The following is a 144179-nucleotide window of genomic DNA, read 5'->3' as shown; positions in this document are numbered from 1 at the left end:
TTCCGCAGAGGCCAGTGGCATCCAGAGTTTGTGCACAGGCAGCACTGCCTCCTGGGAGCACCAATTTACTGAGAATGAATATGGACTGCTGAATGGCTGTCAGGAGGGAACAATTTTCCGTCAGTTCAAATCTAGAACAGATGCCCTGGAATTAAAAAGTCATCCTGTCTCTGGTTGAATAGAGAATGAAGTTTGCAAATGCGGTTTTAAGCATGTTGCTTGGATGGGCTTTATGTTGCAGTATACCCTTCTCTAGAGTGTTAAACACTTTATGAATATCTGTTGGCTCTTTGGGTACAGTATGGTTTTGATTAAATTAGATTCACATTTCTGGAGAAATGTCCCTGACATATCCATGTAGTGTAGGTTTTCGGTACTTAAAAAGAAATGCTTTTTTAGAGGGTCCACTCCATCGATTCAGGACCTTGAGACTTGCAAGTTAATTTCTTGTAATTAAATCATTTATAATGTGCTTAAAGGGGAGAGGCAGCATGGTATAACGGTAAGAGTATGGGCATCAAAGTCAGGAGGACAAATCCCAGCTCTCTGCCTTCTTTCTAGGTGTCTGACTTCATCAAGTCACTTACATCTCTCTGAACCTCTCTTTCTTCATCCCTTAAATGGGCATAATAACATCTCCTACTCAGGACAGGGCTGTTAGGAGATTCAAACTGCATAATGTTGAGTACTCAGCTCAGTGTCTGGGAATTAGTGGGTGCTTCTGAACACCAGATCAACACCCTCTACTATCTTAACAGCCTTGATGAGCAAAAATAATGAATCACATCTGTACAGTCTGAATTAGCACATCATGCATTTAGGTGTCTTTAGTTCAGGGGGAGCAATCTTCAGTAGTTTTCTTATCATACGGCAAGTTCTGGGAGGCAAGTCGAGCAGAGAACTGAGGATGACATCTTTTTCCCTTTCCTGGGCTTTCCAATGATCACTGATGTTCTGCATTGGAAAAGTGTAAAATAAAAAAACAACCGCAAAGGAAAGCAATAACTGATGATGCCAAACAAATCAGGCTTGATTCACAGTTCTAGTAGATAGATCGTGAGATGGGAGGCAACTACAGTGTGGGCTTAAGTCTCCTGAGAAAATTTGAGAGTTAAGAAAGGAAAGTTTGAGAGCCCCAGAGAGATAGGTAGAAAGGCCAAAGGACCAGGCATAGTGGCTTCCTCAGGGTTCCCGGAACCCAGACTGCCCTGGAGAAGCACCATCCCCGGGCTCTACCGAGAGGCGTGAGCATGGGTGTTCTGTGTTCATCCATTCTGCTTGACGGAGCTGCACCTGCAGTGATTTCTGAGCGGTACCTCCGTAACTCCTGAGCTCAGCCCCCAATTTTATCCCTCCCTCACCTGCTGAAATGCTCATAATTGCCTTTCACGTGAAGGTGTTTTTCTAAACCAACCACCCTTTTTTCTCTCATTAAAATAAAAAAGAAAAATCTTTTCAGGAGAGTTTTCCAGTTATTACCTACTTTGCTGTGTGTCAGATGGGTGTTTTCCAGTGAGACAGCTTGCCGAGGGTGGGGCTGAGAACACAGGGCTTGTGATTTTGAAAGAGGAGGATGTGGTGCCTGACGCACTATTCTGGGAAGTCTTTTAATAAGTGTGGTCTGAGCACCTATATCACAAATCCTACCTAGACTGCTTATTAAAAATTCAGATTTCTGTGCCCTACCAAATCAATCTTTCAGGGGCAAGACCTGGGAATCTGCGTATTTAATGAACGCTTGAGTGATTTGATCACAGCTTCGAGAGTCCCTGCCCTGGTGGAGAATCCCCAGGGGTGAACTACATTAAGGTTCAATCAGTCAAATGTATGACAGATTTGCTTACATAATTGCCCCTAAGACAAATTCCATCTACTGTACCTCAGCATCTTTGTAGAGCGCATCCTGGTACTATTTCTCTTCCATGCAAGGAATGCCTGTACCAACGGGCTTGAGACGGAGAGGCAGGACCAGGGGGGCGAATAATCTTCCTTATCCCCTCTACACTCACTCCTTATTCTGCACTAACAAAATCATCATTCCCAGGTAGAAATACACAGGTCCTTTGATCCCAGTTGTGTTCAGTAGAGTACCACTGTGAGCATATCTGAATTGTTTTGTTTGGAGCTTCAAGGAGGAGAGAAAAAGTGTTTAGCAGCTCCCTACAAGATCATCAGTCCATGACAAAAAATCTCCAGGGAGCAAGTGTTGCCACAATCTGTTGTACAGAAACACACTAAACCCCGTTCCAATTTTGTAAGACTGGTTTGCATGTTCCGTAAGTTCTGTGGTGATCTTTTGCTTTTTGTTTTGTTTTGGCAGAGCTGGAGGAAAACTATCATGGGGGTTATTTCCCATACTTTTACCATAAATTTTTATTTATCCAGCAGGAAAGACAAGAAGCAGTAGATTGAATATTCTGCTCTTAAGAAAGACACAAGCAGGAGGAAGGAAACTCACAAGGCTTTTAATGATATCATTTACAAAGGAAAGTCCTTAGAACCCTTCAGTGCTCCAGTAGGACTTGACTGGTTGGTGTCTGAAGGAAATGAATTGATTCCTGTTTTTGTACGCAGGTGGAAAGAGCATTAGAAGTTATGAATAGTGCTTTTACCTTGATGCCTGTCCTCCAAACTTGCAAACAGAAATAAATGCCCTCTCTCAGAAGTATTTTCTGAGAGAACCAGTTTAACCGAGTGAAGGGGCATCTCTGGTGGTCTTCATTTCTGGTTGGAAAGGAAGGATTTTTGTATCTTAAAACTTTTTTTATAGAAGAGTATGCAAGGAACGATTTTTGTGTCTTAAATGTTTTTTAAAGAAAAGTAGTAATAAAGGAATGCTGAGGTTTGAATTGTGTAACTGCTTACAAATAGTTTACATGACTCTATACATCATAAATTTTCTTACAGTTTTTACCTCTACTTTTTTTTTTTTTTTTTTCGGTATGCGGGCCTCTCACTGTTGTGGCCTCTCCCATTGAGGAGCACAGGCTCCGGACGCGCAGGCTCAGCGGCCATGGCTCACGAGCCCAGCTGCTCCGCGGCATGTGGGATCTTCCTGGACTGGGGCACGAACCCGTGTCCCCTGCATTGGCAGGCGGATTCTCAACCACTGCGCCACCAGGGAAGCTCTACCTCTCCTTTTCATATTAGTCAGACCAAGGTCATAGCAGAGGCTGTGCCACTTAATTTCATAATAGTTGTAAATGTATTGAGCATTTACTTTATGCCAAGCATTATAATATTGCTTTAGAAGTCTGATATTGTAAGAAATCAAAAGAGTTAAGTATTCTAATTTTTATGTTTCAGATAAGCAAACTGAGACTTGGAGATGACCAAAGTTAATCCCTTCCCAGCAAAAAGTAGTGGAAGATCTGTAACTTGAAACTAGACCATCTGGTTCCAAAGTGTGTGGAGTAAGTACAACCATAAGCTTGTAGTTTTCTATAGTACTTTGCTATGGGCATGCACACTCGTGCACACACACACACACACACACACACACACACACAGATGGATGATTATTCCTTAGGGACAAGTTATTCCTTTACTTCATTTTTTATACTGGCATTGGTGGTATAGTGGTGAGCATAACTGCCTTCCATTTTAAAGGGACCAGGTTCAAGAGAGAGAGGAGGGACTTCCTTGGTGGTGCAGTGGTTAAGAATCTGCCTGCCATTGCAGGGGACATGGGTTTGATCCCTGGTCCAGGAAGATCCCACATGCCACAGGGCAACTAAGCCCATGAACCACAATTCCTGAGCCTGTGCTCTAGAGCCCACGAGCCACAACTACTGAGCCCATGAGTCACAACTACTGAAGCCCGTGTGCCTAGAGCCTGTGCTCCGCAACAAGAGAAACCACCACAATGAGAAGCCCGTGCACTGCAAGGAAGAGTAGCCCCCAGTCTCTGCAACTAGAGAAAGCCCGCCTGCAACAATGAAGACCCAAGATAACCAAAAATAAAATAAAATAAAGAGAGAGAGGATATTAGAAGCTGAAACAAAGAACCCAGACACTTGGGAAAATAGGTCAGGGCTGTCAGCCTTCTGATACTCTTTCAAATCATTTTGGTATTTTAGTTTTATTCTTTCACTAACTCTTTATGTTCTTATTAGCAAGTGCTAATGTCCTTGACTCTGGGTTTTCTCATCTGTAAAAGATGGAGCTGGAGCAAATAACCATTAAATTCCTTCAGTTTCTAACATTCTGTATGTATGGTTCCTGCCTTGAAGAAGCTTGCAGCCTCTAAGGCAGGTGTAAAAATACAAGCAATGCATGATGTAAACAGAAGTTCAAGTGAGTGATTGAGGTCTCTCTTCAGGTGGTCTTGAAGTCGTTGCTAAATGAGTGGTGAAGATTGTAAGGAAGGTGTAGAGATGACTCAACCCTGGTGCCATCTGAAAAGATTTACCCAAGAGGATAAAGTGTAAGCTGGGTTTATAAAAAGTTCAGACAATCACACTTGCAAAAATTGACAAATTGAATATATGCTCTTTGTAATGAGTCAAATGCTACAGGAGTACAGAAGTTGAAAGGTAGCCAGGATGGGTAGGGAAAAAGATGGGAGTCCTTGCTCTAGTATAGTTTGGTTTTTCATTGTGCTGTGTTCCCCTTAACACTTCAAACACATTGTGACTGACTTCACATCACATCGTTGTTGTTCACTCTTGGCACTTTGAGTTGATCTGGAATTCCTAGATGACACTTCTAGATCATCATATCTGGTACAGTGCGTGCAGCAACGATGCACTTAGCAAATAATCGGTTGAATGAATGTTGTTATATTTTGGAGATGTTTGTTCACCCATTTAAACAACAACAGTACCTCAGTTGAACACGTTGTGGGCCTGGCACCACGTGCAAAGATTAAAGTGAGATTGATCTTGCTCTCACATATCTCCATAGTCCCATGGGGACGTGTTCATAAATGCAAAGTAGGAAGGGAAGAATTCCTCAAGAGAAATTTTGTAATTGAGACTCTTCCAATTTGGATGGACTAGAAGGAAGGGTGCAAGTAAATTTTCAACTCAATAAGGCCTAAAGAGAAGACATAGAATGGGAAAATATAGCCCCAAATAACTAGGTGATTTTCTTTGTCATATCAGTTCCCCAACTCTCAAATGGATTAGTACCCTTAGACCTTGGATATTGACTCAAGTTTTCTCCACTATTCCAGCATCTTGTAAGGCTGTATCCAAGAGACTCAGATCACTTCCTGACTTGTGGGCAGAAGTGTATCTAATTCTAGAAGAATCCAGAACATGTATGAAAACAATATAACAAAAGTGTTGGTTCTTATCACAGACTGAAAAAGAACTCAGATGGAAATGCTGGCCTGAGACTGAGGGGGAAAGGCGAGGAGAATAAAAAGAATAGGCTAGTCTTTTAATTTCCATATATCACCTCACAGAGAATTAAGCATGGCAAGTCTAGGTGAGTGGTGGTTCCGTTTTTAAATTAATTCATTCGTTTGACAACCACAAATGGAGTGTTGATAATGTCCAAGGCAATGTGCTAAGCTCTGAGAGACCCCAGAAACTCACCATTTCTGTAAATCTGTGACAGAATATTCAAAGTGTATTAGTTTACTAGCGCTGCCATAACAAAGCACCACAGACAGGGGTGGCTTAAACAAGAGACTTTTATTTTTTCACCATTCTAGAGGTTAGAAGTTCAAGATCAAGGGGTCAGCAGGGTCGTTTCATAGACCTTTCTCCTTGGCTTGCAGATGGCCATCTTCTCTTTCTATCTTCTCACAGTCTTTCCTCTGTGTGTTGCCTGCATCCTAACCTCCAGTTCTTATAATGACACCAATCATATTGGATTAGGGCTCAACCAGATGTCCTCATTTGACCTTCGTTACTTCTTTAAAGTCCCCGTATCTCCAAATATAGTCACATTCCAAGGTACTAGGGGTTAAGACTTCAACATATGAATTTTGAGGGGACAAAATGTAGCCCATAACATGAAGCTTCAAACACTCAGCCTCAATTCGGGAAGGGGAAAAGCTTGGGGGTGTTTATTTTATTAAAATTTACCTTTAATAGGTAAATAAATATAGGTTCTTTTAACAAAATGAAAACCAGCTTGAAGAATCCAAAGCATTAAAATTTTCCATTCACTCAGGGTTTGATTGTTTGATAAAGATAGTGATTTAAAAAAATTTTTTTGGCACTAAACTCCATTAACCAGCCCTGACTGTTTTGTTTACTAAGTCCTTAGTTACAGCCTAGAGTTGATGTAGAATATCTTACTCTGGAAATGTGTACACATTGTACAAGCTCTAAAAGAAGAAAAAACATGATACTTTGCTGGCTTTAGGGTATTTGCTATAAAAAGGATTTCAAGGGTGTTAAAACATGGGATGGATGGTGCTAAATAATTTTCTTCCAATGGACATAGGCAAATTGTTTGGACTTGGATAAAAGGAAACATTTTGACTTGGGATCAAGGGGAACAACGCGACATTAAGATTGTTGGTTAGGCTTATCAACAGGAAACGCTATGCTTATTAAAGGCACTTCTATTCCCATAGAGGTCATTTTCATTTATGACCTTAGTCATGACATATAAGAGCCTGTGCAAAAAGATGAAAGATAATGCAAAATTCTATCTCTGAGTCGATTTTGTTATTATCACAGGGTGGTAACTTAAAAAAAAATCCTAATTTTGTGCATGGAATATTAGATTGAGGTTATTTAGATAGTACAATTTATATGGATTTTAAATCTAGTAATGTTATTAACTTGATTTTTTCCATTGAGAAAGAATAATTTCCATAATGCATTTATAGAATAGTTGAACTCTATGACGTATTGTAAGGCATTTTGTTCAGCTCCCTTATCTTACAGGTGAAGAACCTGAGGTTAGCAGATGTGGCATATTTCTCTTAAGATTATCCTGTGAATTAGTGAAAGAATCAGGACTTAACCCAACTGAATTCAAGGTTCCTCAACTTCCTATTTAGGGCTTGTTCCAACTAGAGAGTCACAGAGCATTTGTGCTAAATGACCTCGGAGGCCGTTGAGTCAAATCCTCTTGTTATAATTGATTACTTCATTGTTGTTAATTAAGGGACTTGCAGCCCACAAAGGTGAGACAGTCTGCTGAGGGCACAGGGAATTGATGGCAGAGCCAGGATCTAGAACCTACATCTTTATTCTCCAAGTCCCTGAGAGCCTTCCTCCAGGATTTCTCTCGGGATGTTCTGAGTGTATGCTGTGCACAGAGCTAGTTAACGGGGCCCTGGCCCTTTATCTCCCAGGGGAAGGAAGCATGGGGTTTGGGGCTACTCTTCTTGGAATCTTTATCTTCCTTTTGTACAGAAGGATGATGAGACAGGGCTCAGAGATTCCAACAAGAAACTAGCCAAAGTTCCAGTTTTACTTACGTGCAATGGATCAACTGAAGAATATTTTTATCAATCAGTCAAACTACTGAGTACCTGCTGGTATGCAAAGATAAAAAACAAAAGAGCCCCAGAAAAATGCACTCTTTCTATGCTTTCTCCATCATCCATGTAGGGAAACTAGATATAAACACTCCAGTATATACCTAAAAATACACTAAGCATAAAACTTTTCTACTCGCATACCAGGTATTCCCTTTCTTTTAGTCTCAGGGGCACGTCTCCTCTCCCCTTCTAAATGGAAAGTTCCTTGAAGTAAAACTGTATCTTAGTCATTTCTATCTACAATATTTGTCATGTCCAATACCAGTTTAACTCAATGAACTTGCATTTAACAACAATACAAGAAAGATTTCATAATACACAAGATGTCATAAGGCATCTAGACCCAACTGTGGGAAAAAGGAAAGAAAAGCAGTAGCTTAAACAAGAAGAGACATGTTTCCACCCCACATTCAAGAGGTCTGTAGGCAGTAGCCAGCGCTTCACAGTGCAACTGGTCTAGACATCTTCTTTCTTATTGCACTGCTGGGTATGACTTCCATTCCAAAATGGCTGCTAGAACTATAGCGATGACATGTAAATCCTATCCAGCAGAAGGGAGGGAAGTGAGGAAGAATGATATGCCCCCTTTTTTAAAGAATACTTCCAAGAAGTTGCATACCCCACTTCTGCTTATGTCACATTAACCAAAATTTAGTCATGGACATAGCTAGCTGCAAAGGAAGCTGGGAAATGTAGTCTCCCCACCCCCCCGCCAGGACCATAAGAATTCAATTAAATATTAGGGATTTGGGCTTCTCTGGTGGTGCAGTGGTTGAGAGTCCGTCTGCCGATGCAGGGCACACGGGTTCGTTCCCTGGTCCGGGAAGATCCCACATGCCGCGGAGCGGCTAGACCCGTGGGCCATGGCCGCTGAGCCTGCGCGTCTGGAGCCTGTGCTGCGCAACAGGAGAGACCACAACAGTGAGAGGCCCGCGTACTGCAAAAAAAAAAAAAAAAAAAAAAAAATCAGGGATTCAATTACTGGAGGAGAAGGAAGATCAGGGAGAAAACTGGCAGGATCTGACACAACTTCAAGCTCCTGAAAAAAGTATTTCACTGCAGTATTTCAGTATTTTTTTCTTTTTTAATCAGGGGAAGGTCAGCCATCTCTAGTCTTATGACTAAGATTGTAGATTTAATAATAAACATCTGATTGTACTCTGGCTCTGCTGATTACTGCATGTGTGTGACTTTGGTTAAGGAACTTAACGCATAAGATTGTTGGAAGAACTAAGCCACAGTCTTGGCACAGATGCAATGTGCAATAAATGCTGGTGTTTATTGTCATTTTTTTCTTACTAATTTCCCTGTTGAGAAAATATATACCTCAAAACATGTCTAGTAAAAGATATACCATCCATCAGCTGGAGGATGCATACCTTATAAGCTGCAGTCACCAGCGTGCCAAAACAAGGAGTTGTATTTTTCCTTCTAATTGAGTTGGTCTGGGGAATCATTGCTGTGAATATTCTGTATATATGGGTCTTGGTCGTGTAGCCCCATGGGAAATGCCATTACTTGTAGGATCCTCTGTGTTTGCAGGGCAGGTGTCCTGGATGGAAATGGCATACAGGAATTCCAGAATCTTCATTGGTTGGTTGGTTTTGAATTAATTGAGCGATGAGGTTGAGCACTAGTTATTTACCCCAACCTTGGTGTTTTCAGGCTCTTTTTAACAGAGGCAAATAGGTTATAGAACCACCTGCAGTGACCTCGGCCTAGAAAAAACAACTCAGTAGAACAAATATCCATTGAATATGTGGCAGGCACCGTATTGAGCAATGAACAGCATTGATATCTTGTGGCAGAGACAGAATCCAAGGGAAGAGATGATACCCAGATAAAGCATAATGATAACAGAAGCTCTCAGGTCAAGAAAGTTTGCATATTCATCTCTGTACAACGTAGCTGGAAATGAATATGTGTACAGAACTCAGGTTGGACAAATTTCTATTAAAGAATGAGCAGGAAAAATATAAAGCTATTTGCACTGTGGCCTTTCTTTTGTCACTATTTTGTGACCTCTGTTGGTTTAGTTACCATTTCCTGGGCACTTAACTATTGACAGGGATGAAGCCAATGCAGTCTGGCTGGTTTACAGGAGGGAGGCTAATAGGCTAACATTGTACCAACACAGCCCTGGGTACAGTGATTATGTTTTGCATGACAATCACTAGGAAACTATGATCTGAAGTATATTACATTTTTTAGTTTACAGGTATTTGTTAAGTTATTGTAATCTGACTTGGAAATTAGCATAGTGGAAACAGGATGGTGCTTTGAATGCAGGACAAGCTTGCGTGTAAATCTAGCTGCCTCCTTAGCTTCTGTGTGATGGCACAAGGGTTACTTAATGTCTGTTAGCCTCTGTTTCCTCTTCTGGGGGATTTTTGTGAAGATTAACTGTAATGATCTATGCAAAACACTAGTGTATTGCCTGGTATGTATTAGATACTTATTATTAGTTTCTCATTTTCCCCTCCACTCTCCTTCCTTCCTGCCCAAATTGCTCTCACCAATTGCCAAATTCTGTGGACAATTTCAGGGCTTGCTTTATAACCCTTGTCAGCACTGGACACTGCTGACTGTACGCCCTTTCTTGCTTCTCTCTCCTGTTGTTTTTCATAATGCCGCTGTTTCTTGTTTTCTTCCGGCCTTTACAATTCTACCCTTCATGGGCTCAGCTCTCCCCACCAGCCCCTTAAATACTGGTGTTCTCCTGCTTCCATCTTCATCCTCCTCTTACTCTATACTCTCTTTCTCGGCAAATTAATCTATTTCATGGCTCCAGCCACTACAGCTTTCAATGTGCTGGAGACTTCTAAATCCACACCTTCTGCCCTGACTCCTTCCTGAATCTCAGTTCTGTGTTTCCAACTGCTTGCTTTCTATCTTCCTCTGAATGTCCCAGGAACTTCAACAGATTAAAAAATAAACTTTTCCCTCTGCTATATTTCCTCTCTCAGCTAATACATGGCCATCCACCAAGTTATGTTTTTCTTTTCCACTTGGCCTAATCTTCCCTTTTAATCGGTTACAAAGTCCTGTCAGTTTGGCCTGCAGAATTTCTCACAGACTTTTTCTCTTCCCCATCACTGCCACCACCACCCTAGTTCGGGTTTGCTTCACCTCTCTTCTATTTTGAATGAGCACGATAGCCTCCTAATTGGTTTCCCAGCCTCCATTATCTTTCCCCTCCAGTCCATCTGTCAAAATCATAATTAGTTTTATATCAACATATTCTCTTCTACTTAACTATTTTCAATGGAGAAATTTTGGCTAAGACAGGGGTGGATAGCTGTTTCTACTCCAATTCTATTGACATCTTCTAAAACCAACTGAAAAAAAAAGAAAAGAGAATTTTTATTTTCAAAGAACTTAGGAAATACCTATAACCTCAAATTCTGAAGAATAATTGCTAAGCATAGTAAAATTTGGATCTAATTGAGGAAAGACAGTAATAGTAAATCTGTATTTCCACAGTCGTCTTTAAAAAGAGGCAGCACATCATTAATGAGCCAACTGTGCCTGAAACAGCAATGTGTGGGGTTGTGGATGGACTAAGAAAGTATCTAAGTTCCAGTTCCCCACTGTGGAGTGTCATGGGAAGTGGAATCAAAAGAGAATCCTGCAGACATGCCATCTCTACAAGAGTTCTCAGAGTGAGAGTGTACACTAGAGAGGTGAAAATCGTATCAGGGTCAACTGACATATACAGGTAGACACGTACACACCAAACACTGCTGACATAAGAGCCTTCACTGTATGCCAGGCAGACTCCTTGTTCTTCCAGCAGGTAGTTCTCTCTAAAGAAATAAAAGGAAATTCCCTGGCAGTCCAGTGGTTAGGGATCCAGGCTTCCATTGCAGGGGGCCTGGGTTCAATCCCTGGTCAGGGAACTAAGATCCCACAGGCTGTGCAGTGCAGCCAAAAAAAAAAAAAAAAAAAGTGAAAAAAAGAAAAGCTGACATATTGAAGAAGATAAAAACAGACCACGGACCAAAAGTTAGAAAACAGAGGAAGCATTAAGAATAGAAAACATAACAAAGAGAATGTAACTAAGGACAAACACCTCTATCCTGTCAATAAATTGAAATGAGGGTAACATCATCTTTTAAAAGAAAGACACAAAGAATGAAAAACTAAAATCAAATGTATATATGACACCTTATAGCAAAACAAACTCTTGATTGATTAAAACTGTAAACATAAAATAGGAAGTCATAAAAGTATGAAAGAAAAAATGGGTGGATTTTAAAATAATATTGGAAAGGAAGAGACATTTCTAAGAACTGGACAGAGCCCAGACTGAGAAGCAGGAATAAGCCCCGTACTCTGGGATGAAGACAGGGACTCATTGTTTATGGCCTCCATTTGTACTGCTTGAATAATGTTTCAAATATGTGTATGGTTTTCATAATGAGAATAAAAAGGCTAAATACAAAATACAATCAAATTCAAAAGAGAACATTTCAAATCTCTTTAATGATCCTGCATTACTTGTAGGATAAATCCAGAAGCTCTGCCTCTCATGGTTAGCTAACCCAGCTGACCTTGCAAACACCAGCTCCCAGCATTTCTCTCTCTCTCTCTCTCTCTCTTTTTTTCGGCTATTATGCATAAAGTTACTCAATGTTCTTGTACTAGTATTTTTGTGGCTCTATGTATTAATTCCTGTAGACATATTCCTAGGAGTGGGGTTTCTGGGCCATAGGATGGGTATATGTTTAACTTTATAAAAAACTATCAAATAGTTTCCCAAAGTGTTTGGACCACTGATGCCACACCAGCAACATATGAGAGGGTCAGTTGCTTCATTGCCTTGCCAGCGCTTGAGATGGTCGGTCATTCTTTTTAATTAATTAATTATTGATTGAAAGATCTTTATCAGAGTATAATTGCTTTACAATGTTGTATTAGTTTCTGCTGTACAAAAAAGGGAATCAGCTATATGTATACATATATCCCCATACCCCCTCCCTCCTGCATCTCTGTCCCACCCTCCCTATCCCACCCCTCTAGGTGGTCACAAAGCACCAAGTACTATGCGGCTGCTTCCCACTAGTTATCTATTTTACATTTGGTAGTGTATATATGTCCATGCCACTCTCTCACTTCGTCCCAGCTTCCCTTTCCCCCTGCTCGTGTCCTCAAGTCCATTCTCTACATCTGCGTCTTTATTCCTGCCCTGCCACTAGGTTCATCCATAGTGTTTTTTTAGATTCCATATATATGTGTTAGCACATGGTATTTGTTTTTCTCTTTCTGACTTACTTCACTCTGTATGACAGACTCTAGGTCCATCCACCTCACTACAAATGGCTCAATTTTGTTCCTTTTTATGGCTGAGTAATATTCCATTGTATATATGTACCACATCTTCTTTATCCATTCATCTGTTGATGGACACTTAGGTTACTTCCATGTCCTGGCTATTGTAAATAGAGCTGCAAAGAACATCGTGGTACATGACTCTTTTTGAATTATGGTTTTCTCAGGGTATATGCCCAGTAGTGGGATTGCTGGGTCATATGGTGGTTCTATTTTTAGTTTTTTAAGGAACCTCCATACTGTTCTTCCCCAGCATTTCTTTTGATCAAAGAAATGAATGAATAAATGGATGGATGCATAAACATTTTTTTAAAAAAAATCTTGCACTCATGTTTCCAATGAACATCACATTTTGACTAAAAGAGCTCTGAAATCTTACTGTGTACTGTCCTGTATTTGTCTTAAGTATTTTTTTTTCTGCCTTCACAGAATGCATTTGAAAGTGTGAAGCTCTAGGAGCTGGGAACTCAGCTCATCCACAACCACGTCTTTCCCATTTTACAGACTAAAAGTGTCAGATTTCTTTCCTTGTAGTATTGATGGATGTTTCCAAATGCAAAGATGCTGGGTTTTCTAAGATGTCTTCACTCATGGGTCTGCCCACCCACCCCTGACATTGCCTCTCCTCTAGCCATACCTATCTTGTTATAGTTTCTTGAGCACGTCATGACTTCATTGTCTTTATTTATTTCCCCCTTTTGCATGAATGTCTCTGATTCCTTCCCAGAAAATTGTTAGTCATCCATTAAGGCCCAGTTCAAATGATGCCTCATTTATGAGCTCTGACCCTACTGTTCCAGGCAAAACTAGCTTTTTCATCATCCTTGCTCTGGTAGCACTTTAATCTGAGAGAGGCTAGATTTGTTGTCTTCTCAGCTGCTCTGTGAGTCCCAGGAAGAGCAGGTGAATCTGAGCCCCCTTCAGAGCACCTGATCAGGGCTCCAGTTGCTGGGAGAATTGACTCATTCCCGTGGGACTTCCGCGATTAGGGATTGTGTTGAATGCCAGTTTGGGCTCCATGCTTGCTTGGGCAGGTCACCATACAGGAGGAAGGGGACAGGAAGGGTCTGGACACGTTTGCTAATATCACACACGTATGTGTTTTACATAAATTACCTCATTCATTCTTCACCTTTCAAAGTAGGTCTTATTATCGTCGTTTTGGAAATGAAGAAATCTGAGGCTCAAAGAGGTTAAATAAATTACCCAGAGTAGATGGTGGAGTTTGGCTTCAAATTTGGGACTTTCTGGCTCCAAAGCCTGTCCCTGTTCAATTCTGGAATCTGTGTTCTGGGGAGGGAGACGTTCGGCTGAAGCAACAGTATTCTCACTTGAGAGGCTACATCTCCAAACTCTCTTTTCTCTTCTGCTGTGGAGGTGACCAAGGGCGGGGCTGAGGGCAGGGATATGGAGGGCCATGTTGGGGAAGCGGGGTCTGGGAAGATGGGGAAAGTCATGTGTGGCAGCTTTCCCTCTGCGTGGCGTTTACTCTCTAATCCTCTGTGGAAGTTCTGGATTTGTGGATGCTCTCCTGACCCCAGTCCTGTCCTTCCAAAAGACCAGCTGGAGTGATTATGTTTTCTGGAATAACACAGAGAAGATGATGATTAATACTTGGCAAACTTCGGAGGAGGAAATGTGAAACACGTGCCTGTTTGGGGTTCCTTCGCATGTTTCTAATCAACCAACCAGATTTCACTAGAATCTTTTATGGCTTCTCTGAAATTTGTAGTGAAATTGAAAGCCAAGTGTAGCCCTTGGACCAATTTGTGGTTGCTATAATAACTATCCCTTTCCCTGACTCCTTCCACCACTTAGTGAAAATTATTATTGCAGTAAAGTTTCTTAGTCATACTTTCCAGGGGGTTGAAATTTCTTAGCTTGTCATATGGATAAATCTTACATTTATGTTAATACGAGAGCAGCATGGTTGGATGAGTCTTTGCATGGAATTTGACAAAAGACACAGTTGAAATTAGTTATTGAAAATTCTATATGTAGGATGTTCTCCACCTTCAATTCAGTTTAAGAAGCATTTTGAACACCTATTATGTGTGAGGTATGTCTGAAACTGTGTGTGCAGAGATAATTCCTACCTTTACTTCTTAGGAAAGTCCATAACTTAAACTGAATACATCTTAGTGAACTCTCTATCCTTATAGTCCTGAGGCCAGATGATGATACCACCAGTGACCCAGTTGCTGAAGCTAGAAATCCTAGGATCTTTTCTGATTCTTCTCCCTCTCTTATTACCATATTTAACCAAGTCCAAGTGATTTTTTCCTCCTCAATTTCTAAAAAAAATTTGCATCCTTATCTCCATTGCCATGATCAAGGTCTAGGCTTTCATCATCTCTTGCCAGAATATTCCAGTGGCTTTCATTCTCACTTCCCTGCCCACAGGCTCTCATCTTCCTTACCCCTTCTAGAGCAATTGCTCAAGACACAAAAATGAATATGACACTCCCTTGTTTAAAACTCTTCATGAACTCCCTCTTACCCGCAGGATGAATGCAAAACTCCTCATGAAAATATTCAAGGCCTTCCCTGTGTTGCCCTGGGTGCCATGTTGGGGGAAGGTGGACAGGCCCATGAGTTGAAGACACCTTGGAAAGACCATCATCTTTTCATTTGGAAACATCCATCAAGGCTACAAAGAAAGAAGTCTGGCATTTTTAGTCTGTAAAATGGGAAAGCTGTGATTTTGGATGAGCTAAGATGAGTTCCCAATACCTAGAGTTCCACCCTTTGAAATGCATTCTGTGAAGGCAGAAAAAAATACATTTAAGCCCATTATAGGACAGTAGGTAATAAGATTTTGGAGCATTTTTAGTCAAAATGTGATGTTGATTGGAAACATGAGTTCAAGGTTCTTTAAAAATATGTTTATGCATCCATCCATTTATTCATTCATTAATCAACAGATATCCATTGAATACCTAGACAAGAAAGTTACAAAGAACCATGGTACAGTCCCCGCTCTCAAGTAAAGAGATAAATAGGCAATTATAAAACCATAGAATGAGCACACTGTTATGAAAAACACATGGTGCTTTGAGAACACATATTGGGGGCTCCTAATCTAATCCAAGAGGGTCAGGGAAGGCGATATTTAAGTGGAGAGAAGAAAGAAGAATGTGACTTACCCACGTGAAGAGAAGAATGAAGAAAAGTTCAAGTGGAGGAGAACATGGGCAAAGAGTCAGAAGCAAGACAGAGGGGAATTTTGAGATGCTAATATGGCGGGATTATAATGCTGAGGTTAGGATGGAAGCACGTATAGGGGCTATTAGATATGCACCTACAGCAGGAAGTAATAGGTCATCCAGGGGGGATCTCCAGCCCTTCCTGTGTCTTAGGCAGAATGGGCCAGTGCTAGGGCTCATGGCTTGGCATGTGGAACACGGACCAGGTTCTAGCTCACTTGACTCCTTAGCTAGAAACTTTTGTCTATAGGCAGCAACCTTGACCAGATTATCGCTAAACTAGATTATGGAATTAACACTTTATCTTTGGGACAATGGGAAACCCTGCAGTGTATTAAGCAGAGGAATTAGGTCAGGTTGGAATTTTAGGACGATCTGTCCGGCTGCAGCATGGAGGGTAGGTTAAAAGACTTCAAATTGGAGTCAAGGAGAATGGTTAGGTGACTTTCTCAGCGGTCCCTATGAGAGGTTATGGTGGCCTGGCCTTAAGGAGTGGCATTCACTGGAGTTAGTGCCAACACATGAGGAGTTAAGAGAAACTCAGCAGGAGCCTTCGAGGAGCCAGGCAGGAATTCTAGTCTTGCTCTTTCTTACAAAAAGCCCACCTTGGTGAGAGACACAGAATAGTGGATTTGCTCCACCATGATTTTGACTCAGTGAGGAAATAGTTTCTTTTTCTTTCTTTTTAAACACATTTACTGAGGTGTAATTGATATAAAAAACCTGCACATATCTAACGGATATAATTTGATGAGTTTGGCCATATGCATACACCAAATCAAAGTTAACAAACATAACCATAACCTCCAAAAGGACTCTTAACAATAGACATTCAACAAAGGAGCAGGTAGAGAAACAGCACGAGATTCTGTTTGTCCTCCAAGCTGGCCCAAATGAGTATCGCCTATGACCTTTTGTTGTATAATCACCTCACCTGAGCCTGAGGGGCACATTGATGTTTGTGATAACTTGTTCTGTTTTTCCTCCCATCGGAAACATTTTCACGAGGCAATTGAAGAATCTCATTCATTACCCCGAAAAGCAATTTGAGCTTTCGTGGTTGTGCAATCGCACCAAGTTAAATTTTTACAGGCCCTTGGTTGGCCTGGGGTGGGTGAGATGTGAGCCAGCAGGGGTGGGTGGGAGAAGGACAGGGAGTCAGACGGTAAGGGAATTAGCCACACTGCAGATCTGCACTGGTCTGTGTTAATATCCTCCCTCACCAACTCAGGGGTGCTTTGAGCGCTAGTGTTTGATCTGGAAAAACCATTAATGAACAAAAGAATCATTCATATTTTGTCCAGTTTTCTAACCATGTTCAAAAGTCTGTTATTTTTATTTTATTTATTTAGTTTTTGGCCTCACCACGCGGCGTGTGGGATCTTAGTTCCCTGACCAGGAATCGACCTGTGACCCCTGCAGTGGAAACATGGAGTTGTAACCACTGGGTCACCAGGGAAGTCCCCAAAAATCTGTTATTTTAACCAAAGGAAAAAAAAAATCCCTGCCTTAAAAGAACAATGTGTCAGGAGAGTTGAATTCTATCCCCAATATTTTCCTTTCTCAGGCATTGTAGAAACTTGATAAGACACAACCTTTTCTGGGCTTCATTTGCTTGTCTCAAAACTCCTTTCAAAGTGAAACTCCCGTGCTTCTCTGAAATATTTGCATTTTGAAGTGTCAGCCCATAGTAGGCTCTCAATATATATCTGTAAAATTGGAGGAGCGAGCCTCGTGTGCTAGGCCCAGGGCTATTAATAGGAGACACAGAAATAAATGAAAAAGGTCCTTGTGTTTTAGTTGTTCACAGTCATACGCACAGGTGATGACTGGACACTGTCTAGGCTCTGCCCCACAGGCATGTACAGGGGCTGTGAGATCACAGAGGGGAGGAAGTCAAGAAAGAGAGACAGTTGAGCTGAATCTGTACAGAGGTTTGCCAGATGTGCAGGAAAGGCCATTCAAAGCAGCAGAAGTCAGATGAAGGTCCACGAATTACCCTCTGTAACTCGAAATAGACACTGGATGCTTATAGGCAAGAACAGCACCCCTGGAGCTGGCAGGATAATTGACCACTTGATAGCAAAATGGGTAGATCCTGTGCCCACTTGCTACAGATGGATGTGTCTGACCATTGGATTGCCTACCAAGGGTCAGCCACTTACGTGGTTTTTTTTAAATTTATTTTTTATACAGCAGGTTCTGATTAGTTATCTATTTTATACATATTAGTGTATATATGTCAATCCCAATCTCCCAGTTCATCCCACCATCACCACCCCCCCACCCAGCTTCCTGCCTTGGTGTCCATACATTTGTTCTCTACATCTGTGTCTCTATTTCTGCCTTGCAAACCAGTTCATCTGTACCATTTTTCTAGATTCCACATATACGCGTTAATATACAATATTTGTTTTTCTCTTTCTGACTTACTTCACTCTGTATGACAGACTCTAGGTCCATCCACCTCACTACAAATGACCCAATTTCATTCCATTTTATGGCTGAGAAATATTCCACTGTATATATGTGCGACATCTTCTTTATCCATTCGTCTGTCAATGGGCATTTAGGTTGCTTCCATGACCTGGCTATTGTAAATAGAGCTGCAAGGAACATTGGGGTGCATGTGTCTTTTTGAATTACGGTTTTCTCAGGGTATATGCCCAGTAGTGGGATTGCTGGGTCTTATGGTAGTTCTATTTTTAGTTTTTTAAGGAACCTCCATACTGTTCTCCATAGTGGCTGTATCAATTTACATTCCCACCAACAGTGCAAGAGGGTTCCCTTTTCTCCACACCCTCTCCAGCATTTGTTGTTTGTAGCTACCTACATGTTGAATTCAGATGTACCTAAGAGACACCGTAGGAGGGCTTAGCAGAGGATGCCAGAGGCAGGGCTGACACATAACAGTACAAGGAAAGTAAAGAAATTGCTGGAGAGGAGTGCAGATAAACAAGACAAGACACAGGGTCCATTTAGCCTACATCCTCTGCCTGCTAATGGCACTGATGAGCATTTGGTGGGAAGAAGTATGTTCTCTCCATCAGCTTTTTATGCCAGGAATGGACCTAATCCGTCTCCTCCCTCCAACTTTCCATTGACAAGTACTCTTTGGCTTCAGCTACATCTTGCCACTGTCCCTACTGTCATCAAGCAAAACACAGACGACCATCTGGCAGTGGGTATCTGCATGGTGTGTGAAATTTTCCCAGAATAACGGTTTGAATTATTTTGTAAAGCAGCAGAACTTTCTTCGCATATTAAATTTTACTTAGAAGAACAATATGAAAACAGCTGTAGTCAAACATCGACAAGTACCACACCATAAATATTTATCAGGCACTTGTAATGGCCCAAGTGCTGTGCCGTGCACTTGCTATGCATCCCCTCATTTCATCTTTATCACGATCCTATGATGTGGTGCTTATAAGGTAGGGTTGTTTTTATCCTCTTTTTAGAAATGAGGTAGCTGGGAATGAAGAGTAACAGCTAACATGTGGCAAAGCTAGAGTCTGATCCAGGCAGTTTGTCCTCGATGTGGCGTCCTTCTGGTGCAGGAAGTCCTGTCCCAGTGGCCTGGCTGTGACGGGACTGGTGTGGCAGAGCTGAGCCATCCGGGAATCCAACCGCTGTCCCTTTCTTCTGCGGTAGCAGGTGTAGCTAATCCCTGTATCCTCCTTCCCCCAGCTCAGGAATTTGGTAATTTACCAGGTTGCTGTGTAATGTGGTCTAAGAAATACTGCTTTGGTTTGTCCTCCAAGATTTCTCTACAGAGTCCATAATCTGCCACATCGACTCAATATGAGAGGGATCCTGCGGCCAAATAAGTCTTCAAATGTGGAAGTAAATGCCTATCACACACACACACAAAAGTAGTGTATGACTCCATTTATATGAAATGTCCGGAAGAGGCAAATCTATAGAGACAGAAAGTAGATTAGTGGTTATCTAGGGCTGGGGGGCTGAGCAGTCATGGGGAGTGATAATTAAGGGGTACAATGTTTCTTCCTGGAGTGATGAAAACGTTCTAGAATTGATTGTGGTGATAGTTAACCCTGTGAATATCCTAAAAACCATGACTTGTACCATTTAAATTGAGGAATTTTATGTTACATGATTTACAGCTCAATTAGGCTGTTAAAAATCCCCAAACAAACAAAAAAAAACATAGAGCATCTCTTTAAAAACTTGTTTAATGTGGTAATCCATTAATTTATCTCTGGTTGGGCGGTCTGCAAGACATGGGGGTACAAGGAGGAAGGATCACCGGGTCAAAACCAATCATGACACAGCTGCTGGCGGCAGCACAACGGCTCTAACGGGGACACGTGCAAAGAGAAAGGTGAGCCCTTTGGGGACACTGGGAAAGATCTGGCAGAGGAGTTGGTATGGAGCCCCAATCCAGATTTTACCGGGAAGTCCAGAGGCAAGGAAACTCCTTAGACAGCTGAGATGCTCTATGGGTGCTCTTGGTAGAGCTGATATCACGTGAAAGCTTGGAGCAAGGACAGTGCAGGACTTGTTTTGCGGTTTGCATGCCTGGATAACATGATGAATGGGAGGACTCAGGGGAAGAGGATTGAAGGATAAGCTGGAGCGAAGTGACCCCATCCCTTGAATCATTCATTCATCCCTTCATTTCCTTCTCAAGCATCACCCACGTGTCAGGCAGAGGTTAGGTCAGTGGTCTCAAGCTTGGCTTTACGATTGCCTGGAAAGCTTACCAAAACTGGTACCAAGGTCTCATCCCAGAGGGTGCTCTGGGCATCAGGATTTTTCAAAACTCCTCAGGGAATTCTAATTGTAGTCAATGTTGAAAACCAGTAGGATGTCTGATGGAGATAAAAAATTAAAAAAAGATTAAGGCGAAGATGGTGTGGCACCTGGGGGTTTAATCAACAAATGTTTTCTGAGAGCCTATTAAGTACACCCCGGGCACTGGGGATACAGCAGTGACTAAAAGATGGGTCCAAGCCCTCATGAAGGTTCAGACTAGTGGAAGCAGCAGGAAATAGGCAAGTAAGGGAACAAGGGAATCTCTCATTACAACATGGGATAAATGATGTGATGGACATAAAGAAGGCTAACAGGTAGCTGATGATGAGGGAGAGGATGGTTCCCTATATTGGCTGTCAGGGAAGGTCTCTTTGAGGAGGTGACTTTAAGCCTGGTTCTAAAGGAAGGAACTGACCTTGGAAGATCCACAGGAAGTATGTTCTAGACAGTGGATACATGTGGTGTGTGTGTGTGTTGTTATTGTTGTTAAAACGAACAGGCATGTATTCAGACCGTATTAGGAAAAACGGAGTACATTGTATGAGAGACAGTTGAATATGTTTAGCGACTGTGATTTTTTTTTTTTTGCGGTACGCGGGCCTCTCACTGCCGCAGCCTCTCCCGTTGCGGAGCACAGGCTCTGGACGCACAGGCTCAGCAGTCATGGCTCATGGGCCCAGCCGCTCTGTGGCATGTGGGACCCTCCCGGACCGAGACACGAACCCGTGTCCCCTGCATTGGCAGGCGGACTCTCAACCACTGCGCCACCAGGGAAGCCCCTGTGATATTTTATTTATTCTTGTATTCCTAGAATCAAAGATGCTGACTGTCATGTGATTTATACATGCAATGTATAAATGTCTGATGAATAAATGAACTAGTGAAATCAGTAAAGAAGAAACTGAAGGATAGAGGGATGGCTGATGAAAGAATGTTCCAGAAGACATGGGAAGAGAGGGATTCCATAGCATACAGAAGGAGGGCCACTTCGAAAGTGGGAGGCAAGGTGTGGAGACTGGAAATAAGTTTTCTGGTGCAAGGACAGGAAGCAGAGTTCCCTCCTGATAGTGCTTGTGCCCTTTGCTGGGGGAGAGGAGGTCGTTTGCTGAAAGTCAGCTGGGAGTGGGGTCCGGGTTCTCCAGGGGTGGGAAGAGTGACTTTGTGGAAGTGAAGTGGTGGGCTGACCAGGGACACTCATAAGGAATACAGTGGTGCTGGACCCGGCACCTAGGCTGCAGAGCACACACAGGTGGTGGTGCCAGTGGACACCGTATGTGATGCTGTGTAGCTCTAGCAGACCGTTACATCGTGGCTGAGGGTTTGCAGATGGTATATGGCAGTGGTTGGACCAGGAAATGAACAAACTGAGGTGGAAGGAGAGTAAGATCGAAACCGACATTAAAGTCTAGGCTGGGACATAAAGGAAGGAAGTAGTGTCGAGAAGGAGGAACAAAGTGGAAAGAATAAAGGACAAACTCTAATGAGTCAAAAGCCAAAAACGTATAATGGGGAGAAGGGAGTGAGCTGGAAGGAAGGGAGTTCCTATTCCATGGTAGCTGCTGTACACATTAAAGCATCAATACTTTAAAAGACAACAGTAGCTACCTGTTGCTGAGCACGACTGTATGTCAGAAGAAAGGCAAGGGGTTTTACCTACATAATTTCATTTAATTCTCATAGCATGTACCATAATCCCCATTTCACTGCTGAGAAAACTGAGGCTTACTGAGGTTAAATATATTGCTCGCATTTTTTTTTTTTTCGGCCATGGCTCACGGGCTCAGCCACTCCCGCGGCATGTGGGATCTTCCCGGATCAGGGCACGAACCCGTGTCCCCTACATCGGCAGGCGGACTCTCAACCACTGCGCCACCAGGGAAGCCCGCTCGCATTTTTGTAGCTAGGAAGAAGAAGAAACTGCATCTGTCTGATGAAGCCAATGCCCATAACCACCAAGCCAGGTTGATATATATATTCTTCTTGTTGTAGAACAGCATAGGACTCCTGCATCCTTTTCTTATGAGCTGGTAACCCGGAGCCAGTTATATTAACCCATTGGGCTCCGCAGGATGAAGTCCAAATTCCCTCAGGTGACACAGGAGGCTGGTCAGAGTCCAAACCCACACCCTCCTCTCTAGACACAGCCTCCCACACCCTCCGCTCTTGTCTGCAGGAACTATTTTCAGTTTGCCAAAGGCATCAGGACAGCTTTTGGACATGATGTTGTATGAGTCAGTGATGTGCTTCTTCCTCTTCTCCTCCTGGCTGACTCCTTCCAGTCCTGCCAGGCTGAGTGTGAGTATCACGAAAAAATGAGGGTGATGCCATTGGCCAGACCAGACATCTCTGGAGCATCTCCGCAGACCCCCATCACAGCTCTCCTCTTCACACTAAAATCAGGGAGGCTGCCTCCTTGTTCACGGGGGCTTTCTTTACAATCCCACAGCCTCTTCCCCTTCTATTTAGCATTGTGCCATCTGGAAGGACCCAGAAAAAGGAGGGAAAAAGGCTCTGGTCATGACTAGTGACAGACTCTCGTAGCAGCCTCAGGAACCCCTAGTCTTGTACCAGCACCTCAGAGTTGCCAGTCTGGTTCCTATAGCATTCTTTTAGCAGCTGGTAAAGAGAAAAAATTAGACCATAAAGAAACGTGGTCCATGAACTCAAGATATCTGTGGATATCCTTAACCAAAACAGCTATTATTTTAAAACACTTTCTAACGCTTTTATAATCCAAACATTAAAATGTTCTATAGTTACTCTTGCTGTGTATTATGCATTATGACATGTGCTTACGTGTTATAATTAAGTTACTGGGGTGGGTCACCCAGCAGGGAGGTGGTTGGTTTGTGGATGCGGACAGGATGTGATTGAGAAGACTCAGATTTCACTTTCTGGTTGGGTGATTGGGCAAATGTCTTATTTTTCTGGAGCTTCTTTTTCTTTATGTGTAAAATGGTAGTAATAGGAGAGCCTTCCTGGCATTGTTTGGGAGGCCAAGTGACAGCATGATTGTCACAAGCCCTTTGTCAATTGTAGCATGCTTTAGGGGAAAAAATGGGGGTATTATTTTCCAGAGTGTTAGAGGAATTTATACAATATACTGCTCGCGTTTAACCTGGGAATGCTAATTCAGGGAACTCATCAACAACACGGCAGGAAACTTCGGCAGCAAAATCCTTTCGGAAACCCCGGATAAAGAATCCGGCAGAATGAGGGAGAAATGGCAAATCAAACCTCGCAGAGAGTCTCCTTGAAAGATTACGGGATGAAAAATTAACTTGGCACTGTTGGGGGTGGGAATGCGGACGGCTGCCCTGGATGCCCGGTCTTCAGCCTCCGGTCACTTTCCTTCCCCAAAGCCATTTTAGTCAAAGGTCATGTGTGAGTCTTGTCAAAGGCCAGCTTCCAATGGAATCATTGTGCCCCGGGACAGCGGCCCCCTGACTACATCTGCATTGGAGAAATCCCAAAAGCAAACGGCCCAGTGCAAACAAGAGCAGCCCGAGGCAGCCGTCCCGGGGCAGAGCTCACAGCAGAGGCCGCGTCCGCAGCGCCCGGGTCGGAGCAGGCGCCCAGACGCCCGCAGCAATGAGCCGCCGCGCCGAGCGGGTACGGTAGGCGCCTCCCTCTCCCCGTCCTCCATTGCTTGGGCTCCCGGGTCCCAGCTGCTGTTCTGTCAGCCGAGAAACCTTGCAAAGGGCCTCCGGATGTGCCGGAAAGCGGTCCCCGTTGGGCTGCGTTCCCGTGCACTCAGCTGCAGCGATTTCCAGGCGCACGAGATGCAGAGCGGAACTCATTTCGAGCTTTGGTTGCCAGGGAATGTTTGGGTTTGTAAATATGTATCTCGTTTCTGGAAACCCAGCCGGTAGTCCCTGCAGAGAGGGGCCGTGGACGAGTCTCCGGTCACCGCGGCTGGAACCTGTGCCAAGTGGGAGCTCCCCTGGGCGCAGCGGGTCTCGGGGTTCGGGGAGCTCGGTCCTTCGGGGCCGCGAGAGGGCTCGGCGTTTGGTGGATTACCTGTTGCACCAGGGCTTTGCGGAGAGGATAGGGATTTTTAAAGTCATCTGCTTCTGTAATGTGCTGTGGGATCCCACACTTGACTCCAAAGGCAACAGACATCTCGCAGATGGAGGGAGCCCGTTCCACATGGCCGGGTCCCCTCGGGGGCTCCACAAAGGGAAGGTGTTGCCCGGCGTGCACACAGCCGGCGGCGGCACAGCCAGCCCCTCGGCCCTTTGTACTTCACTATTTGAACAAGCTGACTTTCAAATGAATCTGGCTCGGTTTTGGAGAAGAGTTGAGGGAGCCCGGAGTCTCAGCTGAGCAGGGGTGCTTCTGATCCGGACTTGGAAATCTCGCAGGGCAAATACGGCAGGTGGGGAGGGTCGGAAGGGGCAGCCGGCGTTCAGGTGCGAGCGGTGGGTCCAAGGCTTTCGATGGCTGTCCTGCTACACACTCTGGTTTCATTTTAACAGGTTCAGCCCCGAACCGAGCCGCTTCTCACTGATAAAGGCAATGAAAACAAAAGCCTTTCTAGCGCTCAGCAGGACGCAGAGAGGGAAGCCGGTTCTGGCATTTGTTTATGAATTTTTCACCCAGCCAGGTCTGCCGGGAATAGGACGTCTTCCTCACTTCAGTCAATCGATGTTTGTTGAGTTTCTGCACTTCCTCTCTAGCTGAAAATTTTTTTCTCCTTTACCTTCCCACCAAACGTTTTTTATTTAAATAAACAAATTTATTTAATTTTTGGCTGTGTTGGGTCTTGGTTGCTGCACTCAGGATTTCTCTAGTTGCAGCGAGCCGGGGCTACTCTTCGTCGTGGTGCCCGCGATGCGGGCTTCAGTAGTTGTGGTTCGCAGGCTCTAGACCACAGGCTCAATAGTTGCTCTGCGGCATGTGGGATCTTCCCGGACCAGGGCTTGAACCGGTGTCCCCTGCTTTGGCAGGCGGATTCTTAACCACTGAGCCACCAGGGAAGTCTGCCCCACCAAACTTCTTGAACGAGTGGGTGACATTCACCATCTCAATGCCCCCACTACCCAGTAACTTGCTCATCCATAGTCAATGGCTTCTGCCCTCCCTTCTGAAGACAAACCTTGGCCAGGGCCACCAGAGAACTCTTGGGAGCTAAGCCAGAGAGTGTGTTGTGTTCAACCTCCCCCAAGTCTTCTCTGTGTCATTTTGAACTGTTGGCCATCCCCCACACCATCCCTCTCTTTCTTTCTTTCTTTTTTTTTTATTAAACTCTGTCCTGGATTCTTTGATACCACACTTCCCTGGTTTTCCTCTGACCTTCTGAGTTTCACTTAACGCCTCTAAAGTTCTTCCCTTCATCAGCATTGGTGTGCCCCTGTGTTCCTTGACTCTCTTCCCTTTCCATCCAGTAGTCTCCCTAGGAAACCTCTTCTACCCCCATGGGTTCACCCACTACATACAAATCTATAGCCTATCTAGATATTTCTCCTAAATACCAACCTTTTCTATAGAGCATCTCCACTTTAAGGTGCATCTCCATGGAGCACCTTAAAATCAACATGTTCAAATTGAATTTGTCTTCTCTCATTCTCTCCCAGGCCTGCTCCTCCTTTTCTATTCTCCAGTGCTCAAATGGCATCCCTAATTGTCCAAGCCAGACATGACAGAATCATCCTAGACAGAATCTCATTCCTCTCTTTCATTCATGACACCTAGTCCTATCTGCTCTCCCTGCTTAATGCATTTCATACACATACCTGTGTCTCCAGCTCAGCTTCCACTGTTTTAGTGTAAGTCAGTACCACCCCAAATTTGATTCTGGTCAAAACTTTCTGTTAGTCTCATTTGAGGCCACTACTACCCATCCCCATGCCCCCTGTCTTGTCACCATATTGTATCAAATGGTCTTTCTAAAATGCAATATGATCATGCAGATCTTTTTTGAAAAGTCTACCGTGGATTTCTATTTTTTTCCTTTTGAGAATAATGTTGATGTACACAGGTTCTCTGGGACTTGCCTTTCTCTTCCCTTTTATCTCTCATCAGTCACTCCCTCTACACATGTTATGCACATTTTAATACACACTTTATGCATGTTGTATGCAAATTTATGCATATCAAACTATTTACTAAACAAGACTTTCCTCTTTGTCCTTCTCTTAGGTCTAACTTCTATTTTTCCCTAAGGACTCAGCTGAGAGCCACTTTCTCTTGGAGACCGCCCCTCATCCTTCAGAATGGGTGGGTGGCTCTCCCCTTTTTTCCCAGAGCTTCCTCTGTTCCTTCTATCAGAGCATTTACCATTCTTTTTTGCAAGTATCTATTTACTTGTCTGTCCTCCACTGGTCTGTAGACTCCTCGAGGGCTGGCATCAGCTCTGTTTGTCTGAGTATACTTCGAGCCTATAGCCTGGACCCAATGAGGATGCTCAGTAAATTTGTGGGAACTCTTGTACAATTCTTGTCAATGACTATGATCTCCAGGCATTGAATAAGATGAAAGAGATACAATGTATAATACAACATGGTAAAGAATGAAGAATGAAAGTCAACCCTGATTATCAGGAAAAGGTGTAGTCTTCCAATTATTTAACAGAAGAAGGGTGTAGACTTTCTGGGTACTTAAGATAATCCCCCAACTCTCCAGATCTACCAGTTCCCTCTCCCATCCACATCTCAGTGGCTTTCTCCTACTGCTGTCCACATCTATCCCAACCTTGCCCAAGGCTGGGAAAAGCTGCACAAAAAGCTGTTTGCAATTTTGCTTTGGCTTTGTGAAAGCGAGGGAACCGTTTTCAGTATAGTACCTGGCCCAGGAAGAGGTTGAAGACCAAGCTAGGTGGACTTGTAAGAGAGCCTTTTGATAAGCTGATATCAAAGATACAAGCTGGCATCTTTTGATACCAGAAGGAAGGCTTAGAAGGGACCAACAGGTGAGCTCTCTAAGAGCTGCTAGAGAGTGATGGAGGCTACAGATGAAAACATTCAGTTTGATTTTCTAAAGAAATTTGTGCATTTGAAACCCTAGACAGAGGTGAATGATGATGAAGAGAGTTACTTAAACTGCAGATTATTCTTGTTTGGAGCCACAGTCCTCGTGGGACTCAAATGTACATTACTCTCCTCAGAAAAAATGCACAATATACAAACATGGTACTTTCCGTAAACTTTCAGGAGGTTCGTACAAGCCTACTCTTGGAACCCCTTGTGTTGTCATGAACCTCGGGTTAGGAATCTTGAATCAAAGAATTCATTCAGGGCTTCCCTGGTGGCCTAGTGGTTGAGAATCTGCCTGCTAATGCAGGGGACACGGGTTCGAGCCCTGGTCTGGGAAGATCCCACATGCCACGGAGCAACTAAGCCCGTGCGCCACAACTACTGAGCCTGCGCATCTGGAGCCTGTGCTCCGCGACAGGAGAGGCCGCGATAGTGAGAGGCCTCCACACCGCGATGAAGAGTGGCCCCCGCTCGCCACAACTAGAGAAAGCCCTCGTACAGAAACGAAGACCCAACACAGCAAAAATAAATAAATTAATTAATAAACTCCTACCCCCAACATCTTAAAAAAAAAAAAAAGAATTCATTCATTCAACAGATATTTGGGAGAGTAGGTGGTGATTAATAGGAACCCACGTAAGTCCAATAATGCATATTCTCTCTTTTAGAGGATCTCAGTGTAATGTGTGGTATTGAGTTTGGAGTCACAGGACTTGGGCTCATGTCCCTGCTTTGGCACTTGCTCGTTGTGTGACTTTCTCTCTGAATGATAGTTTTAGCGTCTATTAAAAAGGATAGTAGGTGTTGGAAATGGTGACTAAAATAAAGTTTGTGAAAATACCTGGAACATGGTTATACTCACTTAACATTAATCAATTCAAAAACCTTGGTTTTAGGAAGGGCCCAGATCCTGTGATATTCTTCTGGATTAGAAACATGCACGTGGGCCGGATTAATGACTGGATGCGTTTACTAAAGAATAGCTGATTGACAGATGGACGTCTTTAGGATGGTATGCTACTGGGGTCCATCTTCATTCCTGTTTTATTCAATATTCTTAACATCCATGAAGGAATAGCACACTGATCACATTTGCTCAGAGAAAAGGCATAAGGATTAGGAGTCCAGAAGTTATCAATTAGTTGTAGCATACTTTGACTTTTTATTTTTAGAAGCAGTGTGCAAAAATAGATATAAAATATATCATGCATGGCTGCCAAAAATCAATTGCAAATTATTGGGTGTGTGTGACAGAGAGAGAGAGAGAGAGAGAGAGAGAGAGAGAGAAAAGAGGGAAAGTTAAAGACAAGTGGTGGCTTCATGTAGTTAAGGTTTAGGGATTTAAACTGACAATAAATCAACCATGAGATGTTTCTTCTAAAATAATGTTAGGGGGCTTCTCTGGTGGCGCAGTGGTTGAGAATCCGCCTGCTAATGCAGGGGACACGGGTTTGAGCCCTGGTCCGGGAAGATCCCACATGCCGCGGAGCAACTAGGCCCGTGAGCCACAACTACTGAGCCTGCACGTCTGGAGCCTGTGCTCCACAACAAGAGAGGCCGCGATAGTGAGAGGCCCGCACACAGTGATGAAGAGTGGCCCCCGCTTGCCACAACTAGAGAAAGCCCTCGCACAGAAATGAAGACGCAACACAGCAAAAATAAATTAATTCATTAATAAACTCCTACCCACAACATCTTCTTTAAAAAAATAAATAAATAAAATAAAATAATGTTAGGTTTTATTAAAAGAGGTATGGTGTATAGCACATGGAAAACAATAGACCTTCTAATCTGTATTATGCAGACCACATTTAGAACAATTGTACCTGGTTCTGGGTGCTACACATTAACACATTTTTTGAGCACATACATATATATACACACGCACACACACACACGTGCGCATACACACACGCACACACACGTGCATACTATTTGCCAATCACTGTGCTAGACACTTATGACAACAGTGCTGAAAAGAGCAGACCTGCTCTCAGAGTTCACAATATAGCAAAGGTGTTAGATGAATAGGCAGGTGATTTTAATTAAATGTTTTACTTGTATAATAGGGGAAGCTTAGGTCCCTGAGGAACCACTTAAGAAGGGGTTTTTAATCCAGACTTAATGGAATTGGGGTAGACTTTCCGGAGGCAGTGATGTTTAAATTGAAACCCAAAAGCTGAGTAGGGGTTATCAAGGCGCAGGTGGTATAGGGAAGAGGGTTCCAAGTGCAGGTGACAGTAACTTCCATAGGGCAAAAGTCCTGTGCAAGGAACTGAGAGAAGGGATACACACACAGAGGAGAGGGGATGAGGGAGATGAGACTAGAGTGGTGGTCGGGGATAGAACTTCATGCTCTGAAGCCGTAATCGATCCTGAGAAGAACAGGGAGCCATTGAAGGTCGTAAGCACAGCAGGGTCACAATCAGTTTTGTGTTTTGGAAAGGTCAATATGGACAAAGCGTTGGAGGGATGGTCAATGAGAGAGAGAGAAAGAGAGAGAGAGAGAGGGAGAGAAACGACATAGGAGGAGTTATTATAGTATAAGCAGGAAGGGATGGTGGCTCCAACAAAGATGGTAGCAGGGAGATGACAAGAGAGGAACATTTTAAAAGCTAATTAGGAGACACAAAGCAAATAGTGACAGGGCTTCCCTGGTGGCGCAGTGGTTGAGAGTCCGCCTGCCGATGCAGGGGACGCGGGTTCGTGCCCCGGTCCGGGAGGATCCCACATACCGCGGAGCGGCTGGGCCCGTGAGCCATGGCCGCTGGGCCTGCGCGTCAGGAGCCTGTGCTCCGCAACGGGAGAGGCCACGGCAGTCAGAGGCCCGCGTACCGCACACACAAAAAAGAAAAAAAAGCAAATAGTGACAAACTTCAGGGATGCTGTAGGAAGGATGTCTGTAGGACATTTAACCTGCAAAGGAGAAAGTCTAGAGAGCTATAGTATCTGTCTTTACATCTTTTACTCTCCATGGGAAGAGAGATTAGTATTGTGCTTTTCTCTCTGAGATGCCAGTGCTGGGCCAAATGGGTGGGAGATACAGGGAGATAAATTTCAGCTCAATACAATGAAGAATTTTCTAACAGAGCTGTTCCAAGGCAATGCATTCTTTGTCACAGAGATATTTAAACAAAGGCTTAATAAATATGCTTGGAAATTTTGGACAGGCAGGGATGGGGTGGCCAAGCTGGAGGGCATTGACATTTCCTTTCAACCCCAGGATTCCAAGACTGTGTGTATGAAGTTCAAATATCTTACTTAGGCTGGCACTTAAGGCTCACTGTGACCCAGCCCTTTGTAGGGAAGTCTTATGTCCCGGTTTCCCTGTATAATCCTAGTGCATGCCTGGTGTCTCCTAGTAGCTATTATGAGCACTCAATGTTCACTCTCAAAAGGTCCTAGTTTGAACAATAAATTTTATGATCATCCATCCCTTGACTTAATGTTCCTGCCTCCTGCCCTGGCATTCTGTGAGAAACCTTACAAACAACTCATACTGAAGTTTTTGTTACTCCCGGAGGAAACCTGGCATTTTGCTGCCTGTTTGTTTACTTAGGCCGTTTCCTATGTCAGGAATACTCCTCCTCTGTGCATTCTGCATCCTTCATTGAGAATATACTTTTTCATCAAGGCCTTTTTATAACAACATGGGTTGCATTAAAGTGCTAAGTACATAATTATTTTTATAAATATTTGATCTCCCCCTATTATCCCCTAGAAGTCCAGTACTAAGATCTGTGAAAAATAGTCAGCCAGTGGTATGAATGGTACAATGTGTAAGGCAGTAATGTTTCAGAAGGAAATTCCCATTTATTAGAAAAAGTCATATTTTCATTTTTAAAGTGATTCATGCATTTTGTAGAAAAAGTTTAAATTAAGGAAAGTACCAGGAAGAAACAAAGAATTGTCTACAATCGTAGCACCTATAGATAAGCATGTGAACATTTCAGTGAATATCTCTTCTATATTCTTTTATGCACATGTAGTCTTAATATTGGAATCATGCATATCCTTCTGTAACCTGCTTTTCACTAAAACATACCAAGTGTGTTACCCCATGTCATTATATATTTTTCAAAAACGTGGTCTTTGGGGGGTGGTGAATTGTGTTCCATTCTGTAGCTGTCTCATGCTTTGTTTAACTAACTTCTGGTGGACATCAGGTTGTTTCTATCTTTTCATGTTACAAATAATGCTTTGATGACCCTCTGAGACATACATCCATGTACCCATATATCCATCTGTATGGGACATTTACATTTTCTAAAATTGCAAGATAGTTGACCAAAAACTGATATTGAGTTGCTAAGAAAGCATGAGTTTAAAAAAGGTCTAATTTTACTTTAAAAACTTCACTATTATTCTATGTTATATAAATCTATTATATATGAGATATTACGTGCATGTGTGTGTGTGTGTGTCTCCACTTATTAATTCTCTAATTTCATGAAGGTATCTGATTTGAAAATGTATCAACAATCTGTGGGCTTGATGCAGAAGTGAGAGATAACAAGTGAATACATTTCTTGAACAATGAATTGAGCTTGAAATCTAAAAACTTCAGTGACTGTATCAGGGTGACAAATTTTTGTTTCCAAGCTAAATATAAGGAGAAGTGATGACATGTATGTTGCAGGATAAAGAGAATTCTCTGAAAAGAGAGACACTGCCTAATGTTCTGGTGTCTGGAGGAGATATGTGGCCATGGTCTTAGATCTTTATTCTAAAGTAAATAATTCATCTTCTTAGACACTCAAGGAGCAGGTAGGTCTCCACTGTAGAGTGAAATGTTTCATCTGAGAAGCAGGCCTTGGTTGGGAAACACTGTGAATCAGTTTGGTGACTTTTTAACAAAATAAATGAAAGATCTTGTCATGGGTTGATTTGTATCTATCTGCCACTCCTTGAAGTCCTAACCCCCAATACCTTTAAATGCGATCTTATTTGGAGATAAGTTCCATATTAGTCAGGGTTCTCCAGAGAAACAGGATCAATAGGATATACACTTGACCCTTGAACAGCACAGGTTTGAACTGTGTGAGTCCACTTATACATGGATTTTTTTCAATAAATATGTACTACATTTCTACTCAGTCTGAAGCTGGTTGAATCCATAGGTGCGGAACTGTGGGTACAGAAGGCTGACTATAAAGTTATACACGGGTTTTCGACTGCTCTGAGGGTCAGCACCCAACCTTGAGTTGTTCAAGGGTCAACTATATACATATATCTATGTATATATGTATTGGCTCACACGAGTATGGAGGCTGAGAGGACCATTGATGTGTTGTCTTCAAGCTGGAGAACCAGGAAAACTGGTGGTGTAATTCACTTTGAGTTGAAAGAATTGCGGGGTTAGTGGTGTAAGTCCCAGTCTGAGTCCAAAGGTTTGAGAATCAGGAGCACTGATACTGAGGGCAGAAGGAGATGGATGTCCCAACTCAAGCAAAGAGAGAAAATTCACTCTTCCTCTATCTTTTTGTTCGATTCAAGCCCTCAGTGGGATGGATGGTGCTCACCAGCCTCGTTAAGGGTGATTTTTTTAAAAAATTTATTTATTTTATTTACTTTCCTCATTTTTTTGGATGCGTCGGGACTTAGTTGCGGCACATGGGATCTTTGTTGAGGCACATGGGATCTTCTGTTACGGCGCACAGTCTCTTCGTTGTGGTGCACAGGCTTCTCTCTAGTGGCGTGCGGGTTTTCTCTCTCTAGTTGTGGCGGCTTGTAGTTTGCGGCACATGGGCTGTCTCATTGAGGTGTGTGAGCTCAATAGTTGTGGCGGGCAGGCTTAGTTGCCCCGCGGCACGTGGGATCTCAGTTCCCTGACCAGGGATGGAACACGTATCCTCTGCATTGGAAGGTGGATTGTTTACCACTGGACCACCAGGGAAGTCCCGAGGGTGATCTTCTTTACTCAATCAATTCAAATGCTAGTCGCTTCCAGAAACACCCCGCAGACACCCCCAGAAATGTTTTGGCAGCTATAGGGGCATCACTTAGCCCAAACACATCGACACATAACAATTAACCATCATAGGGTCTTTACAGAGGTAATCAAAGTAGAGTGAGGTCATCAGGGTGGGCCCTAATCCAATAGGACTGGTGTCCTTATAAAAAGGGGAAATTCAACACAGAGACATGGAAGAAGATGATGGGAAGAGACACAGAGAGAAGATGGCCATCTACAAAGCCAAAGAAAAGGGGCCTGGAACAGATCCCTCCCTCACAGCCCTCAGAAGGAACCAACCCTTCTGACACCTTGATTTTGGACATCTAAGCCTCCAGCACTGAGAGTCAGTACATTTCTGTTATTTAAGCCATCCAGTTTGAGATACTTTCTTATGGCTTAATACAGATTTGAATTAATATAGATTTCATGAGAGCATAATCCCCTTAGCATGGCTTCAGCTGGTAAAAATACAACATTATTTTGCTCTTTGGTAACCAGAGATTATGGTGTTGTCCCTAGGAATGACAGCTGACGATATATTGCTGTTTCAGTCAGCAAATATTTTCATTACCGTGATCTCCTTTGACCCTGATCAAAGCCTAAGAGATGGGCATTCTTACATCTCTGTAAGAATGCCCATTAGGGATAGGAAACAGAGGCTCAGAGAGACTAAGTGAATTATTCAAAGTTGCAAAGCTTGGAAGAGGTAGACCTGAAACTCAGATATTGGCTTCTGGATACTAAATACCACACTAGTTTAATGAAAACACAATGCTTTTCACCTTCATGGACATGTCAAATGTCATCTTCCTTCTTTAAAATTTGAAAGACACGTTTGTGGCATGCTGAGCCAGATTTTTCGTGGTTTTTTTTTTCCCCCCTAAATCCCCTGAGAATGATTTTATAATCCTACTTGTTGGAAGATCTCTGATTGGCTGAAGGCACCTACTCCATCCACGTCCTCGTTATCAAATATTTATCAGGAATTTAGGCACCGTGTTTATGTGCACAGAATATTTCTTCTCCACATAGAAGCTTTGTTTACTGACAAAATGGGCTTTCTCAGGACACGGTTTGATTACTGACAAATCCAACTGCGAAACTTTGGATGTGTTGGATATAATTGAGTTTTTCCATCATTAATTCTGCTCAGATATTAATTCAACATAGTGACATGAGGGGCGCCAAGCAATTTCCAGGAAGCTGCTTGACTTTAATCAGCAGGAACAAATGCAAGATTATTGCACTTTTTCCTTGGGTGACCTAAGCTTGTTCTTGGCACCCGTGCACACAGAGCGCTGGTTGTCTCATAGTGTTTCAGTGGCTTCTACCCAGGGGACTTATTAGTTTTGAACCTTAGGGATAATTCCATAAGAATGTAATTCTTTCCCTCCCTGAAAGAACAAAATGTTGCTTGTGTTGGGCTATTCTTATTATGTGATAAAACCAGTGGTTCCCAAATTGTGGAATCACAGAGATCTGTAGGTAGGGTCGTCAGATTTAGGAAAAAACGGGCAAGGGAACCAAAATACACAACAACAGTAAAACCTCCAGGATGCCCCAGTTTAACTTCAATGGCAAATAAACAAGAAATACTTTTTTAGTATAATTATGTCCCCGATATTGAAAATACTAAAAAAGTATTGTCTCTGGCAACCCTACCTATAAGGTTATATTGGGGGTAGAGTGTTGATAATTTGTCAATATTTCAAAAGTTATGAAAATTGTACGTTTACACAAGTAAGACTTCAGAGGTTCCTGAAAATGTTAAATTTCCTTGATTTTGGTTGGGATTTTTTGGACCCAACTTGAAAGCACTGTCATCTCACGCTGAAACCATAATTTTATTACCGTTTTTGATGACTTGTGTTCCAGGGATCATGCAAAGCACATGCATTATCTCATGTAATCCTCAAAATCAGAGGTCGGAGGACTATAGCCTGCAGGCCAGATCCGGTCACTGCCTATCTTGTAAATAAAATTTTGTTGAAACGCAGCCACCTCGTTTGTTTCTGTATAGTTTGTGGCTGCTTTCATGCTCCAACAGCAAGTGTGTAGCTGTGATAGGAGATTGTTGTATGGCTCACAAGACCTGAAATACTTATTATTTGGCCCCTTGCAAGCAAAGTTTGCCTACACTTGCTCAAACCCACCCTTTGAAGGAGTTACCTATATTCCCATTTTTAGAATGAAAACGTGAAGGCCCACAGAGTTTAAAAAACTGGGTAAGTTCTCACAGCTCTTAGAGTTCAAACTAAGGTCTGTTGAATTCCAAAACTTCTGACTACAGCTGACCCTAAGGCTGATAGTCAATTACATTTATCCTAAATGGGTTTAATAATGGAGAAACTGATTTCTGATTTCTGATTAAATACTGTCCATCCCGAAGATGAGGCAGAAGGAATGGGGTCGTGGTTAGGCACCCAGGCTCTGGAGCCACAATGCTTAAGCCCCAGCTCTACTGCTTAATTTCTCTGTATCTCAGTTTCCACCCTTGTGAATTGCAGATGATGATAATTCCTATATGTGTGATTGTTACTGGGGTTAAGTGAGACAATGTCTAAAAAAACGGGAAGAGCAAAAAAAAAAAAAACAAAACAAAACGGGAAGAGCATTTGCCTAGTGGTCCACTAGGCATTTATTATTTTTATTTCAAATGACTATTTCAAAGCAAGGGTAAAATAAAGAATTTGGAAAAGTTGGGAACATCTGCCATGGTTGATTGACAGAACAGTTCAGGCAGGAAGCTCAGAGAGCACAGCGGCCCCTACTTGTCAGATCACAGCACGGAAAGATGCTTGTCTGGCTTCTTTATACAGGCATATCTCATTTTATTTGCTTCACTGTGCTTCGCAGATACTGTCTTCCGTTTTTCTTTACAGACTAAATGTTTGTAGCAACCCTGCATGGAACAAGTGAACGGGCACCACTTCTCCAGCAGCAATGGCTCACTTTGTGTCTCTGTCACATTTTGGTGATTCTTGCAATAGTCCAGACTTTTTAATTGTTATTATATTTGTTATGTGATCTGTGATCAGTGATCTTTGATGTGACTATTGCAAAAAGATTGCGACTTGCTGATGGCTCAGACAACAGTTAGCATTTTTTAGCAATAATGTATTTTTAAATTAAGTTATGTGCACTGATTTTTAGACACAATGCTATTGCACACTTAACAGACTACAGGATAGTGTAAACATCATTTTTATATGCACTGGGAAACTAAAACATTTGCGTGACTTGCTTTATTGTGGTATTTGATTTATTGCGGTGGTCTGGGACCAAACCCGTAATATCTCTGAGGTGAGCTTGTAAGAGATGTCTTTGTTCTGAAAGTGTCTTTTAGTCCTTGGTTGGCCGTGTTTGCCTTGGGAAGCCGTGCTGTGAGATGTTACAGGATGTTCATCCAGTGCTCACTGGACCTTAAACCCCTTATTACTATTACCTCTGATATTTATAGCCCTAATATCCACCCCCAGTGGCTCCAAATTGACTAAAAATATAGCCAGGCTGCTGGAGAATAACCTTCTTAAATAGCACAAGACAGGCAATTGTCCTCAGAAACACCTCAATCTATAATTTAATCCTTAGGCAAAAACTAGAAAAAAAAATCAGTTTTTACCAGTATTCCTCACCCTCCAAAGCATATTTTGTGTATGGAGTCACTATGAATAAAATCTGTATGTAGACCCTGTTAAATATATTAGAATAGCCTTGATCTTTTGAGGAGACTAGGAGATAAACGTTGTTCCCTGAGAGTGATGGAATTGGATGACTTGAGAAGACTGGAAAAATCTGCAATATTGTGTATAAACCATTCAAGAGCTAAGTCAATATGTAGTCATTAAAAACATGGCCAAGACTCCTGGAGACTTTGCTTTGCAAAAGTGAAGTGGCATGAGCATGCATGGCCATTATCAGCAGGGTTTTGCAATTTCCTAGCGTGCCTGGGGTGCATGGAAACAGGAGCAAAGCAAGTAGCATTATTTTCCTAGGGTTGGCTTAGCCATCCTCTAGGATCTAGAAAATCCTTGAGAACTCTAGCCTTGGAGGTGGAGGGAGAAGCCTCCAGCAACTCTGCTGCCATTTTACAGAGAATAAAGCTGCAGGACAGTTGCCTCATCCCTTTTCTCCTCTGTCTCAATCCTCCACGCTCTGGTTACATTTCCCTTCCTCTCTCGTCACAATCTTCTTCCTTTGTTAATTCATTGAACCAACATTAATTGAATGTCTCTGTGTGCCAGGCACTGTGCCAGACTCTGGGGATAAATGAGAAGAGGCATAGACTTGGTTTCTAATCTCATGGAGTTTACAGTCTAGTGGGAGAGGCACACAGGCCAGGAGTTGTTACCGAGTCTAAGCTCATACTGCTCGCCACACAACAGGCCGATAATGGAGAGACGAGTTGCTGGGGCAAGGAAGAATGACTTTATTCAGAAAGCCAGCCAACCAGGAAGATGGCGAGCTCGTGCCCCAAAGAACTGACTTGCCTGAATTAGAATCCAGCCTCCTTTTTTACTAAAAGGGGAGGGAGTAAAGTCAAACACTTCCTGGTTCCCATCAGCCTCCGGAGGGGATGTGTTCATTTCTTCCTCCCTGTAGTCATTCACAGGTGGACCTGGTCAGGATGTTTCCTGTGAGCTAAACAAAGGTATTTTAGCTTAATGCTCATTACCTGGGAAGCAGGGTTCCCAGAGATGGGCCATTATCTATAATTTAAGCTTATAGGCAACATCCCTTTAGTGATTAACTTGTGATAGAATACGAAGGTTCTTCTCTATTACAGTTAGAGTAAGTATTGTAAGGCGTAAAGATTGGGGAGAAAGAGAATAATGACGTGTGTGTGTGTGTGTGTGTGTGTGTGTGTGTGTGTGTGTATGTATGTGTGTATGTGTGTGTGTGTGAAGGGTGTGGATGGGGTCAGGAAGGCCTTTCTCTGAGCTGAGAACTGAAGGCTCAGTGAGAGCAGAAAAGTCTGTTGAGTTGTTTCCAGACACAGCCAGCTAGTGAACAGTAGCCCTGAAGTTTGAACCTAGGTTTGCCTGACTTTGAGAATTCTCCACTCTTCACTAAATCTTAACCCAGAAAGAATTATACTAGCTCCCAAAATGTTTACATTTAGCTGTGTTGTCCTCCCATGAAGCAACTTGAACAACAGTAAGGAGAGAAATCATTCATCCTTCACCCCATCTGATCATTCACCATGGGCTAGCCACGATGTGTATGCAAGTGCAGAGCACAGCTGTGACCAACGCCAAGGAATGTTGAGGAAAGCATTGTTAGCCCGGACTTGGGGTGATGCGGCCAGAGTCCGCATGCTCTTCAAATGCATCACAATGCCCTCTTTGCTCCAAAGGATCCTGGCCCTCATTAAAATGCAAGGCATGTGCATCCCACTTGCTTATTCCTTTCATTCCTAGACAAACACAAGTCTAATAAAGAGGCAAACAAGTGTGTCCAGGTCATAAGTCCACTTGGGAAAATGGGTATTTTGGGGAGGTTAGACTAATGCTAGCAGGTTGCCATTGCATTGTGAACTCTGAATGTCATTTGGCACTCTGGGGTTCAAGGGTAATATTGCCTGCAGTACTAATTACACACTGCAACTCACCGCCAAGGGAGGTTGAGGAGGTCTGAATGTTAGAATTGGCAGCCATATTTCTTGGGTATTTAGAGTTCTGTTTGGGGAATGTGGCTGGTCCAGATGGAGGAAGTTCAACACTTTCTATGCCAGATGTTGTGGAACTTTCAGGAGATGATGGAGAGGCAATCCCTGTCCTCAAGGAACTTTCAGTTTAGTAGGAAGAATTTCTGACAAAACAAACTCAACCCAGGAGGCAAGGTGTGAAAAAATCAGGAATTTGAACCATTCAGTTTGGGTTTCCTCCACCATTACCTTGTAGTCTTGAGGAAATTATTTAACCTTTCTGAGTCTTGGTTTCTTCATTCATAAAATGGGGTTTTATAACTACTTCATGCCATTGTATAACTACCTTAATAGATGGTGACTAGTAATCACTGTTGCTGTATTTATTACTGTTAGTATCGGAATATGGCAAATTCTGCTCTAACACTGAGTGACTTTGGGCAAACTATTCAAATCTTCGTCTGTAAAATAGGATAATTCTAATGGCCTTATGTGTGTAGTTCAAGAGCTAACTGCATTCTCTCATCACTCTTACCATCCTTTTTTATTCTTTATTTGTAGCTCTTATCACTCATTGACATATTTGTATATTTTATGTCTTTTTCCATCCAAAACAATGTAAGCTCCGGCAAGAATCTGGCTGCTTCTGTTAATTGCTGGTGTCATTTGTGCCTAAATACAATGCCTGGAACATAATATGCTCTCAATAAAATATTTACTGTGTAAATGGATGAGCAAGTGAATGAATGCTAACTCCTAGGTTAAATATTTAGCCAGTTGTCGGCTCCCAGCACACGGGACCTGTCCTTGTGCTTAGTGTCATTACTAGGGGTGGAATATGGTGCGTGCCAGGCCAGGACCCAATACAGAAAGATTGCTCCCGGCCCTGTCAGGTGGTGATCTTTGTTCTTAGCACTGGCATCTTATCAACTGTGTTGTAGCTGGGAGAAGCAACCGGGTCATTGTCAATAGTAAGGTCACATGAGACTAATTGTAAAAATAAGAGTTTCAGAATTTTTATCAATTCTCAAGAAGAAGGGGAAACAGCTGCAGAAAGGGAGGAAAGTCTGGGAAAAGGAGAAAATAGCATCTTTAGCAAAATGTTTTGTCACATGGGACCATAGGCTATAAGTCTCTGACTGAGACTTACCCAGCTCCAACCCTAGAAGGCATGCAAAGCAGCTGCCTCGGTCAGATGACACGAAGATAGTACACTGGTAAAGGGCCCCAGCCTGGAGTTGGTGCCAAAGTGAGAAACTGTCCTTGACAAATTCTGTTCTGTTTCTGAATTGTTAAAGGCACTAGGAAAAGAAACTCTCAACTGCCCTTCAAGTGTGAGATCAGAGGAATTTCTTTTAAAAATAATAAAACAAAATATAGCATAGTGGACTATAGCAAGAAATACTTAGAAGCTGGACTCTGGTTAGGCAGACCCGAGTTTGGAAGCTGGATTCTGGTTAGGCAGACCCGAGTTTGAATGAACTTGTGTGAACTTGAGCAAATTACTCAAACTTCTGTGAGCCTCTGTCAAAAAGAGAAACCAATATGTACTTTGCAAGATTGAGAGAATCCAGTGAGTTCATTCCTGTACAATGTCCGGCAATTCTAGGGGCTCAATAGATGGTAGCTGTTATTGTTAACAATGAACACTACGTGGATTATTTTGCTTAATTCTGCAATAACCCTATGAGAAGGTAAGGGGATTCTTCCCATTTTACATATGAGGAGATGGAGGTCTAGGGAGGTTTTCTAACTTAGTCAAAGCCACACAGCTAGTGAGCATCTGAGTCAGGACTCTAACCAAGCCTGAGAGCCCAGGATTTTCCTAATTAGCAAGTTGTATAACATCTCTCATAAGAGCAACAGAAGCTTAGCGGGACAACGGAAGGTCCAGGACTTCTGCATTCTCTTGCATAATACTCTAGTGGCAAGCTGGGGTTATCGGATTTCAACTTTTCAGTGGCTCTCTGTTTACAAAGCATTGTAAGAGACCTATAAGGCTGCTAGAGGCGATATAAGGTCAGCTTGTCTTATGCCTGTCTTCTAGATCCATCCAGAAGTAGATTGCTTCATATCTTAAGTCCATCAAATGATTTTGTGAAAGGTGTTCCTCCTTTTCTCAGCCCACTCCTGACAGTGTTTCCTTTAATTAGCATGAATTACATTGTGCATGCCATAGGTATTATATATCTATCTATACCTATCTATATCTATATGTATATTTCCTTCAGGAAATGAAATAGTAAGAACAAGGTGTGTATAGGATCCTTAGCTTTCCTTTGGATTTACTCAGGAAAAATAAAACCAAGTTCTGTTTATTTAATTTAATTGAGTAGCTCTTTGCTGGTCATTATATATAGAGAGAGAACTCAGCTCCCTAAGAGAGTTGTAAGAAGAGAGAAAAATAATAGATGCGTAGAGTTGGAAATGACCATAAATGTTGTATAGCCAATCTTCCTTTGAATTTAGATGCTTTATAAGACCAACCTTTTCTTGAATAGTAACCATGAGTTCATTTTTTATAAGAGAACTCTGGCAGCACGGCTGGCTAGAAAGTTCATTTTATTATGAGACGAAACATGCTTCTCTGTGCCTTCTAGTTTTGCTCAAGGAAGTGCAATGCCCTTCAAATATCTGAGAAAGACAACCACACCCACCTTCTCCCATCATGCATGCAAGGCACCCGGGAGGCATGGTCACAGGTTCCTCAGCCATGGGCCATGAGGGGAGCCCATTAGATATCCATTCTCTAAATATTAGTCAGAGTGAACCTTTTGAAACAGAAATCGGATCATGTCACTGCCTGACTCAGATCTCTCCAGTAGCTTCTCAGCACACCCAAAATGAAACATAGAGGCTCACTGGGTGACCTGGGTGGTCCTACATAAACCAGCACCTGATCCAGTCTTTGATGTCCTCTGAAATTGCTCCCCCATCTTTCACTCCACTCCAGCCACACGGGCCTTCCTGAACACACTGAGCTGTCCCCACCTCAGAGCCTTCCCACCTGCTATTTCTCCCAAGAGACACCTGGTTCTTCCCTCACTCCATCCAGATTTTTGTTCAGAGGTCATCTCTCCAGAGAGACCTTTGTTGCCACCCAATTGAAAATAACTCCTCCCATTACTCTCTGTTCTCTGCTCTGCTCTGTTTTCCTTATCATTTATTAATTACCTGACATTATTATATTTCTCGCCCACTAGAATGTGAGATCCATGAGGCAGAAGTTTCGTTTTGTTCACTTTGCATTTCCAGTGCTAGATACATACAAAGTGCTCAATAAAAGTTTGTTGAATAAATGAACAAATAGATGAATGAATTAATGAATGGATTGGGTAATAGGGACTGTTCATCATCTTGGTCCTGCCTCTCTCAGTGCTGTCTGGTTCTGTAGTGACCTAAAACAAGCGGTCACTTAAATGAGATATCCAGAAGTGAAAACAGTCCAGACGGAGTCCATGCAGTGCCAGGCTCAGCTGAACTTTTCTCTCCTGGATCTGAGCGGTAATTGTCTATTAGAGGAGCCTAAGATAAAATGAGGTCATTTAGAGTTGTGGTCAAGCATAGGCTCCTATAGAACTTGCAGGTACCAAAAATTCCCAGCTTTCTTTTGTAAGGATTGTTTTCAGTTCTGGTCTCTCCTAGTGTGAAGTTTTATAACTGAATTTTGTATTCTAGTTCAAGAATCTTACCCCAGACAGATTGATCTGGCTCTCTCTCTATTTCTTCTAAAATCTTTTGACTTCAACCTGTCAAGATATTTTTGAATTTCGATTCAGTCCATGGTACGTAGTACGTGGCACCTAGCTGTTGCTGGAATACTGTGTTCAAGAACATACCCTGTATCCATGATTCAGGAATCAAGAAGCTACCATCTCTGTCACCCCCGCAGATGTCTCCTAGGGCATAGGAAGCTGGAGAATGGACACTGAAATAATGTTTCAGAAAACCTTCCACTTCCACAATCTTATTTGCACAGAGAAGCAGCTGAAAGGGGCTGGAAGAGAGATCCTGTCTTCATTCTGCTGTCCCAATCTCATGTACATAAAGACAATCTCAGCAGCATAACTGGCAGAGTCTATAAACTGTATCTATAACTCATCCTACAAAAAGCCTGCAAGACAGGAGGGCTCCCTGGAAGTGGGGTGGAGTAGAGATTGAAGGAGCCAGTTCTCAGTCTCTTCCACACATAACCCTTGCATACCTCTACAATGGAACTCACCAGAGTGTGTTTAACAGACAGTTGACTTCCATTTCTTCCGATGAAAACATGCTTTTTACCTCAATATCCCTGATACTACGTGGTACTTGGCACAGAGTAAGCTTTTACTAAGCATTAGCTTCTATTATAGGGAATGCTTACTAAATCTGTGTTGAATCAACACTATATGAATTTGTAAAACTCTCACACTCCAAAATTTAGAGCCATTGTCTGACAATGACCTGCATTCTCTCTGATCCCTTAGGAACTTTGAAATGACATGGTTATGATGCCCATGGCTCTGATCACTTCCTCATTACCAACTGATTCTTTTTTTGGGGTCAGTCTAGAATAGAAGTTAATCTGTGGCTTCTGATATGTTCTGAAATAGGAAACATTATCAAGTATCAAGGCTTATCAGACACTTATCAGATTCTCTGCTTTTAATAGAATCATGTTTCTTCTAGAAAATAGTTGAAATTCCCATTCCTTTTAGATCTTGCTAGTTTTGTAATTTTCATTGGGAAATCATGGAGAAAAGAGGGCTCCCCCACTTAATATGTACTTGAACTTGGGCAAGTTGCCCAAGTTGAGCTTGTTGACAGTGATAATAATCTGAAGGGCTTTATGAGGTTAAATAAGGCAATATATAAAAATATCTCTAGTTATGTTGCTGGGCAAAAGGCAGGCACTTACTAAATACTAGCACTTAGGGGGTGTCTGATCCATGCCAGGTATGGTACCACTCATGCATACTTGCTTTTCCCTTTTCCTTCACCCAGTCCTGAGCTGTCCTGATATCCCAACCAGAGCTACTTTAGCTCTGTGACCTTGCCTACGAGCAGCATTTCAGTTTTATTGATTGCAAAGTGGGAAGACTGAGTAAGCCTTAATTCTTCTAACTCATAGCCCTTTTTTTTTTTTAAAGAAATGTTCTTTAAATGTTAAGACACATTTTTTTAAATGAGGTATAATCAACATATCACATTATAGTCATTTCAGGTGTATAACAATGATTCGATATTTGTATATATTGAGAAATAATCACCATAGTAACTCTAGTTGAGATCCATCACCACACATAGTCACAAAACATTTTTTTCATAATGAAAACTTTTACGATCTACTCTCTTAGCAACTTTCAAATCTGCAATGCGATATTATTAACTACGGTCACCATGCTGTATGTTACACCCCCATGACTTATTTATTTTATAACAGGAAGCTTGTACCTTTTAACCCCCCTTCACCCATTTTGCCCTCCCCAACCCCCTGCCTCTGGAAACCATCAGTCTTTCTCTGTATCTTTGAGCTCTTTTTTTTTTTAGGCTCCTCCTATAAGTGAGAACATACAGTATATGTCTTTCTCTGTCCGACTTTATTTCACTTAGCATAATGCCCTCAAGGACCATCCATGTTGTTCCAAGTCATTGTTCTTAAATCCCCACAACTGTCCCACAGACTCTGGTTACTGTTTGTTGCCATTAAATTCGAGCCCCTTGAGATCTGTAGGTGAAATGACAGGGCTACAATGCCTTAGGTTTTCTTCTTAGGCTACTTTATTTGAAAGTAAAATGAAGCAGGAAACTGATGAAGCAGAATGGCAGAGACCCTGAAGTGCTCTAAAGGAGTCCCAGGAAATTCTCCTATTTTTAGGGAAGTAGAGGGTTTCATCACACATCGGGGCTAGTTAAAATAGGTCCACACCACAACTCAAAATGCTTCAGTTTTCCTGTTAATTATCAGGTTTGGAGGGTAACTGAGGTGACTCTGGAGACAGCTTTGAAGGCACTGACCCAAGCTGCAGATCAGGATTAATATTCCTTTTCTGTGGGTCCAGATGCTTTGGAATTTGCTTCACTGTGAGAATAATCTCACTAGCTCTCTTTTATTTTAGCAGCAATTTTTGAGATATAATTTATAAACCATAAAATCCATCCTTTTAAACTGAACATTTTGGTGGTTTTTAATACACTCACAGAGATGTGCAAACACCACCATAATGTAATTTTAGAACATTTTCAACACTCCAACACAAAACTTCATATCCAAAAGCAGTCACTTCCACATCGCCTGACAACCACTAATCTACTTTCTTTCTCTATGGATTTCCCTATTGTAAGTAGTTCATATAAATGGAATCATACAGTATGTGGCCTCTGTGTCTGGCTTTTTTCACTTAGCATGATGTTTCCAAGGTCCATCCATGTTTTAGCATGTATCAGGACTTCATTCTTTTTCATAGCTGAATAACATTTAATTGTATAGATATACCAAATTTTGTTTCTCCACTCATCAGTTGAGAATTCTGCTCTGGACATTTGTGTACAAGGTTATGTGTGGACTATGTTTTCAATTCTCCTGGGTATATACCTAGGAGTGGAATTACTGGGTCATACGGTAACACTATGTTTAACATAGAGTCTAACACTTTGAGGACCTGCCAAATTGTTTTCCAAAGCTGCTGCACCACTTTGTAATCCTATCGATAATATATGAGGGTTCCAATTTTTCCACATCCTTCCTAATACTTATTCTTTTCTGTCTTTTTAATTTTAGCCATCCTGGTGGGTGTGAAGTAGTATATATTTCATTGTAGTTTTGATTTGCGTTTCCCAAATGACTAATGATATTGAGCATCTTTTCATGTCCTTATTGTCCATTTATATATCTTCTTTCTAGAAATGTCTATTCTAATCCTCTGAACATTTAAAAAATTGGGCTATGTGTCTTTTTATTGCTGAGTTGTAAGAATTTTTTCCATATTCTGGATACTAGACCCCTGTCGGATATATAATTTGCAATTTTTCCCCCATTCTGTGGACCATCTTTTCACTTTCTTGCCATCTTGACAATAATGTTTTTCAATCCATGAACATGATTGTCTTCCCATTTATTTAGGTCTTCTATAATATATTTCAATTATGCTGTCTGGTTTTCAGAATACAAGTCTCACACTTGCTTTGTTAAATTGATTACTAAGTATTTTAGACTTCTTGATACTATTATAAATACAACTACTTTCTCAATTTCATTTTAGATTGCCCATTGCTAGTGTACAAAAATACAATTGATGTTTAACATTTAGCTTGTATCATGCCATCTTCCTGAATTCATTTATTAGTTCTACTTTTTTTTTTTTTTGGTATGCGGGCCTCTCACTACTGCGGCCTCTCCTGTTGTGGAGCACAGGCTCCGGACGCGCAGGCCCAGCGCCATGGCTCACGGGCCCAGCCGCTCCACAGCGTGTGGGAACCTCCTGGACCAGGGCACAAACCTGCGTCCCCTGCATCGGCAGGCAGACTCCCAACCACTGTGCCACCAGGGAAGCCCAGTTCTAATATTTTTTAAACAGATTCATTAGGATTGTCTATGTACAAGTTTATGTCATTTGTGAATAGAGATAGTTTTATTTGTTCCTTTCCAAGTTAAATGCCTTTTGTTTGTTTTTCTTGCCTAATTGCTTTGGCTAGAAGTGCAGTGTTGAATAGAACTAGTGAGAGAAGACATCCTTGTCTTGCTCCTGATCTTAGGGGGAAAGAATTCAGTCTTTCACTGTTAAGTATGATGTTAGCTGTGAGTTTTTCGAAGAAATCTTTTATCAGGCAGAAGAAGTTTGTTTCTATTCCTACTTTGCTGAATGTCACTAATTGTTGTTTGATTTCAAGGGGAATCACAGAAATGGCAGTTTTGCTTCCTCCCTGAGAGGGTACCATTGTACTCTAAGCATGTGATGATGCCATTCCATTAGCAAGTATAAACTTCCTTTTAGGTTTGAGTTCAACAACTTTCTTGAGTTGAAGCTCAAATTCTCGGGACTTTCCAATTCAAATAGAAGGCCTTTATTATTGTAGTTAAAACCTGCACCTTGAAAGCTGTCTCCAGAGTCACTGCACCCTTTTCCAAATAAGTGCTGCCCATTTTCTCTTGAGGTTAGAGAGAATGTGAAAAAAAAGTTGTTTATAACATGTCTAACTTAAACCTACATGTAATCTCTCCATAAGTAAAGGCAATTCTCCTAGAACCTTTGTCACTACTAAGCACCTATTACGTGCCCAGCCTTTTGCTACCTACTGAGAATGAAACGGAGCAGAGCCCTATGGTCTGTTCCCCCCTTGTCCTCAGCCTGCCTTTTGTCTGTGGAAAGATTTTAGCCAAAGAATAAGTTTAATCAGAGAGGTGAGAAATTACAGAAACAAAGGAAAACAGTCAAAGGAGACCAAATAATAATAGTTTAGTCATTAAGCATAGTCAAGGACCTTTAGTTCCTTCTCAAGGGCTATAGATCATATTCGGAGCCATATCCTGTGAGCTGTCTTATAGATACTGAAACCCCCGCTAGGTGGAAGAAGTTACCTCCAGGATGACCATTATGACATGACTATAGCAATGACATGAGCTGCCACCATTCTGAGGACTGGCCTCAAAGAAACGGAAACAAACTGACCCTGGAACTGAAGATTAACTATGCCTAAAACCATCAAGATGAGGCTGGTCAGACCACCAGTGACCAATTTCAAGATGACTGTCAGAGCTGACTGTGCTGTTTCTGCATGTAGCCCCTTCCCTCTGTCTATAAAAGCTCTTGCCCCCTGATTGTCTGGGAGTAGGGGGGAGTCAGCCTTTGGACCGGCATCTGCCCTCCCCCCACCCCCTGGGTGCCGGCATCCAAAAGAAAGCAAACTTTCCTTTCCACCAGCCTTGCCTCTTTATTGGCTTTTGAGCAGAGAGCAGCCAGACCCCACTTTCAGTTACATGAACATGATAGTAGATGATGAAGTCTTTATCCTCCTGGCTTTAATAATGGCTAATATTTGTATGTTTCCTATGTTCAAGTACTGACCTACCTGCTTAACATGCATTATATCATTTGGTCTTCATATCAACCCTGTGTGATGAGAACTATTATTATTTTTATTAAAAGAAATCTGAGTTTTAGAGAAGTTAAGCAAGGTCTCACGCTTAAAAGTGGCAGACCTAGGTTGGATGGACTCCAGAATCCAGACTCTTGTTTCTTTCCCCTGCTCTCTGGGGATTTATATTCTTATTGCTGAGACAGGAAATACTTAAATAAAACAGGCAATACTAAAGAACAAGAGATAAATGTTTTGGGTAGAATCTGTAGGTTCTTGAGGGTAGCACAGTGGGTATTGCAGTTGTGAGGAGGGTTCTTGTTAAGATGCTGAGCCTCGGGGAAAGGAATGGATTGACTAAGATTTGTATGAGCACAAAGGAAAGAGGAGCAGGGCTGAGAAGTAGCATAAGGAGAAGTGTGGAAATTAGCTTAGACCTCTGGGGGGAAGAGTCTGACTAAAGTGAGAGTTTCTGTCATTTATCAATGGAAGATCTGGTTTGGGGGTAATTTGGGTCATATTTTGGTGTGTGTGTAGGTATATGAATACTACAACAAAGGGTAGGGTTTAGAAAAGTATTTAAGTAATGGAATTAACTTACTTATTGATTGTTTTTGTTTGTTTTTACAAACTGTACTCCTTGAATTTCCACATTTCTGAGAAAGTGCCAGAGAGAGAAGGGAGGTGGCTGCTTAGATGGGATCCTGGCTTCCCACTCGCACTAGAGCAGCTCCAAATTTAGATGTTGGTATTCATTTTGAGATTTTATTTGAAAATAAGGTTTTAATGCTTAAAAAAGTGTTTCAAACCACTGAGTTAGCCCAATAATCCTGCTTTACAGATGAATAAATATGGGCTTAAAGGGACACAGCTAGTTAGTAAGAGAGCAAGAATTCAAGTTCAATTCAAGTTCCAATTTAAACTTCTTGATGCCAAGTGCTTCATTAGACAAACATTTATTGTCTGTTTGTTATATCCCAGGAAAGATTCAAAGCTCTGTGGAGTGCAAGGATGACTGGTCCCTGCATTTGAAGGACCACAAGGGATAGAGATGCCTAAAAAGAGATTATAGACAGTATGGGAGGCCCATTGCTCTGCATGGGAAGGGAAAAATCAGGGGGTGCTCCACAGAGGAGTGACACCTGACCTGAATATTCACGAATATGTTGGAGTTTGCCAGGGAGAGTAGGTGGAGAAGAGCATTCTAGGCTAAAACAACAAGGTGTATTAAAGAACGAAGATGTAGGAAAGCACAGCTTAATCAGGGACTAGCAAATAGTTCTCAAATTAAGAAAACTTACCCTTTATTTAGCATTCTCCTGTGTCAGGCATTGTGCTAGGCAATTTACATGGATTATTTCATGTAATGTTCTTAAGAATCCTATGAGCTGGATACAGATGAGAAAACTGAGTCTTAAGGTGGAGAAGTAATTCACCTAAGGGTCATGTAAGGTCTCACAGTTAAACAGTGGTAGAGCTGGGATACGAATCCGGGGAGCTTAATTTTGGATTTAGAGTCCTGTGCACCTTGCTAAGCAGTTTGGATTTGATCCTCTAGGTCAGTTGTCCTCAAATTTGCAGCAGAATCACCAGATGGGCTTGTTAAAACATAGATTCTGGGCTCTACCCCTGAGTTTCTTAGGTAAGACCCAAGGATTTGCATTTCTAACAAGTTTCCAGGTGATTCTGACCCTCCTGGGGATCACACTTTGAGAACTGCTGTGATAGGAAGCTACTGGAAGGTTTTCAGCTTGGGGCGGAAATCATCAGATTTGCCTGTATTTTATGCAGGGCTCTCTGGGTAAGGAATGGAAATGAATTACAAGTTGGATAAGAGAGACCTCAGTGAAATGGTGTTTGGAGGGGGAAGAGAAGGCACACAGGAAGAATAGTTATGAGATGAACTTCTAATGTGTGTCCAGAAGAATGAAGATGAAGAGATAAATCTAAAAGTAATCACACAGAAAGATAATTTAGGTATTAATGGCACTCAGCAGGCTCTGATAAAGGATAGTAATAATTGTAATTAATAATGAGACTCTGCAGATATGGTTTCTGATTAGAAACAAGAGATGAAAGGATTGTAGAACAAAAAGTGGTTTTAAGGTTTCCATGGAAAGACATTGGAGAGCAGAGTGGCTGTTGAGGTAGCTGTGTTTTGAACGTGTTGAGTTGAGGCCCTTGTGTGGCCTCATAGAGAGACATCACACTATAGTGGGAAGAGGACCAAACTGGCTTAGGAGGCGTGGTTTCTAGAAACTCAGTCACTCATTCTACCATTTTGAGATGTCACCTACCTCCATCTCTTTATCTACAAGTGGTGTTGGCCACAGCTTCTCAGCCTGCTTATGTGAGACTGGAGGGTAAAGGCTGAACGTTTTCAACCTTGTGTTGATACTTTTAGCAAAACAATTTTCTCTAGTCACATGCCCACCGATTCGTGCTCAGATGTTACACAATCCACATGGCAAAGTAGACTCAAACGTCTTTCATTCACCTGGACTTTTACATGCACGTTTCAGAGTAGCCCCCCCCCAAAAAAAGACTTAAATTGAGTTTGAGATTTAAAATGTTTTATTATAACCTAGGGTTAGGAACAAAGTTGAGTTATTTCCTGGGGGGTAATTCTTCTTAACCTCAATTATGAATAAATGCATTTTCAAGTTTTCAAGTCTACTATAACTTTACTTTAAATCCACTGCCTTAGAAGATTTTTAAGACTACTGACACGTTTTAAAGCTATTAGCGAGATCCCTTATGTTAACTATTTAATTCTAGAGTGTTAGCAAATGGATACATGTCTCTAAGTCTTCCTTATAATTCCATTAAAATTTAAGAAGTGACTTTGCTGGTCATCACGATCATTGCATATTCATTCACTCAGGAGTCATCACATTTAACACCTGCCTGCCCCTCAACCTCCATACCCAATGCATGAACAAGTCCTTTTCCTATAACTCTCCCAGTTTTCTGCCTCTCCACCAACACCATAACTTTCTTGGTGCAAAATATCACTCAGTGTCTTTTGTCTGGATTACTGCTGTCATTTCCAAACTAATCTACTGTATCCATTTGGCTCCCTCCAATTCATAACCACACTGTACAGAGATTAATGCTTCATATCTAATTAAGCTTCCACCGACTTAATCCCTTTAAAGGCTTTCCAAAGCTTTTAGGATAAAGACTATACCACCCTACAAGACTGATGAGGCCCCACATGGACTGACCTCTACTAACCTCTCCAGTCTTATTTCACTCCAGGCTCCCTTTTATCTCCCTGAACTAGTCAAACGGGCTGTCTTCTCTTCTAGTGGATGCCTGGTGTCTCCAGGCTACAACTTTTGCGGCTCCTGTTCGCTCCACCTAGAATCCTTTTCTCCTCTCTTATCTAGTTACTCCCCTCTATCCCTCAAATCACGGCTCATCTGACACTTTTCAGAGTCTTCCGTGACCATCAAACCTGAATTACACGTTCTCATAGCATCATAGACTTCTTTACGTCTATGCTTGCCCCAGCTGCAATTTTACATTTATTTCTGTGTCTATTTGATTGATATGCAGCCAGGGGACTATGTTTGGTTTGGCTCCTCGTATAGAACTAGTGCCCAGAAGAGTGCTTGGTACACAGTAGGAGCTAATGAACATTTGTGCAATGAATGCATATTCTTAGAGTGTGTTCCAGTTGCAGGGGCTCATGCTTAGATACCATTGGGAGTAAATGTAATGCATAGAAGTGTATGATATAAGTTGATGTCATTGAAAGAGGTGACAGTGTTGATTTCAGCTTTCAATTGTGTAATAAGTAATAACACAAGTACTGTTTTCATTTGAATAGGTGTATGCTATTTCTCCACTGGAGAAACCCCCGGGACCATAGATTACCCATAAAACTTTGCCTCTGTGGTTTAAACTCTTAAGTGGTGTCTACTTTATACATACAGGCAGTCCTGGGTTGTGGGAGCAATTGAGCCTGCTTGTTTTTCTATTAGCTGTCATGAGTTTTTGCTCCATTTAGATTGGCAAATCCCTTTTGCAGAGACTGTTGTCCGGTTTTTACTCTGAATTTTCTAATAGTCCTCAACCACAGCAGAATTGAAAAACAAGACTTAAAGAGTTTTAAAATAGGATAGGAAGAATACACATGGGTGCGGTTTTCTTACTTTCCTGGTGTGTGTGCTGTAGTGACTGCTAAGTGGTACCCCTGAAAATCAGGTGGTCAGTGACTGTCTAACACCATAGTCTTAGAAGTATCCTGGGACTAGAATTAAGTCGTCAAGGCACCATGATTGCAGTTAATTTTGCACCATGAGAAGCTGGACATTGATAAAGTTTGAATCCGTTCATGAATGCTTCATAATTACTGCAGGAGGCAAGAGTGACATCCCTCAATTACAGATCTTTCAAATCTCACTGTTAACCTCAAGCCCTCTTACCGTAATCAGGGCTTGGGAACAAGGATTCACAGAAGCATTTCATGAAAAGATGGACTGTGCATTTGTATAAATGCAACTACTGTATTGCAATTAAGCAATACACACACTGCTGCTTCGTACCACCAGCAAAGTAAATAAAACACTATTCTGCTGCTTACAGTTTGGAGATGATCCCCATGGAGGAATAGCCACGGTTTGTCATTGAGATTGAAACTTTAATGTCCAGTTAGTAGTGAATGCTATTAATGGTATATTAAAATTACATTATGAATTAGATCAAGCAAGTCAACCTTCAGGGCAGATATTAACTGATTCAGAGTAATTTATTCTAATGCTCTGCTGTTCTTACATGATTTGTATCAGAATGTGGTCCTTACATTGCTTGCATCAGAATAGCCTATTGTGTCAGTTCTTGTCTGGCTCCTAAACCCCCTTTCTTCTCCCCACCTCCTGGAGCTAATGAATCAGAATCTTGGGGGTTAGACGATAAGCATCAACATTTTAAACGAGTTCCCAGGGTCATTCTTATGCCCAATAAAACTTGAGACCCACAGAATGATTTTTAGGGCCTGAGACTTGTCAGATTGTTTGGGTTCTCTTCTGCCAGGGGGCAGTGTTCTCTGAAATATGGTTGGATTAATAAGCCAAGCTGAAAGCTAATTTTAGTCTTTCTCATACACTTTCTTGTTTACTGACCCCAACCATGGTTGACCTGATACCAAAAATCTTAAATACCAGAGCAGGTGAACTTTCTTGATTCAGTTTTGTCATAGAAGGCTTTAGACTATATTTCAGTCATTTTAGTTGAGTTTCTGGACGTGCGGTATCAGGCTTTTTGGGTTTCTCAATTTTAGATCATGAGGGGTAATTTTATTTTGTGTTTGATTTGATGCCCAAGATAGGGACTTTGGTCATGCTACTGACGGTTAATTTATAATGATGTCTCTTAGTAAAATCCTGTGTAACTGTGTTAGATGGGGTGTGTGTGTGCGTGTGCGTGTTTGTGTGAATGTGTTCCATGCACACAATGACCTGGTAGAAGATAAAGTTCTTTGGCAGATGGTTAACAGAAATAATGGCTGAGTTCAATCCTCTTAGATAATTGGTAACAAGTGCTGTACAGAAGCCAATTCTGGATCACCCTGGCTATTACACTTCAGACTTTCCCCCCCTGCACAGCTACTCTGCATGTCAGAAAAAATTAATGGATAATGTTCAGCTTCTGAGTCTAATTTTTTTTTCAAGGGGGGCCTTCACTGTCCTCATGCTCGATTTCTACCATCAAATGTCAGACAGATTCTAAATCTGCTGGACTCCGGTGAGGGCTGGGGAAATTGGCGAGGGCAGGGGAGCACCTTTGGAACACTGTGCCATAGAGTGCAGTCACAGGACTGCCTTGCAATTTTCCTTTTAGCTTTCGAGTTGTCCTCTGTACAAGCAAGCCTGCATCTTGAAATTGAACATAAAGAGTAAAAAAAATCTTACGTGGGGTTAACATCTTTCATAAGCCTTGCTAAATGCAGGACCCCAAATCATTTCAGTATGGCACAGACTAAAGCAAGAGACTTCCATAGGAAAATTCATAAGCCTGCCATCTCTGCAAGACTGCGAAATGAAAAGGACGTTAGAAAGGCAGCTAAAAGTTTGGCACTGTGTTTTTTTCTTTTGCTCAATTAGCTGTTACTAAATTATAGAATATCTAATGAAACCCAGGACTAATGTGCAATCCACCATAAACAAGTTCTGGCTTTTGTGCTATCAGGTTTTATTTGAGCTGAGCCACTGCTTCCTCAGTAATTTGTTGCATGGTAAGCGCCGTATTTGTTTACATACACACATATGCTGTGTGTAAGAACCATGGTCACCGGGTCCGGCCAGAGAAAATCCAAAGATAAGCTTTCCTCCCTCATTTGAATCCTAAAAGTGTACAGTATTTAAAGACCTCTCAGCTTTTGAGGCCTTGATTTCTTTTAGGAGTCTCCTGATTGCCAACTAGGTTAGTAAAGAGACTTTAATGCTCACGATAGCATCAAAGGGCACAGTGTTTGGTGGCTAGATGATAATTTATCTGGGAAAAACCTAGGGAAGCAATTCTTTAAAGCTAAATTCTTGCTGCCATTGAGATTTCCTTCCTCAATTCAATCATTAATAAAGCTTTTCCATCCCACCCCTGCTGCTCCCACACCCCTCCAAAACCACAAAAACAAAAGCAAAAAAACCCAAAAAAAAACCCAAACCCAAGCTGACAGTTTTTTCGGGAGGAAGAGGCAGAGAGACGTGAAGTTATATTGTCCCTCCTCACCGGGCAGAAGAACTGTGTTGCTTAGTTTGACATTCCCAGTATTTTGATAAAAGTTACTTCTCTAAACTCTAACAACAACATGGGGAAACATAATGCTATCTCTTGTGTTGAGTTACAATCGTGGGAGATTTCATCGTGAGAAATATTTGAGGAGTCGGGAGTAGCCGAGAATGTGGCAAAAGGGACAGGGTCGTTTAAACTGCCAGAAAAATAAATAAATAGGCAAGACAGAGAAAGTTATTAGGTTTATAAATTATAAAACTTTCCTTTTAAAAAAAATAAAGTCGTGGGGTTGACTACATTGAATAACTACATTGTAAACCTTAAAAGCTTAGAGCGGGTAGAAACCCTTTTATGGCTCTGTTTCATTTTTATCGGATAAAATGCATTTGGTTTCTTTTTTTAAAACCATGTTTTTAGGAGGGAAGAAAAATGAACATGCAGTGTTATTGGCTACAGCGACATAAGAAACCCTTATGTTACCAGAGGAAACCACATGAAAGTATCTGTGTGTCAGGGGAGGGACAGATAGGGGGTGGAGAGAAGGAGAGGGATATTTCAAGCTTCTTATGCTCAGAGCTGCGATTTGTGAACAAACTGTGATGAAATCAAGCTGTGGACAAATCAGAGGAGCCTGTCAACCTCCCAGGTGGGATTACTTGTAGTTAATAGACTGGACTCAGCCCCAAAAAGCAGTGCATTCAGTGTAGGCAAACAGAACACACTGCAAAAGGCTTTCCAAGAACCCTCTGCCATGGCCAGGAGAAACTCCTGTCAGCTGTATCAGGTAGGAGAATGACAGAATGCCACGGGAAAGCCTTGGTTTTCAGAGCTGCTTCCTGATTTTGAATTTTCTTTTTGTTTCTAAAATGAAGACAGCACTGTATGGTGCCTTTGGGAAGTTGTGAGATTGGGTGGTGATGTTGAAGGCATTTGCATTTTGCCTTCCTGGAATTTGATTTAGGCTTCTCTGGCTGCATTGACAATTTGAGCTCTTTATTCCCTTAGGTAATATCCCTGTTCACTTTTGCTGTTGGGGTCAATATCTGCTTAGGATTCACAGCAAATCGAATTAAGAGGGCAGAAGGATGGGATGAAGGCCCTCCTACAGGTAAGTGTAGCAACTATTCCCATTTTCAATCTTTAAAAAATTTTATACATTGGGTCATCAATGTCAGCTCATTAAGAAATTCATCTTTAAACTGATCTTGCAGTGTAACTACTTTAGTCCTAGATGTCTCTGGAATAAAAGCAGCTCTGTGTATAATTCAGATAGGATAATGTGGTTTAATGAGAGAGCATTTGTGATCTCTTCATGCTAGATCACTGGCTATTTAAATCTCTGTCCTCTGAAATTTCTAAATGTTAAGATAATATTAAAGCTCTTGTGAATTGACAAGGCTGAAACAGAAGCGGTGAGAACAGGTGCTGGCGTAATATTAAAGATACATGAATTTGATTGATTGTCATGTGGTATGAGATGTAGTATTTGCTTCCAGAAAGTTCTGACCTAGAGAAAAATAGGAATGGAAGTAAAAAAGGCAGGGAACTCTCTTTGTGAAACTTCAGGGCTATGAGATTAAGATTTACCTAGAACAGGAAAAATATAAAAGAGAGGAGGTGCCTAGAGGAGCTTACAAGATTGAGTTGCACTCATTGATTTTTCTTTTGGGCTGAGGAGGGGTAAGTTTTAATAGTGTACCTTGACTTAACTAATAGAGCTGAAGTGAAAGAGTTTTCGTTTACAATACACTGTGCCATAAGCAGTGTGGGAATTCTTATGAAGGAGCTCCTTGTGCAGATGGCGGGGCTTAACTGACCAGGTCTTAAGTAATGAGTTGGTTAATTTCCTGGAAATTGGAGCTGCCAATGGTTTTATGAATAAAAATTACATATGAAGTAATGGGTACTCTATGGGGCAATCTTTTCTTGACTGTTCCTGACATCTCAGCAGGTTCGTCTGCCTTCCTGTGCATTTTGTGTTTCTCTGCACTGTATTTCTTGACCTGACTCATAAGAGACTCTCACCTGTCTCTGTTTAGCCAGCACGAGCACTTATTAGCCAAGTTATGATCCATACATTGATGGAATACTGAGTCTTCCTTACATCAAGCAACTTTTGAGTAAGGGTGAAAAAATTATATTAGAAGTAGTTTAGTGAGTCCAAGTGGGGTGTGCTTGGGGTGAAAAGTGAGAAAATAGATGATAAAAAATTGCACCCCTGGGCTTCCCTGGTGGCGCAGTGGTTGAGAGTCCGCCTGCTGATGCAGGGGACACGGGTTCGTGCCCCGGTCCGGGAAGATCCCACATGCCGCAGAGCAGCTGGGCCCGTGAGCCATGGCCGCTGAGCCTGCACGTCCAGAGCCTGTGCTCCGCAGCGGGAGAGGCCACAACAATGAGAGGCCCGCGTACTGCAAAAAAAAAAAAAAAAAAATTGCACCCCCAGGGAGCCAAATGGACAGAATGAGTTGTCTTCTGTTGGGGAAGGGGAGGAAAGTAGATCACTAGGCTGGAGAATCCTGTTTTGATTGATAGCAAATGTTCTCTTCAAAGACTTCTTTTTCTTGTTCCAGACAAGCATAACTCCCATTCACACTGACTGTAACTGTTCAGACTGGAAGCGGGGAATTGGATCCTTAGTTTGGTCACGTGGGCAAGCTAACATCTTGAGAGCCCATTGCTGGTTCTTTCCAATGGACCCTAAAGGAACTTTTTTCCTGTATTGTATTAATATATTACTTTGGCTAAAACTGATATTAAAAGTGATTTCCCTGATGAACGTTGTAAAATCAAGTCGCCCATTATTTCCAAAGTTGACTTCTTTGGAAAATGGTCATGAAAGTCCTGGACTGGCACCCCGGATCTGTATCACTTGCTGGGCCGTCTTGGGGAAGTCACTTATGAATTCTGCTTCCTTAGTTGTACGACAAGGCACAGGCCTAGATGATTTTTAATTTTCATTCTGGATTTGAAACAAAAAAGCCCATGATTCTGTCCACTCTGTTTCATTGCCTTTTGAATGTGTGTGCTCTCTTCAGGAGAACTTGAAAAATATAGACCAGATTTACTAATCCTTGAATATATTTTGTGTATAATAAATTATTTCCATATATTATTAAGAATAACTATAAGAACTAACGAATCAATGCTACTTCTGGAAAAATAATATAATCTAAATTAGCATCTATAAATCGAAGTGATCTTAAACATACTACAAAATATTTGCTTCTTGAATTATTTAATTAAATCATTGATTATTTTCAGCCTTTATGGTATCTTCTAAAAAAATTTATTAGTGAAAATTCTACGGCTAAGAAGTATTAGTCTTGGGACACAATGCCATTTAAGTCTGAGTTTTGGGATTTTGGTATACCTGACACTTTTTATTTTAAATTTTCTGTTGATATAGCTTACTGGCTGTCTAGGCACTGTGGATGATTTCTCCTGAATAAAGACCAAGATGTACTTTGGAAACTGAGTGAGAGCATAGTGCAGAGAATTTAAGCATTTTCATCTTTTTAAATGCTATATGTGCCTGAAATGACACATATAGTTGGTTATTCTGTCAGCAAAGCCTACACATCGGAAAACACTGGGTGAACGATTACTTATGTATTAGAACAAGGTACTAGGAGGAAAGGCTGCTACGCTTATTTTCAACAATGCTTTCATGTTCCAGAGAAATCCTGGGAAGCTAGATGCTTCGAGATCTTTCCACCAAATAGAAGGAACATAAAGGGTATTGACATACGGCCAGCTTCAGACTGACCGGAGCAAGACCTCTCATTCACAAGCGTTCAGTTTTTTGTTGAGCAAATGTAGGTGCTCAGAATCCTCAACTGTAGCTGAGAATGTTCTATATTCATGCACACCCTTGCTGCCGTACTACAGACTGAGGTGTTAAGTTTCAAGGCTGTGGCAGTGCAAACTGTTATAATTAATTAACTAGCACACTTGTTAGCTGGATTTTTTGTTAGGATGTTGGGATCTATTGGAAATCATGGTAGAATAGGATTTCCTCTACCAGATCATAGAAGATCTATAGATTTATTAGAAGATATGAAATGAGCAGAGGTAATTATAATTCTGTTGGGTAAATGTAATGGGCCATCCTGTAAATGAGATGGCTGGAATAACTTTTCAAAGAGAATGTAAAGAATATGTGCAATTCAGTTTGACATCCTTGTCGCATACATCTGATGTAGTCAGCTTGATTTACCTTTAAAATTGCAGGCGAATGTATGTGTATACAAGTGTGTCCGCACTCATGTAATGTGCATATATGTGTATGTTTGTGGTGTGGTGGTGGAGTCTATTTCACTGAAGTTGGTGATATGTACTCTTCCAGTCTCCAGGTGGAAATGGGATATCCTCTGAGAGAAGCAAGTTAATACTTGAAAGACAAAGGGAAATTTATAAGCTTGTGAATAACTGGCTAATACGGACTGGAAAGCTCAGTCCTCATTCTACAATGAAAAGTCACTTAAATGATAGGGTGGCAGCATGTAGGAACTGCAAAGCTGACAGATATATCAGTCATTACTCTGCAAGGAAAATTAAGGGGACTATCACGTCATGGGATTTTATGTTAAATCTAGTGTAGAAATCAGAGGGAGTTTAAGTCAATGGAATGAAATAATTTGAATTAGAATTTAAGGAGGGCATGGATTTTTCAGTTCATTTTTAATTGGTGCTTTGGTGTAGTGGTTTTTCATTTATCTTAAAAATGATACGGAATCTTCTATCTTGTTGCATTAACCAGAAATCTCCATCTTCAATAGAGTTCAAATAGAATATATCTTCCAAGATCATGTCTTAAAAAGAATATCTAAAATTCAGAGCTTATGTACATAATTTGAAAAATCCTTTGTTAATGAAAATGGCATTGTAGTTATAGTCAGATGATCTGAAATTGCAGCTAGGCCTTTGCTAACTCAAGTTAGGCCTAGAGCTCTGCTCTTCCAACCAGGAAAATGGGGGTAATGTTGCCTCTTTATCCGAAAAGACTTTTTAAAACAAAATGCCATGCTAAGACTGATGAGAATATAAAGTGTTAAGTATATGATTTACCTCCAATTTTGTTTGAAGGTCAGTGTCTAAATTTTTACCCTATCAAGTTGACGATACCTGCTATATAAAATGATGTTTCATTGTTTGGTAGCAGATTTGTAAATCGTTCAGACTTACACTACTGACTACTCTCATAAATGCTATTTGAGTGGTTTATAAGTGAAATTAAAGTCTTAAATTTCATTCAAGTCATCTAGAAATCTGTTTTCTTGTAGTTTATGAGGTCTTTCTACATGAGGATGTTGTATTTAAAAACACATTGAAAGTACAGGTGTTTGAAAACTTCCCAGGTGGACCTATTTATTAAAAAAATTGTCTATGAAATCTGGTTCGGAAGCTGTGAAGAGGAGAGAATAGTGATGCCTAAGTAATAGGTATTTATAGAAAGTGATGTATTTAGGAAGCAGAGATACAGACATGTAGGCCTGTATGTAAGTGCTGCTTTCTAAGGGATGAGGTCAAAATGTATGGACACCAAGGGGGGAAGGAGTGGGTGGGATGAACTGGGAGATTGGGATTGACCTATATACACTACTACATAGAAAATAGATAACTAATGAGAACCTACTGTATAGCACAGGGAACTCTACTCACTGCTCTGTGGTGACTTAAATGGGAAGGAAATACAAAAAGGAGGGGATATATGTATAATATAGCTGGTTCACTTTGTTGTATGGCAGAAACTAACACAACATTGTAGAGCAGCTATAAAAATAAAAATTAAATTAAATTAAATTTAAAAAATTAAAAAAAAAGAAAAACAAACAACAAAAAGAAAAAATGACTTCAGTACAGAGAGGTATGACCAGAAAGAACGAATCATATACTCCAGAAGAGGCATCAGACAGTATTAAATCCTGGAGTTGGGTGGTATCTTGAGTGTCGTTCACGTTGTCTGCCTCCTTTCCTTGCATTTTATATTTCAGACAGGGCAGGAAGACACAGGAGAACCAGATCTGTTTCAACGCTCTTGAAAAGGAGGTGACATAACCACAGTCTGTTTCATTTCAAGCTTTTACTCTCACTGTCAGGAAATACTAGGGCTGGGAACCATGGAGAATGGGAGGAACATAGAGGGTGTCATATCACAAACTCTGAATGCAGGACCAGACAAAACTTAGAAGAATCATCGAGCTTTATGCTGAGCTAAATGTTTGCAAACTTAAATACAGCCTCCTTCACTGGCCATCATCCAAATCTGAAAATTTCCATTTTGCAGAGAGAGTTGAAGGGAAATATGATTGGGACTCCAGGATGAAGTAATGTTTAGGTCACAACTCTTGTCATGAATTAGGTTCTTTCCAATAGTCTAATTAAATTATCAATAGTATTTCTTCTGTATATAAATGACACCAGAATTCCACAATGCTACCTCTGTGTCGATACGGTAAGATGGAATGTTTTAGAAATAAAGTTTTACTTAAAGAAATAAAAATAATTTCACTTGTTTCTCTCAGAATTATGAATTTGAATGAAATAAATCAGGTTTTATATTGGTGTTTTTTCCCTAAATCATGAAATTATGCTTCTGTGAAAAAAAGAGAAATGTATAACATTGTTTTATGCATATCATACATGTACGTTACACACATATTTAAAAATTTAAAGTCCCTATTTTTATTTTTTATTTTTATTTTTTTTTGCGGTACGCAGGCCTCTCACTGTTGTGGCCTCTCCCGTTGCGGAGCACAGGCTCCGGACGCGCAGGCTCAGCAGCCGTGGCTCACGGGCCCAGCTGCTCCGCGGCATGTGGGATCCTCCCAGACCGGGGCACGAACCCGTGTCCCCTGCATCGGCAGGCGGACTCTCAACCACTGAGCCACCAGGGAAGCCCTAAGGTCCCTATTTTTAAAAAACTTCCATCTGTGTTGATCTGTAACATTTATTTTTTAAGATTCTGGAACAGACTAGTTTCTTTGAAGTAAAATAACACAATTTAAGTATGTTATTAAATTGGCAAATGTCTCATACAAAATTTCAAACCCCCATTGCACCTAGCACAGATTTCTGACTTGATTGTTTTCAAGTTTTTTGTTTGTTTGTTTCATTTTGTCTTTATCTTTCTTGTTAGTTCTGAGCTTATTAGGTCTGGAAAAGGAAGGCTTTACAGATTTTAGACTTCAAGCAAAGTAAGTCAGAGAATCTTTCCATGTTTGATCATTCAATCAGTTATAATAAAAAGAGAAGTCCTAAAATCTGTGCTTAGCCTGGTGTGGGGAGAAGGACACGGGACCACAGCATGAAATGAAAAAGCCAGCACATGGGGAAGAATTACAGAACTAGAGAAAGAAGCAGCGCTAGAACTTGTTATGAAAGAAGATGGCAGGGATGGAATAGGCCCTGGAAAGGCAAAGCGAACTTTGTTCTACTCTATCCCTTTATTTTCTTAGAAAAGTTGCGGCAGTTCAGTTCTTGGGCTCATCGAACTTGAAGAAGTCTACAGCTCAATTGTTTATCTTCCTATTTCTCTTCCTGCCATTGTCAGCTGAATCCAAGTCAGCCAAGAATGAATTTTGTCATATGTGTCCCTAATCCACATAGGCCCAGGAATTCGCTCTCATCTGAAAGCTGTTGGTAACCCCATCTTGAGTACTTTTATGAGATGTATCTTTGCATTATGAGTGTAAGGGCAAATCTTTCTTAACAAAGCTGTCTTCAGTTTAAGGGTTGGCAAGGAAGATTAGAATTGATAGGGGCAAGCTATTGAGGGAAATTCAATTATTTTCAAAGACAAAGTTAAGGGATAAACTTAGAGAATAACCAACTTTGTAAGAAAAGAGTAAAAATCACGTTGATAGAATGGATGAAGAAAGGTTTAAAATGGCTAAAATTTTGTACAGATATTTTGAAAGGAAAGAAAGAAAGAAGAAAGAGATTATGATGAGGGGAAAGCAAAGGGCATGAATGGAGGAAAATTTCACATGCAGGCTGGGATGCTATGAAGAAGAGGAGCCAGGACAAGTAAACAACTACAAACAATGTGCCTTTGGATCTCTTCTGATTATCTCAGCTATAAGTGTAGCCAAGCATATTTATGTATGCAGCTCATAGGCATGAATACTACTCAGAATTTATTAGATGGCTGTTGGAATGATTCTGTCTAAGCAGTACCCTTGAAAAAGGAAAAATTCAATTATAAGCATTTTTCTTATCTTTATCCTTATCTCTACTATAGGATTTCTCTATTTTTCCTTTTTCTACTTCTCAACCCTCCTCCCCTCATAGTTTCTTAGGGTCCAGCATGCACTGTTGATTGGTTGGCCAAAGTCAATAGAAAAATGTCGTTTAGGAACCAGAGGTAAGGCATTGCATTGGAAACCTGACGTTATTTCTTAAACCGAACTGGTGTGCTTTGTATGTATTTCAAGATCCCAGAATGAACCATGTAAAAGTGTTTCACATCTCATGGTCTAGTGAATCTGTTTGCTTTAGTTGAACTGATCTAATGCCATATGGGTGAGGATTGGGTGACTCTGACTTTAAAGAGGACAAAGAACTAAGGGATGAACAGGATGTTCAGATAAATGGCTTCGGTGAACCTAGAAATGTCATTTAACATCTGTTCTCTCCCTGCCTCTGGTGTTTTGATTTTATAAGTAATGAATACTAATCATAAAAAAATGAAAAATTTGTAAATGTAAATAAGGAAATAAAATTACAAATATCATGTTTTAAATAACATTTGTTAGGATATTTGTATATCAATATTATATAACATATACTTTACACACATATGTTCACATGCATGTATACATATATACACGAGAGAGAGAAGTAAGCAAGCAAAAACCCAAAAGGACATTTGTAAAATGTTAGACGTTTCAAACTGCAGAAAAGTAAGAAGTCTCCTTGCTTCTCTCTTTCTCATTTTCCCCAAAGGTAATTCCTGTAAGGAGTTTCTTACAGTGAAAATAAAATGGTTATTCATACTGGCACCGTGTCTCAATGCCTCTGTTCTCACCCTCTGTCTCGTCTCGAGCTCTGGCCTCTGTTTTTATTTTATATTTATCTTTATCCTTATTGCTTTGGCTCTATTTTTAACACAAAATATATCAACTATATGTACTATTTACTACTATAACAGTTTTCTGTACTTTGCTGGTTAAAAAAATGTGTTTATCAATTTTGTAGATCTTTCCATATTAGCCTATGCAGATCTGACTCGTTCTTTTTAAGGGCTGGGCAATATTCCATTTATGGAGATAGTGATTCTTTCTTGTACGTGTATCTTGGCAAACTTTTGCAAATATATGTGAGAGAAAAATTCCTAGTAGTCGAATTTCTGGGTGAAAGATTCATATGCATTTAATAGTGTTGATAGATACTTCCAAATTGTATAAAATTTTTAATAAAAATTTTCATTCCTAACAACAGGTATGACACTGCTTATACTTTCCATTCGTCAGAAATTAATTATTTTGTAAGCTAAGATGAGGATCCAGATTAATTTTTCCAGTCAGCCCAGCACTACTTACTGATAAATCTTTTTTTCACTTCTTGATTAATCCTTCTTTCTTTCTCTGATTTAAAATGTTATTTTCATTATAAAATCACTTCTCTTATATTTGGTCCTATTTCTCATCCTCATGCCCAGCACTGATCTACTTATTTTCTATAACCAATCTGTTTTAATTATTTAACTTCAGAATATATTTTACTTTCTTTTCAGTGTTTTTTGTTTTCATATATTTATTTTTGATAAGCATTTAATATCCTCTCAAGTTTCAAGAATTCCTTTTTGTATTTTTATTGTGATTGCATTGAATCTTTAAGTTTATTTAGGAAGAACTGACATTTTGTTGTTGTTTTGTTTTTGTTTTTTTCGGCTGTGCCATGGCTTCTGGGATCTTAGTTCCCTGACCAGGAATTGAACCTGGGTCCTCAGCAGTGAAAGCACAAAGTCCTAACCACTGGACCACCAGGGAATTCCCGACATTTTTGTAATATTGATATTTTTACCTCCAAGATGGTATGTTTTACCACTTAATTAAATCTTTTAAAATATCTTTTTTTGTAGAGTTTTACTGTGTTCTTCATGTAGGTTCTAAACATCCTATTAAATTTATACCTAGATATTTAACCTTTTAGGTACTATGATGAATGGAACTTCCATTTAATTTTTGAACTTATACTGCCTGTATTTTACAAATTTGTGGAATTTTTATCTCATTGAATTATTTTTTCCTAAAAGTTTTAGTCGGTTCTTGAGATTTCTAGATATACAATCATATCATATGAAGATAATGTAGGAGGATTTATGTTTGAAAAGCCGAGATTGTAGAGTTTGTGTTTGTGTAACCCTAGTTATAGGTGTAGATTTTATGGCTGGAAGAGATCTTAAGAGTCTTCTATTCCAATCCCATCTGTTCAGACTGTTCTCAGAACATTTAGGCTCAATTTTCCTTACAAAAGCTATGGATATTTGAATAGGGGAACGAACTCTTCTTTCTAAGTATATACTTCAAAGTTCTGTTCTCTCTTGGCATCACAGCATCCACAGAGAAACTATCCCTCATGTTTGTGGTAATAATCATTGTAAACAGTAGTTTTGTGGTAATAATCATTGAAAACAGTAGTAAAACCAATAGCCAACATTTGTTACTTTCTACATGGCTGACACCCTGCTCAGTGTTTTGCATGGTTTGTTTCATTTAATTCTCATTGTAACCTCGAGTTGCTTCTATTAATCCTCCACTCTACAGATGAAGAAACTGGAACAAGGAACCTGCTGAAGGTACATAGACGGCGGGTGATGGATCCGGCTGCTCAGCCAGAGTCTGACTGCATCACCGCATTGTATTGCTACACAGGGTCACCCCTCCATAGCAACATAACCCATTCCCTAACCCCCTTGCCTTTGTCTCTTGTATCTTGTAGTGTTATCAGACTCCCCCTGGACCAACACCTCTGGATCTTGCAAGGGCAGATGCTTTGAACTTCAAGAGGTTGGACCCCCTGATTGTCGGTGTGACAACCTGTGTAAGAGCTACAGCAGTTGCTGCCATGACTTTGATGAGCTTTGTTTGAAGACAGGTGTGTAACTTTTGAGTCTTCTCTAGCCTTGATTAGATGGCTTAAGACCCCCTGCTGTTGTACAACCTGCCATTGCCGTTCTGCTTTGGCCAAACCAAACCGTGAGTTTTAGTTTTGTTTCTTGAATGATTATCAGTTTTATTATGAGCACACCCTATGTGACTGTTGTGTCCACATAACACCCACCCAACGATGGTTCTTTGCAGCTGCAGTCATTATTTGCTAGTTTTGGAAGTATTTGAGGCCAGCCTTTTTTTTTTTCATCTTTATCATTTCTGTCTCTTGCTGTCAATTCCCTCATTCACTGCTAGGATACCTGGGCTGAAACTGTGCACATTCTTAAAGTGTTGGGGTTTTTTTTTTGTTGTTGTTTCAACTTTAATTGTTTTGTTTGCCTGCCCAGTTTCTAACGTTTGTTTTATTTCATCTTATAGTCTACTACTATACTACTTTGATGTCATTCCCTGTTCTCAGTGCAAGTAGAAAATTGTTATGGAATTCTACTTGGGGTCACGTGCTCAAGGCACCTCTCAGATCTTCCTCTACAGGTTCCTGACCTTCCTTTACATTTCTTCCCTATTGGAAGAGTCAGTAGAATATACAGGCCTCTGAGTGAATGTACATGAGTTGAGAAGAAGCACTTTGGAGACTCCTGCCATTCTACCTGCTCTGTTTCCAAAGCCTAACACTTTAGAGGGGACTTTTGAGATACCTTGTAGGCTATCCATCATGCCTCTGGGCAACATCACGTTCAAATTTTCTGGGAAAGGTGATGAGCAACCCTGCTCTTAACACCATTAGATACACTGATTCTACAGCTCTCTTGATAAATTATTACCTGTTTGCAGACATTTATGGTTAGATGATTCTTTCAAAAATCTGACTTATATTATCATTAACATTAGTCTGAGTTTTCTAATGACATCATGAGAAACAGAGACATTACTCTCCTTTACTAAAGAAATAGCCGCTGATTTACATGAAAACCTATGTCAACCCCCTTACTAGTTCTGATTTGTTTGTTTTCTGCCCCAGATAAGAAGAATTTTATTAGGCTGTTTTTTTGCATAATACATTTTCCAAACATTTGGCCATTTTTTGGGTTACTTTCCTTTGGAACTTCTCCCAGCTTCCTTAGTTGTGGGTTTGTAAACTTAAATGCTGAGAAGCTTGTAACCTGAATATATGGATGGAACAGATGTTCCAGGAGAGTTTTTGGCTCTAAAGTGTTATTTCAAACCAGCGGTCTGTATTTGCTTGGCACTGAGGAACTAGCTAATGTTGTGTGTTTCCTCTCTACCTTGAGTATCTTGTCCCTGACACGTCATCTCAGCCCTCCAGATTCCTGATCTTGGAGCTCCTTGCAAAGTTTAATGGATCTCCTGCCTTTAGGTTAGCTCTCTCTGTATGTAGCTCATGCCTTTCTTCCCAAGTTTAATAAATATGGGTTATAATAGCACTTTAAAGTAGTTCATTTCCCTGTGGAAATGAACAAGGTCAAATGTGGAAGAATAAAATATAAAATAATAGCAAAATGTTGACGGAGCAAACAGAAATCTCTGAGATTCTACTATGCTGACACAGCACTCTCTAGAGATAAGCACAATCAATGTTTCAATGTAAACTCTGAGACTGGGTGTGTGTTTAGAATGTGTGTACACATTTATACATGTGTGTATTTATGCCTGTGTGAGGTGTATCTGTATTTGTGTACCTTTGTACACATCCCCCTTTTGAATGCCTACATTGTATTCTATTGGACAGATGCAGCTACTTCATTGAGTAACTGATCAGCATTTATGTTTCGGTAATTTTTGCTATTATGAACAATGTATCAATGAATATTTTTCATACATATTCATATTTTTGCCTATTTTCCTTGAGATAAATTCTGAGGAATGGGATTTGGGGATCAAAGCGTATATGCATTTTTAAAATTTAAATATATATTACAGAATTACACTTCTCAAAGTTGATGTTTCTCTCAAAGGGCACAAGAGCTTTGCAGCACTCCCTTTTCAGCATGTTCTCATTTTAAATAATATTTTTCTGATAGGTAACTTTCTTGTTATCCAATAAAGTTCAATGTTTTTTGTGTTTATTCCCATATTTGCTTTGAAAATTATACAGCTGACTGAATCATACCTTACTTGTAGTTCACTGAATTTTTAAAAATTTCATTCTTATACAAAGTTAGTAATTTCTCAATAAACCTAGCTTGTTAATAGTGATGCTGTTTTGTGAGCAAAGGGATTTTCTTATGGAACTAGAGAGGAATAAGCTAGGAGAGGAATACTGGTTGATAGAGTTATCTCTGAATTGAGGAAAAGGACTCGCATGACCTCTATCAGTCAAAGTAACCTTGGAAAATTGCTAACCATTGGGAATAGCATACCCTGGGCAAGAGAATTCCAAGCATTTATTCTGGTTGGGAAGAGAAGGCAGTGGAAATAGGGGATATTAAAAAAAAATCAGAGAATGGAATCAGGATGCAAAGGTAATTCTAAAAGAATGGAAACTAGACAGTAGTTGCATTGTTTTCTAGTGTGGCAGCTGTTATCCCCTTATCCATTTATTCACATAGCTGTAGTATCTCTAGGTAGAATATTATTAAAGAGCTGCACTGCTTTCTTTTCTTTTTTTAAATTTAATTTAATTTATTTTTTATACAGCAGGTTCTTTTTTTTTTTTTTTACGGTACACGGGACTCTCACTGCTGTGGCCTCTCCCGTTGCGGAGCACAGGCTACGGACGCGCAGGCTCAGCGGCCATGGCTCACGGGCCCAGCCGCTCCGCAGCATGTGGGATCTTCCCGGACCGGGGCACGAACCCGTGTCCCCTGCATCGGCAGGCGGACTCTCAACCACTGCGCCACCAGGGAAGCCCCAGCAGGTTCTTATTAGTTATCTATTTTATACATATTAGTTCTTATTAGTTATCTATTTTATACATTTATTAGTTATCTATTTTATACATATTAGTGTATAGATGTCAGTCAGCACTGCTTTCTAAAATCATTGCTTTCCACTTATGACACGTTTTAAGAGGTGAAGACCTGAAGTGTCCTTTAGCTCAAAGAAGCGTTCCTTGACCATTCTATGTCAAGTAGACCGGGCCCACCCCTGTCACTCACTATCCATGCCATCCTGTTATTTCCTTCACAGCACTTAGCACACGCTGAAATGATCTCATTGACTAGTTTACTTGCTTATGGTCTGTATTTCCCAATTGGAATGGAAGCTCCATGAAGACAAGACCTTGTTCTTCACTACCTCCCCAGCACCTAGAACACGGAAAATATAGTAGATGTATTTATTGAATAAATGAATTAACTCTGAAGTTTCTCAATACAGCAACCCCAAATTTAAAGAGTCATATTTTATTTTCATGGTAATTCTCAATTAGATTGAATAAGTGTTCATGGACTACCTGGCGTGTGCCAGGTAGATAGACTCAGGTACTGGGGATGTAGCGGTGAAAGGAGAGATGTGATTTTTCCTTCCATGGGGCTTACAGTCTAGCAGATGAAAAGTCACACAAAAAGTACAGCACACTCTTTAAAATAAAAATATTACTTTTCCGAAGATATTTTCTTGGTAGAGTTGAGTGTGAGCTCCCAGTCAAGTATGCTCAGATAGAAATCTGTAACCTAGCGATTGACCTCCTTGAAAAAAGGGCTCTGACCTCTGATTGTGGGTAGGGCCACAGTTTGGTCAATGCTTAGAGCTGTGAACGTTTTTAGTATACCTTTATACTCTTCATATCTGTTTAGGACTTTAACCCCCAAGTGCATCTTATAGCAGGTAGAGGCCATTTAGTTGCACTATTATTTTTTTTTAAACTTTTTATTTTATATTAGAGTGTAGTTGATTTACAATATTGTGTTTGTTTCAGGTATACAGCAAAGTGATTCAACTATACATATGCATGTATCTATTCTTTTTCAAATTCTTTTCCCATTTAGGTTGTCACATAATTTGAGCAGAGTTCCCTGTGCTGTACAGTAGGTCCTTGTTGCACTATCATTTGTATTTAAATCAAGCTGATTAAAGTTTAAATAAAGCTACTTGGGAAAATAAGAGTCCAGCTATAGCAACTATGCCTACAATGGTAGGTATCTCTATCACAAACCTTACACACTATACATTGTATTGGGTCATTTAGGACAGTTGGCAAATGGTTAAGGGTTTCATTTTTCCAAAGGAGCCCAGTGGCATTTGGCTTTGTACTCTGATTTGAAAAATTAAAACTCCATCCTATTTGTAAGTCCTCCAAATATCATCTAGGCCTCAGGCCAACTCTAATTTCACAAGCAGATTAAATGATGTGGGATTTTAGCTCTTTTTCTTGGCAAACGTTGTAAGCAATTGTGGCCTCTTTTATTTGGTTTGTGTGAAGCAGTGAGTGTTCTGTTGTGCCGATTTCAGCTGGCGGCTGGGAGTGTACAAAGGACAGATGCGGAGAAGTAAGAAATGAAGACAATGCTTGTCACTGCTCAGAGGACTGCTTGGCCAGGGGAGACTGCTGTACTAATTACCAAGTGGTTTGCAAAGGTACATGTTTCCTCGGGTTGGCTTGATCTTTGAAAGAATAAAAACTGGAGATGTTTGAAGAGACCTTGGATATTGTGGCTGTATCACCTTGGATATGGGCTTGGGAGGCAGGAGGGAGTTGTCCTTCCTAATTTCTCATGCTTCTTTCTTAGTTTTGCTTCTCTGCATTTCACTGATCTGAAATAACAAGGAAATAACCCCAAGTGCCATAATTAGATACAGCCGGAATAATGAGGAGATTTCTAAAAGAGTTCCTGCCTTGGTCCTAGGTCAGGTTTCCTAGAAGCAGAGCCTGAGACAGGAATTGTGTGTATGGAATTTATTGGAAGAGTGCCCTGCAAGAAAACCGTATAAGGGAGCAGGGGATGTGGGAGAGGGGAAAGTAAGCAAGGATGTGGCCTCAGGGGAGGTCTCACCTTGGTCTGCCCTACTGCGGGCTCTGGAAGGTAAATCCCAGAGTCCTTACCTTTGAGGCAAGGGGCATGGCTTTTGTACTCACTGGCTGTAAGCTGTAAGGCAAAGCACCAGCAGCAGCATGGGGATGGGGGTACTAGCTGCTAAAGGGGATGGGACACCAATAGCTCCTGCTATACCCCAAAGCCATACATGCATGTGTGCTGACTTTGTGTGGCTGAGTGTCAAATATGATGGTTTTATTCCAATAATAAATACTACTCAATGGACTGCCAAACATATAAAAATATGCAGTTTCTGTCTTTAAGGATTTTTAAGCCACCATCGCACCCACTTCTAAAGTTAATGGAAGGATCCAAGGATCTTTGTGTAAAGTTTGCAAGTCATTTTTTAGTGTCTAAATTAAGTCCTCTTCCTAGCTGTGACATGGAACATTTAAATAGAGTTTCTGTTCAAATATTTTGGGGGAAAAGCAAATCAGTTCTGAAATATGCATAGTGTTTATTTATGGCAAGACATACTGCTTGAATGCTGAGTTTGAACATTTTTCCTACCCCAGATGATTATTGGAACTGTTGATAAAGCATAAAACTCGTTGAGAATTTATTTCCTTTTCCCTTTTATTTCCCTAGTAAATGTACCAATAAGCCACAAAGGCTATTAGAAGAGAAAATAAAGTCCTAAGTATCACTGGTCGTTGAATCATGAAATGCTGGCTTTTGCTGGTTTAAAATTCTAGTTGCAGTACTTTTGTAGGGCCCATATGTACGCCTGGGTTATTACACGTGTGGTAAAGCTTCCCTATTTTAAGGAGCATGGTACTTACACAATTGTCAGTGGTTAGATTCTTATTGACCAGGGAGATCTCCAGTGCTCTTTACATGGGAGCAATTTCTCCAAAGTCTTGGTCACAAATGTTACTTATGTTCAAGACATATGCTTTTTTTGTTTTAGGAGAACTTAAAGCAAATGCTTTTTGATAATTTTCATTTTCTCCAAAGTAAGCTTCATTTTGTATCTAAGCTCTTTTCTGTTCTCTATTCTTGGTGGGAGTAACTCAAGAAAGACATGGCTTTATGCTTCCAGATCTTAGTGGAAGATAAAAGTGAAAGATAGCATTGGTTTTATTCCTAAGTGCAAGGGCTATTCATGGATCCATTGGCGAATAACCTCTCTATTGCAATATTCCATCTATCATCTCTGAGTAGCCTAAATCTTTTTCCCCAACTAAAGGGAAGTTGTGCCATGTTTTCTACGGCTATGAGATGTTTGGTGGCCTAGGAAAAAATGTTCTGTCTAATGACCAAACAGTTTATTTCTGGAGGGAAACAAACATGGAATTTTGTTCGCTGACGCCACTGGTGTTTTTATCTACAAACCATTTAGACTCGGAAGGCTCAAATAAACACCACTTGGGGTTATTAAATCTAGACTTTCCCATCATGTATGGGTGTAGTTTAGTAAGCCAAAACAGACACTAGGCTTTATTTCAGAAGTTCTTTTTAGATGGCGTCCCATAAACAATGAGTATCAAACAGGACACAGGTCCTGCAATTATACACTTCAAGGCTCTGGATATTTATAATTAGATTCATCAAAAAGTCTACCCATTTTTCCTTACAGGAGAGTCCCATTGGGTAGATGATGACTGTGAGGAAATAAAGGCCCCAGAATGTCCTGCAGGGTGAGTGCATTTTATGAATATTATACAGTTTTAAATATTTATTGATAAAATATCACAGGCTATGGATGGGTAAATAGTTAAAAACAAGGTAAAACTGAAATCCTCTTATATAGGCAAACTTACGAGTACTTCTGAGTAATTTACCAGTCGAATGCTGGAATGTGCATCTTGAAGTAGGGAATTAAAAAACTTTTTTTTCTCCTATCACCTGCACATATCAGAGACTGAATATCCTCTGTATCTCACCTTAGCTGAAGATTTTACGAAGTATGTATAAATAATGCTGAAGAAGAAAAGAAACATTTCTGGCAGTGATTTGGTTTGTTTTCCTGTGTTTTTTCCTGAAGTGCTGCTTTTGCTTTTTGTTTTTTTGGTGACAGTAGTGGTGGTGGGGTGGCTGAAGGGAGGACTACAGAATGTCTCAAAAATATTATCTGCGATGGTAACTCCTACCAGATGCTACAGAAACTTGACAAACCACTACAGCCCTGCTTTGCTGGGATACAGCCAAACTTGAGTGACACCCCACAGCTCAAGTGGGACCAGCATAAGACACTTATTACGCCTTCCAGGAAACTGTTGCAAATTCATGGACCCTTAAAATGCCTGGCAGAAAATAAAATGTTCTACAAATGTGTTTTCATGAATGTATTTGATCGAGTTCTTTTCGTTTTAGGCAGCAGAGCCTGGGACACAAAATCCAAGAATTTAAATATTTTTATTTTTGTCTCCTTTTTAACTTTCATGAGCTACTTGAACTTCTTTGGACTTTTAGAATGGGATGGCAATAGTTTCTGAATGTTTAAAATGTGTTCAGTTATTTTGGAGGTGAAAGCAGTCTATGTGGTAGAAGCGTAAAATTATAATAGTTATGATAATAATGAACTCATATAGTATTGTTCTAAGTTCTTTATATGTGACTCTATTTTAAATGAGTCATTTAAAATATGCCTCATTTGGGACTTCCCTGGTGGTCCAGTGGTTAAGATTCTATGCTCCCGATGCAGGGGGCCTGGGTTCGATCCCTGGTCAGGGAACTGGATCCCGCATGCTGCAACTAAAGATTCTGCATGCCGCAACTAAAAAGATCCCGCATGCCGCAATGAAGATCCCGCGTGCCGCAACTAAGACCCAGCACAGCCAAATAAATAAATAAATATTTTTTTAAATGCCTCATAAGAAATGTAGCTTCAAGTAAATTCAAGCCCGTGCTTGCTGAATTATCTTCAAACTATTAGAAACAGTTTTGCACATAGTTTAGCATCTCAAGTCTGATCGAACAACTGTATCTTTAGAATATAACAAAAGGCCTATTTCATCAGTCCTGCCCTAGTTAGGTGGATAGTCTAGTTCTTTATTGATTGATTTTTAGATCTTCAACAATTTTAATTATTTTTGAAATTATTTTGTAATTAAACTTAAAATAATTTTTGTATAAGTATTTAGTTCTAGTGACAGGAGTACTACTGCTATTAATTTCATCTCCCTCCCTTCCTCCCTCCCTCCCTCCCTCCCTCCCTTCCTTCCTTCCTTCCTTTTTTCTTGTATGTGATAAATATTTGTTGAAGCCCTACTATGGGTCCACAAAATAAAAGATGAATAAGACACAAACTGTGCTTTGAAACGAGTGAAGAAGGTAAACATGTTAATATAGCAATATAATATAGTATAATGTATATATGAATGATAAAAGAGGTATTAATTAATATCTTAAAGGGATTCAGAAGCATGACACCTAATACTATGAAAGAGGAAATCTTAAGCTGAATTTTAAAGAATGAATAGGAGTTTTTCAGGTAGCAAACGGGAGAATCAATATTCCAGGCAAATATAGCGGCTTTTTACATTGTGAAAAACCTTGTTTGCAGTGCAAGAGGCAGCAGTGGAGAAAGTACATTAGGGGAAATCTGGAGTCCAGTCCGTTCCCTGGTCATTTAACTCTGCACTTAAGTTGCCACAAATGTTATGTGGCTAGAAGCCCAGGCTTGTACAGAATCCTCACTTGAAGTTTCATCTTGGAAACCCTCGGTTCCAATTATTGAGAATGACTAGGCATAAAGCAAAGCTGTGACAATAATTTTTCTAAAGCTTAATGTGTTACTGTTTAAGGTTTGTCCGCCCTCCATTAATCATCTTCTCTGTGGATGGTTTCCGTGCATCGTACATGAAGAAAGGCAGCAAGGTCATGCCTAACATTGAAAAACTAAGTAAGTCATTTTCATACTGTGTTCTTATCTGTAATCCATGATCTGCCCAGTAGCCACTTAGCTGTCGGTTTTGAGATGTATGGACACATGACTTTACCATTTGGAGTTCAAAAGTGAAGGTAGCACATGTCTTTGCTCATTTATAGAATGGATTTGCATACATGAGGTGATTCCTGGTTGTTCTCTTGCTCTAATACCTGAATTCTGTTTCTAGGGTCTTGTGGCACTCACTCTCCCTACATGAGGCCCGTGTACCCGACAAAAACTTTCCCTAACTTATACACTTTGGCCACTGTAAGTATTTTTTCAAGTGGTGTAGAATCAAAGCACTGATTTCATGCTGAAATGACTTAGAGAGATTTAAAAAACATGTTCCTTAGTGTTCAAAGAAAATCTTTCTCTTTTTCATCTTACCTGTATCAGTTGTTTATAGTAAATGCCTTTTACAACTCTGTGGATGACTGAACTTCATTGCAATTTTAAAACCTTTTTTTTTTTTCAACTGCAGTTCTGTCTGCATATATACATTCAACCTCTCAAATACCACAGGAGCTATTCTTTATTTTCCGAATTTTCAAATAAAAAATGTTGACTTCAGAGCTGCTATGTTTAAATTTTCAGATACTCCCAATTCTACCTTGCTTTCTTCTTTAAAAAATATAATTTATTTAGTTATTTTTTGTTTGGAGTAGAAATAAAACCTAGGAAAAAGGAATAGTGTATTTAGAAACTTTGGAGGCACATAAGTAAATTTCATTCTAAGGGGTAATTTATTGTAATAAAAATTATCGTCATCTTATTAAATGCAACAGTTAAAAAACATCCCAATATTAAATTTTTATAATCATGTCAAGTTTCACAGATGGCTTATAATTAGTCCATAGATAATATTCCTGTTTGCTAAGACAGACACGTATAGAGGTTATATATGTCTTATATAAAATTGGAAATTAAATATTGTTATAAAACCTTCTATGACAAGAAAATTTATGATAGAACTATTATGTGTGGATTATTTTGACAATAAATTTGCTTTTCCACAAAGGGCCTATATCCAGAATCACATGGAATTGTTGGCAATTCAATGTATGATCCTGTATTTGATGCCACTTTCCATCTTCGAGGGCGAGAGAAATTTAATCATAGGTGGTGGGGAGGTCAACCGGTGAGTTTTGCATTTTTTTGTGTGTCTGTGCCTTGAAACATTTCACCCACCCCTAAATTTGTTACCTGTTGAAAAGATGCATTTAATTTCCTCATACTTGGCAATGTTTCTGTCTTTTGATATTGTATATATATATGTGTGTACATAATATATGTGTATCTATATGTGCATATAATATGTATGTGCATGTGTATTATGTATATATATACGTATGTGTTAACATATGTGTGTATGCAATGTATATATACTGTATATACATATGTTTATGTGTCTATGTTTATACATGTGTGTATGTGTATGTGAGGTTATGATTATAAAAGTGTGCGATGATAAGGATCTCCATTAGGGTGACAGTGGTAGAAATGGTGACATAGGGGTAACTTTCAGAAATATTTTGAAGAAGGAATACTCAGATCTTATTGATTTACTAGATTTGTGGACACAATGAAAAAGAAGTGAATGACATGACTGCCACAAAATTTTAGCCCAAGCGCCATATGATCAGGAACAGGGAAACTTGCTGGGAAAAAAAATCTCAATGAAACCCACAGTAAATTTATGAATTCTTCTGTTTAATCCATTTTTTAAAAAATCTTGGAAGTTACGTATAAGTGGAATCTACCTTGGTTCTGGACCAGCAGATTGATACTTTGAAAGAAATCATCCTATTTACTTCAGATCAAATGGCTGGGCAGAAAGTGAAAAGGGATATAGGTGGCTTTCTGCACAATATTTTTCCTGTGACTGTGTGTATGTGTACGGTCAGGCAGCTTGCTTTGGTCAGAGGTGAGCAAAGCAGCAACATAAATCCACAGCTGTTTAATGTGCAGAATTGAACTAAGTGCTTGTGACCCTGGGTAGAAGGATCCGAATCCCCGTAGGAACACATGCCAGTACACACAGTCAATCAGAAACACGTAGAAGAAGGATGGCAAATGGTTCCATCTCATGTTTACTCTGACTGGGGGCCACGGCTCCCTGGAACACTGGTGGGAAGGGGGGCTGGGAGGCTTTTGTGCAATCTGCCATGGCATGAAGACTGGGCAGTCTGCACATATCCACGTACCTATCATCCCCAAATGATCTCCTACCTGGAAATGTTTGCTTCAGTCTATGGGCTAAATAGAGAATATAAAGTATGAAAAAAATGGTATTGCTCTTTGAGAAAAGGTCATCTATGACAAAAAAATTCATATTGCATAATCAGTATGCATGGTTAAATATGGGCTTTTCATTTAAAAAAAAGTTGGAAGACTTGTATATCTGTAGAAGTGTTTCTTTCTATCAGAGGTTCTGATTCTGCTGTCTTTATTCAGGCTAGACTCCCAGAAGTCTGTGATGTCTTACGTTGTAAGCAAAGTGAAATTTGTTTACAGTGTGGATTTCCCAAACAAAGTTTATGATGGAGGAAGATTTTAGGTATAAATAAAATAATTGAAATTTGAGTCTGTCAAGAGCTGTTGCTAGTTGGTGTTTTATATTAATTTTGTCATGGAAGCAAACCTGCTTGAAGAAACACAAAGGATATAAATAGTAATTTTATCAAATTGGATCAACTTCCACTGAGTGTGGATATTAGGCTTCCTCTGGGTTGGCATGACTCAGAAGATGAGTCCGCATATTCATTAACTCCTGCAGAAACAGAGCAGACGGAAAGCTGTGAACCTGCTCAATGAAGTGAAGTCTGTTTTAACCCTGTTTGCCTGTTTCCTCACTCACTCTCTAAGACGACACATTTCACTAAGTTTAGTAATTCCCTAGTGCTGATGGAGATTTGCACTGAAACTGATTTGTGTTTCTGTCTATCTTCTTGAACAAGATGCCACCATAAGAAATCCAAGGAGCACAGTAGATATCATTTAAAAACATGTTTTATAGAAACTTGGCACATAGGAAAAATATATGGACAGGAACTATAAGAAACTACAGTATGAGTATAAGAAATTATAAGTGCTATAAGAAAAGATGAGCCTTAATAAATACTCCTTAAGCGTAAGCGGCTTGTATATTTCACAGTGAAAAAATAATTGGAGTAGAGAAAATATTTATAAAAATCTTAAATAGGTAATTAAGTCAAACAACTTATTTTTTACTGAGTGATTAAACCATGAAAGACATTTGGCTAAATAATATATGAGTCATATTAAATGGTGAATAAGAACCATTCTTATTCTAGTTTGAAATCTTATATATGACATGAGGCATTTGTAGTGTCCATTCAATTTGAATTGCGCCATTCAACTTCCAAAAATAATTTCTATAATTTAATTTTATTTTTAAAACCCTGATATAGCCACTTTAGCAAAGTTGAGTCTGCTTTTAATTTGTTGATCTTCAGAATGCACTATTAAAAGTTGTCATTCACTGTACGATCCTACATTTCTCCTACATATTATAATGGGATTCCTTTTCATGTTGTTTTGAAACTATTTACTTTTTTCTCATTACAAAAGTATGTTCCATACTCTTAACAGAGTGCCATAAGTGTGTTTGTTTCTTTGAAAAATCTCTCCATTCTAATCCTGCAATTTCTAATACTAAGATAACTCAGTGAGGAAATTGCCTGTTCCGTTCAAAGCTGGACTCAGAGAGGTAGAGAGTGAGTGAGACTCCACAGGGCCCACTACGTGTGACGATTTGAGAGATGAGTCCAGCACCCTACCATGGTGCAAGTCCTCTGGAGCCATAGTTTCTGGAGGAAGGAGGATTCTTTTTAAAAATTAAAAAAAAATTTAATTGAATGAAAGATTCTTTAAACTCTATAGTGCTTTACAATTTTCAAAAGTTTCACACACGATATCAGATAATCCCATAATAACCCCCCTTCTTTCCCCTACCTTTATATTGCCCCCTTCCCCTTCCCTCTCCTCACTGGTAACCACTAGTTTGTTCCTTATATCTGTGAGTCTGCTTCTTTTTTGTTTTATTTACTAGTTTGTAGCATTCCTATTACTTCTCAAGTTGCTGGACCTATGGTGGTTTTCGGCCAGCATTGGTGATGCAATGAGTTGGTCCTGAGACCATCCTTGTGAATTACTGTAGTGTAAGAACACAGGAAAGATGGCAGGTTCAAGAAAGAGATAGCAAAGAGAAGAAGAATGACATTAGAGTAGGAGTGAACTTCCAGGCCAAAGGGATTGGCCTGATGGAAAATGTTAGTCTTTGCTTACCACTTTGTCTAACAGGTGACTTTCTTTTTTATTTTTTCCAGGAAAATTTTACCTTTTCTTTATTGTGTTTCTTTTCCATATACTGCGATAAATCTATATTTCTTTCTCATTTTACTGTATCATAATGTACCTAGGATAGACTCTACTCTCCTGGTCCCTTTGCTGCCAGGCTCATTTCTCTTTCAAATTTCACTGTAAGCAACCTTTTCTAAGTAGATTTCACTAAGCTCCCTCAGCCCTCGCTAAGCTCAGGGACCCACTTTTGGGTTTTCTTGTTATTTCTATCATAATTGTGACCATATCATTTGAAATTATTCACATAATCTGCTTTCGTCTATGGGCCCCATGAGGGTAGAGATTGATTTATTTATCTCTTTATTCACAGGACCTAACCCACAGCCTAACACATTTAGGTGTCCATTTATTATGTTTTGGATTGAACTGTTCTACAGCCCCATCTGAGGCGTGTTTGCCTGTACTTCTTCCTGGATTTCGTCACTCACCTTCTTCTGGCCCTAATCACCTGGAAAGAGCCACACTGGTTCACAGTCTATTCTGCTGCATCCCCGAACCCTCACATCTTTAGTTTGTTCCTACTCTTGAATCTCAGCGATTGATTTACTCCTGCTGATACTAGGGCCCCGCCCATTCCTCTGGTGTCCCAGAATTCTATTTCTTCTACCTCTGTGCTTTAGAATGCAAAGGAATAATTTCCCTGCAAAGAACTGCTAGGAAGACTACAATAGTAGTTCATGGTTTTCAAAAATGTTTTTTTGCATGTTTTCCTTTTTAAAACATCTCCCCTTCTCCCACAGCTGCATATTCTCCTGAATTTGAGAAAGTGTTGGATTTCGCATTTAAATGCTCCTGGTCCCAGTGGGAGTTTTCTTTTCTTTTTTTTTTTTTATTCCTGATAACATATCAAGAAGGTACAATATTATTTCCATTTGTCCCCTTTTCAAAATGTAACATCTAGGACACAAATGTTGAAAACTCTGCCTCTAGATAAAGGAAAGCAATGGACGAAATACTGGGATTAAAGGTGGGAAGGCCAGACTCAGTGTCTTCTTAGCTAATTATTTTTTAGCTGTGTTGTTTGGCCCAGCGCTGAGGAAATACAGATTACATTCAAATTCAGAATGGGAAATGGGAAATTATAATTCCTATTTCTCTGAATTAACAAGAAACTAGTTTTATGATTTCTGTTTTATGATTCTCCCTCCCCTGCGCCTCCTCCACTTCATAGACCAAGAGGCTCCTTTTAATTTATCTTCCTTTGGACCAATATTTTACTGCACTTTTTTCTCTGTAATTACTAGATTTAACTTTAGAGTTCTGAAATATAATATGTAACTTGCAAAGGAACTTTTATAACTGCTCATGATCTGATTTAACTTAAGAAACTTTCTTCATGCTTCAGTTTCATACCATTTGCCAAACCTTTGACCGACCAGCTTCATTACTGCTAGGGTCCTTTCCTTTGAGATTTTAAAATGTTTTTTTAATTCCAAGTATTCTCTCTTATTTGTTCATTCTTTGCACTTTTCTGACCATGCTCCCAATTTTCTTTTAGAAAATGTGGCCAACACGACTTGTACCAAGAAGCAGGGAGGAATTTTTTGCATCTTTTTTGGAAGACATAAATAAAAAAATTTTACCTTTAGCTTGTCTTCATAGTTCACATTGCTTTTCACAACCGGTTAATTTTTTTTTTTTTCTGATTACCAAGATGTTAATTGTCACTACAAAATTTTGGGGAAGTACAGACAAGTACAAAAAACCAATGATTCTGATTTTGCCACTGGGATAATTTTAGCACCCTCACATCTGTCGTCTCCCCTAGTGCTCTTTCCTTATACCATTGCAAAGACTCCTTTGGTGATCATTCCCCCTGAGGGTTAATAAGTTAAAAGTTACTTATAGGGCTTCCTGTTGCTCTGATAATGCCAACATCAGCATGTATTCCACAATATAACTTTTGAAAATGTAGGGTCATCATTTGACAAAATTGTATTAAAAAATTTTCCGTTAGAAAACCCCAGATTGATTTTACATTTCATATCTGCCAAATATTGCCTAATACAACTTCCTTGGAAATGTCAAGGCACCACAGTTTCTAGGAAGTTGTTTGGCTGTGCGTGCACCAAGGATGTGTCTCTGAAACTAAAATAAGTATGCGAATAGATCACTTAATATAAGAAATTGATCTCTTTGGGATCTGAGGTGGCTTTGAGGCACCTGCAGGGTGTCCAGGACTCGGCTTGAGTTCACCTTCTTGCTAAAGGAGGCACTGACACAAGACTGTATGAAACTCCAGGACCCATTTGAGTCCTCCTTGGCTTGAGGATACCCAGAAATGCCAGAGTTTATCTGTAAAGCAGAAGGATACTTTGGACCAAACCCTGGTAGGATGCTTAGAGCAATCTGAGGTCCTGATCTCTCTGGTCCATCCTAATGGGACAAGGACTCCACCTTTCCCATGCTAATGACATCCGCTGGCAGCTCAGCCCTCCAGGAATCTGGTAGGATGCTGTATGCTCTCCTGCCCCATCCCTCACTTGCCAGCTGCAGCAGCTGTGATTTTGGAGCTGGGGGTTTCCAGTCCTCCCCAGGGGCCTGGGAATCCTTGCAGAATTCTCCCAGGCCAGGCGTTCCAGACCTTTCTGAGGCCATGGCCAAGCTCCTGAATGCCCCACACCTCCAAATTGCCCCTTTCCTCAAAAAACAAAGATTTTAACTGGAGTAAATAAAATACTATCAAATTCTGGAGACAAAGAAACCAGAAAGGAGGTTGGTTGCAACTCGTAGACCATTTTTGTTTTGGTCTCGTAAAAAACCAAGCTACACTTCTTTTTCCTGTTTGCCTCCTAAAGCTAAGGGGTTTCTTCCACGGACTTCTATTCAATGGGACACTGGCCATTCTAAGTTGTTTTTAGTGTCCTGAAAATAACTGGATTATATTTATTTCCATTAACACAGAATAATTAAGATGAAAATTGATCTAGTGTTTACCAAATGCTAAAACACTGTTTTTAAGGACTTTACATGTATTAACTCATTAAAGCTCAGAATAATCCTATGCGCTAGGTAATATTATCTATATTTTAAAGGAATGTAGAGACCTTAAATAACTAGCTGAAGGATCACGAGGCTAGTAAGTGACAGAGGCAAGGCTTAAAATGCAGCTAGCTGGTCGCTGGGCTCAGGTTCTTAACTGCCGTATCTTCTACCTCCCAACAGCATGAGCTGGAAAGAATATACATATATTGGCCACTCCACGGGGCATGAGGGATCTTAGTTCCCCAACCAGGGATCGAGCCCATGCCCCTTGCAGTGGAAATGCAGAGTCTTAACCACTGGACTGCCAGGGAAGTCCCTGGAAAGAATATTTTAAAAGTCTTAGTGACATGCTTGGTTCACCTAACTTATCCCAGGAATTTACTCCTAAAATTCCACTTACTAAAAGGCTAAGTAAAAGGTACAAGGGGAAAACCAGAATAAAAAATAGCCCCTTTCCCCCATTTCATTCACCTCATTTAAAACAAAACAAGACAAAGCTAGGTTCCGAGATCCTGGCATCTGTGTGCCAAATTGGGGTTTTCCTCTGTAGGCTTTCAACAGTCAAGGAAACATATGGTCACTCGGGGTCCTTTGATGAGCAGAATTCTGCCATGTAAGTGAAATGTTCAAAACAATGATCAGAAAAGACAGGTACAGAAGAGACTCTTGAGATGAAATAAAAGTTTTTAAAAAAAGAGCCACTATAATCGTAGCAGAGCTTGAAAGCTTTTGCAGAGAATGTATTGAATAACATTTATGGAAAGAATAATTCTGACTTCCAGATGTGAAAAATAAAAGGTTGCAAATATTGGGAAATTTATGGTGGGGTATGGTAAAGTATAACATATCTGAGCTAATATATTTTAAAACCTTTTTCTTCTTTGACCCAAACCCAGAATATGTTCTAAGCCTCTTATATTTTCCTCATTAGCTATGGATTACAGCCACCAAGCAAGGGGTGAAAGCTGGGACTTTCTTCTGGTCTGTGTAAGTTACCTCTATTTTGTCAATGTAAAATTACAATTATGATTCCATTTAAGAAACATTCATTCAATTTGATTTCACTTCAGTTAAATGTTAATATACTCCAACATATGAATATTTTCTGATTCAAAATAACCCTCCATTTTTTTTTTAAGAGATCCTCTCTGTCTTTTTCCCTCTCCATTCTCTTTTCCTCTTCTCTCTCTCTTTTCCCCCATCTTTTCTTAATAGAATGTAAGGAAGATTTTCTCTCCTACATCTAGTCACCCTTTAGAATTTTCTGTCCCTGTTTATAGGTTTTTGGTAACTTGGCACCTAAGGAATGTATATTTCTCAGGCTATTTATTGCTGTGATTTGAATTATCGTTTTCTATAAATATATTACAACATTCTATATTTATTTGGGTTCACAACTTTAAAAATCGAATATGGTCTCAGACAGCTGATGTAGTGGTCTAGAGACTGGAAACTCCAGACAGGAGACAAGAGGAAGTCTCTGTTTCCACCCCATTTTCCCACTGAGCTCCAGGATTTCCCTAATAAGAAAAAAGGAACTACTTCTCTTCCCCGCAGAGGTGATGGGGGGATTAGTAGTTAATGTTCATAAAATAGCCTTAAGATGAAACTTACCTAATAAAAGTGTCAACATGTTGATTACTTTTGAGGCTCCTTAGTAAGAAAAGGAATCTGTTTCAACTTTCATGGGGATTTTGTTCCCACTGAGATGTTCTTTCCATCTTTATTTTTTTTAACCACCTAAAGCTGTTTCCATATTTGCCTCTTATGCCGTAACAAAAATATGACTATTCTGTAATAGTGCACTGAGAGCAATCACAGGTTCAGATTAACACAGAATGGTACCATCTATATTCTCCAAATTCAGGAATAAAGGTAGCTTTTTCAGATTTGAAGGGCTAAATTGAAATTGGGTTTGGTGATTTGAAGCTAACACAGAGTGTCCCTTAACAGTCTCCCACCCCCCTTTTTAAAAAGAGATTTTCTCTGTTGAGAAATAAGCATATGTTAGAAATGACATGTAGATTTACCAATTTAATCTTATGCATTACATTTTTTAACCTTTGATTGCCATTGATACTTATAGAAGTGATTTCTTCTGCTCCACAACATATTTGGCTGGTAGAATGGAGAGGTGCCAACGGCAGAATTAATACCTAGTCCCCACCCTTTACCCCCCGAAACTGCCGCAGAGCTTCATTGAAAAGCCTTAGTGTTCCGGTTTTGAATGGTAATTTTTTCCACCCATTTCAAACCTTATAAGAAGGTAGCTTTTTTGCTCCAAAGATGTCTGTAGTTTGCTTTGCTTCTCAGACTATTCTTTTATTTCTATATCCCGGAAGTGACTTGGATTCATTTTCTTTCTTTCTTTTTAAAAAATCTCTTTAGAACTTAAAAAAACTTGTCATACTTCCAGGTATTTAATAATTTAATATTTAATATGTCAAGGAAATCTACACGTCATAGATTCTGAAAATTTTAAAATTTAAAACCAGATTCAGCCATAGACTTAGACTTTAAAGGTCATCTTTTTAACCTGGTTCCATGTTGCAACCTAGAATTAGTCTAGCTTTTCAAAAGATAGCATTTCATTTCAAAATCATCCTCAGCTGAGTCTCCATTACATTCTTTTATGTCAATTCATGTTCAAAGGCAGTAATTCCCTTTATATATGGGTGTCTAGATTGATTCCAATCCCAGCTCTGTCACATAATAAAGTGCTGACCTTGGACAGGTGATTTAATGTCTCGATAAATGAATGTCCTCATCTTCAACTAGGAATGATAGTGTCTTCATCATAGGGTATCGTGAAGGTAGAATGAGTTAACTTATTTAAAGTGCTTAGTAGGGTACTTAGTACATAGAGAACGGCCAATAAATGGTATCTGTTTTCTTATTCACATTACCTCTTTCAACAATGACCAGAAAATGGCTATATATGACCTAAGGTAATTTGTTCCCCTTTAGCACTAAATCACTCATCTGGTTTATTGAAACTCATCTAGTTTATTTTCCTACTTCCTTTTCTTTTTCTAAAACATGTCTAATGTACTTGGTGTCATGAGAAATTCTATATCAATCAATAATGGTAAAGGCAACAGCATGCATCCCATTTCCCTTTCTGTTTGGAATACACTCTTCCTTTGTCAGATCTGTTTGTGCCGTGTCTGCTTCAAAATTTAAACATTAATGGCTAAGGGCCATGTCTTTTTTGGTCTCTGAGGTTATTTCATAAAGATAATCTAAAGCGACTAGGAAACTTAGAGACCACTGTGTCTGACTCCTCACGTTTGAGATCAGAGTGCCAAGGCTTAGAGAGGTAAAATGTACCCAAGGCCACAGTTACAGTGGGTACTCAGGCCTCCAAAGTACTCATGCTCTTACCACACACACGTATTCATCCCCTGCCCAGAAAATGGCAATTACCTGCTTCTCGTTCCAAGCAGAGAATGGTGACTTCCCCGTAATAGCTTTTTTTTTTTTGGTAGGAGTATCTTGTATCTTTTTTCGTATTCACAGAAATGCCTTGAACGTAATACGCTTTTAACAAATATTTCGTGAATGAGTATACTATATCTGTGGGCCTGTGAATCCAGTACATAATGATAAAAGCTAACTTTTTTGGGGGGTGGGGATGCCACGTGGCTTGTGGAATCTCAGTTCCCTTACCAGGGTTTGAACCCTGGCCACAGCAGTGAAAGTCTGGAATCCTAACCACTAGGCCACCAGGGAACTCCCGTAAAGCTAACATTTTTCAATGTGTCAGGCACTATTCTAAGTATTATCTCTTTTAATCCATACAACAACCTTATAAGATAGGGACTATTATTCTCCTCATTTTATAGAGGCACTAAAAGGTTAAGTCACTTGTCAAAGTCTCATCCAACACAAACCCAGGCATTCTGGCCTCAGAGCTGATGCTTTTTTTCCCTGCTCCCTACTTGTCAAGTACCCCATCCAAAGAAGGCATTAAAGGGTGAACATTTTGAGCTTGAAACAAATTCTATTAATTTGTATTTTTCCATTAGCATCAAGTGAGTCCATCAGAATCCATTTTTGTGACTTAACACCAATTACATAAAATAAAGCAGCTTGTAGGTAGGTAGTGAAGTAAGGTAAAATGAAAAGGCTACAACATTCACTTTTTTTTAAGTTAGGAAAGAATTCCAAATATGTAATTATTTTGTTCAGATACAGGGGATTTCTAAGGCTGAAGAATTAAATACCTTCAGCGATTAACCTGGCTTTGCTATGCCTACTTCAAATTCAATTATAGGTTATAATAGACAGGATCGCATTTATTCAATAGCGTTGGAATTTGTTTAAATGAGAACTTGTTTTATGGTAAACATGACTTTTTGGGGGCTGGTAGGATAGTTCTAGACAGAGAAGGCGCCAGAGAGAAGAATGACAAATCCTTTACCTATTGGAAATAGGGGGAGGCTGCCTGAGTAGAGTCCCTGCCAAGTCCAGCCATCTACCGTGGCTCTGAAGGTTCGTCTTTCCTCCTACCTCTCTCATGCTCACGTCTACCAAAAGTAAAAGCTGAAATGGCTCACCCAACATCCCACAATAAATTTTTAGTAGTTTATTTTTTAGAGCAGTTTTAGGTTCACAGCAAAACTGAGCAGTGGGTACAGAGAGTTCCCATCTACCTCCTGCCCCCAAACACGCACAGCCTCTCCTGGTATCAACATCCCCACCAGAGTGGTACCTTTGTTACAAATGATGACCCTGCATTGACACATCATTATCACCCAGAGACCATAGTTTATATTAGGGTTCACTCTTGGCCACAGTAATTTTTATAGTTTATATGAGGGTTCACTCTTGGCCACAGTAATTTTTACTATCTACAATTAAACTTAGGCTTCAGTTTAAATTCATCATAAACATGCTCTAATACTTGGTCTTGGATGGGGAAGCAGAAAAGTATGTTGTGTTCCTTGTTAGGAAAAAATAAGCAAATTTCCCCACAAATAAAGACATCACTCAGCCTGTGAGCATCTTAATGTAACTCAGCCCATGATACAATGCTATCATGTGAGCCGAGAGCTCTTGAAATGAGTGCCAGATTGAGGGTAATTATATTTCAACAGAGGAATGAGACTTAAACACAAAAGTCATTGTGGGTGAAGATTATACCCTTTTTGTCAGTCTCATAATTATATGTGCCTATTCTTGATAGATTTTTATAGAGCTAGAAAAGAATTTCAAGCATACCTTTCCTAAACACTGATTTTATACACGAGGAACTTAAAGTTTCAGATTAAATAATGTTTCTTAAGTCATATAACTACTTAGAGATCGAATGATAGCTTATCATGATCGTTAATGAAAATAGGGATTATTTTTATCACTCACTATGTGCTAGGCACTGTACATGCCTTTTGCCTTTCTTGTCTCATTTCCCCCTTACAAGCAAGCTGTTCCGTGTGCTTTGCTATCATCTTTATTTTACTGATGAGCAAACTGAAGCTGAGAGAGGTCAAGAGGCATAGAGGTCAAGAGAGGTCACACCAGCAAGAGGCAGATTGGGGATATAAGTCCTGGCCCTTCGGTGGCTACAACGAATGGCTTTACCCACTAAATAGCAATGATTCTGAGTGTGGGGCCCTTTCCGCCTGTAGCTGAGCCTCTGATAAGCATGGCAGATTCTTCATTTGACTGTGAATCAGAGTTTCCAGTGTTGTCTTCTGTAGCAGAGGCCGAGCAGCATGACATATGGCAAATAGAAATGGACGTTTAAACACTAATTGGAAAAGGGATCTTTTACTACGACAAAGTGAAAACAGATGGTGGTAAATAGAGAGCCCTTGGCCTGGGTGCAGGAGTAAGAGTTCATCAGGCTGGAGATGGTAGAAATGCAACCTAACCTCACGCTTTGCCGGTTGCTACCCTACAGGATGATCCCTCATGAGCGGAGGATATTAACCATCCTGCAGTGGCTCACTCTGCCAGACAACGAAAGGTATTTGCTTCCCCCCATCCCACCTGGCTCTCCCTCTTCTTTCTTTAGTACATTTCCACTTTAGGTTGGAATTGGGTGAATAACCAGATGGACTATGCAATAGAAGCACAGCCACTGTTTGGTATTATTACAAGTTTTGTGGTTCTGAGCCTTAAACGTGGCTTCCCTAAGAAGGACTTAGGTTACAATGGACGTAGGTTATTGAGGACCATTTAATTACATGAATTACTCCAGCTATCAATCCTGGTCACCGCAGCAGAGCTCGAGGGAGTTCCCGGCTTTGATAAATAAACCAGCAGCATCCCAAGGATTGGGGAAGCATGAAGACTGACTTTTAAAAAAGATTTTATTTTATTGAAGTACAGTTGATTTACAATGTTGTGTTAGTTTCTACTGTACAGCAAAGTGATTCAGTTATGCGTATATATACATTCTTTTTCATATTCTTTTCCATTATGGTGTATCACAGGATGTGGAATATAGTTCCCTGTGCTATACAGTAGGACCTTATTGTTTATAAACTCAATATATAATAGTTTGCATCTGCTAATCCCAAGCTCCGAGTCCAGAAGACTGACTTTTCACTTGAATGGAGTTGTTCTTTCAGGCTGCAGATTGCATGGCCCCTGTGAATTTTCACTGGGTTCTATTATTTTGGGGATCCAAGACCAGAGTTTGCCTTCAGATTTTCCTCATGACTTTTTATTCCTGAAGGTAGTAACCAGGCAGTTACCCCAGCAGGGATGGTGTAGGGGGTGGTGGGTGTTTTTTTTTCTTGTAGAAAAAAAACAAGAAAGAGACTTTTTTTCATGCTAAGACTAACAGTGGTTGGGCGATGAGTTAACTTGATTTGAGAGGATTTTTTGGTAATGTGTAGGGATATTTGATATTCTTTGTCATGTGTGGTTTGGGGGAGATTCTGAACCTTCCAATTTTCCCGTAGGCCTTCAGTCTATGCCTTCTATTCCGAACAACCTGATTTCTCTGGACACAAATATGGCCCTTTTGGCCCTGAGGTTAGTAGCTTATCTTCTGCCTGAGGAGAACCTGTGTCCCTGGGCCGCCTAACCTACTGACCTTTTTCAGGATTTGTACAAAGTCTCTTAGGGTGTTTGTATGTGCCAAGTGGATACAGAGTCAAAGAACTACAAGAGTAAAAACATTTAAAAGAATCTTAAACATACGTGGTTTTCTTACAGGAACTTCATTTCAGATTAATTTGCTATTCAAACATATCCTAAACTTGGTGTTCATAGGAAGGAATATATTCCAGCCCTGCAGGCATCAGTCAAAAGATGAAGGATCGGGAATGGTTGGCATTTGCCATCACTGGGATAGGAGTAGAAAAGAATCTGGAGATGAAACCTGCAATATAAAACATTGCAACTGAATTTCAGCTCCCTTAAAACGGTTATGCTGTTCAGAGAGGGTAGGTCAGCTCACTAACCTTAGCAGGTACAAGCAACCTGGAATATTTGATAGCATTGGACATTTTTTATTTGATAAATCTTGACATACGTATATACCTGTGAGACCATCACCATGATCAAGAGTATGAACATATCCATCACCCCCCGAAGTGAAACAAATTCTTAATTGGGAGAAATACACTGTTGAATGAATCTGTTTAGCAGAGCAACGTGACACCCTTGTATCACTCGGGGATCTTAGTAGAAGACAATCTGTCTATAAGGTAGCATCCAGTATAACTTCAAATTCAGGAGGTGGGAAAGGGAAGGAGATATTTTATTATGTTCCTCTTTTATTGAGAGATGGAAATTTTCCCAGTGCTTCAGCATAGATCATTTTAAAAGATGCTGGGATTTGCAAATCTAAATCTTTTAATCTATGAAATGTTTTCCACCTCTCTTTCTTACTAGGGTGGTGAGGTCTACATCAACATAATAAAACTTGATTTGGATGAGAAATTGTTTCATAAACTCTTTGAGGATGGGAACTACCTCTTATTCTCTGATAGCCAATGGCAACACTGTTGGCTATAATTAAGTTTGTTATGTTCAGCATAAGGATGACTAAGCAAATACAGATAAGTGTGTCTTGGTTTAAGTATTTCTGACCAAAATGCAGCATGTTTAAACAAAGACAGTAAATACTAAGGAGCCATAAATACTTCTGAATGCTTTAAAATCAATTCAGCGGTGATGTCCTTAAGCACTGGAAACTAGAGGCTGTGTGAACCCATTCCTAGTTTACCTTAAATCATTGAAGTCATATAAGTCTCATGCTCTTTTTCCTATTCCTTTGATGTTTAACCACTGGTGCATGATTATGAAACACAAATGATAAAATGAGATAAACATCTGCGTACATGAAACACAAATCTTATTCTTGCCAGAGCAAGCGTGGCTGTTTTATCTTTAGGGTGTTTTTCTTTGAGATTAATCTAAAGTGAACAATAGGAGCCTCATTTTATTAAGATGTTAAAAAAAAACCCCAAACCCTAAGCAGTTCCATGTACCCTATTTAAAGGTTCAATTTTGTTGGGATAATAGTATCCCCTAAAAGACCCTGTGGCACAGGCAAACAGCGCTTGTTATAGCCGCTCTTTTAAAAGCCAGAGGCCGGTACTTTAAGAGGTTAGGAGCTACTCCAGTTGCTCAGCTGGTAAGCGAACTTGGAGACAGAACTTCTGACTCCCAGACTAGGAAATAATTTAACTCTCCTTTAGTCCAGGAGATAAGCAAAGTGGTCCATTAATAACTATGTTCAAACCACACAGAACGTTTTCTTTATGTCAAACGTTGGCTTTTTACAACACAGAGGAGGTATAATTCTTATAATTTTCATTTCCTTAAAAGTTATACGGCTTAGCAATGAATCTTCTTTATTCATTAACATCTCTGGATTTCTAATATGTGTAATTCAGTTATAATTACTTACTTGAAAGTGTGTTTTTGATCAAGAAATAAACTAAAAGGTTCTTTTAAAGTCCTGAGCAGTGATAAATGAAGCATAATATAGGACACTTTAATTTGCTGTAATGATGGTTCTATGTTCAGGATTCTCATAAATATACAAACATTTTTTCCTGAGTATTTTTGAATTAAGAATTGGAAGTATTCATGCTATGTTCTTTTTAGTGTTAATGCTTCTTATAACTGGGATATTCTCATATATCTACGGGGTAAAACACTTACGATGTATCTTCAGTTATGATAACCTGAGAACTTGGTCACTTTCTCTCGAACAAGCAAGGGATGTTTTCAGATTTCAATGATTTCTCATTTGGTTCTAGGAATCTTATTTTTTGCTGAAAGAAAAACAAAACAGTTTAAAACATGAAACCAAAGCCAGCAAAACCTATTTTTTTGTGGTAGACGAATTGGTTTATCTACCTATATATCCCTCATCTACACTTATTGTGCATGTAGCTGAAATATTATTTTTAAAATCAGTAACATGTTATCTTTTACACCTTGCATTTGAAATTTAATCGAAATGATTCAATCTGGCAAAATGTTGTGTGCTCCAACACACTTGAAGTTTGTGCTTTATTCGCTTAATACCTGAGTATACTTTTTTCAGGACGATTCGCAAACATTGGGCTAATAGCTTCGAGAAATGGCGTATTGCTCCTGGTTTCACAGTGTAATGGTGAATGAATGTTCAGAAAATATGCTTGCTTTTGGTTACTGGCGCAACCTTTTTCTCTCTGAGCTTCTGTGCTTTCCCTGTGACTCTCCGTTCAGCTGCTCTTCAGGCCTAGAGGCAGAGCTTTGGCTGGCTAGTTACTACCTCCAGATGGCAAAGTATCCTGAAAAGCAGGGAAAGTTGCCCATCTCCTTCCCATCCTTTTAATAACCTCAGGCTAAATCTTCTAAAGTCAGACTAAAGTATGGCTGGTCAGTGAAAACTTAGCTATTGTCAACCTCTAACATTCAAAGAAGGAAATCCATGCAATATAATCCCTGGATGAAAACTCATTTTGACTAAAATCCTGTTTCTCCTGCCGCCCATCTAACCTGCTGCCATCAGAAGGGCTACCTTTGGAGCCTTCGGAATGTTGAGGTCTCTTGCAAATGGCCGAGTGTCTGATGGGCAGACTTGAGCGCTAGCTGAATGAATTTGGTGACCATGAAATGGTAAACCCTCTTTTTTCCTTTTGCTTCTCATCTCATGGGGAATTGGCTAAAACTAGAGGCATTAAAAAAAAAAAAAAAAACCAAACCAGAGTCCGTGGGACTGTCTTTCCATCGCTCTGCTGGAGAGAGAGGATGAGACAGCTGTGGCGATGCCTTTGCAGTGGCTTGCTCTGGAAACAGTGAAATCGCATGGCACATGGCCTCCTTTTTGGATACACTAACATCGTTCCTCCTCCTGGCCCTTCTTGCATTTGAATGAGTCTCGGAACAGTCCCACCGAGAGAAATCAGCTAGGTAGACAGCAGGGCTTGCTGCTTTAATTCACCTTTGCACCATCAGCAAATCAGGGGCCTGTTTTTCTCCAGCATTTGGAAGTCCCAAAAGGTTACCTTCCTCATCTACAGTTTACGTGTCAGCCTTTACTGCTTGCTAGGTTTTCAAAACAAATGCATAGTATAGCCACTACCCCCCAACCACCGCTAAAAGGGGAATGTCTAACGGAAAGAGTATAAGTAGAATCTTTCTTGATATATTTATGTATACCAAGATGAAGAGGTCTCGATGACTTTTTACATTTGACCTAATTTTACAAGAGGATTTTTAAAAAGACAGTTAGTTCTATTTATGGTTACCTCTTAGCTCAGAGTTCTTCTCTACCAGAAACCTAAATTATCAGTGGGAAGTTCTCTCTGCTGATTTGTGGGAGTACATTCATGACCAAGGAGGACTGCTTAGTATTTATATTTCATTCCATCCTTGGTTTAAAATTTCTTTTCCTGATCCTTTCCAATGAAGGTGACAGTTGCTTGGATATAGTTGGTGGTCTGAACAGATACCTGTTAGAATCTGAATTGGAACCGCCTCCGTGAATCCTTTAGCACTTTGAAACGACCAAGTGACCAGTATTCCATTTAGTTTTCAGCTAGTACTTTATACATGGAGAGCTTTTCATAGCCAAGGACCAGTCTCTCCGTAACGCAGGAGTTATGGAATGCAGGATTCTGTGTCACCTTCAGGTCTATCCACAGTAGGTCCCTCAGCCAAAAGAGACCCACACGACCAGATTCTCTTAAATTATATACTTGTTCTCAGTGAAGAAGCTGTAACAGCAACATCAAGATCAATCTAGGAGGCTTCTCTCTGTAGAGTTCCCCGAATCATCCCTCATACCAACTTTTTCTCACTTAAGGAGTCAGTTTTTTTTAACTAAGACTCTACTGACCCCAGATGGCAAAGTGTGAGCTTTATGATCTGACCCAGAGGGACAGACGACTTCTGAGTCCAGACATCTCTATCCGCCAGTACAGGACAGTAGTTATGGTTCACCTTTTACTCCGGCTAAGAGACCTAAGAGGAAGGTTACCCCTAAGAGGAGACAGGAAAGACCAGTTACTCCTCCAAAGAAAAGAAGAAGAAAATTACATAGGATGGACCATTATGCTGCGGAAACTCGTCAGGACAAAGTAAGTTTATCTATTGTTCCAACGCTTTGTGGCGGGCAGGTCTGAGTTGAAGGTTTCCTTCAGTGCCTTGGTTTGAAAATCAGCTGAATATGTTAAAGAAAAAGACTGGTGTGTCATCCTTGGCTTTGAGTCCAGAAGAATCTGCTCCTTCAGAGGTTAACACTGATGTGAAGACTTCTTGATCTTTCAGCCAGAAAAAAAAAAACCCAACAACTTCTACTTTCTTTAAAGTTAGTTGCCCCAGACTAGTATGAATATTTAGGCTTGAATGAGTGTTAAGAAAGCTATTGGTTTTGCTTGCACTTTTTCACAGAATTTGTCACAGTTTCTTGTAGCCTTGGTTCTTGAGAACAACCCAGCAAGGTAGTCGGGGAAATCCTGAGAGACGGTATAGATTAGAACTCAATAGTATATTGGACTAGATTAGTGGTCTGTACCTTCCAAGTTCAGAAGAGGTCTTAGATGATAGGCAAGGGAAGAGCTGAGACAGAAGGAGAGAGAAAACAATGGGTAGATAGAGTTGGGTGTGTTTTCTTATAGAGATATGAGCAATGTGTACTCTTTTCATTACATTCAGAATAGCCTATAGGTTGTTACTTTTCTTGAAACCTCCGGAGACCTCCGAGGCACTATCTTATTTATGATGGTTTGAACTAATCACTAAGAAATAGGTTCTGGATTTTAACCTGAGTCATCTTTCTGACTGAAGAAAATGAATTTGTTGTCAAGGGTTGACAAAGGTTGTGCATTTGGTATTTCTTTGTCTAGGTGAAGGTCTTAGAGGAGAGCACAGTTTACTCAGAAGCAAATACCGCTAAGTCTACCCTCTGTTAGTCTCTTCAGATTATGCCGCACACATCATTATGAAACTTTCACTTGTGACTTACTCCTTGGGACAGAATTTGAAACACTGACTCCTGTCATGAAGAAAAAAAAATTTACACCTGATTTTACTGATGACATGATATGAGGAAAGGTCAAGAGTCATCTGAGAAGATGCTAATGGAAGATAAGATTATGTGTCTGAGGAAAAAAGATATGCCGATCCCTTCCGTTCTTATCTCTGTCATTTTGAGTGGATATGTGTGACTGTGGCTAAGCTGTCCAATTCAGCTGAAGTTCTGTCAAGTGTTTGTCTGATGGGATGTTTCTTGAAAATCTTTCCATTGCACAGAGATGAGAGGGAGAAGGAACTCTCTAGTAGGTTCTATCAGAAACTTCCACTTGAAACAAGAACGTGAGAGATGGATTATGATTCTTGTGCTTTGGAAATGTTCTTCAGAGAACTGAGTTTTCAGTTTTCGTTAGGCTAAATAAGAAACCTTCTAGAACGAGCTCAATGATTCACTTCTATTTAAGTTTGAACTCTTGTAGATTTTTATTTTACTCAAAATCAGCTTGAAAGGGACTAAATTGAGACGTAGTAGCTTGCTTCTTAGAAGTGGTCCTTCTATTAAGAACCTATTGTTGTCAGAAATTGACAGTAAGTTTTTTGGAACACTAGATGGGTCTCTTTGTATTAATGATGCTCTAATTTGGCATCCAGTGGAAGGTTACCATTTAACCTCAGAACTGCTTTTGATTCACTTAGCCTCCATCTTCTTGCCATGGTTCAAAGCCTAGGTGATTTCACGTAGGGAACAAGAGGCTTAAACTGTCCATCTGACTCACTCTCAAAATTCTTGGACTTAAAGAACATTGTTACATTTTAGAAAAGCCATTTTATCTCTAAAAAAAGAAGTGCCCTTAATTTTTCTATTTTTATGTCAAAGAATCTTGAAAGGGATTGAATGAGGAGAGGTTTTACATTCCTAAAAGAATATAAATAAAAATGCTTAGACCATGTTTCCATTTAGAAAGGCAGGAAAATCTCCCTAGACAAAGCTCTGCCTCTGGGCCTGAAGTTTTCTTTCCAGAATGTTTTAGGGGTAGAAGATCTATGAGATACTGAAAGGAAGAAACAAAAACCTTCAGGGACTAATTTGCTCCTTTTTCCAGATGACAAATCCTCTGAGGGATATTGACAAAACAGTGGGGCAATTAATGGATGGACTGAAACAACTAAAGCTGCATCGCTGTGTAAATGTCATCTTTGTTGGAGACCATGGTAAAGCTTTGTTTCTTTATCCAGATAGATAATGTTTCTGATGTGCTGGGGAAATCCTTGCTCTCAGAATCCCAGGTTATATTCTTCTTCCTCCTTCCCCCTTTCTTCAGGATGGAGAAAGAAATCGAACCGTGACTCAAAATTATGAGATGACCTGAGATGACCCTGCATACATTTTGATCAAAACCAGGGAATTCCTGTATCTTCCTATTCTTCGCAGGAAAAGCCTTCCTACAAAAATCTGTCCCATATTAAAAAGTTGCAGGGAATTCCCTGGCGGTCCAGTGGTTAGGATTCGGCGCTTTCACTGCTGGGGCCTGAGCTCAGTCCCTGGTGGGGGAACTGATATCCCTCACGCTGTGCAGCATGACAAAAAAAAAAAAAAAAGATTGTGATATTAAGAGCTTCCTCTGTGAATGTGACATATCCCTCCTAGCCACATCCCCAAAAGGAGCCCACAGAGTTCATGTGGCTAAAAAAGAAATCTAAATATGATTAAGAAAAGGTGGAGACATAGGCTTCTTGTCAAAGAGGTGACATATGAGAAAAGTGATTTCCATGCATTCATTGAGCGAATTCAAGACCCAAGTCAGAGGACCCTGGATCAGTAGAGAAGACTGTTAAGAGAGGAAGAAGCAGTTTAGGGAGCTGTTTTCTAAATCACTGTATAAAGTAGAAAAATGTATGGATCAAGAGCATTATAAACATACATGTCTATAGAGCTGGGGTGGGAGGGTGCAGCAGAGAGCATTCTTATTTCACAGGTGTGCAGACTGAGAGTGCCTTCTGCCTTCCAGAACTAGCAAATTGAAATCATGGCTCTGGAATATGGGGCTGCTCCCTTCTAGGAGAGGGTTTGGAAGAAGAAAATTAGTTGACTTGGTAGTTCTGTTAAGAAGGGCAGATAACTCTCCCTAATCAAAACTCTGCTCTGGGCCTGAAGTTTTCTTTATAGAATTTTCTAGAAGATCTATAAGAAATTAAAACAAAAACAAAACAAAGAAAACCCTAGAACTAATATGCTCTTTTGCAGGGACTAAATGTAACCATCTGCAAAATCATGTTCCATGAGTTTGACTCGGTGGAGAGCTGCAGATAAGACAGAGAATGGGGAGCCTGTGACACAGCTGATTTGATTTAAGTTGCCCAGAGGTGTCAAGAACACTTGCTTACATGTTGGAGCCATATGTCTAAGAAGTAGATGGGCTCCAGTGAATCACAGGCTGGAGCCCTGTAAAAGTCTTGGCTAGATTCCAGTCTGGTCTTGCCAGTGTGCAGGCTTCTGAGACGAATAAATGGCACAGCATCTCTTTCTTAAAAGGTAGTATTGTCTAGTGTTCCAGAGCCTGGGTTTGGGAGTAAGAATGAGTTGCAATGGAGTTCAAATTGCACTGTGCCACTTAAAAGCCTCTCCAAGTCTCAGCCTCCTGGTCTGTAGAATGAGAACACTAATACCACCAACACAGAGTTAGTCTGGAGGGTGAAGGGTGATGATGCTTGAGAAGCACTTTGAAAGCAAGAGAGATGGTTCACCACTGGGGTGGCTAAAGTGACTTAGGAAGGCAGCAAATGGAAGATTCTTCTAGTCCTCCATTAACATGTATTTAGAGACTTTCCCTTCCTGGATTCACATTGTGCTTGAACATAACAGCTGTTTATTGCTTCAGTTATTCCTCCTGAGATTTTAAATGTTAAAAGGCAAGATCTATAACCCTTGTGCTATGTTGGGATATGTTTTTCTCTCTCTTCCTTCCAATTTATATTTTAAAAAGAGGGGTCTGGATCTGGGATCCCAGAAGGTGATAATTTGAATTTCACCATATCTGGGCCACTCTGAGTTATATTTCTTTATTCTAAAACCTTAGGAAATCCTTTACAGAATCATTTAAATTTCCCCACTTAAAAAATATTTGGATACTGGATTATACAAAGCAATATATTAAACCTTTATAGCTTCATCTCATCTCGTAAATTCTGAAATGACAATAAAGTTCTCTTCCAGCCTCCATAACTTGTGATTCTAAGATTTGAGTTTGTTTTTATTTATTTTTTTAATATTGATCAAGAAATTCTCCTTGATGGGAGGCAGGAAACAAATCATGGGTGGGAGGGGGCAATATTTGTTGGTGAAAAAATTCCCTACCAAGACCCTTTTTATATTCTAGTTGCTAGCTTTCAGTTTTAACTGATTATATTGTTTACAGCTTGTTTTCAGCGTTATTTTGTTTTTCAGTTTGGGTGGTCACTGGGGCTGACATTTTTCTTTCTCTGTCTTGTTGCCAGTATTGTTTTGTCAGTAACATCCAAGGCCACCAGTGAAGGCAGAGTGAGGACTGGTGATTATGTACTCAAGTCGTGAGATACATTAGAGAGTTGGAAAATGACATTTTGTAAAAGAGACACAGCTATTTACACCACCCTTAGCTGGGAAGAGTTTAAAGCAATCTGGGATTTTTTTTTTTTAAAGAATAGATCTTTTACATAATGACAGTGTAAATAGATTTTTTTTTTAAAGATCACAGTTACTTCCTTTATCTTGTTGGTCTTGCTGAATGACTTAAAATATAATTGAGATGATGCATTTTCAGCCTTCTAGTGCTGCAAGATGATATGACTAAAGCAATGTCTGATGAAAAGATTATATAATGAAACATTCAACAATTCAAAGTCAAGTTAAGGAACCTCAAAAGAGAGGGATCCTCATGTTAAGTTGTGAAAAACGAATTAAGGAGAGGCCTGAATGTTACCTTTAGTGTCTGTGTGGAGATTTTAATTTTACAGTTGCCTGAAAATACTTTCTTTTCCCTCCCCTTAGGAATGGAAGATGTCACATGTGATAGAACCGAATTCTTGAGCAATTACCTAACTAATGTGGATGACATTACTTTAGTGCCAGGAACTCTAGGAAGAATTCGACCCAAATTTAGCAATAATGCTAAATGTAAGTTGACTCTTAAAATACTAAATTGTTAGAAGGGTAATTTAGTGGAGTGAGAAAGGGTTTATTCTCTGAAGCTAGACTACTTGGGTGGAAATCCTAGCTCTGCTGCTCAGCTGAGTGAACTTGAACGAGTCATTGAAATTCTAAACCTCAGTTTTTTTCATCTGAAAAAAGGGATGATAAATAACAACTAGCTCATAGGGTTGTTGTGAAAATGAATCTATGTATATCACTTAGAATAGTTCCTGGCCCCTGGTAGCATTATGTAAATATTTGCTCTTGTTTTTATCATGTGAAAAATACACTTAATTTGAGTCATGTGTATAACCATAAACTTCTGCTTACAAGAGACAAACTTTCCAACAAGAGGTTCAGGTTTACTCTTTAGCTCAAGTGAGGGAGTCCATGACAGGGTTGGCAAAAGTGCCCTCAGACCCTAAACCTTCCTAGGAGCCTGGTTGAAGGGAACTCTTTACCTTTAGAAAAGTGATTGACAGAAAGCAGCAGGAGAAACTGTTAAGTCCTTGGAAAGTGGCAGCTGTTTTGAAAGATTAGAAATAAAATAAACAGGAATAATCTTATCACTCCTGTTTTACACATTTGGGTTATGATATGCCACTGACGAGAACTTTGATTTATGGGCTAAGATGTTTTACATGCTGCCCAACCACCTAGCTTTGGAGACGTGTATCGTTTTATTGGAGGCATGCTGCATTTTGGGGAAGAAAAAAATCCTTTAGCATTTTTAGCCTTGGGAATAAGAAACCATTGGCACCAAGCATAAAGCTTTGGAAAATTAAGTTTTTCCCAAACGATGTTACTGAGTCAACAGAAATGGGAACTGTTCCAAGGTCAGCTCCAGGCAACGCTGTGAAATAAACAAAACGTTGGTGTCTCTGCCTTCTCCTTTCCGAGCCTTTTCTATCTTCCGTGTCCTGTCTTCTCTGTTCCCTTGAGCTAGGCAGGCCCTTGCCAGAGTGGCCTGCAGAGTCACCACGGTACCTCTTGATCTAGTGTTTGCATTCTAGGACTTATGCAAGAAAGTTTTTGTCTATTTGGAAAAGTATTTCAAAACATCAGTAAAAGTAATGGGGAGGTTGCTTTAGGGGTGGAAGGAAAACTTTCCTAAGGCTAATGAAATGATAACTACCAATAATTAAATGTCTTGTATTTAAAAAAACACGTTCATACATTTTATGAGAGATGGGAGAGCGAGGTGTTTAAGAGCAAAAACAACGGTGGCAGGATGTGTGGGTTCAAATGTTTGCCAGCTGCTTCACTCTGTGACCTTAAGCTGCTTAAACACTCTGTGCCTTAGACTTCTCATCTGTACCATAAGGATTTGGGGGAACATTAAATGAGAGGTTCCCTACATCTCACTTAGATTAGTGTTTAGCACATAGTCAAGCTATGTAAATGGTAGTTATGACGATGATGTTTTCGTCACATCACTCTTTCAGCCAGACGTATACACATTTTATTGAATCCTTCCAGTGGCCTGTGTGTTAGGTATTATCATCTCCTCTTATAAACGGTGGCAATCAAGGCTCAGAGAGAGGTGAAGTAACCGGCTAAGAGGACGACAGTCAGTGAGCGGCAGAGCGGGGATTTAAACCCAGATGCTTAACTGACTCTTAACCACTACCCTGTCCTGGGGGCCTCCCCTGCTCTCTGGGAGCTGTTAGCAGGAGAAGACTGAGTATTTCAGAATTGAAGGATTGGTGTCCCACACGTGGACTCAGGCATTTGTTATTTCCTAGAAGTTCTCTGGGATTTATCTGAGCACAAGACTGCCCTGTGCTATTTATTTTTCTTCATTATCGAAGAACATGAACTCATTCTGTTTGGTCCCTTTGAGGACTGTGGTTGATGAGGTCACTGAATGTAGAGGTTCAAAGCATGGCTTTGCTCAGTCAGATTGCCAGCAGGGTCCTAGTGTGCACGTTCCCCTCGTCCCCCGCCTCCACCTTCTAAATGCCAATTGGCTCGGTGAGGATTCTGATCGCACCTACATTCCAGCAGACTAGTTGTGAATGACCAGAGAGACAGTGCCTGCAAAGCCCTTACAGAGACCGAACATGGTATGGACACAATTTGGGTTAATTATTATTGCTACCATTATTACTTATTTTCGTGTCATTGAAAGATGCAACTCAATTTTGACCCCAATTTAAGGAGAAGGGAATCCACATTTTTTTATCTTCGAATTTCATAGCTTTAGAACTAAGATGCTGAACATTGTCTTTGAAGAGTGTATATTTATGCTGCAAGGCAAGCTTATTCACGCATTTGCACGAAACATGAACAAATATTTATTTATATTTATTAACAAATGTTTATTGAGTGCTTACCAGGCCCTGGGGACGCAGCAGGAAATGACAGAGACATGACCTGCTCCACTGATGTTTATAGTCCAGGGACGGTTGCCTCATGGCTGTCGGTATCTCTTCTGAACGCTGCTTTCCTTTTCTGCTGATTCTATAATGACATGCTGAAGCAAATTTTTGGAAAACAAAACAAAATGCAACCAACCTACAATCTCCTCTTTCTCCCCCCGCCCCCCCGCCAAAAGGGGACCATCAGATAATATAATCCTGTCCACAGTTTATACACAGCCGTCATTTACATAGTTTTGCTTTTAGCTAGTTCAGGGTATTGACTAAAATATCCTTTGTTTGTTGGTAGTGAAAATAAAGAAGGTGCATACGTGTGTGTGTCTGCAACTGGAAAGGGGCAGCCACCTATGTAATTAGACCTGTGATATTACCGAGGAAAAAAATTCCCTTTAGAAAAAATAATGGATTAGAAGATTCATCTTAAAAGTGGATGATGGCTTGTTTGAAAGATCTGCAGATACATAGGAAGTTACATTAAAAGCCCCAAATGCCCAGTTTAGTTCCTGATGTTAAATTTCAAATAAACTCAATCCAGGTTCCAGAGGGACCATTTGGGAGAATTTTAAAAAAGCAATTTACCCAGCAATACCCCAGTGCTCTGGAAGGAGGAATTCCCTTCCGGAAAGGTTGACTTGGACCTAGCAGGGACATTTACCATAGGAATTGTTCCTCTCATTTAGATACATTTCACTTACTGAAATTTTAAATACCCACACACAGTTTTACATATATTTTACACAAAATCTAAAGTGATAGGTCTTCTAGGAGAGAAAAAAAGAATCGAGTGTCTCGCTGCAAAAATGATTTCTCTCAGTGATTACTGTCAACTCTTTTGAAATCTTTCTCCTTCTCTCTTTGAACAGATGACCCTAAAGTCATTATTGCTAATCTCACGGTAAGTATTGCATGTCATCAGGCCTCTGCCTTTGGAGTAGCTTCCACACACTCATCTCCTGTATTCAACTCCCCTGTAGGCTGAGAGGAACATTTTCCTCACTGCCCTGCCATCCTGTATATTTGTTTCCCTAAGAGCTTTCTGGCCCATGGACAGCTGCAGGCTCCCTAATGGTCTTGGTAACAAAACAAAATGAGAGTATTTGACCTTGCCATTAGGGCTGAAAAGTATTCATTCATGATTAAACAGATCCTTACTCTTTCTGAACCAGATCTGCCCACCACCCTGTTCCACAGTTTTCCCATCCGGGATAGAGACCTTAAAGGCACATGAGACTGTAATGACATGGTCCTGAACATGCCTTCTCCTCCCTTCCCACCCCACCTCCCCATTCCCTGATTTGAAGCATTTGGGAAAAGCCTTGGAGTTTGAGCTGCTCTTCATGATGGTCTCGCGAGTCAGGAATGTATCTTAAAAATTTCTAACTCCCCTCTGATAACCTTCTATGTCTTCTTCAACATTATCTATTCCCCTTTGAATCTATTTGTTTTCAGCTTTTATCATTTGATAGGGGTGACAAATGCCATTTATTCAGTAATTAGCCTTTCGTTTGACTTAAAACCTCCTTCCTCTTTCTAGAGAGAATGTCTTGGACTTTTCTAGAAGACACTCCATCTGAAGTTCAATATCCATTTCTATTTCAGTGTAAAAAACCAGATCAGCACTTTAAGCCTTACATGAAACAGCACCTTCCCAAACGTTTGCACTATGCCAACAACAGAAGAATTGAGGACATCCATTTACTGGTGGACCGAAGATGGCACGTTGCAAGGTAACTTGGGGATAGGCTGTCCCTGATTCTCATCTTCATAACCGCCCCTTTGGCAGCTGGAGTGCTTTAAGGTCCTTAGCCATTATAAAAAGAAATCTCAGTTGGAAATCTCGTCGTTTGCAAAGAGTTTGTGTGCTGGATAAACAATTAGCCCCGAGACAATACCTCTCTGTGTTCCTGGTCTCAGCATCTTGGTGGCTCTTTGTGGCCTCTCAGTGCATCTTTGTGTGTTTGTCTCTCTGTTTTGTTTTTCAAATTTACATTCTATTCTTATTACTTGAGTAAGTCAAACATATGCCTGGGACATTGCCTTACCACACTGGACAGGTTTGGCCTCCGTTGACGAAACTTAGCTTGTAGCGACATTTATAGAAGAGTTCAGAAAATGTTGTTAATCTTAAAACCTCTGTTACCTCTGTTACTCTGTTACTGAACAGAGGCGTGTTTTACATTGCCTTAAATATTTCAGATGTTTGCCTTGTTTGGAACTACAAAAGACTCTCCAATATGGAAGAGACTATTCCTTGCTCTTGAATCTGATGTAGGATGTGTCTGGAAGCTCTAACCAGTTCCAAAGAGTTAATTATCCAAAGCTTAATCACTTTCACACAGACCTGGGGGTAGCCCTTTCCTACTCACTCTTTTTTTGTTTTTTCTTTTGGCTGTGCTGGGTCTTCGTTGCTGCGCATGCGCTTTCACTAGTTGAGGTGAGCAGGGGCTACTCTTTGTTGCGGTGCGTGGGCTTCTCATTGCGGTTTCTTCTCTTGTTGTGGAGCACGGGCTCTAGGCGGGGTCTTTAGTAGTTGCAGCACACGGGCTCAATATTTGTGGCACAGGCTGTAGGGCATGTGGGCTTCAGTAGTTGTGGCTCACGGGCTCTAGAGCGCAGGCTCAGTAGTTGTGGCGCACGGGCTTAGTTGCTCCGCGGCATGTGGGATCTTCCCGGACCAGGGATCGAACCCGTGTCCCCTGAGCTGGCAGGCGGATTTTTAACCACTGTGCCACCAGGGAAGTCCCCCACTCACTCTTGCTCTGACTTTCTCCTTTAAAAAAGTGCTGAGACGCAGTCTTAATTAACTTAGCAATAATTGAACAACTACTAGATGTACTCTGGCTTGGTACTTGAATGAATTTACAAGGGAGAGAAGATAACAAGAAAATGTGTGTCCTCTAAGAGCTTGAATCAGCATGGAACATCTAGAGAGACACATGTGACAAATACACAAATATCCTATTGTAATTGTCAGGGTGTACATAAAGTGAAATATGTAGGATTGTGAAGAGATATGTATGTAAACTAGAAATTATTGAGATCATTTAGAACAGACATGGGGAGTCTTCAAGGAAAAGTTACAAAACTGTGACCAAAATGGCTTGCCTGAGTATGGGGTGGTTTGGAAGAATGAGCAAATTTGTACCGTTTGTAGGTTTCGATGAAGAAAACTTGGGAGTTGAGTAGGAGTTAAGTAAAAGATGAAGATAGTTGAGCAAATTAGTGTAGACCAAAGCCAGGCATTTTAATTAGCAGTAAAGTTTTTCAACTTATGTCTTGCACTGTTGAGTTATTATATGCACATATCTTATTATCCCAAGCTGAAAGTACTTTACCTAAGAGCAAAGACCCCGAAGTTTAATTTCTTTGTTTTCCCCCAAGCACTTTACTTCAGTGCAATGTACCTATAGGTACTTAAGAAATATTTGTCTTAATAAACATGAAAGTGTTTTGGAAAAGTGCTGCATGACTCTAAGCAAAAGGTATCTTCCTGTCTCAACAAGGGAGCTCAGATGCTTTTGATGTCTAGAGAGCAAGGTTTCCATTTTCTGTTTCTAAATAGAGGTACTGTCTAGGTGAGGCTTGGCTCTTCTTAGCTATGCCACTATTACATATGTTAAGCTTATGACTCAGTTATGTTCTCTAGTGGTATTACTAGGTAAATCTGTTGACAGGTAAATTTGTATGCAAACATTTTTATAGAATACAGGTCTCCATTCATTGATTAAAATCACATATTTTTAAAGTGCCGACTGTGTGCTTAGCATGGAGCATAGTGATGGGTGTGTAGAAATGAACCAGACAAACACGGCCCCAGAGTGGAGAGTCTTACAGTCCTGGAGCTAGTGAAGCACATAGGCAGACAGTTGAAGCTTTGTGGCAACCCTGCATCGAGAGTCTATAGGTGACATTTTTCTGACAGCACTATTTTTAAATTAAGGTATGTGCGTTGTTGTTTTAGACATAATGCTATTGCAACTTAATATAGTATAGTGTAAATATACCTTTTCTATGCACTGGGAAACCAAAAACTTCATGTGACTCAGTTTACTGCGATGTTCTCTTTATTGTGGTGGTCTGGAATCGAACGTGCAGTATCTACAAGGTGTGTCTGTACCTGTGACCAGGGCTTTGCTCAGTGCAAGCACGAGGCCTGAGGAGGGGACCAGGACTTCAGGTCCCAATTTGTCCTGGGCTGATTGTCAAAGCAAAAGCACTTGGGGCAAAAGAACAGCATCATGTTTTCGTCAGCGCAGGAATGATGCAATTACAATGAGAAGAATATATTTGTAAGATCCACTCCTTAGAGATATTTTTTGTGCACTGGTTTTTTTTTTTAATCAGAATGATTTCATGAGAAATCCTGACTGATTGTACAATTGTTTCACTCTAGGAAACCTTTGGATGTTTATAAGAAACCATCGGGAAAATGTTTTTTCCAGGGAGACCATGGATTTGATAACAAGGTCAACAGTATGCAGGTATGCTCCTGGAACTGTGAATCGAAGTGTGTTTTAGTGACTCCAAGAAGGGATGGGAATGGTGGTGTGAGTGAAGCTTGCAAAGCATTTATAAATCGAGGAAGGGTTGCTACTAGATATTAGCAATGCCTAATTGTTTTGTTTGTTTTCTTTTCTTTTGGAAGACTGTTTTCGTAGGTTATGGCCCAACATTTAAGTACAAGACTAAAGTGCCTCCGTTTGAAAACATTGAACTTTACAATGTTATGTGTGGTAAGTCATTTATTTCATCAAAACCAAGAAAACAATCTTGAGTTAACGTATGAACTTCTTTCAATGTCGGAGAAAGAAATGAGGTGTCTGTTTTCTGGGATCACCTCATCTTTTCACACACAAAAAATGTTGTAATTTGCCCATTGGTTCAAGAGACAGAATATCATCCCCTTCTAAGGCTTCTTTGTCTTCCTTCAACAGTTGACTAACGGGGAGTTTTCATAGTGTTGCTGTTGGCAGTCTCTGGCTGATCTAACATAGCATTACAGTTTGACACCAATGGTCAGAGGCTGGGTAAAGCAAGAGTTCGACACAGAGCTTTCTCCCACCTCCATCTCTCCCATTGCCGCCCAGTTAAAATCTCGCCAGCTTGTATCCTGGCCAGCTATTTATGTACGCCTAATTATTTTTCTTCCTTGAGTTTCTAGTTGCTGAATGAGGACAACTTTTCCTATTTAGTAAGGGAGTGCCAGTCTGGTGGTTAGAGGGGGAGTCTGAAAGTCGGGTCTCCTGGGTTCTTTTCCCATCTTGGCTGCTGGCTCGCCCCTGCCCCACCCCTCAGCTTAGGCAAGTCCCTGTATGCTCGCTTGGCAAGCATTTCACTTGCTGTGAAATCAGCCTGTTCATTTCACAGCGGCACTTTAGGGCACAAGGCCAAAACCTCCTCTTGTCCCCGTACTTCTGTGGAGTGCATGAGAGGGCAGACTAGAGGTTATTTATTGATTATAAGTCCCGCTTCAAAATTCGGGAAGAAAAGTCTCCTTAGACTTTTAGAGAAGCAGAAAGGCAATGATACTGAGGCTGATGGTCCTGGGTTGTAACTATCACAGACATAGGCAGTAGCTAAGTAAGGCCCTATTTCTTCACTCTGTCTTTTTGGAAATGTCTCTCTTTATAATCAAGCAATGAACATACTATTTCAGAAAGTTGTTGCCAAGACATGATCAGGCAAGAATGATTTTGGAAGTAAGAAGCGAGCCTACAGTCTAAATTTGGTTTTATGCTATTCTAATTTGTGTTCCAAGTTTTCAGGCCCTTGGAAGGTGAATGGCTTTGACTCTCCCTATACCTCATCAAAAATATTTACAAAGTACCTGGCTCCTTTCTTTCTTCTCGTCAGATCTCCTGGGACTGAAACCAGCTCCTAATAATGGGACTCATGGAAGTTTGAACCATCTCCTGCGTACTAACACTTTCAGACCAACCATGCCAGAGGAAGTTACCAGACCCAACTACCCAGGGATTATGTACCTTCAGTCTGATTTTGACCTGGGCTGTACCTGTGATGATAAGGTAGAGCCAAAGGTAGAAATAATTTTTCATGTTTATCATGGAGGAGCCTATTGGGTATAGGGCAGTGCTGTCCAATAGAACTTTCTGTGATGATATGAATGGTATATCTGTACTGTCCAGAATGGTAGTCACTGGTCAGATGTAGCTTTTGAACACTTGGAACTAAGTTTTTAATTTCGTTTAGTGACTTTAAATTTAAAGAGCCGTATGTGGCTCATGGCTCCCACATTGGACAGCCCAGGGATAGATAATGAAGAACAAAAAGTAAAATTCAGGGCTTCCCTGGTGGCGCAGTGGTTGAGAGTCCGCCTGCTGATGCAGGGGACACGGGTTCGTGCCCCGGTCCGGGAAGATCCCACATGCCGCGGAGTGGCTGGGCCTGTGAGCCATGGCCGCTGAGCCTGCGCGTCCAGAGCCTGTGCTCCGCAACGGGAGAGGCCAAAACACTGAGAGGCCCACGTACCGCAAAAAAAAAAAAAAAAAAAAGTAAAATTCATAATGCTATTCTGTGGAATCACAATTCCCAACCAAAATGATTTTTTTCTTTTTTTTTCAACCTGGATCACATGTGTATCAGTCATGGTTCCAATAAGAAACAGATGGCCCATGCAGAAGAGGTTTTTAAAGAAGGCTTAAAGAGATTGTTTCAATCACGTTTAATGAGAAGACTGTTTCAAAGGCTGGCAGGGTAGAGGGAAATCAGTGAGGGATGCTGAAGTACCCTGGGGCTAATAGGGTACCAATCCTAGGTCTCAACAATAAAGGGAGGGAGCAGTTACTGGCACATGGAGAAAGAGCTATATAGGAAGGAACGTCGGAATTTGGTAGATGGGTGCAGCTAACGCACTGCAACCTGGTAGAGGGGAAGCTGGGGGAGTAAATCCACCCCTCCCAATCCCCCGCTGGTACCTCTCATTGTTGGAGCCCTGCTAGAGGGCAAGCTTGCTCTCTGATGAGTCCCTAGAGATCAGTCTCCCAGGGCACAGAGCAGGGTAAGGAAGGGTGTGGCCGGGCAGGCGTTGGGGGTGCAGATAGGGACCACCCAGCACCTCGTGTTTGGACAGTTATTGAAACAAGCAAACTACACATGTTCAGTAATGATTTGCTTATTGAATTTTATATTGATCAAAGACCTTTTAGAGTTGCCCATCAGTGCTTCTGACAGCAAGATACAACCAGTGTTACCACTAACACTGGTTAGTGGTTGAGAGGGTTCCAACACAAATCAAAGCAATTTTATTTTTGCATGTGTGTTTTTTTTTTTGCGGTACGCAGGCCTCTCACTGCTGTGGCCTCTCCCGTTGCGGAGCACAGGCTCCGGACGCACAGGCTCAGCGACCATGGCTCACGGGCCCAGCCACTCCTTGGCACGTGGGACCTTCCCGGACCGGGGCACGAACCCGTGTCCCCTGCATCAGCAGGCGGACTCTCAACCACTGCGCCACCAGGGAAGCCCTGCCTGTGTGGTTTTATTACAGGCAAATGTGTGATCTTTCTATTAGACCTCATAAAAATGGAAAATAATTTTCCCACTGGTCTATCCCCCTCCCCTACCATTTGCTACTTTCTAGGATTCCTTGGGGCCTAGGAGCCACAGTGTGGGACGCCCACCATGGGAGGAAGTTTGCTCTTCTTCCCTACCTCCTTCCCTTTATTAATCCTTCCTACTTTAGCTCCTGATAAGAACTAACAGGGCTAATTAGTATAAAGTAGGTAATTCTAAGACCTCAGCTGGAGGAGTTGAGTTGCCAAAGTCAACAGGAAGTGGTCTTTGAAGTGAATTCTAGTTATATTTTTAGAGGCATCTATTAGCTGTATCTTGTTTTCTGAATTACCTTTCTTCTGCGAAGCAAGAAATATTTTGGTTATTTTACCTTAAGCCGTTTTAGTGGGGTTCTAGATCATCTTTATTTTGTCAATGGGTTTCTCCAAAAGACTATTTTCCTTTTCTTAAAAAATAAATACAGACATACTGAAAAGGTATAGAGATTAATAAAATGAATACTTCAATACACACATTGTGAGAAAGAAAACATTACAGATTGAATGGATACTCCATGTGACATCCCACACCCCAATCCCACGTCCTTTCTACCCCAAAGGTAACTAATATCCTGAATATAGTGTATATAATTGCCATGTAGGCCTCTATACTTTCACTCCATACATATGTATCTCTTAAATAATGTATTAACTAATTTTTAGTATATAGTTCCCTAAAATAACCTATGGGATAGCTTTGGATATCTTATATTTTTATGTAAATGCTGTTATACTATATGTATCCTGCATTTAGTTGTTCATCCTTGTATTTTTGAGATTTATGCATATTAATATGTGAAGTTTTAGCTCATTCATTTTTACCATTAATAATTAATATTTAATTATATAATTATACCATCACGATTCTATTCAGTTTCCTATTTGAGAACATTTGGTAATTTCCAATTGTTAGTTCTTCCAAACAATGCTGCAGTAGACATTACCGCAAATGTCTTTTTGTAGACGTATGCTAGAGTGTCTCTAGAATATATAGTGGGAGATGGAGTTGCTGAGCCGTGACTTTTCAGAACTGCTGAGTCATTATGTTTCAGCTTTAGAAAAAGCAATTTCATAACTTGGTTTGGGAATCACTTTAGTGTACCTAGAGATTAATCCGAAATATTGAGGCAATATTCGAATTAATTTACATATATGCGCCCTAATCGTCGTTGTCGACATGGGAGGTTGGTACCATGATTATCCACACTTTTAAGGAAAGGAAACAAAATCACGGAGAAATTAAATAACATATTCGTGACCATAGATCACTAGGAAATGGAGCCTAAAATTTCATTTTGAGATAAAGTAGTAAATACTCTGCAGAGTTTATGGTATTGATGAAGTTTAGGGTCCTGTTTTGAATTTAGCTGGGTACTAAATAGAGAGAAGGGTGCTGGAAAGAAAAAACGTTTCTGATTTGCTTTCTCTTCTCTTTTCTTTTCTTTTTTTTTTGGTTTTCACACATGAAGAACAAATTGGATGAACTCAACAAACGCCTTCATATAAAAGGGTCTACAGAAGGTAAGGAGTTGATGGAAAAAACAACCAGATAATTTTGTTTTCTAGCTTCCAAAAATTGGAGAGACTTCTTATTTACTTCATAGTGTAAGCACAATATTTTTTAAAATTCGAATTTGGATTGCAAAGTGATTTTTATACCATCTGGCAAAAGGTATTAGTTTATTCTATGTACACAGGTTGCCAGCTGTGTAATAAGTCAGAAAAGTTCCATTACCTTTTTTTTTCCTCAATAGCTTTTAAGCCCTCTGAAAAGCAGAGGGATTAAATATACCATTGTGCATCTGATGGGTCATAAGTTAAGGTGCTTATGGGGACTTCAGTGAAGGGAATGGAAGTCACAATTATAAATGGTAACAGCTGGTACCTCTACTGAAGCTTACCAACCTGCAGAGTCAGTGTGTATGTTATGGGAAGGGATGTACAGAAGGAACCAAATCAGAAATCTCTCTTCAAAGAAGGATTATCTTGAGCCCTAACTCATTCTCCTCTTATTTTACGTACAATAATAACCCTCCTGTATTAGTCAACTTTTGCAAGCTTGTGATGAAAAAAGAGAATCTCAGTGGGCTGTGCATTTCTTGTTCATATTTCAGGATGCTGACTATAGGCCAAGTGTGGCTCTGCCCCATGTGTACTTTTTATTCTGGAATCTAGGCTGAAGGAGCAGCCCCTAGCTGGGACATGCCCTTCTCGTGGCAGAGGGAAAAGAGGAATGGCAGAACCAGGCAATGGGTCTCAACACTTCTGCTTTGATGAGGCATCTGTCACTTCCATTCCCAGTTCATTGGTGAAAGTAGGGCACATGAAACCAGTGGAGTAGGGAAGTATATTCTTTCCACAAGGACACTGTCCTACAAGTCACTTGGCAATGGGTAGGAGTATATAATCCTTTACAAAAGAGCAGTAAATAATTAGGAACAATAATGCAATCTACCACATAAGCTCTTCCTTCTGGTTTTGAAATCCCAGGAAAATTAGAAGAGATTAGAAGAAGACGGAAAGGCTCCTACACAGGTTACTACAGCAGGTGGGATAGCATCTTGTAACAGCAAGGGAATGACCAAAAGTGTATTAAAAAGAAGACAGAGATCAAGCACAGCAGCCCAAGTCATGCAGTAAAGATGCACGTAGTCAAGTTCTCGTGAGAGCGTTACATGAGTTATTAGCTTACATATGGTTCTATTTATCGTACGTGCCATTTCCAATCTGATTAAGTAAAGGTTGAGGAAACCAGTGGAATATTTTATTCACTTGACTTATTTCCCCTCTTTATAAAGATCTTCATGTTTTTTCTTCTTCTCTTTCTACATCACCACCCTCCCGGTTCTCTCTTTGATGATAGAACACACAGACTCTTTGGCATGTAATTGGATGAACACGGCTTTTGAGATAAGACTTAGTTGATGGAAGGTACACAAATCCTTCACAAATCTAGAAGTGATTTGAAGTGTTTGACATCAAACCTCTAGTGGACTGCGGTGTCATTAGAATTGGAAAAATTACAATGCTGCCAGGATCGAGGAGTATGGAGTCTCATGACTTGAGTTTTTTAAATATTCACTCACCAAGGCAGAGAAATATTACTGAGATGTTTCTCTTCTAAAAGTCACTAATGAAATAGTTAATTATGATAACTTTGAATGGACTCTAATGTTTTCGCTGATTCAAGCTCTGACTATTCATGGTCCTAAAACATTTCCATCTGGGAAAAAAATCTTTCATTTAGTTTTTTCGTGACAGTGTGCTCATAGGACAAAACCAGTCCCACAAGTCAGCATAGACAGTGGCCTCAAACTTCTGAGCTTGAAAATAAGAGGCATCTTCTAGGTGAATCACTGACTCTCAGGGCTGGAAACAGCCATAGTTATTGACCTCACCGCACCATTGCTCTGCTCAGAGGTGAATATGTGTCTTATCTCTAGATGATTTTATGTCACCGAGGCTTAAAGTTTATATACTTTCATGGAAATGGGCCCTCACGTGTTTTTGTTGAGCGCCTACCCTGGGCTGGGAGCTGATTTCTCTGAGACGTCTGGTTCTGTCAGCTGTGTCACCAATAGTTTCCAGCATGTAACTTCACAATGGTGACATAAAATGTTAGGGGAGGATCATGGTAGCACACCTTCTTGGTCTGCTCATGGCCTAATGGGATAGTCTCTAATGATACAAGGGAGACTTTATTTATTTTTATTATAATTAACAGTTTAATATTCAATAGACTTTTGGTAAGGTTGTTTAAGTTTATACAGCATTGTTTTGTTAGTGTGTATAATAATGTCTATTTGCAATTGCCAATAGCTGGAGTGATACAAGATAGACTTTAAAACTATTACATGAAATTCAAATAATTATATATCATTGCCTTATTATGTGCAAAGCATTTGCTCATTTAGATTCTAGGATACATGTAAGCCTCGGTGTTCTCTCTCCTGTCTCTTTCTCTCTGTCTCTGTCTCTTGGTGTCTGTCTCCTTAAGGGTCTTGTCTCAGTCATTTCTTCAGCTGCAAAGTGACATTTTCTTAGTCTGAGTTCTTTCAGGCCTTTATGGTGAGTCCTGGGTCATAAGTCTAGTCCCCCACTGGAAATAGTCAACGTCTGCTCTGCTGGAGTAGAACCTCGTGAATTCGAGGTGCTGTATGTGTTGTGCTCAGAGCGATCACTTCCCCTTTCTGGCTATCTCTAATATATATTGAGGCTTTTAAACCATTTTGTAGACCTGAAGTTCTATACAAATGTAAAGTTGTATTATTTTCCTGCCGAGTTTTTAAAAAAAATACACGTATAGGTAGCTGATTTTTTCAGAATAAACCACAGGCCATGCCCATTCCATTTGTAACATTCATATGTAACTGTTTTAATGTCATATGACATAAAACCACTCATACATCTGTACCAAACACACATGTAAAAGCTATGCATTCCAACAGTGAAACAACCCAGGGTAAATGTGAGGTAACAAAACAGTGGTATATTAAATTAATCTTAGGCTATATTTTATTACGAATACTAAACTTACAGAATCAAGTCCTGTACTAAAATGAAGAGGAAGAACAGATATGAGCTTCAAAAACTGGGATCTAAACTTCTTGCTAAAGCTTTACTATTTCTACATTTGTAGTGAATTCCGGATCTTAATTGCATGGCTGCTTTTCTGGATCACATGTATGTAATGTCTTGGCAAACTTATTGAATTTTCATTTTGTAATCCATGAATCAATGGATAAATGAATGAAATTGAAATATTTAAATTTCTCACAGCAAGCAATTCTGGCACTTGAGCCAGGTATAATTTTTACTGTAAGAATAATCGCACTATTTATTTTCACTTTAGTCTTTTCTCTACTAGCATTGCTAAACCATGTTTTGTATTTTCTTAGTCAGGTTGACATTCACTATCACCTTTGTGAGACAGGGAATTAAACATCCTCTTAACACCTATGTGTTTGGCTCCTTATCACACGCCATGAGAAATTAGTTTGGTTAGAAAAATGACTTCAACACTAGTAATTCTTGTTAACTTTAAAGCAGTCCTGAATAGCTAGAGAGGGAATATTAGGCAAGTTATACATAGAAAGCCAGTTCTTGAAAGTCATAAAGAACAGTATTTTTTTAAAAAATAAAACAATCAGGGCTTCCCTGGTGGCTCAGTGGTTGACAGTCCACCTGCCGATGCAGGGGACACGGGTTCGTGCCCCGGTCCAGGAAGATCAGACATGCCGCGGAGCGGCTGGGCCCGTGAGCCATGGCCGCTGAGCCTACGTGTCCGGAGCCTGTGCTCCGCAACGGGAGAGGCCACAACAGTGAGAGGCCCATGTACTGCAAAATAAAATAAAACATTTATTTATCCACATAGATATTTGGCATTGTTGGAGGTAGAGATACAATGGTAAACAAAATAGATAAAATCCGTGTCCTCATTAAGTTATTATTTTATTGTGAGATTTAGCCAGTTGATGAATTACAGCATAGTGGTTTTTTTTTTTTTTTTTGGTACGCAGGCCTCTCACTGTTGTGGTCTCTGTGCGGAGCACAGGCTCCGGACGCGCAGGCTCAGCAGCCATGGCTCACGGGCCCAGCCGCTCCGCGGCATGTGGGATCTTCCTGGACCGGGGCACGAACCCGTGTCCCCTGCATCGGCAGACGGACTCTCAACCACTGTGCCACAAGGAAAGCCCCGAGAGTGCTGTTTCTTGACAGCATTGCCACCTGAAAGTTATGGTTTCTAAAAATCTTAGTCTTTATTTTTAAAATTAAGTATGCATGTTAGTATGCTTGTTGCAGTGATTCATCAATTCAGTAAATATTTCTTGTCTGATAGTGATAACACTCACAGATCTGCCCAAGTCACCCAGTCTTCTGGTATTATCTTTGATTGTTCCTTAGGGTTTCCCTTGGATTCTCTTAAAGTCACTTACTTAGTAGCTGTGGTCCTAGAATGCAGAAACTCCTTGGAAAAATCCTCATTACACAAAATAAAATCAAACTTTACAGCCTGACTTTTAAGATCCTCTTTACCTTTTGTTTATAGCCTCCAAATGAGAGCTTGTAGATATACTGTTTTCAAGTTTGGTTTAAGGGTAGCCTTTAAAACAAAACCAACATCTTTTTCTTTTGGGTAGAAGAAAACCCATTTTAGATTTTGTACAGAAATGCATAACCTTCAGTTTTGTTCTGAAGGACCTCTTGAGGGTAAATAAGGTGAATAATCACCTTCCCCTAGGATTATTGTAGTATACTTTTTTTTTTTTTTTTTGCGGTACGCGGGCCTCTCACTGTTGTGGCCTCTCCCCTTGCGGAGCACAGGCTCCAGACGCGCAAGCTCAGTGGCCATGGCTCATGGGCCCAGCCGCTCCGCGGCATGTGGGATCTTCCCGGACTGGGGCACGAACCCGCGTCCCCTGCATCGGCAGGCGGACTCTCAACCACTGTGCCACCAGGGAAGCCCCAGCGTAGTGTTTTAAGGGTTGAGGTAAGAAAGAACAGGACCCTACCAGAGGCATCAAATCTAATCCCAGAGGAGGTTGACATGGCAGTAAATGCTAGTAGACACTTCTAAGGCAAAGGAGGAGAAAGGACGTAGGAAAAGGAAAGACCTTGGGTAGAGACTTTGTGGTAAAATGTAAGAGCATAATATTGTGGGAGTAGATGTTTAAAATAAAAACAAAAAAGAGGAGAGATTTTCATGTGGCTCTCAAGTCAGCCAGCTAATCTGTGGGAATATGAATCAGGAAGCTGAAGAGGGAAAAGAAACACACACTCAAGTCTGGATGACCAAGTTTTGGAAGACAAAAAGAATGAGCGCTGGGGAAGTCCACACCACTTAAAAAGATTTGCCTCACAGTATTTTGCCGACGTGGTATCTGGAGGAGAACCGTGGCATGTACCAAAAATGCCAGCCACTATTGTAAACAGGGAACTGGAGTGTGGAATGGAGGCTCTGTCTGGAATTTCACGGAGTAGGAACCCAGCCTGGGAAGACACAAGCTATCCTAGATCCATATCAAGAAATCACGAGGAACATATTTCAAAAGCAGAAGATTGCAGGCTCATCTCCAGGGTGGCTGGTCTCTAGATGAAGCACTTATGTGTCCAAAGAGTGAGCTTCAAGTACACTCTTGTGGCTCAACAAGGGACTTTTTGCTAAACAGAAATGCAATGGGTGACTTGTCTAAGATGTCATAGGGAGTAGCAGGCTGTGACCAAGAACCTGTGATTGTTTGATACCCTGATAAACTGAAAAAGGGAAATCTAAATTTTGTTTCTGGACCTTGAAGTGTTTCTTACTGCAAAGATGATTTCACCTCTTTCTTAGATGAAGCTATTATGCAATAGGAAGACCCAAGTAGATTCTTTGGGTCAGTTGGGGAACTTGGTTGGATATTAGGAGACTGCCAAAGCCACTACATTTTTTTTTCTTCATGTCATACATGCTCAGTTAACAATTGAGAAAAAGTTAGTCAGATGATGATATATTTGGGCTCCAACTGTGTGCCAAAAACTGCAGTTGTGCATATCTTGGGAGCTATGACACCCACATTTCCAAAGAAAATTGAGTTTCTACATGCAGAGCAGAAGCATGAGTAGAGATGGAGAAGCTTAACTGGAGAAATCTTTCAGGAGAAAGTGACTCTTAAGATGTCTCTTCCCCTCTTGTCCTTTTCTCCCTCTCCTCCCCATGTCTCTTTCATGGGAGCTGAGCTATGTGACCATATTATTTGTCATCCCCTTTTGAAGGTGAGAAGGACAATTATGCCAGGGCAACAGGCATAAATGGGATGTGGGGTCACTCTGGCTTAGCTTCATAAGTTCTGTAAGGTCCGTACTGATGCCACCTCATCCCCATCTGCGGCATGCCTCATGCTCTGTTTTCCTGTTCCACTATGTAGATATCTCTGATATAGTGAGCAGCATATTGCATTTTAGTTATTTATGCCGTGTTTGTCTCTCTAATTGAACTGTGAGCTTCTTGAGGGTAAAAGCTCTATCTTTTTTTTTTTTTTTTTTTTTTTTGCGGTATGCGGGCCTCTCACTGTTGTGGCGTCTCCCATTGCGGAGCACAGGCTCCGGACGTGCAGGCTCAGTGGCCATGCCTCATGGTCCCAGCAGCTCTGCGGCATGTGGGATCTTCCCAGACCGGGGCATGAACCCATGTCCCCTGCATCGGCAGATGGTCTCTCAACCCATGCGCCACCTGGGAAGCCCAAAAGCTCTATCTTAATTGTCTTTACCAAGTATCTCTATTCCATAGCCCAAGGCCTGACACAAAGAAGGTACTCAGTATATGTTTGATGAGGGGGGAATACATTAATGAAAAATTTGGAGGGAGATAAGTGACAGGACTGGTGGAGAAGTTATTCCCAGTAGAGAGAAAAGGAGTCATATATATAATAGCATAGAGTTGTTGACAATGATTATGAGCAGTATTACAAATCAATCAGCCTTCATGGAATGGAGTGCTGTGTTGAGGAATGGTGAGAAATAAGGAGGAACCAGAGTTGGTGGAGTCTATAGATTGTCTAAGAGTGTTGATTGATGGCTGCTCTAAAGAGGGGTGTTGCATAGAGGACTATGGCTGCTGTTTTGTTGTCCTCTTAATGGGATAGATTGGATAATATGCCAGGTTTGCATCTGAGCTTGGAGGAATGTGTTGGGTAAGCATTAAAACTTGAATGATAAAAAGAGAATAGCTTCTCAAAGAATCTTGATACTTCTGCTTCCAGCTGAAACCAGGAAATTCAGAGGCAGCAAAAATGAAATCAAGGAAAACGTTAATGGAAATTTTGAAGCTAGAAAAGGTTTGGTTTGAGTTTTGAAGGAAAGTCTGACCTGGTAAACTGCTCCCAAGTACTACTGTTATGATTTGCTGGCTTTTCATTATATTTCATTTATACGATATTAGCATATTATGTTCTAATTCTTAGGGGTGGGTCCCCAAATTTGGTAGCTTTACCAAGACTTCTACATTTACTGCAATGTTGACAAAGCCCAACTACCCAGAACAGGCTTGTGCTGTGAACTGTGGGCTGTTTTGCCTCAAATCAGCAGTTCTACTTGGGAGGGTCTTGCAAAGTAATCTACAAAGGGTTTTCTCTGTTACTTGTGTAGAATGGTAATACTTTAATTAAAGCAACATGTATACATAATTTAGTAAGTGCCAGAACTGACTTTTTTCTAATAGAAATCATAGTAAAACAATTTTTTTTTTGGATTATCACTTAGGGGATTGTGAATTGCCAAAGCCTCAGTCTCTCAATATTTTGGTCTGCAGGACCCCAATTTCTATGAATCTATGGCAGTTCTGACTTTAGCCTGTCTAAAATGGGCAGATCAAGCTTGAGGCATTTATTGTGGGCGTAGAATGAAGGTTTGCACATTAATCTCCCATGTCTTCTTCCTAGAAGAATAAAGCTTCAAACCTTTATTTTTTCCTAAGAGGAGAGCTTCCTCTTAGGGGTCTGAATCTACATTCTGGGGTCTTAACTGAGTTCTTTGGTAACCGATGACCTCCCTTTTGTATTTAAAGGATCCCCTTGAATGCCACTTATTTTATCTATACATGTTCCTTTAAGTTCTTACCTAAAGAGTTTTCCTCCATGTCACAAAGCTACTTACTTTAAATGCTCATTAGTACTCACTTTTTATGCTGAAATAATGCATATTTGAGTTGCAGTTTACAAATAATGATCAAAGAGTACCTTCCTCTTAATTAAATCTTTGGTTAATTTGATGAGCCTTTCCAGGGTCAAGTGAATTAATTCTATAAAAATCTAATTGTCTTGACTTCCCATTCAGCTGAATCATTTCAAAATTTAATAAATAATTGTCTTTCCCATACAGATTAAAATTCTTTATAACTGAAAAAAACCATTCAAATAAATATGGTATTTACATTACAGTTTTGATAACTGTAAGCCTTGACCCACGCTTAGGTGATCAAATAAACCACAGAAGTGTTAGGAAAACTAACCTGATTAAATTAAGAAGAAGGAGCTACATTATTAATAAGTAAGCAAGCAAATCGTGGACAATTTGTCTCTTTCAATATTTCTTTAACATTTGATGTACAGTTTAATATGCGTTTAAGACAGTTTATTTTTTTCTTTCCTAGAGAGACACCTCCTCTATGGACGGCCTGCAGTGCTTTATCGGACTAGATATGATATCTTGTATCACACTGACTTTGAAAGCAGTTATAGTGAAATATTCCTAATGCCACTCTGGACATCGTACACTGTTTCCAAACAGGTCATTGAGAAAACTGGGTTTCATGTTCTTCATGTCATTACGCTCCTTGCCTTAAGATAATGATTGTTTGCTGAACAGAATTGTCTTAGACAAGATTTTAAGTTTTCCTGATGAAAGAAATCCTATATTGGATCTGTTGTAAAATATTTTGAATTAGACTTTCTGCAGTGTTCTAAAAACTTCATGGTAATAGGTGAAATAGCATAGCATACTAATTCTTTTAGTTTTTTTTTACTCTGCTCGACATGATCCACTAGTTACAGAAGCCACCAATATCTGGCCATTTGTTTTAATAGACTTTATTTTTTAGAGCAGTTTTAGGTTCAGAGCAAAACTGAATGGGAGGGACAGAAATTTCCCATATACCCACGGCTCCACACATGTATAGCCTGCCCCACCATCAACATCCTGTTCTTTTTTAATGAAGGTTTTTATGTCGGGGTTTCAGTTTTGGTAAAGATGAGGTAAGAAAGTTTATATCAGGAATTAGAAAAATTCATTGGGCAGTTGAACTACGCTTTTAAACTCTGAATACAAATGACTATTTCCACTGCCCCAAACACAGCTTCTTATTCATTTGTACTCAGGCACATACAATACATATATAGTCTTTTTTTTTAAAATAGGAGATATGTCTATATTATTTCTCAGAATATTATTTTTTAAGCTGTCTTATGTGGAATCTCATTTGTTATATCAACAGTGAGATTTCTGCCTTGCGTATTATTGTTTCACCTAAGACTGATCAGAGAGTCCTGCTACTAAAGACATAAGAGTTAAAAAGTTACTAGCTTAGTACATTTAAAACTGAGGTCCTTAGAAAAAAAAAAAAAAGAGTCAATATCAGAATATGAGCTATAGTAAAAGCTAATGGGGCTTTGATTCTGGCTGTCTGGAACCAAACGATCTGGCTTCAGTATTTCCCTGTTGGTTTGGTGTTATCTCTGCCATGGCATTGCTGACTACCTGTGACTACCATACAGGCTGAGGTCTCTGGCATCCCTGAACACCTGACCAATTGCGTCCGGCCTGATGTCCGTGTTTCTCCGAGTTTCAGTCAGAGCTGTTTGGCCTACAAAAATGATAAACAGATGTCCTATGGATTCCTCTTTCCTCCTTGTAAGTTACAGATAGCAGGATCTGACCATTCTAGAGGGATGTTATTTTGTGGAGTCTGGCGTGTGCAACTTGGTATTTAGGATTTCAGTGGTTTTTAGGTTTTCTAAAAAACCTAAAAACCAGAGGGGCGCTCAAGAGATTGAGGAGATGAACTTCTCTGGGAGCCTTCCAAAAGCAGCCGCCAGAAAAGAGACCAGCTTTCACAAATCCTATTCCCGGGGAATTCTAAAATGCAAGGGAATATTCTGTGTGTCACCTGACATCACTAAATGAGCATCTGAAAGTGAAATAGGAAATTATTGACATAAATCTTTTACATAATACTATAGAGGTGATCTCTTAAGAATACATGAAGCCCTTTAATTCTCTCTCATTACCTTGATGACATTTTTTTAAAAGTCCAAATTATGCCAGTGAAATCAAAGAATTCTTTTATAAAATACTTAGTAGACCCAAGACTAAGTAGGAAGAAAAAGAATCATAAAAATTTGTTTAAGGAGAACTATTGAGAAAAGAGATTGAAGAAAAGAGATTGAGTGGGAAGGGAAGTAGGAAATGGTATATAAAGAATGGGATAAGTAGGAATAAAAGAGTAGATACATGCATTTCATGCTGTTTGGACCATTTTAGAAGATTCCTTTTTTTATTGATGTCGATTTTATTATGTAATGGGCACTATTTGTTTTCCCAATGTTTAGATCTGAGCTCTTTGCCAGAAACTAAATATGATGCATTCCTTGTAACCAATATGGTTCCAATGTATCCTGCTTTCAAACGTAAGTCTAATATTTACCTAGTAGACTATTATTTGTGGAAAGAAATGTTTCTAAATTTACCACTTACCTTTCCTACCTCTCTATTCATTTTAATAATAATAATACCTTTCATGTGTTTAGCCTTTATAATTTTTGAAGAACTTTAATGTAAATTCTCTACTGCTAAGCCAAAATATGAATCTGTGAGGGAGCTTGGCAGGTTTTTTTTATCCCTTGTTTATAATTAAGAAATTGAAGTCACAAGAAGTGACCCATGAATGGCAGAAGCTGAGCTAAACCAAGTTTGTGCTTTCCTTCTAATCCGGTGTTCTCTCTATTTCAATGCTCAGTGGTTTAAAAGAGTCTTCTCTGTATTTTGGAGGCTACCTGACATTTAACAGCATCTGTATTTATTTATAGAATGTTACAGTAAAAGCCACTAACACCTTTTTCCTTTAGTGGGATGGCGATGTATTCTGAATATTAACCCCGAAACCCAGCAAGATCTTAAAGGGTCTTCTGAATCATCAGAGAATTAAGTTCAGTAGGTTTTAGGGCTGTGCAAATTATATACACTCATAATTTCTTTGTATATGACATAAATATTTGTGGATGGTAGTGATGAAATGAATGGTATAGGCACAGTGAGCCCCAGCCCCAAAACTGAGTTCTGGTCTCTGGAGTGTGAACACTGGCTATGTGATCATAGAAATGCCATCTAGCCTGTCATTTATAAAATTATGAGATTTGATTGCATGACTTCTATGGCTTCTATGGATTTGTAACTTAACTGTCCGATGACAAAAACAATCCATTTTCTATGTCTGCTAACAAAGAATTCATTCATTTGCCTATCCATCCATATTCCCTCCATCCATGCATCCCTCCATCCATCCAACCATCCATGTATTCAAAGAGAGAAAGCATTATAGAGTAGCTTTGCCCTCCCTTTGGTTTATTTACAGTGAGCAGACATATATGCTTATAGGAAAGGTAGGAAAAGGGAACACTTCTACATAACTCCACTTTCTAAAGGAGTATTGGGCTGTGTTACATGACTCTCAGGGCTGAAATAAAGTCTCAAAATAGGACACGAGATGGTGGAATGTCATCTACAGAGCCGAGCCTCCTCAACTTGACGTTGGTGAAATGGCCAACACGGTTTAGAGAAAAAAAAAATGTTTATTTGATGTCCTAAGTTAGTAAATAAAGGCTTATTCAAAGGTAGAATCTCTTGCCTATGAGTGAAAAATTAAAGTATGCTTTTAAAAGGTTTCCTCGTTTGTTCTCAGCCCCAGCTGAGAAATGTTTAACAAACCCCCGTAGATCCATTTGTCCTAATATTACATGGAATGCAGCTTCATTGAATTTCCACAAATCAGGGTTTCCTGGATTTCTTTATCCTTTACTGATGCCTTTTGACCAAGCAGCAATAAAGGAAGCACACGGTACCACCCTGAGGCTGGTGTGGCCAAAGGCCTTTCACAGAGGGCCTGCTGTCCTCCTTCACTAGGGAAATGGTTTTCTCGCATGCCACATTTCTGCGGGTTTGGCCTTTTGACTGTTCTCATTGTTATTTCTTTCCCTCTATGGCTCTCCAATTTTTACGCTTAAGTTAACATTTGAACTTCTTCCCCACTGTCCTCATTTCTTTATTGCAAATAATTATCCATGGTATTTTGGCTCTGGTGGGCTGCTCTGTCTTTCTCATTTAGAATAGAGGATCAGCAGTTGAAGCACTATGGGAAAAATGCCCAAGCATTTTCTAATAAGGGGAGGTAAAAAATGATAACAGCCTGAACCTCAAAACCCCAATGTAGAATAGAGCATGGTAAGTTAAATCTAACATGTTAGAGCCAACTTCTTTGGTTTGCCTTTCCTGTCGTCTTCTGTTATTCCCTTCTTTTGCCTTTTCCCTTTTCCATTCTGCCCCTCTCCTTCCCCTGTGATTGACTATCGTGTAAATTGGAGCTAGCGAGGCCAAGGAAATCCTCTCTAGAGGATGACCATGAAAGTGAGAAAGGAATAGCGGAGGAGAAACTAGGCATGCCTAGTCAGGGGACGTGTTTTCCAGATGAAGGGAAAAGCATATGCAAAATCTTACTCTGAAACAAGTTTAGTGAGTAGGGAGACAGGAAGAAAGGCATGTACCTGAGGGGGAAAGGAATAGGAGGAAAAGTCATGGAGGGAGGCAAGGGCCATGGTGGAAAGTTGGGATTTTATTTTAATTACAGTGAGAAATCATCTGGAGTGTTAGAGGTGGGTGTTGCAGAAATGTGATACAATCACATTTATAGTGTAGAAGGATCCATCTGGCTACTCCAAAGAGAATGGGCTACGGGGAAGGAAGAGTTTCTCCCAAGGTGCCAAGTAGTCTTTTGTGGTAGTTCATTGCAAAGAGGATAGTGACTTAGACCAGGGTGGATGCAGTGAAAATTGTGAGGAGTGGTCAGATTTGGAAGACTGGGATGTATTTTAGAGGTAGCACTAACAGGACTTGTTCACATGCATATGAAGTAAGGAGAGAAGTCAGGGATGAATCCTAAGATTTTGACCTGAACATCGGGGTGAGTGCGAGTGCCACTGGCTGTGATGGAGAAGCCAAGAGTTGGATCAGGAGTGGATGAAAACTCAAGAATTCTGTTTGGATAATTTTTTGTTAGATATGATTATTAGGTTTTCAAATGCACCCTGAGAGGGCTGGTTGGATAACATGTCTGGAGTTGCCTGGAAAGGTTAGGGCTAGAGACATAAACTTGAGAATTAGCCCATCTACGACAAGTGAAAGAAGAGAAAGTAGATTAAAGCCTTTTTTCAATTTCCCACAAACACCATACTTCCCCTGTTGCACATACTATTCTCTCTGCCTGGAATGTTGTCTCCACCTCTTTGCCTCAGAAACACCCACTTGTCCTTCAGATCTCAGCCTAGTAACCACTTCACCCGTAAATCCTTCCCTGACTGGTTGGGCTACGTTAAACTCCTCTACCGTTGTCTCTGTATCTTTCTCTTGGCCGGTTCATAAATGACACACCCACAGCTAATGCTTTAGGATGGATTGCTCTTAAGAATCACAACAGATCTACTGTCTCTTGGCTTGTGACATTTGGCTTGTTTAATGCATCCAAGAGAGAATTTGGCCAAAGCAAGGAGTTTTGTTTACGGAGAACTGATTTTGTTTTTGTACAGGAGTCTGGAATTATTTCCAAAGGGTTCTGGTGAAGAAATATGCTTCAGAAAGAAATGGAGTTAATGTGATAAGTGGACCAATTTTTGACTATGACTACGACGGCTTACATGACACACAAGACAAAATCAAACAGTAAGCTTTTCATTCCCACGCAACGTGCGCTTTTAAATTCCAAGATCTCACTCAAGAATATTTTTCAAATATTCACGTACTAGAGAAGAGCTGATACCTCTTAAACCTGTTGCTCTTCGAATCTCCTTGTGATTTCTTCAGTTCTTTTGGACCTGTGATTAAACGAGGCATTGGTGGTTGGAAAGGAATTAGGATTTGTGGTAAATAAATGCACTTTTCATTTTCATGAAAGAAAATGTATCAAAAGATTAGAAAATTTTTTAACTTTATTCTTCAACAACTCTTTAGTGGGAAGATGATAATTTTCACTTGTGTTCACTATTTGGGGGGGACTTCTGGAATTCCTTAGGTTTTCTGAGTCAGTACATTTCAATAGGAAATTACATATAAACTTTGGTCAAATCTCGTTTCTATCCCTCTCTGTGGTGCTATTAGGGATATAAAAGGATGAGGCATACTCTGTTCATAAGGAACTTACAGTCTGGTGGAGAAAGTAAGAAGATATAAATACAACAAATTCATAATAGGTCATCATTTAATTTTTTTTTAAGGAGCTGATATACCTAATATTTGAAGAACTCTTTTAAAAGATTTTTTAAATTTTATTTTTGGCTGCGTTGGATCTTCGTTGCTGCATGCAGGCTTTCTCTAGTTGTGGCAAGCGGGAGCTACTCTTCGTTTCAGTGTGAGAGCTTCTCATTGAGGTGCCTTCTCTTGTTGCGGAGCACGGCTCAAGGCACGCGGGCTTCAGTAGTTGTGGCACATGGGCTCAGTAGTTGTGGCTTGCGGGCTCTAGAGCGCAGGCTCAGTAGTTGTGGCACACGGGCTTAGTTGCTCTGCGGCACGTGGGATCTTCCCGGACCAGGACTCCAACCTGTGTCCCCTGCATTGGCAGGCAGATTCTCAACCACTGCACCACCAGGGAAGCCCTCTTCATTTAATTTTATAGATGCATGAAACAGTTAGAGAGCAACACAAAATATGAGAGGGTTTCATTGTGATTGACAGACAGACATAAAATGCTAATTTTTTTCATATATATAACTAATAAAATAGGTGTTATCCTACCCCCTTTCCAGTCATCCATAAGAGAAATTTTATCCTACTTGTACATTTATTTTATTGCTGATTATTGTCATAGTTTTCAGCCCAAATTATACTGTTAGTTCAATTATAATTTCAATATTTTGAAATGATTAAAATTAAGATAATAGAAAACCAGGTAAGGAATGATGAATTTCTATACTATGCTCTACTCAAAATAATTTTTTATACTTTTGTAACTCATCAGTAGCACTCAGTTCTTAGAATTTTCTTTAGTAAATGAATTCTCTGTACCAACTGTACCAAGTTCAGGATCTCACTGTGGCTGGAAGGGCTATCACTCTCCTAGCTCCTGTGTTTTCTGCCTCTGGTCCATTTTATACAAGTCTATGAAAGTTATTTTCCTGAAACATGGATCTCATAATGGTACTTCCTAGCACAGAAACCTTCAGTGGAGCATCACTGCCTGAAAAATAGTGCCCAAACTCTACAACTTTGGCACTCAGAGCCCCCCTTACTTTGGCTTTTATTGACTCTTCCAGACTTACATTTCTACTCCATTGACCTATGCATTATGTCCCGCCTCTGAGAATTGGTTCAAGCTGTTTTCTTTGTCTGGAGTATCTTTTTCAGTCTACCAGGTTGAGAGAAAGAGGGGATTCCAGGCATTGAAAACATGATATTCAAAGATATAGAAGTGGGTTAACACCTGTAAGTGAAAAATGACTCCATTGAGTGAAATTTAATTTTAGTGACTTGGGCAATATTCACTGGCCACCACTTAAAAAAGAAAGCTTCTACCTCGGCTGTAGTTTGATTTTGCCTTCCTGTTTCAGGTATGTGGAAGGCAGTTCTATTCCTGTTCCAACTCACTACTACAGCATCATCACCAGCTGCCTGGATTTCACCCAGCCCGCCGACAAGTGTGACGGCCCCCTCTCTGTCTCCTCATTCATCCTTCCTCACAGACCAGACAATGATGAAAGCTGCAATGTGAGTTCAAGAACAGTGTCCTTTAGGATTTGCTGACAGAATTCATCTTGGTGTCTTAATTTATATTCCCACCCTTGAACTAGGACATACTTATCATAAAACATTTGCACTACACAAATGGGTATACAAATTGGGTCTTTAGAAAGGACCCAAAGGAAACTTTGCATAACACTTGGGAACTTTGTGCTCTAATGGCTTTTTATTTTTCAGCATATGGGTGTGTGGGATGTGTGTGCATTTAATGTTGTTCTATTTCTGTGTTTGATTTTGGCAAACGATAGAAGTGCCCATGTTTTCCATTTTGCAAAAGACAGATATTTTGTAGAAAGTGAAAAGTAACACAATTTTGGTAATTACTGAAATGAGGGAAGAGTTCTCAGGAGCTCATTATATCATTCGCTCTACTTTTGTGGATGTTTGAACATTTCATTCATAAAAACTTTTTTAAAAAGACACACACACAGGAATATATACTTTACAAATCAGAGTTTCATTTGCTACTAGTTATGAGGGCAGACGTAACAGGTCACCCCATTCTTAAATAGCACAGATGACTCTTGATTCACTTATTCCAACGTGAAAGGAGGACGGCATGGCAAAAAAGCCTCAGGAAGGCAGACAGGATCCGTGCTCTGTGCTCCTGGCTCTGTACTAATGCTGCACTCAGGGACAAATCACATGATTACTCCAGGTTTCTTTAATGTGATGGAAATCCTGTGCTCCAAGGTTGATTTTAGAAGTAATAGTCTCTATGCTTTTGTTTATATAATAGAATAGGAGATAAAATCTACAGAGGAAGATTTTTAGTCAAAAAGCAGTACTCAAATTCCTTAATTAGGTAAGGTACCCTGGGAAAAATGATGGCGTGTTTAACATAGTCACACTCCAGGCAGCCTTCAAGGGGGAAAGTAAATGGAACAAGCACAGAAATTGCTTCACTAAAAGGCAAAGACCCTTAAGAATAGCTTCAACAGAGATTTTCAGCTTCATGGACAAGGCAGCTTTGGGGCTATGGCTTCAATTATAGGTGAAGATTGAGGCTATGACCATGCAAAACAAAATAACAGGTGCAGACAAAAAATTGAAATATGGCTGAAAAAGCTAATTAAGTTGGCTAGAATATTGGAAATGAGGATCATAGTGGGAGGTAAGGTTTTAAAGTTTGCATGGAATCAGATTTAAAGTAAAAGTAGTCGTGGTAGTAGTCATAGCGGCCATAGTAGTAGTAGTTATCATTGATTGAGTCCATGTTACTATCCAAGTACTGTGCAGGTCCTCTCATTCATTACTTCTGATCATCTCATTACCCTATTAGGCAGATATATATGAGCTCCTTCCCCTCCCCTTTCATTAACTCTTGAGAAACCTGTAGCTCATAAAGAAAAAGTATGTAACATGGTTACTGGTTAGTCAGTAGAAAAGTAGAACTTTAGATTCAAGGCCTCTGATTCCAAAAGCTCATCCTTTTTCAAATTTATCAGATTTCTGTAGTGGAAGCTTGGGGCCTGAAGACTTTTTTCTCATTGCACAGACATTAGATAACCACGGAAAATGTTTAGGCATAAGAGCAACATTGTAGACTCTGTTTGGGGGAGATAAATTTGAATTGGAGGGGATCAAGCATGGTCCTCAAAGGTCTTTGGCAAGATTCCCAGGATTGAGGGAACAGAATTTGAACTGGGTGTGGTCTTGGAAATTTCTAAAGGAAGGTGGAAGGCAGCAATACTGTACTGGAAGGATAAATAAGATCTTAGAAATAATTGGATGGGAGGTGGAGAAGCAAGGGAACTTCAAGTGAGAGAGGAGCTGTCCTCAATTTATTGGCTCGACTTTCTCAATTTCGATTGTTCACAGCCCTCGAGACTAGGTAATGGCATACCCGAGAGGGATGTAATGCCTCTGCATAGCATGATGTACTTTTTTGAACTTCAGTTTTACTAAAATCTTGTTGTGGGGAGGTAAAAGTTTTGCAGAAAAGGAAACACATATTTTATGGAGTTAAATTCAAAATTGCCATACATGTTTAAGATAAGGCAGAGACTACAAAGACATTTCAGACTTAAAGTAGGCCATTTAAGAGACACCTCAATTCCTGGGGGATGTATGTTCACATTTCCCTGTCATTAGGGGAATTTGGTGATGCAGGAGTTTGAAAAACGTTGTTCTGAACTCAGCTCAGAGGCAGTTCTTTATTCACCCCGATGTTACATCTGACAAATGAAATCCACTGAGGTCCTCATACATCTTCCTCTTTGCACAGAGCTTAGGGGTATTTCTTATAGAGTTCAAGGCCAGCGTGCCTCTTATTGAAGAACCCCCTGCCTACGTAGACACCTGTCCTTGCCTTAAAGTCCACCTTAAGACTTCTGGGACTTGAATTCACAAATTCACTTGGGAGGAAGTTAGGGAGAAAAGGCAGGTGAAGGATAAATGGCCATTAGCAAGAAAAACACTAAGCAAGTTCCTGGACTGTGCTTTCATTTGCATTAATGTGTAAAGTTATTTATTTTTTAAATTTATTTTTAAAGTTTTTCTTTTCCTCTCTTGGAGCACATGAACTTTTATTCGACTTTTATTAGTTTTGCATTTTGTACTAGAGTCTCCTGCAGCAAATCCTTCTGTGGATTGCTAGCAAGAGGCAGAAGGCCTTTTCTTCATGTGTAACATAGCCCAGTATTTTGACTAATTGGAGGCCGGATTTTAGCCTGTGAGAACCAGAGGAGAATGCCCCTCAAATGAAATTGGCAAATCACTTCCCAAGGAAAGAAATAGCCAAAGACAGATTTTCCCCCAAATTTGTATAATCCCGGCTAGCCATTATTTAAATTAGGAAAAACCTTTTCACTTCTTGTCCACACATTCAAATGACTTACATTTACAAAGGAAACATTAGACTTACTGACCATTGAAAACTCAAATAAATGAGTTGAATATGAAAATTCTCCCGAAAATATCACTTCATGCTTACTCTGCTTACTCTGAGGGGGTCCCGACCCATTTGGAGACCTTCTACTTCGTTAATTATGTGGTCACACGGAGGATTGGCCAGTACCGTTGTGGGTAGAGTTATATTTAGGCCTGTTCTTTCCTATGACTCGCAGAGATCTTGGTTAGCTTGGGTTAGGAGGGTGGGGCGTGGAGGGTTAAAATCCTTATTTCCCCCAACCTGCAAAGCAATTTCTTCCTGTTTCTTCATTTTGCCTGGGATGGCCAGGCATCAGTTTCCTGAACCAACACCCTCCTGTACATATTTAGCACTGGCATGAGCTGCTGGAGCTCCCTGTCCAGGTCCGTGTGGGTTGGAGCTTTCTGAGAAAACCCAGTGCAGGTTCCTGGGCTTTGGTGGGTCGTTCATTGAGACCACTTGCAGTCAAAGACTTGGGCGAGGGCATGCTTGAACGTTCTCAGCCCTGGGACGCACAGCTACCCTTCGACTTGTAGAAAGACTTTTGGAAGCCATTGCAATTCCGGAGGCATTTGGGAATAAAATTATTGGCAAAGACCCTCCTGCCCCATGTCTACTGACGAAGGTAGACATTTCTCCATATTCTCAAGGTTCTCAGATCTCGTTCCTTCTCTCAAGTTCCCTCAAAAGTGGAAGAAGATATTTTTTAAATGTAAAGGACTGCTTTATCTGCACTGCCTTTTTGTTTCTACTTAGATGTGAAATAAATTGTTTAGTGTGGGACATTTAAATGTCTTTCATCTCGAATTTGTGCCAGTGAGGCAATTTTTGGCAAGTAGTTAAGACAGAAAGAGATTTCCTTCCTTCCCATCATGGGAAAACACATGATGTTGTTTCCTTACTTTACTCATTTTTTTCCCCTTCTTCCTTCCTCTCCTTCCTCCTTCCCAGGGAGCTGAAGTAAGCATTATTATTCTTATGAACCAATGAAGAAACTGAGGCCTAGAGAGGTCAAGCAGCTTCAGCAAGGTCTCACAGCCAGGAAGTGGAAGAGTTGCGATTCCAACTCAGGCCTCTTGGGCCCCAAAGTGCCAGGTGTATCAACTGAGCTGCTTAGAGTTGAACTCATTCAAATATCAATTCACTGCCGTCTAATAGATGATGTCCTTCATCTAGCACATTCTTCTGAAGGACTAGAAATGCACACACATCATTTTGTGCATTGGGCACAAGCTCTTTCCTTTCCTTGGGAGGCAGAGGAGCATTCCTAATTCCTCGTGCTCTGTACTTCTCACTGCAATTTGACAGCAGGGGAAAGAAACACATCACTGAATTCTCCAGGGCCTTTGGTTTTCCCAATTTTGATTTATGTTAGGAGAACATGTTGCATCGAATGCCGTTTCGCACCACACATCTGGTTTATTTGGTACAGCTAATTGCTGCTGAAAATGTTCACAGCCAAGGGCCCGTATTTGTGGCCCATTGCCAGCAGCACTGTGGGAGAGAGGCGGGGAGGCCAGGAAGGAATAACATGCCTTGGCTTTGGGTGCAGGAGTATGTAGAGGTCATTTGTGGACGTGGAGCAAATGGACCGTGTAGAGAAACTCCTTTGGAAAATTCTGACTCTGTACTCCCTTTCTGTTGCAGAGCTCAGAGGATGAGTCCAAATGGGTAGAAGAGCTTATAAAGATGCACACGGCTCGGGTGCGGGACATTGAACATCTTACCAGTCTGGATTTCTTCCGCAAGACCAGCCGCAGCTATCCAGAAATTCTGACACTAAAGACATACCTGCATACATATGAGAGCGAGATTTAACCTTCTGATCCTCTGCGGTGCAGTCTTATCAACTGGTGTATATTTTTATATTATTTTTGTATTTATTAATTTGAAACCAGGACATTAAAAAAAGTTAGTATTTTAATCCTGTACCAAATCTGACATATTACGCCCGAATGACTCCACTGTTTTCCCCTAACGCTTGATATAGGTAGTCTTGTGTTCTGAGTAGAGCTTGTAATAATTACTGCAGCTTGCGTTTTTAGTGGAAGCTTCTAAATGGTGCTGCACATTTGATATTTGCATTGAGGAAATATCAATTTTTCAATGCACAGTTGCCACATTTAGTCCTGTACTGTATTGAAATACTGATTCTGTAAAGTTGCATTCACTTACTGTTAATTATGCCAGACATATTTAAGCCTTATAGACCAATCTTAAATATAATAAATCACACATTCAATTTTCTTCTGGTTTTATTTGGTCTTTATTTCACATAAATTAGAGTGTTTGCTTCTGGTATAGTTCATGCATAAAATGTACACATTTCTTGTATTGGGCCCTCTTCTTAGTTGGATGTAGTTCACATAGAAAAAAGGACATCCTTAATATTCAACTGTGGTGGCCCGGATGAGGTAGATGAGGTACATATCTATGGGAAATCAGAAGGGCAGAGGAAACAGAAGAACTCCTGAATATCCTCTCTCACCTATCTATTTTAAAAATATCTTGAAGTCTGGAGGAACAGGTTCTTCTGATCAAGTTGTTTCAAAGCTTTTATTAGGGCTTCCCTGGTGGCGCAGTGGTTGAGAGTCTGCCTGCCGATGCAGGGGACGCGGGTTCGTGCCCCAGTCCGGGAAGATCCCACATGCCGCAGAGCGGCTGGGCCCGTGAGCCATGGCCGCTGAGCCTGCGCGTCCGGAGTCTGTGCTCTGCAACGGGAGAGGCCACAACAGTGAGAGGCCCCGTACCACAAAAAAAAAAAAAGCTTTTATTAGACTCAACAGAGACTATATTAAGGCTATATTCTGTATAAGTATCAATGTAAGAACCAGGGAGGATATAAAGAGAAATAAGACACTGGGATGAAATATAGACATAAATGTGTAATTAACCAATCAAAGTTGAGAATAATAAATGCCAAGTGAAAAGTGTTAGTAATCATGCAATATGACAGAAGGGTCTGAATGATAGGTGGGGTGATTTTTGATTGACTCAGTTGTGGCTTTAAGTAATAATGAAGCACAAAGCAAGGAATCATTCAGAGATTTTCAGTCCTTCTGATTGTGTCAGGGAGAACGCTGCATCTTAGTATCGCCATGTCTCTAACAGTTAGTAACCTCCCATAAGAAAAAAAAAGAACAGCACTTCTTTTTCATCATGTTAATTTTTACAGTAGCCACCTTTTATGGTCAGTGAAATGGGTTTTTAATTTCTATAAATTCTCCTTTAAAAGTAAATCTGCGTAAGAAGGAAGACATTGTGGGGACTTCCCTGGTGGCACAGTGGTTGAGAATCTGCCTGCCAATGCAGGGGACACGGATTTGAGCCCTGGTCCGGGAAGATCCCACATGCTGTGGAGCAACTAAGCCCGTTCGTCATAACTACTGAGCCTGCGCTCTAGAGCCCACGAGGCACAACTACTGAGCCCGCAAGCCACAACTACTGAGTCCGTGAGCCACAACTACTGAAGCCAATGTGCCTAGAGCCCATGCTCCTCGACAAGAGAAGCCACCGCAATGAGAAGCCTGCACACCGCAACGAAGAGTAGCCCCTGTTCACTGCAACTAGAGAAAAGTCCGTGCGCAGCAATGAAGACCCAACACAGCCAAAAATAAATAAATAAACAAACAATTTTATTTAAAAAAAAGAGGGAAAACATTGTGTTAAATAAAAAATACATAATAACAAAAGTAGGACTGATGGTAGTGGGGATATGCGAAAAATCATGAAGGTGGTATGAGAAAAACCGATGTTTGGGAAACACAGATACGGGAATACGCTGGAAGAAATGAACATGGTCATACTGTTGACATCTGTATTTATCCAGCAGCTGCGATAGTCCAGGCACGTCTCTGGCACTTCATATGCTTTGTCTGTAAATATTGAAAAGTGAGGAGCTCAGAGAAGATTTTATGGAAAGGGGAAGCATGAAGCTGGGAATGGAGAAGGCTTGAATTGGGCTTTGTAGTTTGGGGTAGGTAGTGTGGAAGTGAAAGCGTGGGCGATCGTTAGTCAAATTCATTTCACCTGCCTTCATGAATCAAAAATACTTGCGTGTCCTCCAAGTGGCATGTAGCCTAAACAATAGGTCGCTTGCCCAAGTTGTTTTCCAGGAACCTGGAGTCAGCTTTGTCTAGTTTGAGCTGAGCTGGTTAAGACTGGATAGGACCACCAAGCCTCCAACTGGGCATGCGCGAGTGTCCACTCTCGGTGACCTTCTGACATCACAGGGCCAAAAACTCCACCTTCAGATCATGCTAAGCGCCTCCATTTTTTAATGTGCAGAGGCCTGTGGCTTAGTTAGCCCTGCACAGAATGATGATTGACTACTGCACCTTTTTCCAGTCACCTTTCCTTACAATCCTTGTGCTCCCCAAGCCTCAGACCGCCCTGCTTCTTTATTTTTTAATCCCCAAAATACCCCGCGCTCCTTGCCTTCTGGGAGGCGGCTCTGAGATGCCTCCTCACTTGGCTGCCTTTCAAATAAATCCTCTCTCTGCTGCAAAACTCAATGTCTCAGTGTTTTGGTCTGCTGCAAGTCAGGCAAAACAAACCTGGATTGGTAACAAAAGTATGGTAGAAATGAATTGGGATATCACTCATCATTTATTTAATATTCAGTAATGATTGATTGACCATCTACTGCATGCCAGTACCTATGCTTGCTGTTGAGGTTAAAACTAAATAAGATAAACATGGTTCCTGCTGTTGCAGAACTTGCACTTTAGTGGGAGAACGAGACCACTTAAAAAACCCCAGGGTTTAGTTGTGATGTGTGCTGTGAGAGGATAACAGGTGCTGAGGGACAAGGGGGTGGAAAGAGAAGAGCCTTCGATGACACTACAGCCAACACTTGAGGGATGAGAAGAAATGGCCTCAAGAACAAGGATGAGAAGGTAGAGCAGGGCCAAGGATTAGGGGTGGGGAAAAATCTTGGGATGCGTGAGGGTCTGAAAGAAAATAGGTGTGGCCAAACACAAAGGTGGGGTTGGTTGGGAATAGGTCAGCAGATCCTAGTGGGCCCTGCTGAGGATTCTATTCTAAGTGCAACGGAAAATAATTGAGAAGTTTCAAGCCAAGGTATGACAACATTCAATTTAAGATTTCAGTGTATTGGCATGGATATGCAATAATTACATAGTATGCTCTAAACGTAATTCCACATAAAATACGTCTGATATGAGAGGGTACACCTATTAGGTGCAGTAATTCTGCATTAATACTCCCAAAAGTAGCATTACAAGAGAGAAGTATTAATTCTACTTTTTAAAAATATTTGCAAGCTCCTTGCTTAGCTAGATTTGCACATCACCTCAGATTGAACTCTTCTAAAAATAGGTTATACCTGAGGCTTTTGGGCAAAGCAGCTGCAAATTTAGTTGAGTACCGTTACTCTATTTTTAATCCTTAGGTCAAGTCTTTCTTTCTCATAAATAAACTCCATACCGACCACTGTATATTTCAAGTGAGTGGTTTTGCCGATAAACACATGTCATTAATTGTGGGGTTATTCGTGAAAGTCTCTGAATGGACAGGAACTCTATTAAAATGAGGTCTGGAAGACTATTTTAAGTTGGGGTTGTTTTTTTGTTTTTTTATTGAGACCTTGGTCCATTCATGCTTTCATTGAGCCCGTTGCCAACTGCTTGCTAGCACGGTGGTCCTGTTCTAGTGGATGGATTCAGAAAGTGACTCTCTAACACGAGCTCATTGTAAATAGAGTAAACCAGGGAAGCAGCCACAGAGTTTCTCAAGGGTAAAAACATTCTGAATTGTTTTTAGGAGGGTTGACTTAAAAAAAAAAAATAATCTAAGCAAAAGCAGTGTTTGGTGTCAATCGGGTTTGCCCCGGATTCCAGTGCCCATTATTCCTTGCGGTGGCTGGGGGGAGGGGGGCTGTGGATGAGGTCTTCATCCCTCCTGTTTGTGTTCCTCTGACTTCAGCTGTCTCTCCCTATCTCTTTGCCGAGTCAGGCTGGGGCTGCCCTGCAGGTGGGAAGTGGTAAAGGCAACGGGAATTCTCCCAGGAGGAGAGGGATTGTATGCGATGGTGAGGAACAAGATTTAGCTGTTTGAGTTTGTAGGCTGGGGTAAACAGAGCCTGCTAGAGGCTCAGCCAACAGCGGCAGTGGTTCCTGTTTGGGCTGCACTTCTAGGAAGCGCGTGTCCTTGATCCCTCTTGTCCCCGCTCCTGGCAGGGATGTCCAGTTTGGGCTGGAATATGAAAGTGGAAATTGTGTCCCTGTCCTTTGAAATTTTGCACTCTGGTTCCTGGGAACAGGCAAAACTCCAATCCCTGTTCCCTCTAATTCCTTCAGGTGGTTCTTTTCCTGCCTTTCAGTGGAAACTCAGGTGCTGATTAATGTTCAGCTGAACATTTGAGACCCTTGGCAGTGTTCTTTATACAAAAATGCATGAGAAATAGTTTTAACTTTAAAAGTCTTACAGTACAGTGGATCATATATATGTTAAAATATAGTTACAATGCAACATATGTTTAGTGAGAACAGAAAGGAAGAGTCACTCTACCTTGATGTGGAAATTAGCATTTATTAAGCACCTACGATATGCCAGACTCTGAGCTAGTTATCTTACCTATGTTATGTTTTTCACTGCTATTAACAGCCCTGAGGTACGTACAAAACCCCACGTTTCATAGCTGAGAAAAATTAGGCTAACTGTTGAAAAACGAGTTGTCCACAGCCACATAGGTAAAGAGGAGAAAGGCAGTGTTTGAATCCCTCTCTCACTCCAAGAGCCATGCTATTCCTGCATGCCAAAATGCCTTTCAGGTAGGAAGAGGGGAAGAGCAGATCAGAAAAGACATTGAGAAGTGATGACATTCAAGCAGTAAGAAACCTGAAGAATTAGTAAATGTTTTTCAGGGAGAAAATGAAAGAAGGCAGTTCTAGCAAACATTTGCAAAAGTAGGAATTCTGAAAGATTGATCGTAACACTGTCAGGGAATGGAAATTAGTTTCGTGGAGCATATGCTCGTGCTGGCTTTGGAACTGGGGTGTGGAGACTAAAAGTTAGACTGGTAAGGCTGAGTTCAAGTAATAAAGGAGCTTGCTGAAAGGATTTAGGCTTCATCCTGATGGAACTTGTTTACTATGAAGACCAATCCACTCAAGATTGTGACTTAAGAAGCTCCATCTTCCTGCAATGCATAGCATAATTTGGGTAGGCATCTAGTGAAGAGTCTTATTGTTACTGTATACGGGTGAAGGCCCAGACAGTTTCAGTAGTTTGGGGGATGGAAAGCAGGGAAAAATAACAGATACATAGGAGGTTCAATTGACAGAAAGAGGGATGATAAGCATAATTCAGAGGCTTTTAATTTGGGCAGTTGGGGAAATGATGGGGCCATCACCCAAAAATTCCAGGAAAAGGAACAGGTGGAAAGATGCTGGAGTAACAAGGAGACAATAAATTAAGTCATTCATTTATTAGGGCTGAAATGGAAGTGTGAACAAGTCATCTTGGCGAATCTGACCAGGAAGCAAGGGAAGTAGGAGACTCAGTATAAGGACAAATCTGCACACCTGGTATGTAGGTGTCAGTTAATACAATACATGTGGGCCCCACTACCCTTGTAAGGTATATAGAGTGAGAAAAACCAAGATAGAGGAAGGAGGCCAGCATTTCAGGGCAGAGGAGAGAAGACAAGGCCGTATTAGGCAGTGGGATAAACGCTGGAGATTTGCAGGTATACTCTTTTGTGAAAACCTAAACCCACTGAAGATGTGGAAAGAAAGAGTCTTTAGAGTTCCAAGAGAGAAAGGGAACTTTCCTGGGATTCAGGACAGAGAGAAGTCTGTGGATCTGAGCGGTGGTTACACTCTAAGATGTGCTGTATGATCCTTTTAGAGAGATGGAGCCCTAGGTCCTGGAGGTCCTGGCTGTGGCTTGGAAACAGAAGATGGGCAAACCTCAAGGGACCTGGGGATATGCACAGTGTAGATATCCATGCCTGTTGTATTGGTTTGGCCAAACAATTTGTTTGTTTTTTTCCATAACATCCTACGGAAAAACCTGAACCAACAATTTGGCCAACCCAATACTTCTCCTGTTGTTCTCCATTTACTAGATTCTGGTGTAACCTGGAGGGGAAGATGGAACTCTCCGTAAAGACTGAATTAAAACATCATGTAGGGCTTCCCTGGTGGTGCAGTGGTTGAGAGTCCGCCTGCCGATGCAGGGGACACGGGTTCACGCCCCGGTCCAGGAAGATCCCACATGCCGCGGAGCGGCTGGGCCCGTGAGCCATGGCCGCTGAGCCTGCGCATCTGGAGCCTGTGCTCCGCAACGGGAGAGGTCACAACAGTGAGAGGCCCGCATACCACAAAAAAAACAAAAGCAAAAAAAATCATGTAAGCCATGTTAGCTGGGATCTTAGATTAGAAATGAAATTTATTTTAGGGAAATAAAGTTAGGGAGTGAGATACATACCCGCTACATTTGGAAAATGCTTAGCACCATGCTTGGTACATGTCAGGTGTTCAAGAATATTGTCTAAATAAAAATGAGCCAGGAAAAAAATTTTTCTTTTAAATAGAAGGAGCAGCTTGAGAGGTAGGGAGAGAACGGGGAAAGAGTGAGTATTGTGAAATGCAAGCATAGAGACACTTTCAACATGGAGGAAGTGGTCAGTGAAGTCAACTGCCAGAAAGAAGTTAAATTAGACAGGAATTTGAAGGAATCCATTGAATTTTGCAATAAGGTGGTCATCCATGACATTCCTGGAAGCACCTTCAATGAATGTACTGAGAAACAACCAAACTGTACTGGGACGAGGAGAGAATGGGAGACCACGCGAGAGGCAGTGAGTGGAGACTGCCCTTTGAAGATAGGAAGTAGGAGAAATAGACAATAATTGCAAGAGGTGGGTAGAGTTGAGGGAGGACTTCCTGCTATTTAGGGTGGAAGAAAGCTTTCATAGGCTGTTGAGAAGATTTGATAACCCTGGAAAGGCCCTCATGGGTAAAGCCACTGAATTATAAACAAATTTGAAATTGAAAGCAATGAATAATGGAGTCCTCTGTCACAGATTTGCCTTCAAATTAAGGAACTAATATAATTTCCTCTTGGGATAAGTGTTAGTACAAAACATATGATGTACATTGTACTTTGCAAAATGGTGGCCTGCAGGCTGGATACAGACCACAGATTGCTTTGTTGTGCCCACATGGTATTTAAAAAATACATTAGGGGCTTCCCTGGTGGCGCAGTGGTTGAGAATCTGCCTGCTAATGCAGGGGACACGGGTTCGAGCCCTGGTCTGGGAGGATCCCACATGCCGCAGAGCAACTAGGCCCGTGAGCCACAACTACTGAGCCTGCGCATCTGAAGCCTGTGCTCCGCAACAAGAGAGGCCGCGATAGTGAGAGTCCCGCGCACCGCGATGAAGAGGGGCCCCCGCTTGTCACAGCTAGAGAAAGCCCTCGCACAGAAACGAAGACCCAACACAGCAAAAATAAATAAATTAATTAATTAATAAACTCCTGCCCCCAACATCTTCTTAAAAAAAAAAAAATACATTAGATGCCAAAATTTAGAATCAACGGGTTGCAGAATTTTGACCTCTCTTAAAACATTAAGCGTTTTTTACTTAGTCATTGTTTATAGGCTATAGTTCCTGTCAACCATCAGCGGAAGCCTATTCAGTTGCCTTTAGACAGGGCAAGCATTCTCTAGAACAGGGTTGGCAAAGGTTCTCTGTAAAAGGCTTTGCCATACAGCCTCTAATTACTCAATTCTGCCATTGTAGAGTGAAAGCAACCATAGACACTACATAAATGAATGGGCTTTACTTTCTTTAATACCTCTCTTACTGTCCTTCTTTCCACCCCGGGTGTAGTACAAGTTGCCATTGTTTTTATTGTGCTGGTACTTTTGTTTTATTGTGCTGGTACTTATCCTACTGCATGAATTTACTTTGCTTGTCCTTAGGCATTTGATTTTGACCCCCAGGTAGGGTGACCAGATGCCTTGGACTGACAGACTTAGTGCTAAAACCTGAAAGCCTTGGGCAAACCATGATGAGCTGGTCACAATATCCCTATGTTTACATTACTTTACATTTCTATTACCTACTTTGTCACAGAAAATGCATTGTCAGTTTCCTTAACTGATCTAAAAACCTTAGTAATCTTTTATCTCTTTCTCCTCTAGGGCTTTGTTTGCCATTTCAGTAGTCACTCCAACCAGTGTTGTACTTTAATATATTTATCTCCTCTAGCTCAAAAGTAGGGAATCTTGTCTTGTTCATCATTATATTCAGAGACATTTGCCTAGTGCCTCATATAGATTTGATTATCATTAAGCAATACATGAGTGAATGATGGGGCTTCCTCTCTCTTCAGCCCTCTGAGATAATGTCATTGTAGCTGAAAAACTCTAGGATGAGATGAAGATAAAATGGTAATCCAGAGGCCCACACCTCCTGAAATGAAAACTGTTTCTTCTTTGTGTTGATAGCGTTCACCCTGGGCTATGATAACACCCCAGCCAGAGACTTACAGTTTTTGTCCTGTTCTTCCACTTTGGTAAAACTCAGTTGCCCACCTGGTCAAATGACGCCCATCCCTCTGCTGTGCCCTTTCACATAAACAGCTTGAATCTGCAACAGGAGGAAAAACCTTGGGGCTTTGAAATCAGATGTAGGTTCAAGCGTGGACTCTGTCACGTACTAGTTCTTGGTCATGTTTCTCACCTGTGGCCAGCTCATGTGTAAAATAAGAATGCTTATATGTACCTCTTTGGATATTTAAGAAAATTAGAGATAATTGTGGACTGAAAAAAAATGCACAACCTCAACGTTGAGAATGATGTGTTATTCGGCAGATTTTCTGAGGACTTAAGACAAGAGGCCAGCCTCTCAGATCCCTCTGGGGGACTGCTCCGAAGAGGCAGGAGGAGCCAGGATATAGAGGAGATTTTGCAACAAAAACCAGGTAGTGGACACATCAAAGATCACTGTTCATTAAAGAAAACCAGGCAACTCAAGTCAAGGAATTTAGTGCTTTTCTTTGTATGGGAAGATTCAAGAGTCTGGCTCATTGAAATCATTCCTTTGATATGCACCTTAACTAACTAAGTCTAAGACTGGTATCCTGTTTTGTTTTGGTTTTTTTCATCCCAGATTTCCTGAGTGCACAGCTGGGGGCCGCCACAGCGACTGCTGGTTTGATGGCTGCAACATCCCTTTTCTACTGATATGGCAGGTGATATTCTTCATCCACATAACGAGTGTGCAACACGTAGCATTATGCCTCGTTCAATGAATATTTAGTATCTCCATGGGAAAAAAAAGAAGAACCCAGAGGTGTGACAATGGGGATCTATACTAATCATATTAATATATTGGAAACGTACCGTGTTTCAGACACTGCGTGCAGCACTTCACAGAAGTTATTGTATTTAATCCTTACAAAAATAACATGATCTACCGTCCTGGGAATGACGGTGTTCCTGGAACACAGGACTTTTAGCCCTAACATTTGGAACAGCCGCAGGCACGCTGGGACGAATCGGTCACCCAAAAGCCCATCAGTTAAGTGTCTTAGGGGGCCCATTTTATAGACGTGGAAGCTAAAGCTTAAGGAGGTTAAGGAACTTGCCGAAGATGGTACATCTGTGGCAGAGCTGGGGTCCCGAGCCACAGCTGTACAAGGTCCAATCCAGATTTCTCCATCGTGACCCAAGGCTCTTTCTCCTTTCCTCCAGCTCTACTGGATGTAAGAGAGTTAAGCTGTCAGTTCTCAGTAGGAATTTGGCTGGGTACTCGGTTCCATAGAAGCCTGGGATTATTTTTTGGGGGGAGCTGGGGGATGGTTGAAGGAAGGCTGGTTTGAGTTCTATCCTTTATTTAACACCAGAAGGCAAACATATGTTTTCCTGGTGGGAAAGCATTTTAAACTGGGGGTGGGGCGTGAGAGCAGAGGTGGAGTCTGATCTCTTTTCTTTTTTACACTTTTAGTAAAAGTGCAAAATAAGCTCCCTTCTGTCAAGGTCACAGTAAACAGCTCTCTGCGGCTTGTACAAATCCACATCACACACATCTGCTGACATAATAAGGAGTTCTGTTGCTCTAAATGTGGGGAAAGAATCCTTTCCTCTTCATTTACAAGTCAGAAGTCTTATCCAGAGAGATGTAAATAGTTTTATAGGATCTGAATATAAAAATGTCAGTTTGTCTCTGACAACACGTGTACGTGGCATCCACACTCATCGTGACAAAAGTCCAAGTATTTGAGGGTAAAATGAACCCCCTTGAATTCAACAGTATTTTCTTCCTGAGCAATATTTATTAACAATAATACTAATGAAAAGGCAGCTGTCATAGGCCCGTGAATGGAGATGCTCCATGGGTGGGTAATACTTGGGGTTCCCTAATATAAGATGTGCCTCTCATTCATGTGTTGGACCTCAGACAGGCCAAACAAGAGTGACTTTGGGGAGAGCTCCAAAGAGTTGCAGCATCTGGAGGAGCAGGAAGCAGATGGAATCTTCATGGCGTTTTCTCCAGAGTACCAAAAAGCGAAGCCACCTGGGGACTGGAGCCTGGAGTGTGGCCAGGTGGGGGACAGTGGCCTCTACTTTGGTATCAAGTAAAATCTCTCATGAAAGAGATGCTCCCTTCCATTACATTTTCTGTATGTCTCCACGTCTTGCTTTTACACTGCTTCTTCTGGTGTCTTTACCAATAATTACATCAATACATTACCTTAATTTATTAATATTTTTTATTGAAGTATAGTTGGTTTACAATGTTGTGTTAATTTCAGGTATACAGCAAAGTGATTCATATATATATATATATATATATATATATATATTCTTTTTCTGAATCTTTTCCTTATAGATTATCATAGGATATTGAGTACAGTTCCCTGTGCTATACAGTAGATCCTTGTTGGTTACAATACATTACCTTTAAAATATTATGAAAAACTATGTTTGAGAATGTGTTGACAGGAAAATCCTTGCTTCTGTTCCAACTAACCCATCCTTCCACAAACTGAGCTGGACTTGGGTTAGTTTAGTTTAGGTCTTGGTTTCCATAAGTGATGGGGCAATAACACTCCTTCCTGTCTCACCCAAGGTGGATTTCTACTTGGGGTGACCAGTAAGATCTTTGTAGTCAAGAATGTATGAGGAAGATTCAGGACTGTTTTTATTTTATGATACCTGAGCTGTCATACTACGTTCCACATGTCAAAATAAACCATTGCTGACTTCTAAATGGGAAGCCAGCATTTTGTTTAACTGAAGAAAGTCACCTCCAGGTTTGCATTCTTTTCTTTCTCTTCTTGTCTTCTTGAGGTCTTCCTTTGCGATTTCTCCCTGGGGAGGAGGAGGGGATTACTCGTTTCTGTTATTCGTCTGGTAGGAAACAGAAGGCACATTCAAAGGGGGTGATGGAAGAGAGTTAAATGAAGGCACAGTTTGCAAGGGTTGAGGCAAACCAGCTAGAGGTAGTGAAGCTCTCTTGTGGTAGCAAAGGGGAATTACTGCCTTTTGGTCTGACGAGCCAAGGAACGAAGAGGTTATTGGAACCTGGAGAAAGAGCTGTGGTTGTAGAGATGGTCCTCGAGTGGTAGCTGTGACCTTCAGAAGAGGGATGCAGCCATGTCAAACCATTGCCTGGAAGGGAGAGACCAAAGAGATAAACGCAGTGAATCTGTATCTCTCCTTCTGTCTCCCATTGGTCAGACCCTACTGAAGACTGGAGGACCAGGGAGCCAGTTGATAAGTCCACAGCTCCTGTTGAATCAAACAGGAAGAATAGTGGAGAGTGGAGATGCAGGGGCAAACAGAGGACGTAGAGCAGAATTTCCAGCGATGAAGGTGTGTCTTTGATCTCTCCATGGAGTATCCTTATGTCTCTTCTTTCCCAGGCAAATTTTCAATGGAGCACCTCCTCTAGAGGTAGCTGGCTGCTATTCCCTTCTCAGATTCTCTTCACCCCCTGGTAGCTATATTTACTGATCATTTTCTGGGGTAGCCTCTACTCTAAAGCTCCTCAGGAACATGGACTGTGCTTTAGTCAACACTTTTAAGTTCTTTTTTTAAAAAATTGAAGTATAGTTAGTTTACAATGTCTTGTTAGTTTCAGGTATACAGCACAGTGATTCAGTTATATATATATATATATATATATATATATATATATATATATTCTTTTTCACATTCTTTTCCCTTATAGGTTATTACAAAATAGTGAGTATAATTCCCTGTGCTATACGGTAGGTCCTTGTTGGTTATTTATTTTATATATAGTAGTGTGTCTATTTTAATCCTATCCTCCTAATTTATCCCTCCCCCCTGCACCTCCCCTTTGGTAACCATAAGTTTGTTTTCTATGTCTGTGGGTCCATTTCTGTTTTGTAAATAAGTTCATTTTTTTGTGTGTGGTATATATACAATAGAATATTACTCAGCCATAAAAAAGAATGAAATAATGCCATTTGCAGCAACATGGATGGACCTAGAGATTATCATACAAAATGAAGTAAGCCAGACAGAGAAAGACAAATATCATATGATATTGCTTCTAAGTCGACACTTCCACCGTCAGGTCTCAGCACCATGTTTGAACTTCAGTAGATACTCAGAGTAGTAACTGAGTAGTAACTGAGTAGTAACTGAGTACTAACTGAGTAGCATTGGACTAAAGCAGCAAGACGAGCTCCAGGTAAAATCAGGAATTTGAAAATCAGGGTTCTAGT

General features: G+C 40.5%; 1 protein-coding gene across 4 annotated transcripts; it reads left to right on the top strand.

Moving 5' to 3' along the window:
* The first annotated feature begins 22649 nt into the window (after positions 1-22649).
* Positions 22650-131690, top strand: ENPP2 (ectonucleotide pyrophosphatase/phosphodiesterase 2). 4 transcript variants are annotated; one of them, XM_027092547.1, is made up of 26 exons: positions 22650-24381; positions 56144-56246; positions 66083-66238; positions 70666-70791; positions 72829-72889; positions 74999-75096; positions 75311-75390; positions 76142-76261; positions 83423-83478; positions 88397-88462; positions 89406-89478; positions 96027-96135; positions 98951-99076; positions 102336-102367; positions 103072-103199; positions 105866-105953; positions 106118-106205; positions 107326-107510; positions 110510-110561; positions 117782-117856; positions 119170-119306; positions 120290-120425; positions 121124-121201; positions 124370-124502; positions 126383-126539; positions 131092-131688. In XM_027092547.1, exons 1-26 carry the CDS (start codon positions 24361-24363, stop codon positions 131260-131262), a joined length of 2655 nt encoding a protein of 884 aa, XP_026948348.1. In that variant the 5' UTR covers positions 22650-24360; the 3' UTR covers positions 131263-131688. The 4 variants fall into 4 exon arrangements, with proteins under 4 accessions (XP_026948348.1, XP_026948347.1, XP_026948349.1 ...); XM_027092546.1 differs by lacking the exon at positions 22650-24381 and adding an exon at positions 55809-55922 and having other exon boundaries at positions 131092-131690; XM_027092549.1 differs by lacking the exons at positions 22650-24381; positions 117782-117856 and adding exons at positions 55835-55922; positions 93873-94028 and having other exon boundaries at positions 131092-131387.
* The last annotated feature ends 12489 nt before the right edge of the window (positions 131691-144179 follow it).

The sequence above is a fragment of the Aethalodelphis obliquidens genome, unplaced genomic scaffold (genome assembly GCF_003676395.1).
Source record: "Aethalodelphis obliquidens isolate GAN/ISIS:26980383/991018 unplaced genomic scaffold, ASM367639v1 scaffold79, whole genome shotgun sequence".
Lineage (NCBI taxonomy): Eukaryota > Metazoa > Chordata > Mammalia > Artiodactyla > Delphinidae > Aethalodelphis > Aethalodelphis obliquidens.
Note: the sequence above shows the minus strand (reverse complement) of the source record. Positions and strands in the feature narration are given on the sequence as shown.

What these genes read in the sequence shown, in the direction of transcription:
- ENPP2 (XM_027092549.1), top strand. Translation starts at nt 55,890, where the DNA reads ATGGCCAGGAGAAACTCCTGTCAGCTGTATCAG. An exon ending in TTACCAAGTGGTTTGCAAAG is followed by an intron (nt 70,792 to 72,828) that starts GTACATGTTTCC and finishes TTTTCCTTACAG; the next exon opens with GAGAGTCCCATTGGGTAGAT. An exon ending in GGGACTTTCTTCTGGTCTGT is followed by an intron (nt 83,479 to 88,396) that starts GTAAGTTACCTC and finishes GCTACCCTACAG; the next exon opens with GATGATCCCTCATGAGCGGA.